The 142,500-nt window shown below is 41.2% G+C and overlaps 9 protein-coding genes across 14 annotated transcripts in view; 2 read left to right on the top strand and 7 right to left on the bottom strand.

Moving 5' to 3' along the window:
• Positions 1–2,490, bottom strand: part of LOC141017013 (sodium- and chloride-dependent GABA transporter 2-like) — a 12,758-nt gene extending 10,268 nt beyond the window's left edge. Inside the window, exons 1-4 of the mRNA XM_073491634.1 lie at positions 2,486–2,490; positions 2,088–2,150; positions 1,837–1,918; positions 1,441–1,556 (exon numbers count right to left, since the gene is read on the bottom strand). Of these exons, the coding sequence (XP_073347735.1) occupies positions 1,441–1,556; positions 1,837–1,918; positions 2,088–2,150; positions 2,486–2,490 (266 nt within the window). The remainder of the gene's footprint in view (positions 1–1,440; positions 1,557–1,836; positions 1,919–2,087; positions 2,151–2,485) is intronic.
• A 7,790-nt stretch (positions 2,491–10,280) lies between these two features.
• gadd45aa (growth arrest and DNA-damage-inducible, alpha, a) lies at positions 10,281–12,740 on the top strand. Its single transcript, XM_073492179.1, has 4 exons — positions 10,281–10,446; positions 11,079–11,180; positions 11,357–11,582; positions 11,873–12,740. Exons 1-4 carry the CDS (start codon positions 10,397–10,399, stop codon positions 11,984–11,986), a joined length of 492 nt encoding a protein of 163 aa, XP_073348280.1. The 5' UTR covers positions 10,281–10,396; the 3' UTR covers positions 11,987–12,740.
• Positions 12,741–18,862: 6,122 nt separating this feature from the next.
• gng12a (guanine nucleotide binding protein (G protein), gamma 12a) lies at positions 18,863–48,736 on the bottom strand. Of its 2 annotated transcripts, none has more exons than XM_073491019.1 (3): positions 48,417–48,736; positions 19,917–20,025; positions 18,863–19,789 (listed from the first exon to the last, which is right to left on the bottom strand). In XM_073491019.1, exons 2-3 carry the CDS (start codon positions 20,007–20,009, stop codon positions 19,664–19,666), a joined length of 219 nt encoding a protein of 72 aa, XP_073347120.1. In that variant the 5' UTR covers positions 20,010–20,025; positions 48,417–48,736; the 3' UTR covers positions 18,863–19,663. The 2 variants fall into 2 exon arrangements, with proteins under 2 accessions (XP_073347120.1, XP_073347119.1); XM_073491018.1 differs by having other exon boundaries at positions 48,399–48,733.
• A 2,252-nt stretch (positions 48,737–50,988) lies between these two features.
• wls (Wnt ligand secretion mediator) lies at positions 50,989–70,340 on the bottom strand. Of its 2 annotated transcripts, none has more exons than XM_073491817.1 (12): positions 70,076–70,340; positions 66,751–67,023; positions 62,484–62,608; positions 61,624–61,785; positions 61,327–61,463; positions 58,728–58,896; positions 56,125–56,222; positions 55,833–55,896; positions 54,761–54,904; positions 54,545–54,628; positions 54,276–54,444; positions 50,989–51,971 (listed from the first exon to the last, which is right to left on the bottom strand). In XM_073491817.1, exons 1-12 carry the CDS (start codon positions 70,179–70,181, stop codon positions 51,862–51,864), a joined length of 1,641 nt encoding a protein of 546 aa, XP_073347918.1. In that variant the 5' UTR covers positions 70,182–70,340; the 3' UTR covers positions 50,989–51,861. The 2 variants fall into 2 exon arrangements, with proteins under 2 accessions (XP_073347918.1, XP_073347917.1); XM_073491816.1 differs by having other exon boundaries at positions 54,291–54,444; positions 70,076–70,281.
• Positions 70,341–73,567: 3,227 nt separating this feature from the next.
• scinlb (scinderin like b) lies at positions 73,568–88,189 on the bottom strand. The gene is made up of 17 exons (XM_073490908.1): positions 88,084–88,189; positions 85,525–85,712; positions 83,846–84,000; positions 81,328–81,489; positions 80,808–80,957; positions 80,238–80,327; positions 79,761–79,893; positions 78,877–78,965; positions 78,535–78,750; positions 78,313–78,446; positions 78,063–78,153; positions 76,779–76,949; positions 76,518–76,692; positions 75,609–75,724; positions 75,395–75,472; positions 75,221–75,281; positions 73,568–74,371 (listed from the first exon to the last, which is right to left on the bottom strand). The coding sequence occupies exons 2-17, from the start codon at positions 85,703–85,705 to the stop codon at positions 74,211–74,213; spliced, it is 2,163 nt and encodes a 720-aa protein (XP_073347009.1). The 5' UTR covers positions 85,706–85,712; positions 88,084–88,189; the 3' UTR covers positions 73,568–74,210.
• A 9,588-nt stretch (positions 88,190–97,777) lies between these two features.
• On the bottom strand, positions 97,778–115,514 carry ccdc18 (coiled-coil domain containing 18). Of its 2 annotated transcripts, none has more exons than XM_073490477.1 (26): positions 115,010–115,514; positions 114,712–114,895; positions 114,111–114,266; positions 113,810–113,916; positions 113,413–113,541; positions 113,073–113,169; positions 112,825–112,946; positions 112,424–112,703; positions 112,140–112,227; positions 110,761–110,978; positions 110,273–110,383; positions 109,971–110,102; positions 109,545–109,679; positions 109,357–109,434; positions 108,716–108,832; positions 108,444–108,611; positions 105,454–105,596; positions 104,380–104,543; positions 104,065–104,278; positions 102,914–103,013; positions 102,625–102,780; positions 101,193–101,333; positions 100,891–101,028; positions 99,902–100,324; positions 99,043–99,813; positions 97,778–98,090 (listed from the first exon to the last, which is right to left on the bottom strand). In XM_073490477.1, the coding sequence occupies exons 1-26, from the start codon at positions 115,108–115,110 to the stop codon at positions 98,070–98,072; spliced, it is 4,494 nt and encodes a 1,497-aa protein (XP_073346578.1). In that variant the 5' UTR covers positions 115,111–115,514; the 3' UTR covers positions 97,778–98,069. The 2 variants fall into 2 exon arrangements, with proteins under 2 accessions (XP_073346578.1, XP_073346579.1); XM_073490478.1 differs by having other exon boundaries at positions 102,643–102,780.
• Positions 115,515–115,779: 265 nt separating this feature from the next.
• On the bottom strand, positions 115,780–124,901 carry mtf2 (metal response element binding transcription factor 2). Of its 3 annotated transcripts, none has more exons than XM_073491869.1 (15): positions 124,694–124,901; positions 123,729–123,930; positions 123,288–123,369; positions 122,259–122,369; positions 122,040–122,140; positions 121,667–121,839; positions 121,430–121,525; positions 120,862–120,930; positions 120,472–120,595; positions 120,057–120,124; positions 119,761–119,931; positions 119,499–119,622; positions 119,206–119,264; positions 118,876–118,968; positions 115,780–118,250 (listed from the first exon to the last, which is right to left on the bottom strand). In XM_073491869.1, the coding sequence occupies exons 1-15, from the start codon at positions 124,696–124,698 to the stop codon at positions 117,875–117,877; spliced, it is 1,854 nt and encodes a 617-aa protein (XP_073347970.1). In that variant the 5' UTR covers positions 124,699–124,901; the 3' UTR covers positions 115,780–117,874. The 3 variants fall into 3 exon arrangements, with proteins under 3 accessions (XP_073347970.1, XP_073347968.1, XP_073347971.1); XM_073491867.1 differs by lacking the exon at positions 124,694–124,901 and adding an exon at positions 124,030–124,676; XM_073491870.1 differs by lacking the exon at positions 124,694–124,901 and adding an exon at positions 124,030–124,676 and having other exon boundaries at positions 119,499–119,619.
• A 438-nt stretch (positions 124,902–125,339) lies between these two features.
• On the top strand, positions 125,340–134,422 carry dipk1aa (divergent protein kinase domain 1Aa). The gene is made up of 6 exons (XM_073490912.1): positions 125,340–125,883; positions 130,879–131,013; positions 131,182–131,289; positions 131,393–131,569; positions 131,683–131,814; positions 132,227–134,422. The coding sequence occupies exons 1-6, from the start codon at positions 125,830–125,832 to the stop codon at positions 132,905–132,907; spliced, it is 1,287 nt and encodes a 428-aa protein (XP_073347013.1). The 5' UTR covers positions 125,340–125,829; the 3' UTR covers positions 132,908–134,422.
• An 890-nt stretch (positions 134,423–135,312) lies between these two features.
• rpl5a (ribosomal protein L5a) lies at positions 135,313–139,217 on the bottom strand. Its single transcript, XM_073490914.1, has 8 exons — positions 139,118–139,217; positions 138,684–138,753; positions 138,436–138,551; positions 138,216–138,350; positions 137,817–138,019; positions 137,028–137,205; positions 135,798–135,886; positions 135,313–135,486 (listed from the first exon to the last, which is right to left on the bottom strand). The coding sequence occupies exons 1-8, from the start codon at positions 139,118–139,120 to the stop codon at positions 135,384–135,386; spliced, it is 897 nt and encodes a 298-aa protein (XP_073347015.1). The 5' UTR covers positions 139,121–139,217; the 3' UTR covers positions 135,313–135,383.
• Positions 139,218–142,500: the final 3,283 nt, after the last annotated feature.

The following is a 142,500-nucleotide window of genomic DNA, read 5'->3' as shown; positions in this document are numbered from 1 at the left end:
ACAAACTGCACAAATTATGATTTCTGTAAGATTACAGTTCAGTATGCAGGGACAATTATAGCTACAGTATTAATATTAATATGGCCTTACTAAAAGTTATTACCCAGACTACAGTTAATCACTCGACCAGCGATATGATCTCATAGTCGGCATGGTAAAACTTGTAGAACCTCTTTTCCCAGTAGCACACACACGTCTTGCAGATGTTGGCACGAGTTGCATTTGACAGACGTAGTATGGGGTGCATTTGCGAGCGTTTGGCGAGACAAATGCCGACATCTCGCCAACATCTTCCCAATTAGCAAACACTTCCTATACTACATCGCTCCAACATAATAATAAAGGTCTGCAAGACGTGTGTGCCATCTAGAGTGGGTCTATGATGCAATCAGAAGTGTAATGCATTCAGGAACTCGCTGTAAAATCGTCTTTATAGACAAAGATTTATGAACCAATCTACTGATGAAACATGAGACAACACAATAAAACACTAAAGAACAAAAGGCGTGGGGTTTTTGGACCTGTGTAGCTGAGTGAAGATGTAAATGTGTGTAGCTGTGTTCAACAACAAAAGAGACCTCTGAGTGGAGGGAACTTAAAACGTTAAACTGAGCTGGCATCGTTCAACAGCTGAGAGTGGTGAGAATAAGAAGGGGACAGAGTCTGAGTTTATTAAATCACTATAACTAAAAGAACATTCTAGTTTGAGTCTTGCCGAAGCATAATAATCTATAAACATCAACCCTGGAAAAGCATGTTATACCTGAGGAGGTTGTAGACTCTCTCTCGCTCTCCCTCTCTCCAGATTCAGGCAACCCTTTCCTGGGCGTGTAGGGAGGTCACTTTCTTCAGTCCTATGAGGACCCAAAAGTTCTGTCACAAAGCATGCTCGGAGTTGCTTGACTTTAAGCCCAGTGAAGGTGGTGGCCAGAGGTGAAGAGCCAGAGTGGGTGAGAAAAGTGTGCAAAAGTTGAAGAAAGTCCCCTTTTAAGTCCAGCAAAATGGGAGGTGTCTGTATGAGGTCGTAACTCTGGGGTGTCACACCTCCTCCTCTTTACCTCTCATTTATCATACCTTCCTAACTCTAAATCATTAACAAAGTCTGTAATAACGTTGAGGATCACATCTTTTCAAAAGTCAATGATAGACAGGTTTTAATTTAACTTTTCTTATGACAAATATTAAAATTTGGTGGAGAGTGAGGGTGCAGTGTGCAACTTATGCTCAGGTAATCCTGCAGAAACTGAGCCTCTATGAATCAGGTCCAGGGACAGGTTTATGTAATCCTCAACCCCCATGCACAATAAAAGGAACAATTCAACTTAAAAGCGTGACTACATCCATCCGATTGAACAACTTGGAACAATATCATGCACCTAGTCAACATCAGGAATTTCTACACTGTTGGTAATAAAACGGTCTGCAGCTTTCAGTTCATACCCCACGCAGGTCCTGGTACTCAGCATCTGAAAGGCCATGTGAGCATTATCAGGGCAGGTGTAGGTGTGCCATGTGGAATGCTGCTTGTTGCAGATCCTGAGGAACTCGTACACGTCCTGCAGGAAATGCACATACCAGAGAGCTTCAGAGTTCAACTCAGCATTTTTTTAAATAGACAGGACGCATCGTTTCAAGGAATGTCAGTTCCACATTCTCAAACTATCTGGAGACAATAAAAGAGGAAAGAAAGGATGATATGAGAGATCTGTTTATTGTTAGTTTTTGCTGCTTCATGTTGGCCTGCAAAGTTAGCAGAGAAACCAAAGAGCCATCTGACTGAGTGCGTGTGGAGGTGCTTCACCCGAGGAGCATAGACTGGGGATGAAAGCTCCACACTGTGTGCTGATCGTGAACCTCCTTAGGGGGGAGGCCTTGCAGGGTCGAGTTTATGTAGCTAGTCTGTGCCAGGTTGGGGAGCCTTAAATGCAACAAGACAGAGGAGTGAGCACTGACAGAAGTCCACAGCCGAACAAGAGAGGGCAGCAGGACAAAAAAATTCTGTTCGGCAGTTCAGTCGCGAGGGTGGAATCACATGTAAGAAGAATGTTGGCCAGTTCTTATGTATTGCAGCTTTAGTGCGCACTCACACTAGGCCATCTGTACCGTTGCCAAGCACGTTTGACCCCCAACTTGAGGGGTGAGAGGGCCGTCTATGAGCAAAACGACACAAAATAAGCCACAAAACACTCAGTTAAGTTAGTCATGTTCTGTGTTTGTCCTCCATTGGTCCGCGACCGCGCTACGACGTAATGACGCATGTAAAAGAGGTAAACATGCTCATGTCCAGTTGCAGTCGGAGCAATGTGAGTGCTGGCCAGCGCTGAACTAGGGAGGAGGGACGATCGTGCTGCAGCCTTTGAAAAGAAATTGAGATGCTGTGTGAAACCAATAAAACAGAATGTGATCATATTCTTATCCTTTAACATATACTCATTTAACATATGCCATGTTGAAGAAAACATTTTTTGTGCTTTACCTGTTTTACCTCATATTGATTGATTTTTGAAAATATATACCGATTCTGGGCTGGGGAACACATGTAAAACTGTCAAACACAGTTTGAAAATTACTGCATTCCGTTTTCATTTATGTTTACAGTGTCCCAACATTTTGGAATCAAGGTTGTATACTCATTACATATTATTCATAATACTATGCAACAGTACATCCTTATACTCTGTTGTCAAGTCTATATCTAGGCCTAAATGTTTTGAATATTTAGCGCTAAATATCTGTCTGACAATGGCCTATTGTCCACCTTCTGCAAAGTCGGGTGCTATTGAAAAATTACTTAAATTAATATCTGCCCATGAAAAGTCAGAAATTCTGTTATTAGGCGATCTGAATTTAAACTTTAACAGAAGTGTCAAATGCTTTGAAAAATCTATGTAACAATTTGAATTTAACACAGTTAATCACTGCCCCAACAAGGCCTAACATAATCCTGAGCGTGGTTCTCTTTTAGACCTTATTTTAACTAATAGGCCTCATAAGTTTAAAGCTAATGGTGTTCTTCCTCTTGATTTCAGTGACCACTGTCCCATTGCCTGCATTAGGGACACTAGACTACAGAAATCTCAAGCTCGAATGGTTGTTAAAGAAATTTTAAACATTTTGTAGATCAAGCCTTCTTGCATGACTTGTATCTGTGACATCTCATACTCTGCTTCTATCCCTGACCCTCATATTGCTCTAGATCACTTCATTAGAGCCTTTAATTCTGTCGCAGACAAGCATGCCCCTTTTAAGAAACTTAGAGTAAAAAAATAGAAGCAATCCTTGGTTCACCTCATATCTCAAAGATGCTAAGGGTCAGAGATACTGCCTGGAGCAAAGCACGTGCCTCTGGCTTGAGATCTGATTGGCAGTATTTTCACCAACTGTGCAATAAGTATCCTGCCATGATTTGTAAGGCCAAAGCATCTTATCTCTTCTCTATCCGATTGTAGTGGAAATTTTGGAAGACTGTTAAGACCTTATCTAATTGTCACACTTCAATATTACCAAACCAAGTAACTAGTGACTCTTCCAAAATTTCTGACAAACAGTGATTCCTTAAACAAGCACTGTATTGTATTGCAGCCAGAGAGTGAGGACTTTGACAATGAAGTGGATGATCCGTCTTTCGTTTTGGAAGGGGAGAGAGGGGAAGAGGAGTCTCTGACGTGCGCACAGAGTGCTCGTCGGAGGTCTGCACAGAGGAAGGGATGGCGTGGCGCGCCCACCAGGTCCAGATCTCCGCTGGCTCAGGCAGCAGAGCCACGCCTCAGCTCTGAGCCCTGGAAGACGGGAGGATGCTGACACTGCCCCAGCAGTAAGCAGGTTCCAGCCACAGAACACCAGGAGTCCAGTTAGAGACACTTTCCTCCCATAGTCCAAAAGACTTTGTTTTTTGCCACCGACAGACAGGACAATCTGCAGCAACACCAATAAAATGCTGCAAAAAACAAGGATTTAGGGAGGAAATATAAATGGACTGACGGAAGATCATTGCAAGTTTTTTGGTCTCCTGGTCTACATGTCATTGGTGTCGCTGCCAAGTGTCCAAGACTACTGGAGACAGAATCACATTTTGTCTGTGCCCCTACCAGCCAAAGTGATGACAAGAGACCGGTCCAGATCCATATTTTGGAACATCCATGAAATAAAGGATTAGCTGACTGGCTATCGTGACTTGACTATTGCTGGTGTGGGGAAACGAACCCACCATAGATGATCAATCAGAATCATTAGGCCAGTAGTTCAGGTTTAATTCAACTCTTTATTGATGCTTGTGCATGACTGAAAAGACGTAATAAAAAGGTGTGGTTTCCTATAAAAAGGAAATAAACAGAAATAATGATTACCAAATTCATGCTGGTGGCTGCAACAGAAACTTCATAATTGTAAAATATACTTCTTACCTTAAACAAAGTGCTCTTTAGAACCACCATAAGTGCCACCAACATCCCAACATATGTGATCAACAAACCCAACACCAGCTCCCATAATGTGTACAACCTACAGTGAACATCACATCAAGAACACCAAGTCATGACATTACTCACATAAGTATGTACGCACACCGTGCTGAGGGACAAAGGACTGGTTGGGTGGGGGAGGATCAACTTTATAGGGGATAACAGGTGGACTAATTAGGTGCACTGCAGATGACAATGGCCCATCCCCCGGAATGTACCATTGCTGTGGGGGAGTTTGATTACATTTTGTACAATCCACCTCAGTGAACCTGAGGATGATGTACAAAATGACAGAAAGAAGTGAACACCAGGCCACGACAAACTGTTTAGAGTCAGACCTCTTTATGAGGACATCCTCAGTGCCTGCCAGGCTTATTACCACCCGAGGAGGGAGCTGGTAGTGGATGAAAGGATGGTGGCGATAAAGGCAAAAACTGGCATGACACAGTACATGAAGGACAAGCCAACTAAATGGGGGATGAAAGTTTTTGTGTTGGCTGAGACAAGCAGTGGCTACACCATCAAGTTTAGCATATATATTGGCAAGAATGAAACTGCAAGTGTGCATGGGCTGTCCTATGATGTGGTCAGGAACCTCATTCAGCCATTCTGTCTCGGCACTGGGTACCATATCTACATGGACAATTTTTATACCAGTCCCAAACTGTTCATGGACCTGGCCAGCATGAAGTTTGGAGCATGTGGCACCTACAGGGAGAACAGAAAGGGATGCCCCAGATGCAAATGGTCTCACCAAAAAATGTGGGAGAGGATCTGTGAGATGGATCAGAGAGGGCCCACTTGTTTTTGTGAAGTGGATGGACACACGGGAGGTGTCTGTGTGCTCCGCCATCCATCCAGTATTTTCAGGTGAGACAGCGCAGAGAAGGGTGAAGGATGGAGATGGACGCTGGCCTGTGAGAGACATTCCCTGTCCCACACCAATCACGGCCTACAACAAAAACTTGGGTGGGGTTGACCCGTCAGACCAGCTCATCCAATACTACTCCACCCACAAAAAAGTCTGTGTTGCTGCACTTCCTAGACATTGCTACGACAAATGCCTTCATCTCACACCGTGAGATGAGCAGTGTCAAACAGGTGCAGCCCATGGCACACAAAGACTTTATGGTGGAGCGGGTGTGTCAGCTTTGTGGCATGGACAAGGCAGGTGTTCCCCAGAGCAGAAGAGCTGATCATGTTCCTGTGCCCACTATCACAGCCACAGATGCGGGCCAAAAAGCCACCAAAGGCAGACTGAAGTGCAAACGCTGCCTCCAGGTGGACAACAGGAGGAGGGACACACCCTGGAAGTGTCAGGCCTGTGATGAGCCTCTCTGTCTTGTGGGGGACAGGAACTGTTTTTTGGAGTGGCACAAATAGTGTGACATCTTATTGTGACACCTGGTTGTTTTGTAAATAGTTGTAACAACGCCTGAGGCATTGCCTGCATTTTAATGTAAATAGTTGTATATAACTTTGTTGTTTGCTAAATTTGTACAGAAGTTTTTGAAGTTTACAATTTATATTTACATTCGAAGTGATAAAAACGGTTCGTTAAACATGTTTGTGGTTTTCACACTATCTAACTCACAATCTAACTTTTTCTCACTCGGATTTTATGATTTATGACATATGAAAATGAAAAACTAACTGTTAAGTCACACATGTGAGGTTGTGCTGAAAACAATGACACCAAACAAGGCAAGGTAAACAGGTTTTAAGGTGAAATATAAAAGTAAAATCAAAAGTAGTCAAAAACGGCCAATTATACCCTGGACCCCAGAGGGTTAAAAACCTACAGTCTGACTTTCATATTATAGAGCAAGCTCTGACTGACCTTAAATTATTACTTAATCCCAAAAAGACAAAATACATTGATTGATTGTCACCTTCCTTGCTTATAGACAGTAGTGTATCTACATTGAATGGGACTCCTATTGAAATTGGTTTCCAACTACAAATATCTGGGCATCTGGATAGATGATAAGCTGTCTTTTAAAATTCATATATCCGAACTAACTGAAAAACTAAAGCGTAAATTATCATTCTTTTATCGTAACAGAGCTTGTTTTACTTTAAATTGTAGAAAACAACTTGTTCAGGCCACTTTTTTTACCTGCTCTAGATTATGGGGATGTGATTTACATGCATGCTGCTCTCTCAACATTGAAGCCCCTTGATGCAGTGTATCATTCTGCACGTTTTATTACAGGTGATGGGTTTAGAGCTCATCACTGTGTTCTTTATGACAAAGTTGGATGGCCATCTTTATCTGTAAGGGGGGAACAGCACTGCAGGATTTTTATCTACAAGGCCTTGCTGCATGTTTTACCTGTCTATCTTACCAGTTTAATCTCATTCAGAACTTGTAAATTGCACACTCGTTCACAAGAGACCTTGATTTTAAACATTCCCAATGTAAGGACCGAATTGGGGAAGACTGCTTTTCAGGTCTATGTCCCTCAGAAGTGGAATGACTTACAGCATGTCCTTGAACTAGATCGTCTTATTTCTTTAGATAGTTTCAAATGCCTATTGTTCAATGTTTTGCAGTCTGATTGTAATTGTGAATTATGATCATATTGTGTATGTTTATTCATGTGTTTTGTAATCAGGGCTTCATTGGAAAAGAGAGCTCGCTCTCAATTGACCTTCCCTGAATAAATAAAGGATTCAAGCAATCAATTTGCACTGTGCATTTATCTTTGGCAAATCTTGCTTGTTTCTTCTGCAAACCATTTCTGTGCAATTATATTTATATATATTTCAATATGTTTTAGTATGGCAATTATGAGTGCAGAAACACTTTGTAATTATTGAGTAAATATTAACTTATTTTAGTTTTATTCTATTTTTTCTGACACTTATCTATCAATCTCTTTTTCCCGTCTGCTTCTGTCTCTGCTGCTGCTGTAACAAGTGTTGGATCAATAAGGTTTTATCTTGTTTTACCTGTTAGTAAGTTCCTGACTAAATAGCTAAACAACATGATGAACAAAATGTTTTATGCTGATTGTTGTTCAGAGACTGGACTTGAGTTTAGATGTGGTAAAGCAGCATGTGAGGAGTTAATGATCAGCAAAAGATGTTGAGGTTGCCATGAGACGGGAAACATGGGAGGAGAGAGGTCATGTGGTTCATGTGTGTGAGGGGTACTCGTGCTGCCTCCTACTGGACGGTCCTGGAACAGCTGGGTAAGTTTTTTTTTTCAGTTCCATCATCTGGCACTGTGAGGTAAGCCAAAATATTGATCATCCAAAAAGTTGTGACGCTGTGAAAAACGCAAACAAAAACAGAAAACAATCATTTGTTAATCTTCTTCGGCCGATATTCAATTGAACACAGTACAGAGACGAGATATTTAACGTTACATGCACAGATTTCTCTGGATACTCTGAATCTTTTCAGAACAAGGATTGTAGATGATGAAATGAACTTCGCCCCATCCTTGCTTGTGAATGACTGAGCCTTTCGAGGACGCTCCTTTCATACCCAATCATGATACTATCACCTGTTGCCAATAAACCCTGTTTACCTGTAGAATGATCCAAACAGGTGTTTTTTCATGCATTCAACAACTTCCCCAGTTTTTTGTTGCTCCTGCTCAAACTTGTTTGAATCACGTTACTGGCTTCAAATTTAAAATACACATATATTTACAAAAATCATTGATCAGTTGATGAGTTAAAACATTAAATATATTGTCTTTGTACAGTTTTAGATTAGCTAGTTAAAGCATTCTGTTACATTTACATTTTAACACACTTTTTTAGAGTTCACTGCAAAACCACAGAGCAGTTTTTATTGTTAATATGTACTTAAAATCTGTTAAGCCTCTGTAACAGTGAGTTTTTTTAAACTGAAGGATTACGTGGAGTCATCCAGCCTAATACCATCAGTCAGGTTGTAAAAGGGCCTAAACAGCAAACACATGGAGAAGAAGCACAAGGAGTGAATTTCTTCTGTCATGTTTAATGCTCTAATGCATTACTGATATACTGTGAGCACACAGCGATGCCTTTTCTTTTAGTTTTGACTGCAGCCACCAAGGGGCAGCATAACTTCCCATAACATCCACACTTCCCTGTGGCATTTCTTTGTATGACAGTGATATGAGCTGGCTTCTATGAATCCATTTATCCCAGAGTTGGAACAATGAATCAATTAATGGTTTAATCTGCAACTATTTTGATAGTCCATTGATCATTTCAGCCACTTTTCAAGTAAAAATACCAAATATTCATTTGCCAAGATCGCTCTGCCTCTTGAGCCACAGCCACCCTTCCATAGTGTTAATAAGTGTATGGAAATGCACTGGTGGTACACAGCATATGACAATAGATTCCTCAAATCCTTTCATCAATACACTGTCTGGTGTTGTTGTTATTATGTCCGGTCCCTGTACAGTGCTGTTCATTTCTCTTGCCCTTGTGTGACCTCATTTATTTATATTTGCATGACTGCATATTCATGTATTTATGTGTGCAAGCAAATAGTTTCAGTCAAGAATATCATGAAAGCTGACACTCAGTAATCAGGAAATAGCAAGAAGAAAACTCCCTGAAGAGAATTTTGATTCATTCATCAGTTACTGAAGAAACAATGTTTACACGACCTTGTACTTTAGGTCTAGATCTGGAAAATCACATAACACTGATTCATGTTGTTAAATAATTGCACGATGTGACCGTGGATGTAATCTAAAATGGTTTTAACAAAGCATTTTTCCTTTCAGCTTGACTTTCATACCTGTAGATGTTTCATGCTTGTATAGGCCACATGATAATGTACTATTATTTAGTATTCGATGCATTTTTGGCGATGAATCTGTTCTTGTCTTACTGGTGCTGCTGCTGCTGCTGCTGGAAACTCTTACATTTCCCTGTGTGGGATCATTAATATTATTCCTATTGTAGGTTATGTTAAGTTATCTTATTCATATTCATTATTGAGGCTGGACCAGCTCTGGACAAATTCAGAACAGGAAGTGTTATATTAACTTTACTTCAGCATTAAACTGTAAAATTAAAACAGCATTAATAAAGGATAGAAAAATGTTATTTCGTGTGAAAAGTTAAAGTCAGGAGTGACACTGACCCAGTTTTAAAAGCAGCAATGATTCAGGTTTGTTTGTTTGTTTGTTTGTTTGGCACTATGTCCTCTCTTTCTCGCGCCAGTCCTTTGGATGTCGCGCGCGGTTTCGATGGGTTTTCGCACGCTCCCCCAGCGGGCCAATCAGAGGGCAGTATCCCCTCCCAGGAGCGTCCCGTTGCCATGCAGCGATCCGGACTCTGTCGCGTCCTGTCCGGCAGCGAGGGTGAGTGACTGCAACAGGTTATCCATTCATCGCTTTATTTAACGCTCTGTTTAAACACAGTAGTTCACTTCGAGTGATGACATGCAAATATGGCTCCCTGCTTATTTCCAGGTTGTTCTTCTAGTTGTCAGAAGTTACATTAATTGTGTTTTTGTGCCAGGTGTGGACATATTAGATGGAGAGAAGCGGGATGGATGTCACAGCTGTGCACTAGTTGTACTAACTCGGTCAGAGGGATGCTACAGCCAGGCTAATGAGCAGATTTGTATTTCAGTCCAGACGTTAGAGGCCAGCAGGCAGCTGTAGTTATGCTAGTACAGCATTGAGCTTGCTCTTTCTCTGCTAGTAACCCTGTTGAGGGCAGACACGCCTCTTGCTGTGTGTCCATCCAATCCCTCTCCAGAGCACACCCGAAACATTAGCATACGACCAATGATGCGCGGCCGTCTGACTTCATTGTCCCAGGCTGTTTTAATGTGAAGTTGCCAGATTTATCTCTCAGTTGCAGCGCAGTGAACCCGAGAGATAACGTGCGTCCAGTCGAGAAGATACCAGGATAACTACTAACTACTCACTACACCGCTATTCTCATTGCTCTGAGGTGGATTTGGATTATATGTACAAGATGACATTTGAGGAACTAAATGGGGATTATTCTCAAGAAAGGTAATTCATATGGATTGTGGCTAATTTCATTATTTATGCACGGTTGTCAACATGCTAACTGCGCTGATTATCGCCGGCATACAGTTGTTTTGTGTGCAGCGTCATTAGTGACGGGCATTAAAGAGATTAATGCACGATTAAGGTCATTTTAAAGCTATTTCTACTCTGACTACTAACTTTCAGCATATTAATAGATTATAAAGATATTAAAATACTAGCTTACATGATTTTTTACGGCAGATAAAGATATTAAAATACAGTATTTAGGATAAATAGTCGGCTAACTGTTCTTCGGTGGAGTCGCGATAGTCTTCTACTAACTAGCTAACACGACGCTGCACACTCGTTAAAGGTGAATATAAAGTGGACAAAAACTTGTCACGACAGTCTTAAATATGCAGTTTCTTTTACCACAGCTGTCAGAAACTTTTTCATAGGCAAAAAATTGCGAGCAGTCTGCTTTGTAGACGGCGACAGCAACTTGTGCACATCTGTCAGTGGTGCCTGAGACGACGCCGGCCGGTTAGCTAGCAGTCCGGCTAACGTTAGCCAGAAAAAGGGGACGGTGGAAAGTTTTTGTGGTCCTGCTGTAACGATGTTTTAACCTGACATGATTTGTCTCATTGCTGCAGAATGGATTCAGTGGCGAAAGCTTTGGAAGAAGTCCTCACCTCTGCGTTACCACAGGGCTGCATTACAGTGGGAGTCTACGAGGCTGCCAAGTCACTCAATGTGTAAGTACAAGGTTATATCAGCAAAGTTACTGAGCTGCTCACAGCTGATCTCTCCCACACACATCCTCTGACACACATGAACATGTTGGCTTGATTCATCTCTAGCAGCACGTACACTGTTCTGTGATTAAACCTAAAGTGACTAAGCATCTATTTTCTTTTCCTCCCCTCCTCAGAGACCCTGATAATGTCGTCTTGTGCATCCTCGCCACCGACGACGAAGACGTAAAGGACGTGGCCCTGCAGATCCACTTCACCCTCATTCAGGCTTTCTGCTGCGAGAATGACATCAACATCCTGAGAGTCAACAACACCCGGCGCCTGGCAGAGATACTGGGTGGAGGAGGAGGTGGAAAACAGAGCGGGGGTGAACCTATGGACCTCCACTGTGTCCTTGTCACAGTAAGTGTCTTCCCTTTACCAATCTGCATGTTTTATAGCTAAATAATCATATTGTTGTGATTGTAAATAGGATGTTGAGATGCGTGCATGAGAGCGAAACTCTTGCGCAAGGAAGAACTTGCCAGTACTTGTTCTTGAATTTAGTAAACATGTGCATGACTCCTCCCTCATATGACTTCTCAGGAATTTCAGAAGAGGGAATTACCTAGTATTTGCAGGCACACAGGGATTATTTGTAACTCAGTGCAAAGTGTTGAGATGACCTATACTCTTTTTGTTGATATTTTCAGTGTCCACATTCAACATCATGGAAGGACCCTGCTCTGACCAAAGTGAACCGATTCTGCAGAGAGAGCCGCTGTATGGACCAGTGGGTACCCATCATCAACCTGCCTGAACGATGAACTGTTAGCCACGAAAACCTGTGAAAGGACTGTTATCTGCACAGGAAGCGTGGTGTGTACCCTGATGGACACATTACCATCCAGAGATCAAATTCCAAAGCACTGCTGACGGGGAAAGAAAAAATTTGGAGGAAAAAAAAAACGACCCCGCTGTCTACGTGGGATGTATTTAAAAGAGAAGATGGATTTCCACTTCGGACGGGACTGTTTGGAGCCGTCGGCCTTGTCAACCAAGATGAGATGGCGAGGAACTTGTATCGTCATGAGCTGGAAACTCCAAAAAAGAAAAAAAAAAGCATGTGTGTGTGCTTTTTCATGTGAAGCCGGACACTGTACAGAAGGATTGTATCATGTATGTGTGGTAAAGCCTCTGTGACAAGAAGTGGGGAGAAACCAGAAAACAGAGCTGTTGAGTGGACCAAGGCCTCGGCCTCTCTCTGCAGAAACAAAGCACTTGTTGAAACACTGGACCTTTTGCAATTTCACTTATTTGATTTAAATTGTTAATGTTGACGTTACTATTGTCATAATTTAAAAAGGGAAGGGCTACACATCCAGTGAAGACATTCTGTGTATTTAGTGTTTCCTATGCCAGCTGGTTTTTTGCCACAAGTAAAATAATTCATTTGTTACAATTTAAGTTATTTCTAATGATATTTAAGTGTATTTATGTTTCATTTTTTACCTTAACTATTTGCAAAATCTGAATACATATGTATTGCTGTCAATAAAAAGTATTTTTTTGGAGCCAGAACTGCATGCGTTTTTCTTGTTTCATTTCTGGAAATTTTAGCAAAGCCGAGCTGATTTCTGACCTTTAGCAGTTGCAGTTGTAAAGAGGAGTCACGTGCAGATCACAGGGGTCATGTTGGCCTCTGTGGCCTCAGTGCCATCTCTGAGCTGAAGAGAACAATAATCCTCAGCGCTCTCTCTGCACAGGCTTCTGCCTCGGTCAGCAGGACCATGTTCATTCATCCAAGCGGGTTCTCTTTTCACCGATTCTCAGTGATTTGTTGGACAGTTTGGTTTGCCTTTTCGCCAGCTGACTTCCTAGAGTCATGTGACAACCCAGAGCATGTGACAGCTGCACACATGTTGCACAGCTAAATAGGGAACGTGGACACACAACAGCTGTATTTCACTTAAAAATATTCATAATAGAAGTGAGGATTCATCCGGTGTTTTCTTACTATCCGCAGCTGCTTCTGCCCACGGGATCAGAGTGTGTGGTGCAACGTACTGAAGAGCGCATGACTGGAACTTCTTAGAAAATTTTGTAAATGAGGCACTGGCATGCAATCTGTTGTGCAAGCCGTTATGAACTGCTCCCTCCACTCCCCCGCTCCTTTCCTTTTCCACACTCCCACAGGCAGGTGATCTCGCTGGAGCTGAATGTCGGTGTCGTCACTGGGTTGATGCAAGGAGGGCAATCCCCGCTGAAAGTGCAGAGTCATGATCACGAGAAGAGAGGAGGCAGAGGCCGTCCTTGAGTTGCACAACCCAGTTTTCATGTGAGGGGTCATGTGACATTATTTAATACAGCTTAATTAAATGCTCTATAAAATATGGTAGATGACAGCAGTTGTAAAAGTGCTTGTACAGTGTAGCATCATTTCTTTTTAGTGCCCTCCTGTCCTTGTAGTTTCTTTGATTGTCATCAGTTGTATTGTGTAAATCTAGTCACAGAACATTGTGTGTTTTTCCATTGTTTGGTTTTCCTCATGCTCATGCATGCAGGTCAACCAGAAACTCAAAACCCTGAACAGGATAAGCAAGAATAAAACATGGATGAGTGAATGGAAAGTTTGGTTTCCCTTACTCACTACATTACCCAGAAGCCACTGCAGACAGTAAAGGAACGGTTGACCCACAAATCAAAGTTCAGTCATGATCTACTCACCCAGCTGCCAAGGCAAAGTGGGTGAAGTTTTGAACTTTCAACACATACTAAATGCATTTAAACTATTTCCCTGCCATAATGGCTGTAGTGTATTAAATAGGACCTGGTTTATTAGGTGTAATGTAAAACGATGCACCAGAGTTCAAAGAAGCACCAATACATTACGAGATGAAGAGAAACAGGTATAGACTGGCACCTGAAGTGTTGGACAAAGCTTGCCGGCCCCAGTGGTTTCAGGTGGCACTGTGTGAAAGGTTATCTGGCGTGTGACTGCGGGGAGTGACGCCGACTGATGTAATGTGGCATTGTTGAGATCGAAGGGAAAAGGTTATTTTAAGATTGGAGCAGTGGAGGGCTGATGTAAGTGTCATAATGCCACTTTGGCCTTTCAGTGAAACCAGTCTAAAAAAGGTTGAGGTTTGCATACTGTCACTCGTGCCTGCTGGCTGAACGACACTGTGGGTCAAAGTTCAGGTGCAGCATTATCTAGGTGTTTCTAATATAGAGTAGAAAGATGACCTGATAAGTCACGGCACACTTTGAATTGTTGCATGTAGTGAAACCTGGGGGACACATTGTATAACTAGTGGTATAATGTATATAGAATTGTATAACACTCACCCATTGTGTTAAAGCTAAACTGAACTTGGTGGGAGGGGAAAGGTAAACTTCAGGTTAAGATAACAGTATTGTGAAATAAAGGGAAAATCCACCATAAAATAGAAGAAACACTGTGTAATATTCTCTTACGCAGCTGCAGATCAAGGCATCGAACTTTGACCGGATTTCATGTTTTGCAGTTGGTCCATTAATTATAGGTTATAAATGTATTGACTGGGGTATTCCACCTAAATCAGGTTGGTTTGAATGCAGCAATCAGAACATGTACCAACAGCCAAGGAAAATTTAAATATTCAGAAAACTCGACAATCTTAACTCAGCTGGACATTATGGTAGAAATAAAATCAGCATTCCATTTTAGGGTGGAATTTCCCTTGAAGGCTGATTCATAGCTGCAAAAAGCTCATTTATGGGCATTTGAGGAGCAAATATCCAGATCCTCTTCCTAAGTCAGTGGTTCTCAACCTTGTCAAGTCGCTAATCCTCAGAACCCACACCCTGACTCTAGCACTTTAAATCACAACATCCTGAAAGTGGCAAAATGAAAAAGGAGGTTTTTGTGTGTGCGTCCAATCAGAACTCATTTGCACCTAACCCTAACCCTTTAGCTCAAATTATATCATTAATACAGGCAGAGTAATGCAACTATTCACCATTTTTTTTTTTTTATTTCTCCATTACCACCTGGCGTCCCCTAGAAATCAGGTCACGACCCCTCTGGGGATCCCAACCCTCAGGCTGAAAACCAAAGTCAAAGCTCCAGAAATGAATGACTATGAAACTTCACCTGACTTTCCATAAACATGGGAGTTAGAAGATAATGACTGAATTTTCTTTTTTGGGTGAACTTATCCTTTAAGTAATTGTATCAGTACTACAAGTGTGCAACTAAAAGTACATAATCATTAGCTAAATGTACATAAAGTATAAAAATTGAAGAGCTCATTATGCAAAACTTTCAGATTGTTAAATCATGGAGCACTGAAGGTCCTAGAAGTTAATATTTTATATTTCATTCTAACATACCATAAAATGTTTTCATGCAATATGTGAGTTTTATTGCAGGACAAAATACAAATGTATAATTCTTTATATCACATGGTGACCTAGCTTTGCACAACTCTAACCAGAATTTCTTATCAGCATAATCAGCAGCACTTCAGCAGGAACAGAGCCTTTAATTTGTAGTAACGCATCATGTTTTATGGGTTGTTAAATGTAAAATCAAACTAGTAGATATGGCCGTATAATATATGAAGTGAAGTGAAACATACAATATTAACCCTTTGTGATGTGGAGGAGGAGTATAAAGTAGCATAAATAGGAAATACTCAAGTAAAGTACCTCAAAAACAACTACTAACGAGTACTTTGCACCTTTATAGCACTATCTATGGGTGGATAATATAAATTAGATATGACACTGGTAGCCTCACGCTCAAATGTCTGAGGCTACCAGAGGATCAGAGGTGCCACTGCAGTCCGTTTAATCAGCCCTCACCCTCCACTCCTCCCTCCCTCCCTCCCTTTCCTCTCCCCCACATCAGCACATTCCATCACACTGACACTGTAACAGCCAGGACAGATTTTCACAGCGAGGCACATGGTCAGTGAGCCAGCCTGCCAGCCGCTGGCTGTATGCCTCCCTATGATTCTCACATTGCTGCACAATGACAAACTGGGATTACTGCAGAGGCTGAGCTCTGATGAGGGGGCATGCTTCAGGCCTCCAGGGGCATTCATGCTTACAGAGAATACCCTGGCGGTCTGTGTCATACTGGTGCATAACAAGAATAGCTCAAAAAAGTTAGCTAAAAAGCATGCATTGTGATTTAGTTCACTGTGTTCGCCGTCTTTGGTATTCAATGAAGGTGTCTTTAGTGGGCACAATGCTAATGCACCCGGTGTTTCCTGCAGACATGTGATCTTTCAGGGAAAGCACCACAATCTGTGAGAAAAAGACAAGGGGAAAGCAGCATCTATTAACAATAAATAATAGGTGAGAATGTTACCCAAGTATGAGAACTGTCACATCCAATTCAGTATTTTTGCGCTTGTTACAATAGGTGACAATGAGTATTATTCCTGTCTGCTCTTCCCATTGTGTGTGGGAGAAAATTCAACAAGCTGTTTATCCACCAGCTGGCCAGAAACAAGGTCAGAGAGACCCGAGTGGCCACCAACGGAGAATAAAAACAGACTCTCAGGCTAAGCAGACATCTTCCCAAAATAGTTCCTCTGCTATCCAAGAGCGGAAATCAGGGTTTGGGGATTTCTATATTTAGCCCTCTTGTGTTTCCGGGATTCTGACAGCCATGGTGAGAGGCCCGAGGTGCCTCCTATCCCGAGTGAGATATAAATAAATGACTAATGAGAGGAAATGGCGCAAGATACACCATGGGCAGATCTCTCTGGCTGGGCTTTATGTAAACAATAAAAGGGCAACATCAGCCTGTGAATGTGATGATGGGGTGTCAAGACAGGAGAGGTTCAAATCCTCCGACTGTGCAGCACAACACATCTTTATTGAGATATTAGTACAGTATTGTACTGCAGGAATGCTTCACTTTATTAATCTTAGTAAGTCTTCATACAAAGGTTGGTATATTAATAAAGACATTTATCAAAATGCAGATTCTGACAGTTAAATTAATCTATCAATGGTACAATAAGGCCGTTACGGAGTTGCTGAATGGACAGAAATCATGACGTGGCAGTGGTAATTTGAACTTTTCCTTAAGAGGCAAACAGGAATGATTTATTGCAAGTAAGAAGAACTGACTGTTAGAGACAATCATAAAAAAAATACAATTGGATAATAACACCAGATCTTGCTGATTTGAAGACCTGAACGTACCCTTTGGAGAAGACAACAATACCAAAAACTGCTGAAAAGCGGAGAGCACCAGGTCAGTGAAACACCATTTTTTAACATGTTCTGCAAGTGACATGAAGACAGAAAACAGATGGCACAATATTGTTACAAATCACGTTCATCCCACAGGTAAAAACATTTGATAGAAACACTTTTTTTCTTCATGATAGGCAAACATAAGTAAGGCTTTAGAGTGAAAGAAAGTTTGAATTTATGCTATCTATTCTGTTTTTTTGTTAAATTTCACCCTAGCAGATATGTTCCCCCCAGAGAATCACAACATGAAGGACATGTCAGACTGAAGATTGAAGACCCCCACCAACACAAACGTTTAGTTTCAATTGAAAATCATGAAAGATTTGAGAGCAGTCTTGAGAGAGTGGTTTTTATGCACCCGTACCTACAACACTTGTGCCTCGTACACTTTAAGACAAGGAACGGTGTGCACATTCCTTTAACTAAGACACTTGTTGTGATGAGCAAAAAGGCGTGGCTCACAGTGTTGCGTAACACTTGCTGGCGTGCCGTCAGAGTCCTATAAATAGCGTACCACAGTTATATTTTCAGAAGGAATGGCTAAAAGTAGTCACATTCAGACGCATACTTAAGATGTTTTACAATCCAGTTATCATTGGTTTGGCTTGGTCCCACGGTCTTCGTTACACAGTGTTTCCCTACATTGACGTGATAAAGCATTTTCATTTCCGCTTCATTAACGCTGTTGTTCACGTGTACAGCTGAAAAATTTCCACAAGCATCACAGCACTGGGGTCATATCCCAATGGCTTGAATCAGAGCAAAAGCCATCTCGGATTATTTATATTGAACTTAAAGGAGACATATTATGCTCATTTTCAGGTTCATAATTTTATTTTGGGTTACTACTAAAACAGGTTTACATAGTTTAGTTTAGTTTGCTCATACTGTCCAGTGCTGCAGCACTGTCTGAAACGCTCTGTTGTAGCATCTGTCTCTTTAAGCCGCGCCTCCTGAGTAACCAGTCTCATATGATTGGTCAGCTCACACATGCCTAAGCCAGCACCGCTGACAACAGAGCAGCTGTGCTAAATCAATTCTCATGTGCCAAACTAGCCGCTCAACATAAATTGTGTAAATGTGTGACATGGTGACGTAGTGTGATGTCACAAAGTCACAGAATTAAAGGCGAGACTACTGACGAGGCGTTTCAGGAGAACTGTTTTCTGTGGGAGAGAGGAGATTCTGTTGGTGCATATATGAATATATATACATATGAATATATATATGAAAATATATATATATATATATATATGAAAATATATATATATATATATATATGAAAATATATATATATATATATATATGAAAATATATATATATATATATATATATATATATATATATATATATATATATATATATATATATATATATATATATAGATATGAATATATATACATATATATATATATATATATGAAACACTAAAGGAAAGGAAAAAACCTAAAGAGCATAGTAGGTCTCCTTTAACTCAACATTATGGTTCATTAACTCAGCTAAAGACAACACTGTATCATGGTAATCGCACCTACAAATACCAGACTGGAAAGTAATGGATTAAATGGCATGTGGATTGTCGTGGAGCTGCTGCGGCTGTGATAGGTTGCAGAATAATTTCTTCCCCGATCAAAGATACATCATGGTAACATTTGAGTGGAAGCTCAAAGTAAACACTGAATTCAGTGATCTAAACTGCACGTAATCTGTAAAATACTGATGGGAATGAATCTGAGGCCACATGACAAGAGCCAATATTATCCATCTTAAACCGAAGATGCCTGTAAAGGACTGAAGGGAAACTTCAGCTGTGTGAATCCACTTAAGGCGAACCAGAAAGACAATAACAGTCACAGCTCAGTGGAGATGAGACTGTTTACACAGGAAGGACCAAATCCATCACTTTGCCAATGCTGCTATAATATTTGAACAATAATATATGTTATTGATTACGATTTAAGCAACACCACGTACCTGATGCCATCCCAACCCATGCAGCCAAAGTCTTGTTAGTGGTCAGAGCTCATACTGAACAGAGAATCGTACAGGCTAGTGGGGCTTCCTTTGCTTCATAAGAATTGCTGATTTTGAGAAAACGGCGGTCGAATTGCTGACTTGATAACAGAACAGGTGAACACATGGTAATGATACGATCACAGTCCACCCCTCATTCCTCCCAACAAAAAGAATACAGCAACATTAATAAGCAAAAGAAAAAAAAACACATAAAGGCTAAGTGGCATCCACTACAATATAGTGCAGGGTTTTTTGTCCTTGAAGGGATTGTCTGAAGCGGGGATGCCCATAAGGAGAGGGTCGTTTCTGGCGTGTTCACTGCAGTAGTTCATAAGGTCCGCAGAGGCCTTGGATACCTACAAAAACAGTGGAAGACAAAGACACGAGATTTAGTGGCAAGATACGCACATGACACAAAACAAACAATATCTGGTCTTTAGTGCCACAGAAGATGAAGATGCATGGTTTATTGCTGCACTTTACCTTTATCCTCTCAATGCTGGCCTCTATTCTCAGCTGCTGCACCGTTCGTCGGGCATGGGCGATGTTATTGGAACTGTGACCCTTCGAAGACATCCTGGGCAAATGAATACTGTAATGACGAACAACAGAGAAAACCTTGAACAACTTTAAAAAGAATAAAAAGTTTTCCTTAGAACAGTTACCAGATTGATGTAAAGCTGTTCAGATAAAGTCTGTTTTCTTGTTTCCTTTCAGGTCAAGTCGGAGGCAGACAATAAAGGAGTGTAAGCTTGTCTCTACAGCAGGAAAAGCCCACACTTGTTTCAGATTACATAAAAGAACTTGGTTGTGATGATGACAGCAGCTTGGCAGATCACAGAGCAGCTACGTACAAAAACCACCTTGTTTATCAGATAAAGTCAACAGAATGAATAAGCAGAAAACACAGGCAACCCAAAAGCAAGATTAAATGTTGGCATTTTATAGATCTGCGAAACGAGTGCACTCAAATACCATAAGCACTGCTCTGTCACAACATAAATCTGAAAATTGAACATAAAGACAACATAAACAAACATAAAGTTTTAACACATCTGTGGTTTGCTATCCTATTCTGAGGATTTTGTTGATAAAGGAACATGGGCCAGTAATACCATCTAAGCAGGGAAAACATTCATTTTAATATTTAGCCCGGAAATTGTTTAAAGGAAAAGTCCACCCAAAAATGAAAATCTATCATCTATTCACCCCATGCCGATAGAAAGTGGGGTGAAGTTTAGTAGTCCACAAAACATTTCTGGAGCTTCACAGCAAAACACAGTGCAGCGTTCTCCTAAACAAGTGAAGTAGATGGGGACTTGTTTTAAAACATAAACAAAAAAACCCATACAATTCTCCATATAGCTCATCTGGTGTAATGCAAGTCTTTGAAAGCCCTGATTGAAGCCGAAATCTTCACTGTAGCCGCTAAGCTACAAGCGTTGGTGCACATGCTAGACTGCGTGTCAAGGGTGTAAAGGACGTCTTTTCAAATCAATTTGAGATCTTGGGGCTTCCATAGACTTGGATTGGAGTTTTTTTCAGTTATTTTTTTACATTTTAAGTCCCCAGCTTCTTCAGATGTTTAGGAGACTGCTTGGACTACATTTTGCTGTGAAGCTCCAGAAAAGTTTTGTGGACCATAAAACTTTGCTTCATGTTCCATCAGTATGGGGGTGAGTAGGTAATGACAGCATTTTCATTTTTGAATGAACTTATCCTTTAACTACAGATACTGCAGGTGAGTGTGCAGTAAATCATACAGCTGTTGGTTTAATGAGGACCAACGACTCTTCTTCCATACTTCCTCTTCCTCTGAAGGGTTGTTCCCTAAAGTGAGATCACCAACAAGTAGAAACAAATCTGAGGTCCTGCTATGCATATGCAAATTCTTTTTGAAAGTTTTTGTGCAAACATGTTGCAAAGATTTAGTTTTTTCTGCATTTTTTCTTTAGTTTCACGAGTCCATTATGCAGGCCTTCAGGCAGTGCACTGCCCCTGCTGCCAGATGTGGCACAATAATGCCACATTGTTTGAGTGCGTACACTACGAGCTCAACTGATAGGTGCTGTACAACAATGACTGAAACTCTGACACTGTAGGATATTTAAACAAAAAGCTACAGAAATGTAAAGATTTCAGTGTTGAATGTGTATGTGACTGAGGGCTGATGTGTGAGAGCGGTCAGAATTGTGAGTCCACTTCCTGCTAATCATTGACAGACTGGATGGGAACAAGCCAGGACATATCCCACAGTCCATGTGGGAGCTCCGGCTCCGCTGTCTCTCCCCTACGCTCTCCCCTACGCTCTCACTTCCTTTTATTGCCATTTGTCTGTTTTTCTCATGCATACAAACACACACACGCATTTCCTTTAATATTTTTGCAACACACACGCCATCTTGTGACACGCCTCGCTTTCGCCAACACGTTTCTCAGCAGGGAAGAGGAAGCTGCAGTTTCACAGAAGTTTATTGTGAAATTCACAAGAAAAGGTTCATTTCTTTTAAAACGTGAAAATAAAGAAAAGCTGAAGTTGTCGGTTAGATGCCTTAACAATTAAATACACATTTTGTTCCATCTGCATGTTGTTATAATGTTTCCTGGACTTCCAAATACAATTTCTGAGATTATAAATGCTCCCAACACGTCATTCAAGTTATCAGTGTACAGTGTTGTGTAAATAGGCCTCAGTCACAGTAACTGTAAATTATAAAAAGGATATTATGGGAAGGTGCAGCAAAATGCAACAGTTGAGAGAAGTCAACGTTTATAGAAAGCACAAAGTATCAACCTCACGTTTGTTTTGTTTAACCCTGTCTGGACCCCATTCGCCCTGCAGGGTGTAGCCCCTCCAGACTGCCTCTGATGCTGCAGCTGGATCGTCTGCTCTTCATTTGTTTCAGGAACAAAGAGAGAGGGAGGAAAAAAGGCGCAAAAAAAACGGAAATGGGAAGGGAAGGAAAATCTCAATTTTCTGACTTCAGCTTGGCAGCGCCTGATTAGAGAGTTTCATTCCCATCCAATCACTCCAAAGGAAACACAAGCAGAGATGACTCAAAGAGCTGAAAAGTTACTGATAACATGAAAGTGAGAGATGAAAGGGTCGTGCATTACAATGCAAAGCAAACTATTTTCCTAAGGAAACACTCTAAGCTTAGTCATAAAGGCGAGGCACCACAGGTTAAAAAAAAAACCCTTTTATCCACACATGATGAGTGAGTGTGGTTATTCCTAGAGTGTGGAGCTCCTTAGATGGAACTAATATCTTTGCTTCTCTGACAAACATGATCAGCTTTCAGTGACCTCCTGCAGGACTAGAAAATGACTGAAGTTTCACTACACTGCAAGAGTAGTTTAAGATGTTGCTTTAGACATTTTCATACTTTTTTTTCAACCTGGAAATGTAAATTTAGGAAGAATACTATGAACACAGCCTCCTTTCTCTGTGAAGAAGCAAATGAACTTTTACGACCACCCTATCACTTAAAGTAATCATTTCAGTATCAAGGTCAGTAATTTGTGACGATAATGAACCCGGTGACTTTCTTGGCAGACTGGCAATCGGCATAACAAACTCAACTGGAGCAACAGGGTTAGTCACCAATTTCTTTGTGCTCCACTTCAGACGCCTTTCTGAGCAGATGATTTACTGCTGCCAGGTAAAAAAGTGAACCTCCTGGTGCTACCAAGCAAACCAGACTGTGTGGTTTATAAATTGTGCAATATGTAAACACAGAACAGTAGCTGCTGATCAAGTACAACAATGAATAAAGAGATAACACGAGAAGTGCAAACAGCCTTCACACGGCAGGGCTGCAGTGACTATTGTATTTAGAGAACTCCTTTCTCTTAAAACAACTAATAGTTAATGTTCCATGACTTTAATTTAACGCTGCTATCTCAGCATAGAACAGAGCTTAAAATAAAATAATTACACCTTCATCAACTGAGAATAACTGTGAGCAACTTCTGTGTTGTGCTGGTAGCCGGTTCTTAGTTCATGTTAGTGGATGCTGTTTCTAGACTAACGTTAACTACTGTTGCTCTCTGTTAGCAAAGCTGAGAGAGGCACTGACATGAGGCAGTCAAGAACATGCAAAAAGTCACAATCTTCAGACTGTTGCAGAACATCCGACCAGAGTCCTTCACAAAGGAATCCACAGTCCAGCAGCATGAACAATTTAAACAAACTGTCCACAGGCTTGTGTAGGCAACCAAGAGAGATGAGAAAGGTCTCATTTTTCACATCACGTTACAATCTGCTCACATATGGCCAATAAATAAGTGATTAATGCAAGGAAATTGCTATAAATTGTTACTTTGAGCACCTTTACAGGCTTACACCCACTGAAATAGTTCCACCGTAGGCATAAGTTACAACTTAAATCTCACACACAGCCCTTAGGAACGTGGCTTTGCATCTCAATTTGACATTAGACACTTATGTGATAGTGTCAGCAAGCAAATATCTAGGGTTAGATAACTTTCTAATTAACAACTCCTCATTTATAACGGTTTGCCAGTGTACGGTATCGTTATGTGTTTGTTATAACATGACAACTTCATCTGCCCTTTATTAAGTATCACTGTATTAACCTATGTTGCAGTTGAAGGTTTCCCCACTGTTGATATTTGGCACTACAGTAGCTGTAGGTTAAGGTTGTAGGCCATAGTTTTCACCTCATCACAATGCTTTGTCCAAGTTCCTACACCTTTTATTGTTGTTTGCTGATTAAAGCTAGCTATTAGCAAATTGGTCAAAAACTATTGGGCACGAGGACAACACAGTAATAATCACTGTATTAAGAATAGTGGGTTTCATTTACAGGAAATGAAAACTTAACACCAGAGTACTTAAGATAAAGCTAACACCTCTGTGGTGCGACCAAACATTGACAAAATGTTTCAACGCCCTTGAGCACTACAGCTGCACCAATTTCTGCTGAAGCCAGCTGGGAGACTCTCGAGGAACTGCTACAATCTGCAAAGTCGAGGGTCAAGCTAGCGAGCTAATCTGTTTGCATGTTAACTGCTGGGTGTTGACTCTTGGTTGTGCAATCTCTTCTGAGTGTGGCAACGTTGTTTTATGAGTTTAAAATAAAAAAAAGTCACAATAGACACATTTCAGTAGGAAGGGAATATTAAACATAATGCTTGTTGTCTTTTCATTTCAAAGACTTTAGAGCTTTTTTCTTCATTAGTGTTTTGCGGGGTGATAGACTCACACACTGAGGGATATGAGGGATATTTCTGATGTATAATGTCATATTCCAGACGGAAGCTTTTTTTCCTGTTCGTTTTTTTTCTCTCATCATTTTTTTTTTATTGTCTACCCTCTAATCAAAGTGATAAAGTGCCGCCCTACTAAATAGAGACAAGTTGATGCATGTTGTAACATGTTTGTCACTGTTTGCTGTAGAGAATTTTAACAATTTATTGTTACGTTTGCATGCAAGTCTTTACTAATTTCCTTCTTACTGCAGTGCAGATCAACTAGCAAGGCTGAAAAGAAGCCTTTCCATCTCTCCAACGGTCACGTGATAGGGCGTGACAGGCTGGGGCAAAAAAGAAACATCCACAGCTGTAATTTAAGATGAAGTAAAGAGAATTAATAGTCTACAACTCTGGCGCCAAAATATGAGTTCAACCAGCATGTGGAGTAGAAGAGGCAGGTAAATCAGGAATGAGGAGGCACTTAATCCCACTGGCACTCATAAGTGGTTTCTGCGTGCAAACCATCTCAACTGAGTCTCCTCAGTCAAACTGTGCAGCCCCTGTGAAGTGATGCCAACTACTACCAGCAGCACCGGTCTGACTGAAACTCGACAGGAGGGCATCGATGTGTGTGTGCGTGAGTGCCTGGCATTAAGCACCACCATGTACATATAGGAGCCTTGCAAAAAAGTTACCTCCAGGGAAAGAAAGAGACCACCCCCTTCACAGCCCACCCTATCACAACACACACACACACAGTGCAGCCAGGACCACCTACTGCACAGAGCAGCCCAGCCGCCATGCCCTGCTCTACCTTACACACACAAATCCACCCGCACACATGTGATTCATTAGCACCGTGTTCAAAGTGCAGAGAACAGGGAACCATTATGACTCAACGCCATTAACACCAACACTCAGAGATGAAAAACGGTGTGTGTGTCTCACACTGCTACTACACTGCAGCTCTGACCCCAAAAAACTCTTAAATTCACTGCTGACGAATACAAACACTATCCATTAAAGGCTGAAAGAAGAGTCAGTCCTGTCAACTGTACAGTATGTGTGGTCCCTTCACTGGGTATCTGAGGCCTTTCACACTCAAGTAGCTTTTTTAATAAAGTAACACCACTGGAAATAAACTGCTTTAGGGCTTAAGTATTGCCGGCTGCACCTCAGACTTGACAAGAAGTAATGACGGATCTTTTTCTACATCCAAAGCCTTCCATTTAGTCACCCCAAAACGGCAAGTGAGTCATTTTCCACCCTGTCTTTTGTGGTTTGTAGGACTAAAAACACAGTAAGGTAGCACCTATACTTCACTATTTAGGGAAAATAATAATAGACATTTAAGAGTTCTTTGCTTACAGCTGATTTCATTAGCTCCAATAACTTAGAGAGGTCTTAGGAGAGCTTACAGTATCTTGACTGAGGCTGAAATTCTGTTTCTACGAAGATACATTTAAATGTTTCTGCATTAGGTCCACACTGCAAAATCTCAACAAAGGGACATGGGAATCTGCGTGTCGAGCAAGCTGATCGGTTATCTAACTCGGTTATCTAACTGTCAGGACAGTTTGGAAATGGATAAAAAGAGGCTCACGACTCATCCATAATAATGACTGTTTTGGTGTTGATATCAATATTACATGGATTTGGACGCATCTGCAATATCAACGAAAGAGTGAAAAGCAAAATACAGGCAAGGGTTAGGGTTAGTCAGAGCCATTGTAAACATGACAACTTTCTTAGTGAATTTTCAAGACAATGATCGGCTTTGTTCACACATGGGCTCAGTTGGACATGATGCAGAATTTGTACTCAGCAGTGGGCAGGGTAAATTTCCGTTCAAAGGTTTAATTTGTAAAAACAAAACAAAACAAAAAAAGGACTTTCTGTTGCTCATTTTACTGGACAACTATTTTCTGTAGCCATCTTTGGCTGTACACTAGCGGCCGTTAGCAAGTAGCTTGTGCATGGATGTATGTTGCAGCATCAAAGTTACTGTTATGCCCATGTCAAATAAAAAAAATAAAACTATGCATCATGCAAATACTGCAAATATAAATGATCATGCACAAGAACTTTCCTTTCTTATCTGCTAAAATTTCAAATAAAGTTGAAACTTTATTGGCAGTGTCACTTCATGTTAAACACTCCTCCTGCCTGGCGTCTGTCTGACTTTATATTACCAGCTGACAAGTGAAGAACACTGAATTGTGGAAAGGCGATATTTGGAGTCTAGACAGATGTCTGCTGCTTTGAACAAAAGAGAGTTCAAAGACTTGGGCCCCAGCCACAAGCCAGTATATTGGTTGTTATCCCTTGTGTACTCACGCACGCACACACACACACACACACACACACACACACACGCACGCACACACACAACTCTCAGTTCTCTCATGTACACCCCTCCCCCCCGCGCACACTCCCCCTCTTTTCAAGCAGGAGTTTCCCAGTCTGCAGGCGAAGCTAAAAGTAGCCTTCTCACACACTCCTGCTGCCAGTCAGCACTTTTCCAGCTGAATGAAAAACCGTCTCTTGCTACACCTAAAACATGACCCTGCACTGGAGCTGGCTGCTGATCCGATCAGATCCGTGCCACTGTGCAGTCCCCCTCCTGCTTTACCACAAACACTGTCCTGTTCTCACTCGGCTACCGTGCTTATCAAACTCAGTAATACTCAGTCATCAGTCCTGCTGCTGATTAAGTGGGAATGTGTTTATGAGCCAGAGGGAGAGAGTCTGGGTGCTGAGTGTGTTGGACTGTGAAAGAGAAAGGGTGAGGCAGGGAGGAGATGGTGAGGGCTCACACTTGTTCATTCTGTGAGAACCACCAGAGTGACATCACCACTTTCCCACCAGAAAAGAGAACGGAGCTGAAAGGCCCTGCTTTGTTTGGCAGCCACTGACATTGAGTTGACACTGAAAATATTATAATGATTTTGTTTACAAGGATAAACACAAACCATAGAGACAAGAGGCAAGGATTTTCACAAGGATTTAGAGTAGTAACCAGCCAGTGGGAAAAAGAAGCCAGCTAAGGGCGTCTGAGGGCACGACCCCTCAAAGAAAAAATTCAGGCCGAAAAGTCAAGATTTTAACGCTGCTATTCTATCATATACCCTACTCATCATACATGCTTTAATGAGTTTGCCTACCTGATTGTAAAGGAGACTTAGCCTTCCTGTGCAATTTAGACCACACAGCCTGTGATTAGCTGCTATGATTTGGAGCAATAGTTTGCATAATTGGTTAATGGCATACAAACAAAAAAGAGTTATACTATATACTATAAAATTACGATGTGAGGCTGAGGCACAACCATTTTCCCAGTGTATCCTCATCAGATGAACAACTATATAAGTCGACTGTGACAGCAGCTTATTACAACGCATAGTTACGTTTGTTGTTAGGCGGCGACTTCTAGTGGCTGTAGTAATTATTAAAGCTGCAAAGGTGGAAGTGAGGTGAAGTAGTATAATGAGCGACAAGTCCCCATAGGAGGAGGACGAGGATGGATGGTCGGGTAAGACAAACGGAGGACTTTCGTTTTAGCAAACCATTGTTGGTGTCGACTGTGAAACCAAAGTCAAAACTGAGTTATTTTAACTCACTAGCATAATGAACTTACTTATGTATCGTAGGTATGTCTTTAACTGAGATTAGAGAAGTAACATACTTAGTTTTCTTGGCTAACCCTTACCAAACTATTGCGTACAATGGAGGTCCGGTACTTTGGTCGCTGTTGTTTTGGTTCGAGGATGTGTCGCATTTTCCTCATAGCACAAGGGCCTGTTACTTTGACCACAAGGCCTGTTCTGGTGTGCGTTTGCAAAACATCTTAAAGACGGCTTTCCAGTAAAAAGTACAATGTAAATTATGATAACTTAATCATTCATTCACGGAAAAGGCAGTGCTTTCGATGTGCTTTTCAAAGCTCACTGCAAAATTGTCAAGTTGGTTTCACCGGTGTTCTCCAAAGTAGCCCATCTAATGAGGCTGTCCTGTCTGTGCAATCAATGCAATTATAAATGTGCTTTGTCATCAATTATTTTGATGATATTAACACTGAAGACGATCCTCCACTGACAGATAGGCAGGTTTCTTTATCATCATGCTTGCATTGTTTTTAAGTGGAGGCTAGTGGTTGTAAAATGTACATGCTCACGGAATTCCAACTTGTTCATCAACTCTATTGAATAATATTAACAAAATTATAATATATAATTAAGTAGCCAGTTGGATTCAAATGAGCAGTCAGCTGTTTGGATGGCAGCCAGCACTTACGGAAAGCTCTGCCAGAGGACCCTGAATAAAAACATTCAGTCATCTGCACCACAAACTCAAAAAAACTCAATTCTTTAAAGAAATTCAATGTTTGTCCAACCTGAGGCCCCAAAACGCCTTTTCAACACACTTTATTCTCTGCAGTTTGCACAAAAAGTACAGTTTCAAGTGCAGAAAGAAAGAGCTGAAATCAACAGAAAATTAACAACTTTTTTGATAATTGAAAAAGAAATATCCACACCAATAATGAAAGCAAATGCAAGAGCAGTAAATGCAATGTATAAAAAAGTATCTGTTTTATCAGCTGCATACAAGGACAGCCCACAGAGAGGAACATACAGAAAACTAGATTGTTTGATTTACGGGGAACTATGACGAGCCACAGAGCTGCAGCACCACCCCAGAGCTGCAGGTATGGCTGCTGAGATAAGTAAAGCTGACAGGACCCCGCCCAGGCCACTGGCTCACACTCAGTACAGGGGAATACTGGGAAATTCAGAGCTCTCTGTGCTGGTCTGCAAGCGTGCTCGCTTGTGACTGGCTAAAGGGTATTCATTATTCCTGTGAGCACACATTTCCAAGAAAAGCTGCAGGACTGAGCAAAGGTTAACGGAAAGTTGTCTAGATTAAACATGTGGTGCTACAAATAACACATGTCTGTATCACCATGAAAACATGTCAGCTACACTCCCATACAGTGGCTTCTCAGACTTTGGCAAACTGCAGACAATCCTGTAAATTCTGTGGTTCGACAGGATGAAAAAAACAATCCAGCATACTGTAACACAGTCACACAGTGTCTAGACAGAAGACTAGACTGGACTCATTTCTGCAGGATTTCTAAATCCTAAATTCACACGCAATTACTCGAGGCTCATTCCTGTCCAAATAAACTCTGAATGATTCCTTGTTTCAAGCACAGACTAGATGGCTGACTAGTTATGCTGCGGGAATTACAAGTCGACCCAGTTTATTATGAATTCAAAAACATTTCAGTGCAAAACAAAGAGTGCTGTGCATGTCAAGTTAGATAAGTAAGCACATCCATGAGATAGGAAAGCCAAGTCAGCTAATCAGTGTCCTTAAACATGATGATATTTAGAAGAGGACTGTGTGAACATGACAGGACTGACTGCACATACAGTGGTTGTTACTGAAGAGGAGCAGCATGTGTGTCAGGGACTCTGACATAATGACAGATAACAGTGATAACAGAGGGGACAAGTAACACTCTAGTATGTAAGGATTAAGAGGGGCGAGGATTCACATGGCCAAATAAGACAAGCCCTAACCAGGCAACCTTTAATTATTCCCCACAGAGCACAATTCACACACTCATCTACTCAACCAATGTTGCCTGATTTAGACTTGCAGAGTAGTTGTGAATCTCTATTCACTGCGCTTCATAAAAATAAAATAAAACTTGGTTGTCCTTTCATCCTTTGCCAGAGATAACAGTGTAATTTATGGATGAACGCACATGGACGGTCACTGGCTTTTGCAGAGGAATTACGGCTGCATGTTCACACCATTAAAACAACAACCAGATCTCTGTCCTTGACTTATTTCACCTCTCGCTACACACCGGTGAGTCGGGTGGTGAAATATGGCTCCTGAACTGCTGAGTGGGACATTTTAAGCTAGCAGGGTCAGCCATCCTGTTAGCCTATTGTTTGAGATAGCAAATTATCAGTTGTGTAATCCTAAATGTGGGTGCAGTGTGGTTTAAATGTTATGGGGGATGTGGTGTAAGTGTAGTGTAGGCAAGTGAAGGTCTAATGGATACCTGCAGCAGGGTTATACATGCAACACCTTGAGCTTTATTTTTTTTTAAATATATCCAAGGTAAAGCGTTTACCCTCTTCCCTCTCTTCTAAAACTATTGCTGGATAGTCAGTGCAGGGATTCATGCAGGTTTAATAGCACAATGCATTATACATCTTATATGGGTGGGCGATCTGACGATTTTAGATACTTATCAATCTTAAAAGGCATTCACAATCTACATTTCAGGCCAAACGTAGAGATTGCAGTATGTAATGTCCTCTTACTTCTGTTTCCTAACTTCACATAACCTCAGAGACAAGAAGATATGGGCTACATGAATAAGCCAAGAGAGTGATGTGGCCTACTAGATGGCTATGCCAATTGGACGAATTATTACTGTGGCTCTTCCTCGGGTGACATACATAATGCAATATGAGTTTGAGCTAGCAACAATAAATAAATGGTAAATTTATTAAATTAAACTTAATTAGTTAATAGTTGTTTCAGTGTTAATGCAGCAATGTTGTTTTGTTTCTGTGAAGCTCCAGAAATGTTTTGTGGACTATGAAACTTCACCAGACCTTCCATCGGCATGGAGGTGAGTAGATAATGACTGAATTGTGACTGATGACTGCATAACCACAACATCTCCTGTTTGAAATCAGATGACCTTGTGCATGAAATGTCCATGTTTCTTTCCCCTTATATCCTGTCTCATCTCTAATAAACATTTCCCAATACATTACATTAAAACACAAATTATTGACGGAGACAGCGTGGGCTCGGACATCAGCATGTGTTGATGTCAACAGTCAAATTAACATTGTAGTTCATATTGTGAAAACAGATGCATCCAGCTAAAAATGCACCAGGGGCAAATTCTACTTCTAACACAAAGAGACATCAAGAGAGAGAAGAAGAAACTGCAAGAGGCACAAAGAAAGACAGAAAATGACACAAAGGGTGACTGACAATAATGACGGTTACATATGCTCCTCCTTTCCATTGATGTAACTGTCAACTGAGCTCCTTGCATTCCTTCCACAAGAACGTCCGGAGGTGATGAGTCAAGTATTTTGTTGATGCTAAACAAGTATTCAGACATAGCTTCTGGCTTTACACAAAAGATGTCAAACGTCTGCGAGTGACACAGAAACAGACACAGAGGTCAGCAGCCGGTGTCTCCGTGATATCATTAGCAGCCAGAGTATGCACTAAAAATAGCCACCAGGTCTGTGTTGTTGCTGGCTGCAGTGGAGCTGGTTTCTGCTAAAAACTGCTCAAACTGTGGCAAAGAATTACAGAGCTGAATGCCAGCTGGGTTTCCACTGAGGTGCCTATGAGCCTCTGGTTCCCCAGTAATGGGCCATTATCAAGCCCGGAGCAGCCCAAAACAAACAGTGGCCTATGGCAGATAATGCCCTTCAGACGTCACTGCAGACGCACAGAGGGTGACATGCAGGAGACACGGGCAGCATAGGCAGAGAGGCTGCCGGGCAGCGTCTCTCTGCTCTGCCCCTTGGAAAACAAACAGCATTGTTGTCAAAAAAAAAACTGCACAAAAGAAAGCTTAGTGCAAGCCGAGTGGAGTTTGCTGGAAATGGATGCAGGAAAGGAACGGATGAATGTAGGGGCGGAGGGCTGGAGAGAGAGATGTATGCTTGTGAGGCCCAAAGAGAGATAAGAGTTTGTGTGTGTGAGGGAGAGAGAGAGTTCAGCTGGAGGGAGCAAGCTGTGCAGCTGTGTGTATGTTGCATTTGGTCGCATGCCAAAAATCTGCTGCTGGCGACAGCAACGCCGTAAAACTTAAAGCTATTGTAAGTGCTTTGCCTTTCGTCTCAGTGCCTCATGCCTCTGAAAGCTACTATTCATGACGAAGGCAGGGAGATACTACACAATGGATCTCCATCTCTTGCCCAACACTGCCCTGCCTATATGGAACAATAAACAAAGGTATTCAGTCTTTCCAGCCTCCACCCCGGAGCTGGTCCGACCACATGTACGTTACTGCTGCAGGGAAGGTGGAATAGAGCAGGCCAAAGGTCTGCAGTGTTGCTGGCTGCCCATCATAAAGTCCCTCCCTCCTCCACCCTGCTGGAGCTGAAGTAGGAAGGGTTAAATGACAGTGTGCATGGATGGAATAAGTGATAAGGGCTCGGACGTCACACCACTCATTAGAAAACAACGTAAAGGTCGTAAAGGAGAGTTTGTTTTTTTAGAGTAAAGAGGAAATGGGATTAGTCAGAGGGTGATATAAATGGGGATGGGGCGTGTGTGTGTATGAGTGAAGCAAGGATTGCGTATGTGCGAGTGTCAGAAGGTGCAAAGTCCATTTTTGTCAGTGGACATTTGCATGTACCTTTTATGATATTTAGGTATAGACACACAATCTTTGTCTACCGAATACACTCTACAGTATATGTTACATTTATTCTAGGGGTCGACTGATATGGCTTTTTCAGGGCTGATACCGATTATTGGAAATCAAGGAGACTGAAAATCAATATTTTGGACCAATAATTATTTGCAATACAAATGAAAATCTTTTGAATTTTCCATTTTCTGCTACTCTATACTCCCTCTCCACCATATTAATTTGATAGATTTAGTTAGTAGTTACTTTTCAGATTCAGATTTTTAAGTGTTTATAGGCTATTAATTGTGACATGTTACCAATCAAATATTGTTGTAGGCGGGACATTGTGTGAAAGGATGTTGCATCAGAGCCAAACTAGCACATTTTCAAATTAGTTTATTTTATCGGAAATCTTACAGAAAAATCACTTGCATCACGCTGCATATCGGCCCAGATAATCAGTCTACCCGATTCATTCCATGGAATCAATAGATTAAATCTAGTAATATTCAGACTGGCACAGCAATGGCTATATTAAGAAAAATACTAAATAGCTAATACCAACTCTATCTAACAGGACAAAGAGATGAGGTGGGGGGAAACACAGGTTGCATGATTTCCTCTGTCAGGAGAGAGAGAGAAAGAGAGAGAGAGAGAGAGAGAGAGAGAGAGAGAGAGAGAGAGAGATGTTGTTATTTGTTGTGTTCTGTCGAAATGTTTGGACATATGCTTTGGCAAAATTGTTGTTGAACTTTCATGCCAATAAAGCCCCTTTTGAATTTGAATTGAATTGAGACAAGGAAGGGAGGGAGAGAGAGAGCCAAAAGAACTTTCTATACCATCAAAACAGTTTTTAAAAAATCACTTTTCATTTCATTTGGTGGTGAAACTGCACTAAAATTCCTGTTTGAGTCATCCACAGGAATGTCCCGAACCGAGCACATGGAGCTGAATGAGGAAGATGCCTGTTCTGTTGCCAAGTCTCAGACTCACACCATCATAAAGCATTTCTATCAAAACAGCATGATATTAAGCACAACCTGACAAAACTTAGTGAAAAATGCCCTCAACATAGATTTATAGTTCTGTGTCAAGGGATTACAACACAGATTAGAGCCTACGTGGAGCCACTGTAGCTGACGTGCGCCTCTTCAGAAATCTAAATACATGTCGGGCCCGCAGCAGCTACAGAGACACCATGTGGAAACCACAAGAATTGTGATTGGTCAGTTTGGCTTGCCTGTGTTTTCTTCTACAAGTTTTGGATGCCAGCGGAGACTGTGTTGAGAGTGAGGACAACACTAAGTACATTGAAGAAAGGCTCAGGAATCTTTTCCTTTTCAGCAACACAAGTCTAGGAAAACCAGTATCAGAGATGAGAAAAGGCAAACCTTCCCATTGTTGCTCTATATCATAAAGTGAAGGAAAGAATGTCAACAGAGTGACCGTGAGGAATACAATTAAAACACAATATAGAATCATACCTCCATCTAATATTGTGGTGCAATTAACTACCTAGGACTAGTACCTACACCATTAACCCATCAGGCCATGTATAATTCCAGCATTTAACTGCAGCATATGAGGAAACTATCATATCTGACATATCTTTAAATCATGTTTCAAGCTGCTGCTGCTCTTTGTCACATACAGTATGATGGCAAATTCAACATCTTTAGGTTTATAAGGTGTTGACTGGAAACAACAAGCAATCTGAAGCTTTCACTTTGGGCTCTGGGAAACTGTGGTGGGCCTTATTTTCTGAAATTTCATAGACCTGACTACTGTTTCAATGAATTGAGAAAAGAAATTGCCAAATTAATCGATAATGACAATAATCGTTTGTCGTAAATAAACTGACACTACCTGCTCACCTGCTATCAGCTCAGGTAGAATGCAGCTCTCTCAGTACAGCCTTATAAAACCTTGTATGTGAAGTAATGAACGTAGCTGAATGTTTGTAAATGTGTCGGTGCATGTGAGCATGGTTTGTGCATTGCACATGCAAGTAACACAGTGTTGTCAAGTGCATCTCTGTCTGCAGCATTAATTTTTAAATATCAATAATGCAACAAATATTAAGTCATTATTTATTTTGGATTGCATATTTTGCAGTTGGCTGTCTATCTATGTTTCTATCTGTTAAAATGTGGTTGCCACTGATGTGAACCAAACCCCAAGAATTGGTTGCCAGTGGCGACCTGGCAACCATTACTGTCGAGCTTAAACATGGTTTTTATATGTTTTAGAGCTCGACACTATGTCAGATGTTTGTGCAACAACAGCAACCACTTATAACTACAAAGAGAGCATGACTGAAACTGCATCCACATTTCAGAGCGCTCATGTTGCAGGAGACGGTCAATGTTTTGGCACTGCCTCGTTAAATGTGGGGATATTTGAGAAGCCATGCTTACTCTACTGTGTCGCTCTGAGGGTGAAATTTACTTGTCTGCAAACTGCTGACTTTAGTCCTCGCAGGTCAGAGTTCAAAAGGCCGGCTGGGAGAGTGTAGGTTTCATTTTTCACTCCTGTGTCTGAGCGGTTTCTCTTACTCGTGTGTCATCTCTGAACCAAACCTAGATAAGAGACTAGGATCGCAATGCAGAGTTTGAGAGAGGTGAAATCTACAACACCTTAAATTTAGTTTAAAACAGGTGCAATATTATACGCCAAGACTCCTCTGTAGCTGGTTGGTAGTAATCTAGAGCCTCTTAATTGTCATAATTTGTTATTTTCTACTGTCTTGAACATGCCACATGAAGCTGAGAAGAAACTCTTAAACACCTGAGCCTTCCTTGAGCCTGAGACTGATAATTTTAGGAGTGATTGATGATAAGTCACATGATGTCAGTGTCTTTATCAACACAACTGACTGGGTATAGTTCAGGACCCAATGATCTACATTACCTCCAAGCATAAGGGACACTTCAGAACAAACAAGGACAGGAATGACAGGCATGAGATTACCACACGTGACCACTGAGGCAAGTTGCATGAGGAGGGCCACATGAGTACACACACGCTCAAAAAACAGGAACAAGATGTTGGAAAATGTCTATCGTGGAAAGTGAGAAGTGCTGATGCCTGATTCCTCGAGTTATAGTTAGAAAAATTCTACAGTCATGATGATCAACGCAAATTCATGACATGGGTGCAAACAGTTGAGTATCATTAGAGTTAATATCCACAATTTTCCAAACTGATTATCAAGGCATGACAACATTATCACAATAAACTCAGCAAGCGTTTACTGTGCTACAGTTTCCGAGGCCAGGTGACTGGTTTTATGAAGGGTTTATGACAAAGCTTTATGACTGAGTTGAAGGCCTCGATCAGTGCTGAGCAGGAAGAGGGATGAGGTCAGGACAAAAGGCCAACACCAGAAAGAATGAGACTCAGAACAGGAGAACAAGAAGCCTAATTAAATGACTTTCCTGTTATTGTTAAAACTTTCAAGCATTCATTGTATTGTCCTATGTGGAAAATCCCACCTCACAATTGTGAGATTCGAAAGGATGGATTTGCAGGTACTAATACATTCATTGAGTCATTTATATTTGTTTTTATGCATAGTGGTCCATAAAATATCAACTTCAAGGAGTACCCTAGCAACTTGGTGTTAGACCTTTATAAAGTCAGTAGAAAGAATTTTAAAAAATGGTTGAACTTGAAGCACCAGAGGCAGAAACATCCTGACTTTTAGTTTCTAGTTAGGGTCGTAAGGGGCAGAAAAAGATAACCACGACACTGTTGACTTGCTCATTTTCGGGTTTGCCATGTTCACCTTCTTACTTTAGCATTTCAGCATGCTAACATTTGCTAATTAGCACAGAACACAAAGCACAGCTGCGGATAAAGGGAACGTCATTAGATTTGCATTGGTTGTAAGTATTTAAGTTCTGAAAATTCTATTTTGACCTGATGGTCGTACTTGATATGGATGTCTGGACTACATTTCATGGCAGTTCATCCATTAGTTGTCGATATGTTTTACTCAAAACTACAAATGTGACCCTCATGGTAGGACTAGAGGGCAAGTCAGAAGATCACCAGAGTCATTAGGGTTCATCGTCTGATAACCATGAATGTCTGTACAAATTTGGACCAATCAGGATAAAACATGTTTTGAGATATTTCTCAGGATAAGTGAAAACTTTGATGAGCTGATGGCGCTCTGGCAAAAGTCAGAGAACCATCAAAATCATTCAGCTTCATCCTCTGTGGACCAGTGTTGAGCCAAAGCAAAGACAACCTGATGACACTTTACAACTGTTTCACATGCTGTGTAGCACTCACTGTGACAAGTAAACTGAACTTCATGTGTAATGTCTGTGCGAGAATGAACAAATGCATGACAGAATGTCATCACTGCATAAAATCCCATGAAAAAAGGAGAGGAAACAACCCTGATGTCACTCAGCATATTGCATGATGTGACATTCAGTGTGACAACAGGCCACAGAATTGCCAGTCAGGTTACTGACAGTCAAAAGTACTTTTGGTTTTGTTTTTATAAACATCTGCAGATTAAAAGAAACGGGATGCAGAGAAGGAAAGTGGACATAAACTGAAATTTCCAGAATCATCTTGAATCATTTAAAAATGTTAAGGTCATCTGGTGTATTTCTGAGAGAGCACCGATCAAAACCAATCAAACTAAAGCAAAGTCAGGTAAATTAAGTAGATTCATTATGGTTACAAGAGACATTTAAGACAGCAAGGCATGAAAGTTGAAATTATTAGTTCAAATACATCAAGACTGGAGGCAGACAGACTCTCGCATTGACTTTCACAAAGCCAGATTGACTTACAGACCCCCAACCCCGACACACACACGCACTCACACACACACACACACACAAAGGGGTCTGCGTTACAATTAATCAGGAGCCACATGAATGACTACTCCTCCCTCCAACCGCTGCGACTCCGTTCATCTAACAGTTTCAAAGACCTGTCGGGAGGAGGAAGAGGCTCACACTGTGGGTCACATTGAGGCCACTTCCTCTACAGCCCACCACGAACCCCTTCAAAAATGATGTTAGCCTCCTCCTCATCCTCCCCTTGTCTCCCTTTACTTCCTCTCTTCGTGCTCTGTTCATATCTCAGCACAAGTAGGTCAACACCGAGGTCACAGGGTCCACCTGTCTCATGAATACAAGGGACTGTGGACACTTAAAACTGCTTTATGTCTGTAGCCTCCGCACAAGAAGTCATTAGAGGATAATATACAGAAAGCAGAAAATCTCAAACAAAACTCCACTGTAGTAAAGCCTCGACATATAGGCGTGTATGCACAGAGATGTAATCATTTTTTCCAAACGGCGCCAGTATGAAATGTCTGAATTGCAGATTCTGAAGCTGATTGCTCCTCCTGCTGAGGAAAAAAAATTCACATAATCAGATAACTGTTTGTTACAGTTCAGAGAGGTAACTGCACAAGGAGCCACTGTACAAGAACCATTCGTGGACAACATGTGAGTCCTTGTTCCAGTGTGCTCCTGAACAGAGAAAACGACTCTATAAATCAAAGTCATACAAAGCCTTGGAGCTCTTTAAACATGAGTCCATTTGACCAAGTGTGAATGAGGCACCTGATTTCAGACACTGAGACTGTGGACAAGGAGACAGGCCGTGAATTGTGCATCTCTCCGACACCTGTTTCTGCTAATTTCAGATAAAGAAACTGAGTGTGGCGTCGGACAAAAACTTTGGGGTCCGGGGACTTAAAGGCGACAAAAAAAGGGGTGTGAGCGCAGACACTTGTTGATGTGGACCCCCATCCCACAGGTGTCGAGCGCCTCTCCAGAGCCCCGACCAGGCCTCATGAGGACGCACACACTGGCCTTTGTTTGGGCTGCCAGCAAACTTCCCCACAGACTCATAAAGGGCGCTAAAGAAATGAAAGAATCCATCAAAGTGACACTGTTTCTGCAGCCTGCTCACACACAAACACACACTCGCTGATTCCACTATAAGCGTTATGAATGATTCATTTGTCAGTGAGGCCTTTAAGATGAGATGCATGCTTCTGCTGCATCTTAAACTTTCCTCCAGTTGCAAAGCTGGCACAAACACAGCACACTGCCAACGTGGATGTTTTCAGTTGTTCACTTGTTAACACATTTACAGGAAGTCATATCCATTCCTATTCTTCCATACCTGTCTGACAGGAAGCGAGTTTATGCCGGCTGGATTTCTTCCCCTCTGACAGGATATGACCATATTTGGGCTATGTAGCCTTATGAAATGTGTGAGGAAATACCTTAAGCGAGCAGAGTTTGTGTCTTCACTAGAAGGTGTGTCTTCCTGTGAGTGGGAGTGCTTCAAAGCACGTTGTTCAGTCCAACCAGACATTACATTCTTACAAATCTGACTGTACAGGAAAGGGGACAAAAACCTTGGAAATACTGGGAAATCACATGTGTAACTTTTTCAATATTTGTTAAATAGAGCAAAGCCTTTCATAGAAATGAGGTTTCATTTTATCTGAAATGTATGCATGGAGAAACTTATACAAACAAGATGCATTATATCACATTTAGAAGAAAACTAAAAATCATTTTGAGAAACTTCATTATTTCCAAGAAATTAAAAGTTTCTGTCTGTCAACCAAGACATCATGTGCTATCTGTATAATACGATTAAATAGGGCAAAGATATTTTTAGCCAGAATCATACCACTGCCATGTCTCCATCCATTTACAATAGCTTTAATAGTTGTTTAATCAGAAATGAAGTGTTTTTGGCTTTATTTACGTACTGGGGTTTTGTCGGATTGTATTTTAATTCCTTGTCTCTAAAAAGCACTTTAAAAATCTGAAATGTTAAAATAGCTTATTATTACAACAAGCCCTCATGTTTGGTATGTTCATGGCAAACATGGTTATCCTGTGAGTGGAGATTAGTTTCCCCTCCTTGCTTTAAAAATGGTTAAATCACATAGTAATGTCAAACCGATTGATGTGCATACGTGCACTATTTCTGTGAGCTGTTTTGTTTTTTTTATTTTATTCTACGCTGTTCTGTCTATTTGCTTGTTTTTTGTGTGTTGTAAAAAAGATAATAATTTAAAATTAAAATAAAAGCATACTAATATCAGCAGCATCACTGTAAGTACTGTAACTACAGGTGAACCTAGACCTGACTGCCCTGTGTGTTAATGACACTTCTTGTTGTTGGTTACTATAGAGTCCTTCCAGTAAATAATCTAGACAGTAACTTGATCTACAACGGTGTCTGACAGGACAGATAACTGAAAATTGACTCACGTCACAGGTGCAACACACATACACATGCACGCGCGCAGGAAAAGACCTTCCACACACACTCTCTCACACACACACACACACACACGTTATATCTCATGAGAATAAACAGAAATGACTAAGTGCGAAGGATACGTTTAATAAAGGCTTCCAATATGATTGAACCACCTGGCTGTGCCAAGGTGACAGATGGTGAATGAGTGTGAGTGTGTGCGTGGGAAAGGGAGAGGGAGAGTGTGTGTTTACAAGCGAGAGACAGATAAAGGGGTCAATTGTCATTAGGGGGAGAATGGGTGACACAGCTCAGCATCATGTGGGCACTGAAACTAATGTAAACATTTAATTTAGATTTAAACGCATAGCTGAAAGCACACTGAAGCACCTTCTTTTGCCTTTGTTAAGAGTGGGACCACTGAACCCTTTTAAAGCAGCCAGCAACTAGAGGGAAGTAGGATGCAGTCAGAGTGCACCACCATGTGGCAGTAAGCAGGTACTGTAGAATTGTGGATTATAATTACCTTGTTAATTACCTTCAAGACTCAAAGTATCCTGAACCTGAAGTGTTTTTTCTCTGGCTGTCCCAAATATAAAAGGGAACTACAGAGAGCAACGGAGGTTCCTCACCACTACTCGAGGGGCTGATTTCAATTCAAATAAAACACACACACACAACTCTCAAAGCAGAACCAACAAAATGCACCTTAACACCTGTCTGTGAGAGAAACAATTAATTTGTTTCTACTTTCTACAGATGGCTGACAGACATCACTCCAAACATCATCGACTCCAGTGGTATTTCCACCACAAACTACAAAGAAAGAGATGTGTCCTGCTGATCACTCTTTGGACATTCAAGTTGCCAAAAAAAATACCTGTTTTGAATTCTTAGGACTGAAAGGCAACAGGCAGAGAAACATCTTTCCTGTAAAAGTCCTGGTTAGCAGCAGGTGCCTCCCTCCTCTCTCCCCAGTGACAAGCTAAAGCTGAACAGCAGGTGGATGACAAAGGGACAATCCTGCATGTGACAGTTTGAGGATGACATTTGACCTCAAAATAGACTTTCCGTTGTCACCACTCATCTATATATAACATTTTCTCCCCATCATTCTTACTCATTAACACATCACTCTCCACTCTGTCCATAGCCCATATGAACACTAACACACACAAACGTCACACTGTGATACTAAAAATTGTTGATTGATGATTAACGGTAGTTGGAAAATTGGCAATTTTTCGCTTTTGATTTTTTAGCCTTCAAAATATGGGACTGTTTAACTGTTTACAAACATTACTAGTGTTGCATGATATTTAGATTTTTGCTTGTTTACTTTTGTTTACGTTTGGATCACAGATAGTTCCTTTAAAAGCAGTCGGTTTCAAGGTTATGTTTTTTTCAAAAATATGGAGTAATCCTTTTTTGCGTAAAAGTTGCTGACGACAGTCACACACCTGAAAATATTACAAAGGATAACGTTTTAAAGTAAATAGTAAATAGTCTACAGTATTTTACATGCTGAAATTTCATATTTCATATTTATATCTCACACATATTATAAGTTAAGGAAAAATTATATTAGCACAGATTTTTTATATTGATTTAAACAAAATTGGTTTGTCTAAGACACATAAGACAGGTCTATAATTGATTGCTATATGATAGCCTTATTATGAAATTGTTAATTACAAATTACTTTTATCCTCATGTCTGCTCAGTTTCAATCTTTTATTTTGCCTGGTTGCAGACCTCTGTTCAGCGATTCATACAGTGAAATAAAATGTAAATTATACCAACACATCTGCTGAAAAACACTCTCTCCTCCAGCCTGTAAACGTTACACTATGAAGTACTTCATAAATGCTGACGAGCAGTCAGCTTCTTGCCTCATTTGCTAACCTTGACAGCTTGAGGGACAGTTGCAAATCTAGCCTCAGATCAGTGTCTACGAGGAACTTCAACCTTGGACAGAGTTTACACTCTAAACACACCTATCTTATCTGCTTCCTGCTCTCTGTCCAATCAGAGTTGAAGATGAACAGCTGTGTACAGCACTGGCAGCACACTGAGTCTCCTGAACAGAAAAGTCTTGAAATGTCAGTGTGTTTTATGGAGTAGGTTTTAAGGGATTATTCTTCAATGCAAAGAGTTCTTTTAGTTTCTTTTTTTGTTAATTTTGGATATTTTATGCAGCATTACAAACAGGTAATTCAGATCTTCAATATGTCATCTATTTATGGTATAATAAAAATGTATGACAGTTGAGATGTAAAATACTGTATAATGCTTGTGCACAGTTCAATATTGCTCCACAGCAAAGAAATGAACTACTTCAACCTAAAACAAAAAGGAAATTAACCTGAAAAAACTACAAAAAGGACTCAAGATGGCGTTATTGAGTTGATTTGTTACGTCATTCCAACCATAACCTGTTGCGTTACACCTTTAGTGAGACATATTGGACTTCTGTGTTAGCTCCTAACAAGCTGTCACAGGCCTCAGCACTTGGTGGGCAACGGCAAGTCACAACATACCATAGGCTGCCATGAGTTATTGCTTAAATGTTGTCTTTTTTCCCACAAGCCAGTGAACACATCACCTTAAATTGGTCTTCATTGTAAGCCTATACAATTTGCAGAATTTCAACAGTAAAGCTGCCAATCAACAATTGAAGGAGATGGTGTCAGTTAACGAGAGTTGACCCGAAATAACTGGTAGATTAAATTCATAACCATTTCAGTCATTAATAAACAAAAATGCTCAACAATCATTGGTTCCAGCTCCTCAAATGTAAGGATTTGCTGCTTTTCTCTTTTATATAGTATAGGAGGAAGGAGGAAGTCGTGGTATCAAAGCATTACACTGTTTCTCCTCCAACGTGGATTTTAGGTGCTTTAAAGGTGGAGAGGCCAGTTTCTCCTTTTCTGTCAGTCAACTGTCTCCTCTGAGCCGGCAGCCTCAGCACAAAGGCAGAAAGAGAAAGGGAGAGCCATTACGATAAATTAGAGAAAAAAAATCTTGACACATTTGCGGGAATGAGGGGAAAGTAGGTCTGTTACACTACCATTCTTACCTATCTGCGAAGGTTGCTATGACAACACTTCCTGCTTGGCTTGGCGAGTGCGTACATCTGAGTTTGATGTCGAGCTGATTAGTACATCAGCACTAACGGCGCCTTACTTCCTGAAGCCAGCAGTGACAAAAATCACCATCTATCATTACTTTGGTGCTGTAACATATCATTCCCTGTCGGCTCTCATTAATAAAACAATATCTTATGGAATGTTTCTGCTTTACAGTAGATTTGTTCCAGAGTGGGTCTATTTTGAGCCAATAAAACAAGGATAGAGTAACTTGGTATTTCATGAAAGCATGTAATTCTGCTGCCAAACCGATACATGGGTGTGACTGTATACCCACAATGTCACCGCCACTCCTCTCAGTACATCTGCTCCTGGGTAGGGTGGAATTCAAGCAAACCACTGCAGGCTAGGCCTTGTGACTACCAACACACACACAATGCAGCACACACACACACACACACACACACACACACACACACACACAAGCCTTTAAGGGCTACAGTACATCTTTCTCTGAACTACAGAGGTGTGTAGTTCTGTTATATGTATTAGTAGTAACCATACAGGGAAGACTGTTTTTGGCTGAGCAGTGCCTGATAAACCAAGGTGAAGCTAAATAATATTGGTGCAGAAATCATGACGAAATCATTGACTGCCTTCAACTGTCCAAATACAAGCGGAGATATGAAAGGGATGGCTGTCCTGGTATTAACTTTTTGGCATAAACACAGATTGATATCTTCTACAGATAAGCAAAGAAAGTTTGCTTCAAATATCTCCTCCTTTTTCATCAAGTTTACTTATTCTTTGATCATATACTGATTGAAATAAAAATGTTGCCAGTTTTGGACTGTTCAAAGATATAATATGTAAGAATTCTGCATTAAAATGTCTAAAGTGACTAGATCTTTGTTGTATATCTCGTTGTGTTCTTACATTATCCCAAATGTTTCCAACAATGTTCAAACCCAAAAGAAATCCACAAGTTTACTTTGTCGTCTGTCACTACTCCCAGGATAGGGAAGTTGGTGAACAAGACTAAACTTAACATGACTAAAAACTTGTCTGTGAATATATGTGGTGGAGTCATGTCCCATACATTTGAGCTCTAACTCAACTCAAAACTCGCCAGAGATTCTGATTCTCTCTATTCTTTTCCCCTCTCCTCTCCAATCAATGGTCAACATTACAGGACATAAACAACTAGCGATAGAGGTCATCTCTGTGGATTGCTGCTGCAGTCAGGTTGATAAACAGGACTGAAGATAAATCCACTTTTACTTCCAAAAGTTTAAAAGTAATTTCTGAGCTCTCCTTCTGTCAGTAAACGGCTCTGGATCAGTGCAGAAACCAATGTGACTCTGGGTGTTTATTCCTCAAGAAGGTCTGGCTCTACACCTGACCCTCTCCTCCAGAGCTGGCCGGCTTTAAGCAGCTGAGTAGCTGCTTAGAGGGGTAACTGATGCTAGGAGGGTAACTACAACATCATCACACTGACCAGGCTGCTATATTTGACGCATTCGTACTGAGAACGGGCTGAACTGTTACTACAGTGATTATTCAAAATCGTCAAATGTAATTAATCGACTAATTGCTTCAGCTCTGGATGAATTCAAACAACACCCATCAATATACGTGACAGAAATATCAGTTTATATTAGCATGTAGTTAAAATTCTGTTCTGTGAGTGTGTATGTGTGTGGGTTTTTCACATGTTGATGAAACATGTGAATCACTCGGCCCATTGAGGAAGAAGTAACATCATTCAAAAGACAGTGGAGCAAACACGCACAGGCACGCACACACCACAAACTCCTACCTCAAAAAAGTAAATGTGTGCAATGAAAGTGTTGCGGGGAATCCAGACAGCACTATGAGGAAACAGGTCCTGGCTGACGAGTGGCCACCGCTGTGTCTTCCTCCTGCGCCAAACTGGCTGCTTGTCAAAGAGTCGCCGACAGAGCTGCCGATCGAGTCAGGCAGCATTCTGCGTCAGAGGAGATGCACGCCGCTACCAGAGCAGCCTGTTAGCCGATAAGGTATTACAGCATTGGTTACAGCTGCGTGTGCCTCTGCCCGCATGATCCCAACAGTTCATCCATTGTTCCACAAGTTAAACTCATACCGAGACAGAGGAAGGACATTAAAATCGATCCTCTCCTCGATCTCTGTGGCTGTACATGGAGTTCCCTGACCTTATCCTTTTTTACTTTATTTAATCCTTGCATTAGGGAAGACATTGTTCCCCGTCTCGACCACCAAGCCCCCTCCTCCTCTTAGTAATCAATTTACATGCATCACACGTCACGTTAAATCCTGCCAGAAATCCGGGCTAACCTACTCACACTTAACTCCAAATGCAGCCCAAGCCACCAAAGCTGTTATAGTTTAAAAGTAATTATGTCAAAGGTCATGTTTTTACCTCTACATTCAACACACATCTCAGTACACATTGTTTGAGGAACTGGACTGCTCTACTCATTCAAATAGGGGAAGGAAAAGACGAATTCTTGTGAATGTAAAGATGAGTCAATACAGAGGGGCTTGCGTTTGTTCAAAGGAATTACATCAGACACACTCATAATCAGACCTGACAGATGTTCATGGACGTCACATGTTCATTTTAAGAAAACAACACATACGACTATATATTCATGCTAATACCAGTTATAGCAGTGTATGTAGGTCATGAGGGGGGATGCATTGATTGTCAAATTCTGGGCTGATACTCGTGTTTAGAATGACATTTGGCCGATAGCCAAGGCCTAGGTTTTGTTGTTGTTGGTTTTGGTAATTATTTATTTCCCATTTTGGGCCAAAGAAACAAAGAAATCTTCATTATAAAAAATAACTAAACTATTTAAAGCAAAAAAAGTTAACTTCCTGCAGAAAGATTATTGATTGAGTCTCAGATTGTCAAATACTGATGCTTTGGGTGGGTAGCTCTCAAAAATCAACTATCTTTCGCCAGGAACATACATCACATTACATTTTGTTACTTTAAAGTCATCCAGCTTTTTATTTACTTTTGTCACGTTGTCATATGATCTTGCAAATCTGTCTTGCTCGTCTTCAAGCTATGCCCTTGTGGACGAAAACATTACACACATTGAACCAGTCAGCATCCTTTGAGGAACTACTGGCAGCTAAAGACAGCAGCTACAGGTGTGGTTAAGATGTGACAACCAGCGAATGAAACTGTTCCTTTAAAAATAACAACGACGGCTGCTCAACAGGTAAGCGTAGATGCTGTTGTATCAGAACCGGAGAGTGTTCACCTTAATCCTAGCTCCTATGATTCCTTTGCACGAATTATGAGTACAACTTCCGGCGTGTCCTGTCACTTAACTGGAACTAGCAATTTTCATGTTAACAGGAAGCTAATCCTCTTTCTTACAGTGATTGGTACAGCGTATCATTCATTCATGAAGATTTCGTTCCATGACTTTATTGAGTCAATGCTACCAACACTATTATTACTGCTAAGCCAACTTAGCATAATGCTCCTAAAGCCTTGAAAGGGCCGCCGGTGCGTCAGTTATTACGGACTTTAGTTAGTTATAACACTGTCATTTCCCCAGTGACCTTTTCAGGAAAAGAAAAGAAAAGAAAAGAATGTCACTGAAGGCTTTTCTCGTCAAAAGAAATGATTTCGCTCTTCATGAATTTGATTTGCCAACTGGTGGTAGCACTCTCCTATTGTTGACCTGACTGCTAAAGTGAGCGTGTGATGTATTGTAAGTATTTTTGTGTCTGCGCTTTCCAGTTTTTTGTGAAACAAACCACTTTGAGCAAGTCAGATTAGCCCTTCATTACGCAAAGAGCACAAATTCAATCATACAAATTTATGAATCAACATTCAATATAACCTTTATACAATAAAACTTGTGATAAATGACGTTGACGAAGATAATGGCACGGGGGTCACGAGCCAGTAGGTCATGAATGTGTCAGAGCAAAATTGATGTGACACAAGAGATGCCCCACCACTGCTATCTGTGGATGTCATTTTATATGTCTGACAGGCCGACAGCAGTCAACAAGGCGAATATCGGCTGATACCGATGTTCAGCTGATATATCGATGCATCCCACAATGAGCCGACGTTCATGTAGTGGGTGCTTTCCTCTCACTTCATACACACGATTTCTGTCATAAAGCTGTCCGCTCCTTTGAAATAAAACCTCAATGCACGTTACACCACACCAAACCCCTGTCATGGAGGTGAAAGCAGCTTCCACTTTGTGTGGTGCGACCCACTCATGTTGATGGGCGTTGAGAGAGGAGGCTTTGATGGCGGTGAATGGGGTACTAATGAGTGGGCCTTATCAATGGCCGGTCTGTGTTCTGTCCTCCTAATGGCCAGGGGACATCAACAGAGCTGTTGATGCTCCATGTAAACATCTCAGCCACTTCCCCCTGTGTGGAGGTCTCCACTTCTTCAGCCATCTCACCGGCTCCATAATCTAATTGGTTCATGTTGGACTGCACTGCAAATGTTGCAAGCGACTACCTATTGCATAATGTGAAGGAAGTGGCTGGTTTATATACTGTATGTCTATAAAAGTGCTCTTCGGCTCTGGACTAATCGATTTGCTTTCCAAAATAAGTCATTATGTGGCAAACACAGTAGGTGGGGCCTGTGGGGAATAATCAGGGCAGGAGGCCCACACAGCACAGTGCTGAGTAAACCTCAAGCTATCTATCACCTGTTGAACACTTCTTCATGAAGCACTGAATCTTATGTTAATGTGTGCGGTTCACTGGAGTCACACATGAGGACAATAAAACGTTGTTAGGTGTAATTTCGCTGTGGTGCCACTTAGTGTTGCATAAACGGATGAAGACTGTGAAAGCTGGCAGCAGTGACAGTAAATATGTCTCCTACAGTGGAACAGACTGAGACCAACTGTTTGCTCAGGTAAAAGCGCGTTATGTCCGCTGTTAATGTGACAGTTTATCGACACATGGCAGTCTTACCTGGCCGGGGTTACGTACAGTCAGGTCTAGCTGTGTCTCCTTTCACTGAAGCCAAACTGTATCCGTCAACAGACTGGGAGGAGACCTTTCCCTCTGCTCTGTCGCTCACGGCGCAATGTCACAACTACACTAATGTGTTTACACCATGGACTGAGGAAAAGCAGCTCTACGTGGACCTCACAGGAGACTTCAGAGCTGCCGAGTCGTCCCGCTTTCACTTTCCGCTGACGGTCGGTGTTAATATTCAATTGTCGTTTACTTTTTTTCTCTCCTCCCAGTACGACCAGTCTCCCCTCTCTCCCTTCCTTTTCCTCCGCCACTTGGTCGTTTCGCGACGAGAAGAGCCGAGTTTTGTCGGGAGGAGGCAGGCGGACGTCCGCCAGCGTCAAGCTAGCTGCTGTTAGCATGCTACTTCCGGAAGATATTTTCAAAATAACACCGCAATGGAGGCTTATAAAACTTCAGCAGAGGGAAAAAAAATAATGTTATTGTTCATCGACTTTGAGTGGTATCAAATTGTATCTATTGTGTTATCTTACTATCTCCATTTGTTTACATGTATTTTGTGGTTAAAATTAGATAATTCTATGTAAATTACGTGTAAAAGTATTGTATGTTATATATGTCATTTCTACTGGGTGCCATTGTCTTGTCATTACTGTCTTGTGAATATTGTTTGTATTTCACACCGTGTAATTATCAATTCAAAATCTGCTGTTGTCAAAAGTAATGACTTAGAGGAAGATATAATTAAAAACTAATGAATCAAAGGTTCTTGAAAGTTTACAGGCGATTTGTCCAATCCAATCCAATTTTAAGTTATTGAAGTGATTTTAAAGTTTGAAATTCTGAAGAATTCTCCCAGCTGATGTTTTGCATTCACATGAAACTGTAACAATTGAAATAAAGATTAATGAAAGGATTATATGATCCTCTTCAAGTTGAGAGAACTCCAGTTAAAAATGTGTTTTTCTTCCTGTTCCTCCAGTTTGAGCTTCACTGTGTAGAGTGATGAATGTGCAGAGTTTGAAACTAGGAGGCTGTTTTCACATTCATTGCTCTAATAGTTCTCTCTGCTCATTGAAAAACTGATTTTGAGAGGCAGGCCTATGAGCATGATTTGTGACATCAAATAGTTTAGAAGCCAACTCTGGTCCAATATTCAGCATACACAAGTGTGATTAAGTTTCCCTTAAAGACTCCAGTGCATAGACACTGAGCATGGGCTTAATAGTGAAGTAGGGGACATCTTGTGTCCAGCAGGAAATATTTGCATTTTCATATATTCTGACATTTTTAATGACAGAGGAGTAGGTGCCAAGATTTTAATGTGACAATTAAACTTTTTTTTCCAACAAAAACTATGTCAGACACACACCAGAAAATGTGTATGTATGACTTAATTTAGGATATTTTATATTCATTGTTTTGTCAAAATGAATCAAGGCAGAAAGAAAAAGCCTAAACAAGGCTAGAACTCCAAAAAAGCTTTTGTTTAACCTCACAGCAGAAAAATTACATGAACAACACTGCATGAGCTGATCTCATGTTAAACGTAGTTTAACATGGTAACTGCAGTTGTCCAATAAATGCAGTTGATTTTCCTCTGAAATGCAGTGAAGTTAAAGCAAAGCCTGCCAAAGAGAAACATTAGTAAGTAACAGTACACGCTGTGCATTAGAGCCTGAATGGTACTTGAATCTTGAGGCCGATACTAGGGAATAAAAATTTCCCATTTTGGTATATCAGCTGAAATACCCACATTTTTTGCAATGATCCCTCAAATGTTGTTATCACACATACAAAAAAAAAAGTAATGGAGGCAGGAGGTAGGATATTTTACAGTATAACAATAACCTTTATTGTCTAAATTGACATCAGTGCACACATCAACTTAAACAAGAATTAAATCATTTTAAATTACCCTAAGCATCTTTTTTTTTGGCATTTTAATCTCTAAAAAAAACTTCATATCCATGCATATCAGGCAACATATGGGCAGATACCAATATATCTGTGACAGGCCAGTAACGACCAACCGACCGGCTCTACTGTATAAATATTAACCATCTTGTGATGAAGCAATATAAAGTGATATACAACTCAAGTTTCTCTCTCCTTTCAGACTGTGCTTAAAAGAAACAAACAACTACTTCCTGTCTCACACTAGCGCTCTCTGGCTAGCTTGACTCGTGAGAAAAGTGAAAGCAGGCTGTTATTCTGCTTTGAGCCTTGCAGAGGCGCACTTTGCCTACATGAAAAACATTTTCATATTCAGGCACACAGCCTAGCATACACCCGAAACAGTGCATGTTTTATTTAGTGTTTAAGACTGTATATTGTAACAAAAACCATCTCACAGAAAGTCCCACTTTTACCATTTATTTAGTATGAAGAAGTTCAAGTTAGGATCATAAACTTAGACCAAGTACAAGCGCAGTGAACTTCTTGGAGAGATTTTAAAGTGGTATTCCCTGTAAGTGGTTTAATTTATCTTTAAATTACTGGCAAATAAGACAAAGAATAAGGACTTGTGTGTAATACATATGACTCAATCATTCAGAACAAACACAATGACAATACACAAGGATAAGTAAAAGTTTTTATTTATTTAAATTAGCATAAAAAGCAAAAACAAACTAAGAACCATGTATAACAGGCTACAGTCAACTTAAAAAAACACTGATAGAGTATGATGCATATATTTTGTGAAGTTGAAAATAAGCACTTTATAAAAAATAGATTATCTACATTGTAACAAAATGAACAAAGTGGCTATGTGGTCTGTACATTTCCCCCAATGATATAAAAAAAGATTTCCATCACTTGAAAGACTAAGATTGACAGCAGTACTCAACATGATCTACTTTCTATGGAAGAATATGTGTGACAGCCTCTAACACCTTGAATGAAAGTATAACAAGTAATTAAGCAGAAAATTAAAGTCAGTGGCTAAAATGTATCCACAAAATCTTGCTCAAAAGCTCCGTTCTTTACTAACTACTCCGTTTCAACACACTGTACTTAGAAACAGGAGTACAACGGCTACCAAATGCAACTTCTGACCACCGAGAAATGGTTTTCTTTACACTCAAATCTCATTTTTTGGTGTCAAAAGCGTTGTGCAACACTTACAAACAACTTAGTTTACACAAAGTATGAAATGTAAGAAAGAAATTCCACCATGAAATGAAAAGGACTGATAGGAGTGTTGATAATATTAAGCCTTCAGAGATACAGTTGGGATGAGGAGGATACGTAACAGGTCACACAGCTGAGGGTTTGGTGCTGGAAGAGTACAGTAACTGGGGGACTGGTCGATACATGCAAGGTGGGGTGTTGATGCTGTTTTAGGGCCAGGGGGACGTAAAGAGAAAAGCCTGTTTGATTACATACATGAGGGAGGGGATGATTGGAGCAGTAGATAGTAGAGGGGGAGTCTTAAAGTCTCACAGTGTGAAATCTACTCCTGGGCCTCTTTTCCAGTCATCTTGTAGATCTCAGAGGGGCCATCAACATGGGTGATTGTAGTAGTCAGCTGGATGTCCTCGCCACTGTTTCCTCCAGCATCTCCTGCACACATAAACATGACAAGTCATCAACACAGAAATGACCAATAATAGAACGTAAATACAAGACATTTTAATAGCATGCATCTTGTTTGGGTTCTCATTGTGCACTTGGGGTGCAACAGTCCATTGATCTGGATTGATATAACGATTCAATGATCAGCGATACAATACAACATATGCAAAGTGAAAATAATCGATTCCATAATTAAAATGCGGCTTTATGTTGAAATTCCCATGGCAAGTATGTCACTTTTTTTGTCCAAGCACGCTTCTTTCCTGACATTCAAACAGTGCTAAGGGGCAGATAATGGCATGAAGCCAAGAAAAAGATGACAAGGATATTTACTCTCTTCTTGGGGGAGAAAAAAAAAAAAAAAGAAAATCAGCCATGTGGAAATATTTTGGATTCAAGAGAAAAGACGGGTCAACAGACAAACATGGGATCTCACTCAGCAGTCTGCCAACTTGTTGCCCTTGCTGCAGCAGTATTAGCAGCTCTGTTTCAACAATGGCTGAAAAAAACGTGCATGCAGGCTGAAATTCAACTGTGGTGTTCTGTTGACTGATGCAGTGATTTAAACCAACGGTGAGTATAAAAAGTATAAATAATACATGTTGTTTGTACAGTCTGAGGAGAAGAGATGTCTACTAGTCACCAAAATGCCATAGGCTTAAGATAATAATAGTGACCAGCCAAAGTATTGTTTTGTCTCCTCCAAAGTTATTATTGAGCCTAATTGTATAATGTTGAGCCATGTTTTGTGTGTGTTAGTGGAGTCTGTTTAAAGTAAACTTTTCTGCACTTAACTGGTTAAAATTATTTTGTCACGTTTTTCTTTTTTGACCAAAAACAGAAAAGAAAGGGATGGCAGCTTTTTCTGTTACTGACTTTGTGAAACTGGTGAATAATAATGTCTTATATCAATCACAAGCTCCTGAATGGAAATCATGTCATGGCAGACTTTGTGATATCTGTAAATAGACATGGGACGCTACGAAAATTTCATGTCACGATTATCTTAGCCCAAATAATTGCAATTCACGATATTATCTCGCACAATAATCATAAAATTATTATGAAAACTCAAAATGGCAATAAAACATACTTAATCTTACATTTTGTTAAGAACAAATATTTTTAGTATTTTTTTTTAATAAATCATAGGACTGTACTTTATCAAGCTAGACAGCTTTATTTAGTAATTCATGTGAGGATATTTGTGATTATCCCTATAATGGAGATTCACCACCATCAACTAGCTTACTGCAATTTGCAACAAAATCCTAAATCATCCAGTCCCCATCTGCAAACAGTGTATCGTTGTCCAAAGAATATAGTATCGTGTTGTGATGAAACTTGTGATTAACACCCTTATTAAGCACATTCCTTTGCATTCCTGTAGGCAATGATCCGTTGCACATCAAGTCGGTTTAGCTGAATTTCATGAACATAAATACCTTCAGCTTGTTCGAAACAGAAGTGAAACTCTGAAAGAGTAAATCAACACAGAGACTGAAACTTGGAGCGAGGCGCCCCTCCCATGAGATCGGCTGACGCATTTCAGGGAAAGCTTCCAGAACTTCAAACCCTCTTTTTCTCTCCCCGTGTCACTGACGTCAGGAGACGGATGGATGGTTTTCATTACTTCCCTGCTCTCCAATCTGCCCCTCTCCCTTGCCCTCCCCCCATCCTCTCTTCACTGTTCCCTTCCTTTCTGTCTGGAAGGAAGCCTGGTGTCCATTAGAATCACCCTCTCGGGCCAAAGAGACCCTTCTTTCCCCTGGGAATCTGGGTCCCTCTGAATCACCCCTCCTCCTCTGAAAACAAACTTTGCATGAATAGGCAGCCTTACAGACACTTTACTCACCACCAGAACGAAGTAAGAGCTACTGGGACACTAATGAAATTCAACCAATAACTTTAATACAATGAAAGTTTTATTTAGTGCTATATTTGTATAAATAATTTAATACCAACTACAGTTATTTTGCATAAGTGTCCAAAACTTGAACAGGGTTAATCTAGATCGAATTTAACCATTTTAGCTAGCCAACTAACATTAAGACAATTTTTATGTAAATGTGAATCACATTTACATAAAAAAATAAAATTAAACTATAGCTTCTTTGTTATATTATCTACTATATAAAATTATTTGTCTTGCTTAAATGTGAGACCTAACTGCTGCAATGGCTGAACATTTTAGGTTTCATCCTAACCTGCTATAAACCAACAGACAGCATTTACAGCCGATACTCCCATCCATCTCATTTCTTTAGAAAGCTAGTAGAAAAATATAGTTACCAGTGATGCACTGACCACTTGTCTGCTCGTCTCCGTAGCGTTTGTGAGAGGGTGCGTAGAGGAACATGATGGCAAAGACGTACAGGTTCCACATTCCATAGATGCCGGTGAAGAAGGCGCTGTTCACCTGCACCGTGTGCTCTCCCCAGTGCCAGTGTCCCTCGTTCACCTGGACACAGAGAAACACAAATACATATGTTTATAGCCGCTGTATGATACGAATTACCACCTAAATAGTCCTAGGTGTGGAGGGCATTACTGTTACTCACCTGACTGATGATGAAGAAGATGACAGTCATGGCAGCGCAGGTCAGAGTGACCAGCATGAGAAACTTGAACCTGAAAATAAGGCCCTAAAGAGGGACAAAGAGGATGACAGAAATAAAACAGTTAATTTAAAAAAAGAAAAGAAAACATGTAGCAGAGAAATCCTTCTTTGGTTTTTATGTGTGATAATGAACAATTAGAAGAATGAGAACACACACCTCATAGTGCAGGCGTCTGGCCTTGGACATGGCAGGTAGGGACGTCCTCTTACCACTGATGTTGCGGAAGACTTGAAATACCATGAAGCAGAGGAAGAGGAAGTAGAGACAGGCGCAGATCCCTGCCACAATTATGAATGCCATCTGAGGCAACCGTAGTCAAGAAAATAAGTAAACAACACCTTAAAAAGTCACAGTTAGTGCATGCTGTAGATATATGGAAGATAAAATGTTATTGTTTTTTCAAAAATATAGATTAGGGAGGTAGGTTCAGCCTTATGTGCACCAGAATGTGATATTGCATATAAATATTGTAAACTGGAAAATGTGCTATTAAGTTGCACGACAGTTTCACAAATACTGATTGTACAAATGTCATAAAAACTGCTTCTCAGTGTTTTGTAAGGTTATGCGTCTCATTAATAAAACCTGATCTGACTTTACTGCAGTAGAACATGTCAGAAGTGGGCCTTATAAAGATTTGATGACCCTGGTTATAGACACTGTACCAACTGTCCTCTAACTGCTCAGCGTCAGGAACATTGAGTAACCTTTTCCTCTTGAGGGGACTCGGAGAAAAAAGGAGGAGAAAAGACTGAAATAAGGCGCTGTGTTCTGCAGTTGTTTTTGAAGAGGTGTCCTGATGAATCTTGCATCACTCAGCTTGGCAGCCGAGGCTAACAAACCAGTACACACACAAAAACACATCGTCCCGAGACCCTGGGCAATGCTTTCACATATGGCATTACTAAATTATTTCTCATCTTATTAGTCTGGAGATCCACTTTCAGTTCATGTTAAAGCCAACTGCAAGAATGTCTCAAACATAGCAGGAGTCCTGATAACGAGAGATGAGATGAGACAGAAACAGTAGTTTTGCAGTTGGTAGAGTTTTAGTAGAGTCATAAATTTGTTCCAACAAAGCAGAGGAACGACCTTAAACATGTTTATTGGCTGCTAACCTGAAAAACATTTGACTATTTAAACTGTCAGAGGGTTTTTATTAGCAGACAAGCTGTTTGCTTTTGTTTCCTGCTGCTGTTGTCAAATATATATATTTAAAAAAGGATACAGCAAGCTCAGTTCCTACATCAGACGCCCAGATGCTGTAGAAGGGGTTTGTCAGCTGGACCCCTCTGGGGAAAACAGAAACAATACATTTATTAAGTTTCCTCTTTTGAGTGTGTCACAGCGTTTCATTACAAAAACGCAGAAAGTACACACAGCATGTGGAGATTAATCATAAAAAAAGAAGTGGAAATAGAAAGTACAGAATTTCACAAAATTCATTACTATAAAGGATTGCAAACTGATATCTACCAAGTCTCTCGTTCTAAATAGTGAAGTAAAAGAGCTTGTCTCACCTCTCACACATGTCAAAGATAAAGAGGCAGAAGGAGCCAAACACAATGGGTCCGACCTGCTTCCAGTATACTGAGAAACGGTTCCTCTCCATCTGGTCCTGAGAGAAAAGGACAAAACAGACTTCAAGTTGGGATATAATCTATTAAATTTTATAGATCACACATGGAGTCGATTATCACCAAAATCCTTCTTCAGCCATGTCATCCTGTACATAACATTAGTGTCCTGTTGCCAAAATGAGCATTTTTCATGGGTGTTATATGTTTCAAGGTATCCTAACCACAAATGTACCCTTTAAAACTGAACACATTTTGAAAAAGCTTAGAGCAACTTAATATACCGTACAAGATCTCTATATTGTTAAATATCAAGAACTGGTCCACATTTTTGTCCACATATTCCTGAGAGCAGATATTTTCAGGTCACCTCAGAAAATGGATTTGAAATGTAATGTGGTTAGTGTACACACCAGGCAGTTAATACAACCTGGTATCATCATATGAGCCAAAAAAATAAAAAATAAAAAAATCTTTAGAACAATGAATAAGATGGGTATAAATACTGCTTCTATAACCCATTCTTCATTCTACCCCTGACAAAACCAACAAAATATGGTGCCTTTAAAGCCCCTTGGACTTTCATGTTGTTAGATGTAAAGCATACATAAATCTGGTAAACTGCTGGATAGACATTTTCATGACAAACATTACATTAAGACAAAAGTTCCATACAAACCTGCACTGAAGGAACTGAAAACAACAAACATCCCTTGAATCAAAGTAAGGGTGTAATGATTATTCAATGATTAGATTAGTCGAACAACAAACTTTTCTGACATTTTATAGACTAAACGATTAATCATTTAATGCATGAGAAGGTAAAGAGACAAATTAATTTTGAGATATTCTGATTGGTTGTGATCAAGCACTGATTATTAGATTACATGCACAATTGACCCAAACGTTACACTATACAGTGAGCCGCACACATCCAAAGACTGGGTGATAAAAGGCCAGGTGTTGCAAACAAGAGTGAACAATGAAGCATACACAGGAGTGTACTCTGATGACTCTGAGCCAGGGTTGGACCTTGAGAAGAAGCAAACAGCTTTTAGGAACACAAAGCTAAGAACATGTTATTATTCAAGGCTTCAATCGACATCAAGAAGCGAATTAAATCATTTTTGCGTATGCAAGTAGAGCTCAGCGTCTAAGCCCTCAAGAGACAAAAAGCTGGCTGTTCAGAGAACTGAGGAGTGGTAAAAAAAAGACTTGTCATCCTGTCTGAGGCAGACATGGAGCTCAAAGAGGTCATCGAGTTGATGGTCCAGCCGTTAAGTATGAAAAATATCCATCCGACCATCTCCATGACTGCCCCAGTCCAGCCAACTACCAGACGTCACATGAGAATGACCTGCAAGTTTTTTGTGGGATGAAGGTCAGGTTGAGGGAAGTTTTTGATGGCTGAGCTCTCACACATCTCCACTTGTCCTCTGCCCAGAGCCAATGTTGCAAACAATGTTGTGTCCTGGACAAAAATAACAGTGAGATAAGATGGGCAAAAAGGTTTTTCCATACCAATTTTAATGATTTTAAAAAAGGGTTTACCATTAACTCATACTGGCAACATTTAAATGTCTTTATCATTATTTTAACAGGAACATTGGCAGTTCTGTTTGACAGACAAACACAGTGTGGAAAGAGTAGCAAAAAGCGCAGACAAGTGGAGGTATACGGTAACAAACATGGATTTATGTTACTGAAGACAGTGCTTCACAAATTTAGAGCTGAAAAAAAAAATGGCTTTCAGGAATAATTGAATTGGACACAAATACCATTTTACATCAAAACTAGCTCGTATATGCGTTTTGTTTTTTTGTTTTTTTAAATGCTGATGAACCCGCTACAGTCACGCAGTTGCCCTTCAGTTTTTTTTTGTTTTTCCTGTGTGTCCAGTGTGAAATGGGTTACACAGACATCATTTTCTGCCACGTGCATGTTCTCCAGTTTTCTGTTACTGGCTCTGTCTCCTTTTTTAACATCCACTCACTCAAAAATCGATTCTGTAATGCAACAAATTATTTAAAAGTCCACGGGGGGTACATCAGTTTTAAAAAGGCACTGGTTTTCTGTTTCGCAGATTGATGAGTATTGCAGTACCACATACACCGATCAGCCACAACATTAAACCTACAAACTGAATATTGTGCAGGTTCCCCTTGTGCAGCAATACAGCTCTGACCTGTCAAGGCGCGGTCTTGAGACCTCTGGGGGTGTCTCCAGCTGGCACATATACAGTATACCAATCCATCCAACTCAGGGATATGTTTTGCCAACCAAGTAGGTTTGTCTGCTTGATTAAGATAACAGTGCTCTATATATTTTATATGTATTAAGCTGGATCAAGGTTGAGGAAAAGACACAAGCGCAGAAGCATTCCTCTAAGCAAGCAAATCATTTTTATTTACCCAACTCCATAAGGTTGTCATGGAATGGCTGGAAGAGGACTTCACCTTTAGCACTGAATTGCCATTAGCCAGCAAGCCTGCAGGCAAGTCAGAAAAACATCAAACATTACATTAAAAAGGGACTGTGTACAGTACCATGAGGTGCTCCCCGCAGAAGATGATCCAGAAGGAAAGCAGCATGGAGTAGAAGATGCCCTGCCTGATGTCTCCAAAAAGCAGCATCCAGGTCCAGTTGAAGCCAATGGAGAACCACTCCACTGGGATGTTGATGAACGTCATGGAGATACCCAGAGCGAGGATGACCCTGAGGACACAAACACAGCAGTTAGTACTAAGGGTGAAAACCACTAAAAGTAATGGGATTATTCATTTTTTGCTGCATTTGTGGCATTATAAATGTCGAAATGTCGTAAATGCTTGTTGGTAATGAATTTGATATATTTTAGGAGGAATATATCTATAAAAGTATAATTCATGCAGCCTTAGCAGCCATGCTAATATGTTCAAGACAGATGAATGGATGAGACTAACACTACAATCCCTGAGGAGACTGAGAACAGAGTTGGCAGATTAAATCTAAGATCACTTTAACTGGCAGGCTTTACACCTCAATCTGGTGTACATCTTTTACACAGACACAATCGATGTTTTAGAGCAAGGCTACATTGTTGCCTGCTGAAGCACACTTATTAGATCTTGGGACATTATTGATTAGATTAGATTATCTATTCAGCTAGCACAGTACAGTGTGTCCCCACTGACCTATCCAAGTCTACATAATTCACTACCTTTCTAAATAAGCCACATCATTACAGCCAACCTCCCTCAACCTTGAAACCCAGACATTTAGAGAGAGAAAGAGAGAGAGAGAAAAAAAAGGGTGAATGAATAACAACCAGCCTTCAGAAAGACAGAATAGAGCTCGTCTTCCCAGCGTCTGCAGCAGGTCCCTGCATGCCGCCCGTAGATCAAAGGAGGATCATAAATAGACAGTTGAGAGGGCAAAACAGAGCTACAGTGCGTCTGTGTTAGTCAGAGAGACCAGGAGGGGGGAAAAGCACATGATAAAGGTGACCTGAAAACATGTGGGTGCAAACATTTTATGCAAGCGCTGTGGGTAACAGAGGTAATGTCACACAGCTTCTAAGCATTTTCACTGCAGACAGCTCATCAGCAAACAGAGTGAAACCACATTTGACTGGTATGCAGGGAATGTGTCCTGAGCACCAACAACACAGACAGGAGAGGTGTTTGCGTGTGTGTGTGCATAGACAAAGACAAAAGGATTAGGTATGAAACTCATAATGGTGTAGATGCCCTAAATTAACCTTTTAAATGGGACGTTTTACATGTGATAGCAGGAAAATACAGTTGTAACTAATAACATTAATTATGGCTGCGTTGCATCTGGGTGAGTCAGTTCCTGCTGTTGTGCACACTGACTGAACAGAGCCATGTTCCTGATCCCACCTGTGCTTTTCCTGCTATGACAAGTCCACAATATCTGCTGCACCAAACATTTAACACTTTTAAAATCACTTTCTAATGTCGCAAAATGAAGATGAAGGATGTTTTTGAAGTTAAATATCTCAGGGTTTTCCCCATTTTATGAATTATATCATCATATCATCCTTGGCCTTTTCCACAGTGAGTTCCCACTCACATCTGTCCTCCGTGTTTAAAGGAAGTCTGAGGTTTACCGTTCTGACACCTCTGAACCAGCATGACAGGAGACTCTGGTAAAGCTTTTACAGCATGAAAAAATCATCTGCTGTCCACAAATAGGGTACGTGTCGCGCTTCCTCAGACCATGCTTGTCATTTGGGAATAAGAGCCGTGAGCCGGAAAATACAGAGAGAAGGAGAGAGACACTGACTGTGCAAGTGTGTGTGCGTGTGTGCGGTGTCTCAGCGAGCTGCCATGCATGTCCTGAATGCGGGTGTATGCAGCATGTGTCTGCCGAGTGCTAGCTTGCAGATTTTGTAACGCGTTTCACGCTTCGCCAGGCACTTCCTGTGGCGCAGAACGCTGCCTCTTACTGATCGGTCTTCCCAGCACGGCAGGGGGTTAGACAAACACTGGGCTCTGAGCATAGCTCCAACTTTCCACAGCATGGCGTTCAGACTATCTGCTTCAGGCAGAACTACCTGCATTGGCTGCTCTAACCTTCATGGTGTTTGGGTAAGGAATGAACACAAATATATCAGGTTTTGAATATCTTTTTCCCCTGATATATTTGTATATTTTCAGAGGAAATCTGGCAAGAGGAAAGTTCTCACTTGATTTAAATGAGAAACTAACTACAAAACAGAGTTGTAAATGCATTTTAGCTAGGTGGTGTAATCAAACAAATCTGTGTGCAACCTACTGATGGCTGTTGATAACATTCCTTCTCAGTCACTTTGATGAACACCGCCTTCTGATCACCGACCTTCACTGCTCAGAGTTGGCATGCCCTACTTGTACATTGCATCCAAAAGCCTTTACCCAGTAGACACACTGAAGAGGAGCCTCAACAGCATTCAATGAAACCATCCCTTTAGGTCCTGGCTGTTTCTTCTAACAAGCACCATATACCATAAATGTACAACTTCGGCTCTTAATTGCAGGTGTTACCCATCTTGGGATGATTGTCTCAGTTGGAATTATGACGTCAAGAGGTATAAAAAAAAATCAGTCTGGTGCATACAATACAATGGTGAACAGAGAACACCTCACACAGATGAGGCCTTACTTCTCCAGCAGCACAGGAGGTCTGCTCATGAGGGTGATCCGTCTCCAGTACCAGATCATGATGATGAGGATGCTGGGTGTGAGGAATGTCTTCATGGCAAACCACACTTTGGTGAAGCCTCCGTTCTGATGGATGCCCTTGGAGAAGAAATAAATGCCATCAGCGTCAACTCTTTTATTGGCAAAACAAGGCAAGATGTGTCTCAGTTTAAAAAATAACCCTAGACACTTTGGGTCAGCATTAAGCAGAGTATCAAAAAGCTTCAAATACACAGGTCCTAATCAGAAGCCAACTTACAACAAAACGAATGTCTTTGATTTCTCCAATCCCCACGTTGATCTTCTTCCTCTCGTTGACAGGCAGACGGATGTTGAGAAGGTAGTACTTATGAGCCACGCTGCCAACCTCCATGAAGGGCAGCAGTTCACACTCGTAGTATCTTCCCTCATTCTCAAAGGTCTGGAAAACACATAGAAACACAATAAATCTGGTTCAAAATACATTCATCTGAAGATAACAGATACTTTAGAAGACGTATGCCTCGTCGACGTCTGCTTTTTAAGCAGTTTCAGAAAAAAATTCTTTGTCCATACCAACACACCTGAAAATGAATATCACATAGACATTCACGTACAATGGGCATGTGTGTGCCGGGGTAAACAGGAAGCAGACTGTATACTCTGTGGTTAGCTGCTTATTTAAAAGAAAATGGTATGAACGTGTCAGGGAAACATGACTGCTCTTAACAGAATCCTCCTGGATAACGCATTTTTTATTAGAACATTGTCAGCGACCATTTTTGTCTCTCTTTTTTATTGTATTATGTCCATCTGTGTCATTCTACAATAAAACATCTATTCAGACACTGTACAAACTCAAACACTCCGATATAACACATTCTGCTTTGAGTTAATGTTTTTCCAATGATGCTGTATACACTGATAAGCCCCAATTTGAAACTATAACAATTAATTGATTAATCATCAAATACAAACAGCAAAACCATCTTTGGAAGCTGAGTCACTATAAAATACAGGACATTTATGACAATGTGACAAATACCAAGTTATATTATCGTTGCAAAACACTAAATAAAAAAGTACTTGTCTTTGGTATTCTAAAAGACTCATAATAGTGAGTGAGTGTCATTTCCGCACCTTGGTAGTCGTGAAGTTGCAGTTGAGCTTCCTCTGTTCAAAGGAGTGAGCCATCTCTGTCCACTCACTGACTGTGTCGTCTCTGTAGGCCAGGCCCACGTCAATGGTGGCCATTGCTCCTTCCTCTGGAGAGAATTACAACAGCAGCAGTTCACTCTCAGATCAGTGCAAACATTTAGCAACCAGAAACTTTTAAGAGTTGATGATGATGATTTAGACTTGAATTGGCTACAAAATCGTTAATCCAGAGAAATTATGTCTTCCAAAATGGAAACCTGCACTAAAGAAGACACTTGTGTGCGCCTGAATTACAGCGCCTGTTATACCTCTTCACTTCACTACACTGCTGGCTGTTATTATCCCAGTGATGGAATAAAATTAAGTCCTGATGACAGACAGCCTTGGCCTTTTAATTAGAAGACCAGCAAAGTGACAACGCTGCTAGCACTGACATGGAGACATTCCGCACACTCTCTCCTCTCTGTATTTTCAAGCTCACGGCTCTCTGAAAACGTGCAGGTCATTTACAGTTCAGTTAGCATGCTAGTGTTTAACATGCTAATGTAGCCCAGAGTGGTACAATGCAAAGAAAATGAGGATGGAGGACATTTTATTTATGTGAATCACTGAGAATCTGAGCTTCATGGCTACAGTTCTAATTGATTCTGTCCATTTAAGAAGGTTGCATATTTAACTAGACTAGGGTTTAGATATATTAAAAAACAAACATGTTTCCACATGGCCAAATCATTTGAGTGTTTACGGGTGGTCCTGTCACCTGGAATGAATCTGAAACAGCAAGATTAACAGGATTATTTCTCAGCATGTAAATGTATTCAGTGATTCAATCTGCTCTCCATGGTGAGCCAAATCTAGGTTACTTCCTACTTGACATAAACTCCAACAAGACCTTGAGCTGGCCTCCAACAGCCCAGCCCAGCCAATCCAACAAAAACATCCAAAGCCAAGCTATTAAAACTGCATCTTTAGATCACATTACAAAGCCAAGTGTTCTCTCCTCCAGCCCTCCAGAGTGCCTCTTGTGCCGTTATGAAACAAGCTGGAATGAAGAGAAAGAAACCCAGTGGCCTGTGCTGTGAGAAAGAAAAAAAGCAGAGGAGGTGGAGAGGGAACCAGATGAGAACTGGCAGCCGACTGTCTCTGTAATGCCCTCCACTCTGCCATTGGTCGAGCCAGACGCCCTCGAATGTCAGCTTGCTTCATGCAAACATTCCACTTCAGTCCAGCGGCCATTGCTACGGAAACTAAGCCTCCTCAACAGCTGTGTTATTGCTGGACCCTGGCCAAGGGGTGCCTGGTGCCGGGGTGGAGTGGGGCAGGTGGGTGGAGTGGTTAATAAGGGCGAAGCTCTTCTCTGCCACACACATTGTTAAACAGATAAGGTAGTCAAGGAAGAGGTGGCCCTCTGTTAATTTGTCATACAGCTGCAGAACAGAATCCACCTCCCTTTGGCACAGAGTGTGTTCTGATGAGGATTTAGACGGACGAGCAGATGCGGTTTTGTTAATTATGGCTCCAATGTTTATTGGGGTTTGAGTTTATAAGCTTTTTATCTGAATCTAGTATGTATTCAGTTTCAGGAATGCAAATCCTTATCCCAATCCGTTTAAGGTTTGGCTATCAACCAATTAGCATTGATAGCTGGAATTTGTAACTTAAATACCATACCAAAAGTATTGATATATTTAGCACGGGGAAAAATTTGAGGGCATACTTTTTTTGTTTTATAAGAAGATGAGACAAATATAAAAAAAAGGGGCATCTGATGGGCATTGTCTTAGCTTCAAGAGTTACAAATGGGCTGGGCCAACAACAGCACAACACACTTGAAAATGAGGGCTGTCATCGACCTCTTGAAATTCTTTATAGAGGTCAGAATGTTGGTTGTTGTGTTAGCCACTTTCGTTGGCACTGCTCTGTAGCATCGCTTGCATAACCAAAACCGATCGCAGAGGCTCTGCACCTGCCATCTTAGATGAGCAGTTTCAAATAATCAGGATCGATATGTAATAAAAAACTGACATTTTTGACAACACAACAACAAATTGAATGCCTTAAAGTTATTATATATTTTAATTGATATAAAAGACTACAAGTTTATCATAACAGAAGAAAGTTTTACTGTATTGTAAAATGACTACCTAAAAGTTTTTTGTTAGACTCAAACAAATCTTGCATCAAGCAATCTGCATTTTACTTATATTCTTACTAAACAACGGCCTTAAGTCTTGGGTAAGCTTGAAACAAGCTACACTTCAGCCATTCCCCCTTTTAAGCAGACTTTTGTCTTAGAATAATACAGGAAAATCAAAGATGAATGAGTTTTCAATTCAGTCAGTCAGGTTTCCACTTCTGTAGCGCTGGCTGGTTTCTACTACATGTGTAGCATCTACAGTAGTCGGCCCCCCCCCACATCCACTTCTTCTCACAGCTCCTCATGTAGCTCAGAAAGATCAACATGAGTCTCTAGCATGTGGCAGAAAGGCCTGTCTGTAATCCAGGCTGATTTACTGATTGGTCTGTCTGGCAGCCAGGCGGTAAACAACCCACCGCCCCTGAACACATTTATGTTTTGGCCAAGAATGTGAGCAAGCAAATGATGCTGATGACTAGGCTGCCATTGTAGCATGACTGTTTAGAAAAACGTCACTAGAAAAGGTCTGACTCGTATAAAATCACACCACAAACTGTCAAACTTTTTGGTCTCTGTGTTATTAAAATGACCTTTACCACTTTTCTGCTGATTACAAATTGGCCTAAGGTGGATGTTTATCAAGGTTTACAGGCATTTGTCAGTGTAGACATGAATTTATAACTAAACTTGCTATAAAACTCAAGTTGACAACACAACATTAACCCACATTGCTAGACATTTCTAAGCCATGAAGAGACAGATTTAATACTGAAGAGTCTAAACTTCTTTCCCAGGCCCTCCTGGTGATCCTGTCACTTATTAGAATTTCTCATCATCCTCTCTAATCCCTTCTTTAAGGATCCCGAGCCCCCTACCAGGACACCAATACCCTGTCTTCTTCCAGATACCAGTTATCTCCTGCCCCTTTTCCTTTCCTCTCATTCCAGCACTGAGATGCTCTAGGTCTGTCTATCCACTGATACATTTCACAACAGTGTATTTTGACAAAGGGTGGAGGTGCAAAATGAGTCAACTTTCTGGTAGAATTTCCCTCAAGAGAAGAGAAACTAGACACCGTTTTAATGTTACTTAACTTTAAGACTAAAAAAAAAAACAGAAGATGGTAACAGCAACTCTGAATTGAATATATGGTGTGCAATATTCTCATTAATCCCTCTTGTTGTGATAATGCTGTAATGCTATATTTTGTTATTGTATATGATGTTGTTGCCAACTCATCATCTACAACTACAGAATGTTTACTCCAGGGGGTAAATATTATGAAATGAGATAGTAGCACTCACTGCAGAAATGATGAAACATGATATTCATCCAAAGCATCAAGAGTGAAAAACACATAATGTTGAAATCTGGTCAAATCCACTAAACTTGGGATAACGTCAAAAAGTATGTAAATCATTTGGTTGTTGTTCTCAGGATTGGATAATAAGATAGAAACAGGTCCAGATTAGCTCTCTCCTCGCTCTCTTTATACCCTTCTCAAGGGTGTCTAACAAGCCCTTCTACAAACCCCCGAGGGTCTATAGAGAACAAACAGCAAGACATCCATCATCGTTTGCTGCCTTTCAGTGTAACAGAAATCCAATCTACTGAAAAGATACATTTCTGTGGGTTCCCTCTGAGACATTGCGTCTTAGGGGGAAGGTCCTATTAAATTCAGAGAATCAAAAGTGAGGGTGGAATGACTCTGCACTTGGATTCGAGTGATTAGAAGTGACAATGGAGGTGAATATTTCAGAGGTTGGCCTGCTACAATGAGCCTCAGCAAATATTTGCCTTTAGATTGTGAGGAAATAAGAGAGACAAAATATTGACACAAGTGGAAACAAATCCTCAGATACTGGCAAAAATGTAGCACAAGAACTTACAAGGCACTGCTGATCACCCAAACTTAAAACACAACTAAGTTATTATTTCTTCACTGAACAGGAAGCCCCATGTAAGACAGTATGGCCTCTTATGAGCATGTGTACATTAGGTTAGACTTTCCTCCCTCTCCTGAAACTTAAAAGCCATGTCCTGGAGGAGGAACATGAGCCGTTCTGTCTTCAACATGTGTTTGAAACCAATAAGAAAAACCCTGGTTCTCACCTATCTGGTTGTACATCTTAAATGCGATGTCAAACTGCAGGATGACCAGCATAAACTGGAACCAGGGGCTCATCTCCTTGTTAGGCAACGGAATGTGGACAGCAAATACGATGTTGTTGGCCTCGATCTTCTTGGCCATGGCTTCGTCAAAGGTCCTGAGTTTGGCACATTGGTTAGGACCCCAGGGCATGAACCATTTTGTTTCCTGTCGGTGCTTGCCTGTGTCCACACACTTGGTGGCCAAGTAGTGGACTGCGGTGGTGGGGCTGGGAGCTGGTGAGACAAATACAAAGCAGGAGAGATGTTAGACTAGGTGTCAGATTGAAATACGGCAGCAGAGTGTTTCAAGTTCCTGCCAAGCCAAATTTCCCCTCAAACTAATCAATCACACAAAGTTTGAGCAGTCCTCTGGATTAAACTGTGCATGGACAATATTAATATCTTAGCAACCATTAGGAACAGTCATCAGGTTGGGTTTGAGCCAAATCCAGTCCAAACACTTTGGCAATTACTTTTAACACTGTTTAGAAAATGCCTGGTAGCAAGGCTCGCTCTCTCGAGCCCTCTCTCTCTAAAGTGATTGGGAGGGAAAATTCCAGAAAGCTCACAGGCACCAATTACACTGTTTACGCATTGAGATTCATGAGCTCGACAAGGCTGGTGTTTGTAGTCCCTGCTATCATGCAGACACAAAAGCTCTCGTTTCCTGTTGCGATGACGTGAACAACATCAGAGAGTCTAGGTGTAGCCTCAAGGCAAAGAGCTCAACTCACAGGGTTTAAACATCAGGTAGACGATCAGATTATTAGTTTGACTGTGGGCTGGGATTTCCCTTATGCTATTATAAGGAGCAACAAACACTATGGGGTCAAGTCTTTAAGATTAATTGGTGGTGATTCGGTGTCGATTGCAAGGTTAGCTAGCACGATGGCTGAGGAAGGAGAGAAGAGCAATGTTGGCACTTTAATAATCGTTTAATCACAAGTCATATAGTCATCGCAATACTAGACCCTTTTATTGCCGATTTTCCTCATATCGTGCAGACCTGGTCACAGCTGATATTCTCATTTACATTTCTTGACAAATAATTTTGACGGTGGTGCTGCCTAACTCACCAAATTGGGTCAGAAATATACAGTTTAATTTGAATGTCCTGTACGAAATTAAACTGACTGGACATTAGACTTAAATCAATGTTTAATGTGCAAGTTTCCACAGACTTCATGTCAAAGCAGCAACTTCATCCTCAACTGTGCATTAGAAACAGTCAAGGTGAGAGGACAAAGTAGAGGCGAAACAACCAAATTGTCAACTACTTTGAAAATTGTTTCATTCATTTTTGAGCAAAAATGCCAAATGTTTGAGGGTTCAAGCTCCTTAAAATAGAATAAAGTTACAAAGTAAATAAAATCTCTGAGTTTTAGGCTGTTGGTTGTACAAAAAAACAGCTTTAAAACCCATTAAATCTCAGTCAGATGACTTGTAGATAAATGTGCAGATGCTTCCAATTTGTTGAGAATATCTCCAAGAAAGACCAGGAGAAAAACTCCAGTCGCGAATGTGTCATGCCATTTGTGACGTATCGAAGAAGACTCCATAAGCTGCAATTACTGTCGAGGGTGCTTTTGGGAAGTACTGACTCATGGGGGTGAAGATGAAAGCCTGGCATTTCCAGATTCAGCTCATGCAAAAGATTAGTGACATATCCCAGAAGACTCAAAAGGCCACCAACATGTGAGGGGTTATACCGTTACGTAGTTCGGATATTTCAGTATTTATCTAGTTTCAATAACGAGGAAGGTGTGAATCTGAATAGTTTGTGCCTGTAACCCTGTTTCTTATCTGAACATCTAATCATATCTGTTCAGTTGTAACAGAGAGCTGAAGGGCGGACACTTTACACACCCTTTAGGTAACAAACTCTCCACACAGTCATAAAACTCAACCAAGGCCATTTTCAAGGAACCTTCAACTGTGTAAGTGTGCTAGCAGCTGCATAAAAATAAAATGAAAACACACACTGCGACAAAGAAGACACACCAAACTGAATTAAACCCAGTTATCTTGGACCCCTCTGGAGTTCAATTATCTAGTGACCCTGCCAGTCCAGCCGCACACCGGCTCCTCCAGTCTCCATCGCAGTGTGTCCAGAAGAATGGCCGTCCCTTCAGCCCGCTGACCCCATGCCGTGTCCCTGGGTCTGTGGGGAAACAAGGGGAGAAAACCCCTTTCTACTCAATTACCCCTGCCGCCCTCGGCCACCGAGCAAACACAAAGGAATCTGGCTTCATTAAAACCATCTCCGCCAGGAACGAACCGAACAAGCTAATTTACCACCAGCCATGTAGTGAGTGAGAGGGACGCTGACACACAGACTGGTGTTTAGATGGTTTTCTGATTCAGACTGTAAGAAAGAAAAGGCATCTTTCACATGGACTACATTTCTATCAAAGTGTGTGTGTGTGTGTGTTGCAGTTGTGCATGTGTGAGTGGGTGGATTTGAAGAAACTTGACAGCAACTCCGATCCAGTCCTCAAGGCGAAATGCAACTTTGACAGCTGTGTGCACTTGTGTGTGTGTGTGTGAGAGAGTTTTGTGCACCACTGTCTGCCTCAATGCAAATTAAACTAGGGGAAGAGGGGAGAAAGGAGGAAACATGAATGCTGTGCCTGCGAGGCTAAGGGGATTTGGGGAGTAGGGGAGGCTTCACACAGGGGGGAGAAAGGAGGAGTGAAAGGAAGGTAGAGATGCTGCCTGGGGCCCCACACAGCAGACAGACATTATATATGAGAGGTGGGGGTGAGGAGGAGGAGGAGGAAGAAAAAGGGGGAGAGAACATTCGCGTTGGATCAAAGAAGTGAAAAAAAAAACCACAAAAGGTTGGATGTATTTCAGAGCATTCCTGTGTTGAAATCAGAAATTGACCCACACTAAAAAGGTATCTTTTGTTATTTTTAGCCGAAGAAGTGAAGCCAGTGGTTGTGGCGTGCAGGAAAGCAGGCAGCGTACACCTTGATACAAAGCAGTGATTTAGCGGAGGAGCACTTCGGGAGCTCCGGTGTCAAAGTGACGACTCGGTGGATAAAATACAGCTAAAAGTTAGCATTTAGCGTCTTTTCTCTCGTGTAAAAGCGTTGTTTTTAGGCTGCTATGGAGGCATGTAGGAGTCCAACTTCAAACTTTGTGCTTTTATCGTTAAGAGACGTTAACGTTTGAATTCCAACAGGCACGCGCGCACAAAGGCAAATGTTAGCTAAACACACGAGAAAAGTAAAAAAACAACAAAAGAAAAGAGGATTTTAGAAAAAAAAGAGAGGAAACTTACCAATTAAACCGCCGACCATGAAGGCAAACGCCTGAAACAAAAGCAGCGTAACTCCCACTATCACCAACTTTTTGGTGCTCATGTTCTCAATAATCGCCCCCGCCATGTCGGAGGAGGAGAAGCCGGACCGAGCGAGAAACAAACAGCCGTGTGGGGGAGACGGGACGACGACGCTGCTGCATCCACCGCCGGGGAGTAGGAAGACAAGCTGGGCCCCCTCCGCCGCTCTGCTCCTGCCTTTCAACTTCGAAGGAGGAGAGAAAAAAAAAATCAGGAATCACATGACCAAGCAGCACTCAGCTTTAGCAGCCAGGCAGCCAACACCAGACCGGGGGGAGAGATCTGTGGTGCGCCACCGCATTGCAATAGAGGGCTGGTAATGCAGGTTACCGTGTCATTGAATGCTTGTGATAGCGCCCCTGTTGTGCGGTCACAGCCTACATGGCTATTTAAAGGCAGGTTTTTAGAGGTGCCATCTCATGTTTAATGCTCGGTACCGTCAACACATTGTTCTTCAAAGTCTATTCTTGATTCACAGCAAGACGAGATACTGCATCTGATGTTGTTGCCTAATAAGACCATGAGGCGTTCACTTACATTCAGCAGTTTTGGTGTTAATATGTGTTAAAGCGTTGTTTTACACTAACTATATGATTTAAAGGGATTACAGCCCCAATTGGAAACAGCTGAAATGGTAATATGTCTTAAAGGGGCACTATGTAGTTTTGGAGAAGAAATTCAAACTCAGAAATGTTACTGTTTCCATAACTGAATAAACAAGCTGTTCTCAGAGGATTATTTGGCTCTTTAGCTGCTTAATCCTCCACTATGTTCACCAGCTAGTTGCTAACTGTGTCGGCCTGCTGTTTGATGCTGAGCAGGTGATGTACAGTGGCTTTATCAGAGCTTTACCACTGAAATCAGCTGCTTGGTGTGACCTAAAACAACACTCTGAAGCACTGACAGTAAAAACAAAACAATAAAGTTGTGGGCCAGAGCTGAAGCTAACTGTGAAACTCTTTCACCTTATTGTTTGACACATTGTTATTATGGATTACAGCTTCTTTAAAGAAGTAGTTTAACATTTTTATAAAATATGACACATAACTTCCTGTTTTATAACCCAGACCAGTGGAGACACAGATAAGTCACAAGAAATAGTGCCGTATATAACCCCCCCCCACACACACACACACACACACACACACACACACTTAAAGGGGCACTATGTAGTTCTGGAGAAGAAAGTCAAACTCAGAATTTTGATCTTTACAATATTAATGAGGTAATAATACAAACTCCATAATTGAATAAACAAGCTGTTCTCAGAGGAAAATAAGGTCCCCAGAACACTGTTTGAAGCTAGAAAGGTGGCAGGGTCTGCCAAATATAAACAAAGTGAAACAGTATGAAATTGTGTTGTCCTTTAAGGTCAGTTTGTTTATTCAGTCATGAAAATTAAGAGAGTTTGTTTATTTCGTCAGTCAATGAAGATCTTTCTCTTCTGATTAAAATCATTGCCCAAAACATTTAAGTGCATCTTTAAAGGGTAAGTTCACCCAAAATGAAAATTCAGTCATTATATAGGCTACTCACCTACTTGCCGTGTGGAGACAAGTTTTCGCTGTCCACAAAACATTTCTGGAGCTTCACAGCAAAACACTGTTGCAGCATTCTGCTGAACAAATGAAGTAGATGTTGACTTCTTTTAAAACATAATAAAACAACTGAAAACATATAAAGGCTCCATACAGCTGCTTAATCCAAGTCTCCAGATGCCCATACTGATTTGAGAATATGTTATTTAACCCTTTTTTAAAGACGTTAGCGTGCATCCTGTCTGTCGTCAGCGCACAAGCTTGGCTGTGCGTCGACGGTGTAAACGTCTTTTCTAATCAATTTGGGATCTGCATGCTGAATGCTGCAACTCTGTTTTGCTGTGACGCTCCAGAAATGCTTTGTGGACTACGAAACTTTACATTGGCATTAGGGTGAGTAGGTAAGGTCCTTTTCTTTCTGTTTTGAGCGTACTTATCCTTTAAATCTTATTTTTTTTCTTTGCACATTTGATAAGCTCTACCAGATGATGGAGTTGTGAAAATAATCAACACATCAAGGTCAATTTAACGGGTCTGGAGCCTCATGTCACATTGCATGATCTTCATAAGCACTGGGAGTTGCTCCGGTGAAATGGATTATTAGATGTTCACATTTTCATTATTCTGAGCATTTCAAAGACTTCTCTGCCACACTGGTGCAAAAGCCGAGGTTCAACATTCAATCTTGACCTTGAGAACAGCAGTTGACAAAATGGCTTCACTGAAAGGTCCATTTAGGGTTCTAGTTGCTTTGGAGCTTGATTTATGGATAGAATGGTTATCGGCCTGACCGATTATAAAGTAAAGTAACTTAAAATTGTACTTAAGTACAGTAGTTGAGTACATTTTGACACAAAGATTTTCATTTTTATTTACATACTTAATTTTACCTTGCTTACTAATAATCTGTATCAGCCCTGAAAACATCATATCGGTCGACCTTTACCATCAATCATATGGCATGATCTACATCAGCACATTGAGTTTGTCCAGTTGCAGTGGCAGACTCAGGATTTTTGAGGGACAGAGGCCAGAAAAATAAATTGGTGGCTGGTGCCCTTTTGTATGCGATGGGGCACCAGCACGCAGAAAGTCATGACATGTTTATAGTGGAGAGAGGGCACTTCACCACATTTTGTCAACTGGAAGGGAAACCTAGAGGGCACTTTATCAGTTTTATCTACCACTTGCAGCATTTTTTTTTTTTTTGGCAAACATGAGTACTACACCACATCTTCTGTGTCCCCATGTCATGAAGATGCCTAGTTTCTAGTGTCTATGACTTATCAATTGTTTCCCACAATTCATAAAAACATTGAACATGTAACATGTTGAGATGGATGTTTCCTTTCTGTAGACTCTGGTCTGTAAGTGGTGGATCTGTCTCCTTGGGGTCCTTTCAAGTGGTTTTCATTACACAGGGCCTTTGACGTTCGAACTGTATCCTTTGAAATTAATTAGAGTAAATGATTAAAATGCTATCCATCCATTAGAGTTGTTGTTGGTATTGTTTTAACATTCACTAACAGGATATACTGGGCTAATGGGCTGTCCACTGAGCTTGTATTTACTCATAAACTGTATTTAGATTGCAAAATGCTCAATGACTCAGTTTATATTACAGAATTGCATGATCTTAAAAATTCCTTCCCTAAGAAACTGATGTGTTCAGGCAGCTGTGATCTGAGCTTTCATGTCTTCTTCCTACTTAGACAGATGCCACGAGCTGCAGCGACATCCCATTCTCTCTCCCCGAGAGAGAAACTCAGTGAGAGCTGGCTGATAAACCTTCTGACAGTTTCTGTAGGTTTAGATGCTCGTGGTGCAGAATAGGTATTAGTGCACATTAAGGATTAGTCTTTTGCCCAGAAAATGTTCAAATACAAGACACAGGTTTGAAATACTGGGAGTTTTATTTAAAAGCCATCCATGTGAGCATTTCAGGGTCAAGTAATGTGGCACACGTACATACCACCGTACGCATTTTTAAAATTCACAAGCACAGAATATGATAAAAAATATGCAGCATGCATCTTCTGAAGCGTACAGCATTGCGGTACCAATGATCAAACACATGTAGACACAGTAATAATGGGGTAAACTGTTTGTCTGACATACTATTTTATTATGAGATAAAAGACTGAAGACAGACAGAAAGGAAAGCATGATGGTGTCTTCTGAACAGTGGAAGAGAGCAGAAAGAAACAGGGTATCTCCAGCTGCCTAAAATGGCTCCCTTCCCTAACTTCTTGTAGATAAAGACATGAAGGCAACAAGCTGTTGGATGCAACAGATCAATAAACCACTTCTATCAGTTAAACATAATGTTGCGACAGGAACACTGATGTGATGCATTCCTGTTTACAAAGTCCGACGCACTGCACCGTGACCAAGGCATAGAGGCAGCCGTTCAACCTGATAACCTGATTATATTGGTTTTGGCACTTAGGGATTACAGTTCAGACAAAATAAACAGCATCAGGAAGTGCTGGACAGGTGAGAAGTCAGATTGGAAAAGAAAGCCTGGAGTTTTGTGTTCAGAACTGGATACGGATTCTGTCCAGTGGGTCCGTCTCCCACATCTTGGGATCCCAAGCCTGGAACCAGCCAGTGAAAGTTGGAGGCTCTGCTCCCTGTTTAATGGTGGTGATGGGCAGTCCTCTGCGACCAGACGGGTCTGAGTCCACATATTCTTTTGCTGCACGACAAGAAGTAGATAGAGGAAGGGGTAGATAGAGAGACAGAAAATCAGAGCATGTAAAAATCTAACAGAATAACTTGGATGAATACTTGTTTTGACACTTGATTATAAACAAAACATTGACCACCTTGTAAGCTCATGTTCGGAGACATTAGAACAGTCAGCCATTTACGGAGCAACATTAGCCTATCATTCATTCTGACTTGTGTTCCTCCTGGCCACTATTTACGCTGCTTTTAGCTCTAACTCCTGAGGGAAACATCTGGCTCTTTAGCTGCTCCACTATGTTCACCAGCTAGAGGCTTGTTTTGTCTGTCTGCTGATGGATGCCAGTGAGGAAGCGTTACTAGGACAGACAGTGGTGGATGTTTGAGGGGCAGGGGCGAAAAAAATACAAAGGGCACCAGCTGTATGTGGTGGGGCACCAGCACGCAGAAAGTCACAATATATTTATAGTGATGAGAGGAAACTTTATCAAGTTTTCTCCACTGGAAGGGAACACTAGTGCTGTTTTTTTCACTAGCACTTTTGGCCGTGCCGAGTCAAACCGAGCCGCGCTGATTTGCCTTTCCATCACCAGTTTTTACTGCGCCGAGTTGAGCCGCGCCGTGACGGTGATGGACCTGCTCCAAGCATTTATGGATGGCTGCTTTGAAACTTATAATACAAAACAGTTTATTGTCATCCTGCTGAGGATGCAGGAGGCCTTTAAAATCTTTGACTTTAATTAAACCCACAGTTACGACTCTACTGCACTATGCTTTCTAGCAGCAAGTATCTAAAGCAAGACAAATTGATTCTGAGTGGTACATTTGTTCTTTCCTGAAGGGTTTTAATGTTACAAACCTATTTTGGGAGCTCCTTTCCTTTCCTCCTCATTCGCCTCATTGCCGACCCAAAGGAAGATCTACAGGGAAGAGAAACAGTCATTCCAATAGTCTCCAGTGATGCACAGTTTTTTCAACACACTAAAAATGTTTCCTGTGTGCTCTAGTGATAATGACAGAGAGCCCGTCTTACCTGGTCCCAGCTATCTAGGAGCATGACATCGTCAGTGGCCAGGTCTGTCTGAGTGAAGTCTCCTGGTACTTCTTCAACCTGACAGACAGTGCAGAAGGAAATTCAGACTCAACTGTGTGTAGGTTATTTTATATTACAATATAAACATAACTGTGTTGATAGGGCAAACAAATAAAATGTTCATCTGAACATCTGAAGCATTTATGTGACTTACACTGAGTCTGCCAGTTTTGTTGGAGCAGCCAAACAGACGTGGGGGATGGACTATGTTCCTCAGACTCTTGGAGGTCTGGTATTCCTTCTTGCCACCAAGAGCAGACCAGAACTCAGCTGTTGGGGTGAAGAAAAAACAATAACCATCAGCTCCAAGTAGCTTGTCCCTCCAACAAGAATGAAACAGCCGCTCTGGGCAAGTCAGGATCAAGAAATGTGATCTTGTCAAGTTTAATCGAAACCCAACAAGAATTGAAGCAGTTATGTCTTATCAACTGTCGTAGACACGAGTACTGTACTCTTATGACTTTTACTCCACTACATTTCAAAGATAGATGTTGTGCTTTTGACTCTGCTACATTTCTTATAAGTTTCCTGTTATTCATTATTTTGACGCCTAGCTTTGAAGTCAGTGGATGAATTTTCTTTTCTCTACTAAAATTTGATAGACCATATGCTGCGTTCATCACAGGAGAAAAAACAATCACAGTAAAGTACCCCCACACCTGTCAGTCAAGTTCAAGTGCTTGCTAGTACCTTTTTAACAGTTCAGTTTGATTTGCGGTGTTAGTGATGGCTACGGCAGATAAAGATTATGATTCCTCCCCAACAGAGTACCCATAGCCTTATCTGAAGTACATCGATTCACTTCAGTTCCTACATGAAACTGCTCGCAACAAGGTCTAGGGATTATCTTGAGTCCCTTTAGGTATTTTTAAAAGCTAGTAATCCATTACTTTTTGTCAAGTAAAAATTTAACTGAACAAAATTACAGCACAGCCATCAGACTCATGAATATGATGTTTACACAGAGTGATGATGCACCCTCCTTCTGTAATTGTATACTCAGACCAGTGCCCTTTCTCTTATTGGATCACATACAGTGTATTGGTCCTCAGAGGACACCCACCTGGTTCCTTGCCCTCCGACACCTGGCTGGGACTGCCACCCAGGAAGCCCACCACATGTTTGGCAGCATCCATCTCCTCATCACTGGCGCCCACGCCCCTCCACACAAACAGGGCACCTGGTGTTTTCAGCACAAACACGTCGTTGGTGTTCAGATTGGAAGCGGAGGCCTCGACCTGAGGAAACACAATCAGATAGGTGAGAGGAGGAAGTCAGTATCCTGTAAGGATGTGACAGGCACGTAAACGGGCAGACAGCTCACCTCCACAGCCCGGGTAGCGCTGGAGGAGCTCTGGCGGATGTGGAAGAGGCGAGTGCTGCTGGCCTGTGACTGTCCACCTTTGGATGACGTTCCTCCGCTGTGGATGATCATGGGTTTGCCCTGGAACAGGCTCATCAGGTGTGGAGGCTCCTGGCCCTGAGTCACTCTCACCTGTGGATGAAGTCATTACAAAAATCAACATGAAGCTTGGTGGCCCTAGGTTAGCTTATATGAGACTGTATGAATTTTTACTAAATCCTGATTTTTGTGCTTATCATATTTAATGTCAGCAGTATAATATCAAAAGTCTGTTTGTCTAACTAACAGTAAAGTTATATGAAGACTCAAAGGACCAATTAGTCAACAACTATTAACTTTTAATTTAGTCTGAAACACACAGACCTACCTGTATGGTATTTTAGGGATAAAAGTATAAAATAAGACATTTCTGAAACTGTTCAATATCAGTGAGGGTTTGTTTTGATGCCTACATGCAGTAGATTGAGTTGAGTGGTATTAAATTGAACATTACAGTGACACTGCCCTCTGCTGGTCGTCTGAGGTTAGTTGTTTTTCAACTTAGTTGACGGAGGAGTGAAGTTATTACTGAGATTTTTGGTCTTGGCAAGTTGTATTTAATCCTCTGAAATAATTAGGTTTAATAGATTTTTTATAAGCTGAACACTCACTAGCGCTGAAGGGCTGCTTCACTTTGTTTTTCTACACTGCTGCTATCAGGAGGTATCCAGATGTTTGCCCTTCTGTCTCTAGAGGAGCTACTAAACTCAACATCTGTAGCATTGGTTCTCAACCGTGAAAGGAGGAGGTTGTGAGTTAAAAAAATATATATATTTTATTCTGGGGAACGTTTTTTACATTACATTGCCTGTACCAGTGATACAATAAGCCTTGAAATAGACTTGATTGGTGTGTTTATGAGATTCGATGTGTGTGCTGATGAGTTCTGATTGGACTTTTTCTTAATAAATAATAAAAGTCCCGTGCAACATCGAGATATTTAACACACGTCTGTGTTATTGTGAAAGTTTCAAGTTAGTTCTTATTTTTGACACCTTGGCTGCAACTTTTTTACTCAACTTCCGCAATCCTCTTCTCATATTCAGAGAACGTGAACAACTGCACCTTTATATTCACTTCAATACTCTTGTGTCACAGCCAAGTCTGGTGTTTGTTTAGTCAGACATTGGGGCATTACTATGAGACTGAGCTTGTGTTTTTTTACAGAATGTAGAGGTGAGCAGTTCATCGGCATCAAGCTCTTACCTGAACCGGGGATCCTCCCATTGAGTCATCGAGCAACACTGTGAGGAACGCCGAGGCTGCCAGCTCATCCTTCGTGCACTTCAGCCCCTGCCTGAGAGAGTAACACACACAGTCTGAATGTGATTTATTGCTGTGCATGTGGTCTCAGACTGGGTGTGGTGGGAAAATGTGTGTAAGCGGTCTTACGAACACCACACAAACTACACCGTATATACAGTGCGTGTTTGTATGGGTCTTTCTCTCCACCCACCAGGTGTATATGATGTGTTGTTCCCGGCCTCCAAGTCTGTAGCTGTAGAGGATGAGGTAACAGTCTCCACCATAGAAGTGACCGTAGGTGGAGGGATCCACAGGCGCCTTTGCTCCGTTCTCGACACGCCAAATCTAAAAGCGAGATCACAACCTGTTTTGCCAAGCCTTCACTCACTGTTTTATCCATCAGGCCCTTTAAAATCTTTAGGCGCACTCTTACCTGAACTTTGCCCTTGCCATCATCAACCATGCCGTGCTGGGCTGCCATGGCCTTGTTGGAGTGAAGGGTGGAGGCGTCGAAGGGCACCTGTTTCACTTTGGCTATGCTGCCGATGGTGTAGGCCTTACTGGGTCCTGTAGTCTCGTCTTTGTCTCTCCAGTCAATGAAGAACTGCTTGAACAGAGTCGTCTCAGCTCCCGCAGGAAGAACTTGGATCTGCGAGAGAAACGGGTCAGAGAGGGATTTAAGCCCATGTTTAAATAGCCGCATCTTTTTGTCATTACGTGGAAACAAGATGCTGCTTTTCTGCAAGATTCATGTTTATGCACACGTCACTTTTACCTGTGTCTTATTGGAGTAACCCTTGTCTTTGATGAACTGCTGACCTGCTGACATGGCTGCTTTACGCTCTGACATGTTGGCTTTGGGACCTGGTCGGAGTCAGATAAGATATGACATTATAAGAAGGCCATAATTCTCAAAAAAATAAAAATAAAAATAAACTGCCTGGTAAATATTAAAGGTCTAGAGTGTATGATTTAGTGGTATCTAGCGGTGAGGTTGCAGATTGCAAACAACCAAAAACAACTTTCTATAAATCCGACAAACATGTCAAAGCTCTCTCTAGAGCCAGTGTTTGGTTTGTCTCTCCTGGGCTACTGTAGAAATATGGCGGTGCAACATGGCGGACTCCGGCAGAGGAACTTCTGCCTCTGTAGAGACAAAAGGCTTGTTCTTATGACAACACGAGGATTCTGAAAATTTAATTTGTATACTCAGGTGGAGCACCAGTGCGCAGAAAGTCGTGATATATTTATCGGGAAGAGAGGGCACTTCACCACATTTTGTCCACTGGAAGTGCACTATAGATGGCACTTTATCATGTTTTATCTACCATAGGGGCATCCAAGAGAGCACTTTTGCAGCGTTTTTTTTGTTTTCATGGGAAACATGAACATGGGGGCACCTGCACCTCTCCTCTGCAAGGCTTGAAAACACCTCACACTGATCTCTGACCAGAATTACTATGAGTTAGGTCAATTTAGCTCAGCAGTAAATCAGGGCAGAAACCGATTTTTTTTCAATGTTTAGCTTGAGAGCACAACTACGTGTGTTTCAACCAACATGTTTATGATTTTATGCAGAAGAAACAGTGGTGAGGATCACTACCAACATCAGTTTTTTGAATTGTGCTATTGGGTCTGAAATGCACTCGGGTTTGGCACCTTTCCAAACAAAGATGTTCTTGTCCACGCCATTGTCCAGGATGTAGCACTCCTCAGGCGACAGCATGGCCTGTTTGAAGGGACTGGATGGAGCCACGGAAGAAACCTTCATTGAACCAGATGCATCGGAGATCTGCGGAGCAAAGCGACAGCATCATGTACCAGCTCTGTTCTCAAAGTGTTAAGTGAGGACGTGTCTTCAACAGCATTGAAGCATCTTTATTTGTTCTGATATCCAAGCAACATTTAGTAGTGGAGACTTTTTCGTATGAGCTACATTTGAGAAGGTTATGTAGCTCAGTTTTCTTTTTTCATGTGGTCCTCAAATTTGAGATTTATCTTTGCAGTTCAAGTTCCAAAATGTAAACTCCTGCTTAGTGAAATATCTTTGTAGCATGAGTTATGAGATCTTATTGTCCACCCAGGAAAATAACAAATACATGTGAATTAAGTTTAATTGTCAGTTTTATTTCTCACCATGTAGAGGGCACCCTTCTTCTTGTTGGAGATGTCCACCTTCTCATCATCCGGAGTACTGGGGGCAATGGCTGTTTTGGGCCCCAGAGCCTACACAACCAGAGGAATGAGTCATTGTAATCCTCTTTTTGTCATAATTATCACTTACACTCAAAGTTACGGTTGTGTTTTTTTGTACACATATAAAGACACATCAGCATTGATTTGTTTTGCAGACAACGTTCTACAGCCTCTCTCAGGTTATAAAAGATCCCGATGATTGTAAATGTATTCATTAAACCTCCCTCCCTCCTCTCGCCCTCATTTAGCCTCTCTGGAGTTTACCCTCCTCTTTTACCGTAAAGGAAGTGTTTACAATTCTGCCTTGGCACAGAGTTGGCACATAAGCAGCACATTACAAAGGACAGCATTGTGTCCACTCGTTCCCACGCTGACTAACTCACCGGCCGTGAAATGCGTTAATAACAGTTATAGCTTCTGCTCACAACTGATCACCTTTGGGGTGAAGACTTCAGTGTGTGGCTCAGATTCGTGTGTGTGTGTGTCTGTGTGTGTGTATTTGTGTCTCACCCCTACGAATGCTTGTGGCTCTTCCCCCTCCTCCACCATGTGCAATTTGGCTCGGCCATTCCTCTCATTATCTCTGATGCCAATGGAGACCTCAGAGGCCTTCAGCCGCTCATAGCGGTTACACTCACTGCCACACCACTGATAGATGTCCTGCAGGAGAGGGAGAGACAGGAAATGGACATTACAGTTATTGTACTTATTAGTGTATCTGTTTACAGTGCAACCAAACAAATGTTGTTTGTTTTAATAATTTATTTATTTTATTTATTCTATGAGTAAACTAGCATCAGTAGGAAACGTTGTGACTCCGCCACTAACAATGAAAAGGAGAGAAATGGCTACTGACCAAAGACTCTATAAGAGTGATTACTGTTGGAATATAGAGATATTTAACACTTATTTTAATAAGAAATATATCACTTACAGCAGCTTTAACTCTTTCACAGTGAACCAATGACAATGAATTGTCACCCAACTACATAGATAGATACACACACACACCAAAACTGATGAAACCCACCTTGCCCAGGTCAAGAATGAAGCTGTCTCCCTTGTTGAAGCTGGCCCAGGACATCTCCACCTCTGTTGCTCTGATGGCCCTCCGACCCTTGAGATGCAGCAGGCGCTTCACGTTCGCGTCGTTGGTCACCACATGCTGAAAACCTGAGGCCACGCCCCCTTTCTGTGACCAAAAGAATAATAATAATTGAGGTGATATTCAGGTTTATTTGAAATTTGTATGCGAGCACAGTTAAGGGAAGAGAAAGGCACTATTTTTACACCACGTGTTCACAACCACTATAGTATGTTAGGGTCTGAGGCAGGATGTGAGAAGTCACATGATTTGATGAGAGCTCAACATTTGCGGCACAGTGAGGGTGAAATGAGTTTCACACAACAACATAAAACTTCAGAGGACTAAAGGCTGTAAATTGTGCTGCCAATTGATGAGATTAGCATGTACCATAAATCACAACTAACAAAGCTAGTAAACCTTATCAAATGGTAAGAACGAAACTAACATGATGCCTGCTTCAGGAAGAGGATCATGTCTGTTCTGTGCAACAGTGAAGTACCTGGGAGGCAGGATTTTCTCGTAATGTGCCGTCCTTGGTGAAGCCATTAAACAAAACAGGTATTTACAAGACATGCAAATGAAACACCGCAAATGAGAAACAGACACACTCTCTGTTGGAGAGCTGGAGAAAAAAAAACAACATGACTGCTTCGAAAGATGACATTTGATGAACTTTTCCACAAAAACTACAGCTTAGATCCACCCAGTCATGAGAGCAGAGTCAAAGAGGGACTTCCTTGTTCTTAAAATGTCCGGTGAGGGTGTAGCATATACCCACAAAGGCACAGAGTCTTGTTAGCATCTGGAGGAGTGGCTTTTGAGGCCTCAAAATGGAAGCCACATTAATGCTGTTCATCTTTGTGCCTTTCTCAAGCGAGGAGCAGTAAAGTTTTCCATGGCAACAATGCAGGCTCTGTTTATTCTAATGCAGGGATTGTGTCCTAACAGTGGAATTACCAAAACTATGAAGAGATAATGAGGTTTGGTTCTGTCTCTGTGTTTCTGCTCATGTGCAGAGCAGAGTTTCCATCCTCCAACTCTGCAAAAGCAGTAAACAAGGCTAATTATATCCATCTAAAGCCAGGAGGCTGTTTGGATGGTTTTCATGGCAATAAGAAACAGATGGCTGGTAAAAAAAAAAAAAAAAGAAAGAAAAGGGGGCCTAACTTGTGTCTCACAAAATGTCCTCCTTTGAATACGATGGTTGCCTTGCAGTCAGTCAGTCAGTCAGTCAGTCAGACACACCCTGGCATGTGTTGCGGGGAATGTTGTGATTCCTCTGAACTTCAGACTCATTAGCTTAACTGCGTGGCAAAGTTCATGGGACGCTAACAATCATTAAACCTCGTAGGTGCATTACATTCAAAAGAGTTCTGAGACAGATTGTTGCTTCATTTGTATGTTTTGTTTCATCATAACTTTCATTGTTGTTGCTGTAAGACACGTTTATTGGTAACTTCACATTTTATAGTGTAGACTATTTTTAACTGCAGACTGAAAGCACAATAGAAACATTGCTTTAAAGTTAATTTATTCATGCAGTCTTACTCTAGAGCAATAGTTCATTCAAAAAATTACTTTTCTTTCTCAAACTATTTCATTTGAATCATTTCTATTGGACTTAAGAGGTTAAACTGTACAGCGTTTCAAAAGAAACAAGACTCGAGTCATGCCAGCAGCTCTGTGAGGCTGTACATACGTAGGCACAGCAGTGCTTTGAGCTAAGTGCTAACATCAATGCTAACATGCTCATGTTTAGCACCTATGTTTGCCATGTTTGTTTAATGTCATAGCATGCTAATATTTGCTAATTAACTTATAACAAAGTACAGAAGGGAACATGAACGTGTTATCGTGGCCAAAAGAAGATTTTGTGCTACACACTGTGGTAGCAGACCCCCAGGAGGAGCGCCAGGCTTTGAAGCCAGTTTTCGTAGTGGCCAAACCTCATTCAAGTTAGCCGGGCGCTAAACCGGAAGTTAGCCGGCTCGGTCGGCAGAAGCCTCTAGTGCACACACTCTGTGGGCTGCACAACACTGAAGCTATGTGGAAGACTGTCGAGTCATTTCAGCTTCATGTGCCACTGAGCAGCTTTCATAGGAATGAATGGGGCTACCTCCTCCAAAACTATATCCAAATTCAATACAACGTCACTTGGTGACAACCAGCGTTAAATTGCAGCGAGAAAAGCGAGAATGGAAAGAGACGGAAATGATTTAAGAAGTGCTGAATTATTTACACAATATATATTATATGTGATATTAACACAATATCCATATTTTGTTTTTAAATATCATCATTATCGTCAACATTGTGCAGCATAAATTTGTCTGTATTTTGTACCCCAGAGATCATCTTGCAACAACCCAACCCCCAGATTGTATCCACTGATCTAAAGATTAATTATTCAGATAGTGACACCACCTGTCTGAGGTTTTCTCTGTTGTACCATGAAGCTCACCTGGTATTTGATTCCTGACTTGAAGTACCCCAGTAAGGTGTTGGACTCGCAGTTCTGCACATCCCTGTACTGCACCGGTGCCCCGCCCAGGAAGTCATCCAGCTGCGTGGCGAAGATGGCCACCGCTCCACTCTCATCCTGGGAACACTCGTCCCCTGCAGGAAAGAAACACTTGTAGTCAAACTGTCTTATCCTCAAAAAACCTCAAAGTTGTTTTACATTAGCACAGCCAACTGCAGCACTTTAGTTTCCGCAGTGACCTGACAAGACCTCTGAGTCACGACTTGACGCTATGAATCACATAAACCACATCTGCAGCAGAGGCAGGATTTGTATCCTGTTATTACCTTCATATGGCACACAACATGGATAAAACTATTCCATAATTTTACACGACTAACAGTGACCCCAAACTGAAGGATTAATTATTTTCTCATGTTATTTCTACTGCAACAACTCACAGATGGTTGCGCAATGGCAGCGGAGAACTAAAAGGAGTCTTAATCCTGGCACTGGAGGAACATTGGCTGGGAAACGACAAACATGTAGAGACTGGTGCCTCTCTTGTGGCCTACAGGGGTATTCCAGATGTGAGTCATGGAGCAGTTTCATTTAGGGCTCTGTTTTTGTTATGTAACTGAAAATTTACAGCGCATTAAAGGACTTTGCCTGCAGTTTTAGGGATTTAGAGCAGTAACCGTGCGTCAACGTCAGCTCTGTACAGGCCTGAACTGAGCCTGTGATGAGAGTCGACAGCACAGAGAGGGAACTGTGAGGCAGAGAGGAATTTTACAAAGGGGTTCGACTTTTTCAGCTACTCATACTTCAGAGGATGTTTCAGCACTGAGATCTGATCATCTGATCTTTGGTAACTTCAAAACCACAACTATTGTGTTCCAAATGAGGAAGTTTCAATCTCTACGTTCTTCTTATGATACATGAAGCTTTTTAGTGTGTTTGTTTGGGGGTTTGTATCAGTGCATGCATGTCCAACCTTGTGGACCTATATGCATCAGCTGTATCGGAAATAATTTTTAATTTTTAAGTAATATTTTACTATGGTTGAAAGAGCCTTTATAAGGAACTGATTACAATACTACAATACTTTATGGTCATTTAAACAATGGGCCTTGGTGAGATTACAGAACAAAAAGCAGAAACCTCAGGATCATATAACCATTGTTAAACTATAAAACCTCGCTTCAAATAACAAAAAAATGGGAACAAAAACAAGCGATAACATTTAGGGAACACACTGCAGTAAGATGTCTTCTGCTACCAAGTGTGTTGCTGATGACAACATACTTTTTATAAAGCAAGAGAAACAGTAAGATTTCAATCAGCAGCATGTTTTTCATAAAGAAACTAACATTTTTAAGGTGCATTATTTAAGATATTGGCCACCTTTCAAATTCATACTCAAAACAAACATGGCAGCATATCACCAGAGTAACCACTAACTGTAGCTGCCCTTAGCTAGTTAGCTCAGTTAGCAGTTCGGACTGGGAGCTCTGGGATCAGGGGGGTTTTAGTGTTTACATTGCTGGCACAGGAGCTTTGGAACAAGCTAGCTGGTTAGCATGCTAAATAGTAGATATTTTAGTTGAATTTTTTAATGTTTTAAACTAAAATTCCTACATATTGCAACTTTAAATTCTAAGGAGCGAATGAGGATTTACCCAGCCACATGTGTATGTTGTATGAAGGGGCTGCGGTGGTGAAGAGCAGCAGGTAGGCGTCCCCGGTGTAGAAGCTGCCATGCAGGGCCTTAGGAACCGGCTTCAGGTCCAGGCTCTCGATACGCCACACCTGCAGCCCCGGCTGCTTTCCTGCAGCTGCGAACTCCTTATGGGAAACCATGATGGCTCTGAGAGAGAGATAGAGATGAGATGAAGGCAGAAGTAGGAAAAGACGGGGAGTGATTTTAATATTTTTGCCTTGCAAAAGTGCTGCAAATGGAATCTGGTCAATCACAGAGTGATGCAGCGAACAATGAGCCAACATGAGCTTTAGTCTCACTTCGTGTATTTCACTGTGCTTTTGCAGAGTTGTGGGTTACAGCGGACTGACACTAACCCACAGTGGATATAAATACATGTGTTATCTCCCCCAGGGGCCTCTAACCATATTTGGGCTTTCAGCGTAAGGACTTTGACAGACTAACTGGTTCCTCAACCTGCAATTAGACATTCATCGCTGCTGCTGTCACATCTGTAAATTGTTCAGACGCACTCAGCCGTTGAGGTGATTTTTTAAACATTAATTGTATCTGACATTTAGTGCATGTCAATCAAGTTTTCACATAATTCGGAGGATTAAATGCTCTTTGATGGGTTGGGAAAAATTCTCCTACTTCCCCTAACCCATTGGGTATTCTCAAACATGCATCGTCACAAAGCCTAAAACAAGGCTGATTTAAATGAAAAAATGTAGAAATAAAAAAATTCAAATTTAATCCAGTATAAGCTGTCACAGAGGTGTATCCTCATTTTTGTAAAATAAACCTTATTAAACCTATAACATTGTCTTAACTACAGTGTGTTTGTAACTGAAACCAGTCCTGTTTGCAGGAACTTTGAATCAGAAGAGTTTTAATCTATTAATAATCTGCCAACATAAGAGAGATAACCACTGTACACAGCATGGCGAGCGCGACCTAGTTTATTAACTTTCATATGTTTATTGAAGATATGGAGTGAAAATAAAACCTAATGTTATTGTTTTATTACTGCTGCTAGCTATCTGTGGTTGTATCGACTGGCTGCCATTAGCTACTTAAATAAATTGAATCTTTGTTCTTTTTTTAACATTTTCATCTAAATTTCTGACATATTCCCCCTTTTATAATAGCATCATCAATGCATTCAATTTTAGACTGTAACACAGTGAAAGCACAAGAAACATCTTAACAGTTTATAGATAATTAAGTGTCAGTTAGATGTTGTTTAGACGACATCACCTGTGTAATGTTCTGTTGATAATGTTATTTAAAGGATTTTTTAAAAAATAAATAAACTTTATATCATGATGAAAGTGAACCTTTGCACCACTGAGAGTTGAGAGATTATGCAGATTTACTTTTGCCCCGATTACACAAGATAAAGATTACAAGTTGGTTTGGCTGCAGGATTATTGCTGCAGTAACTCTGACGTTGACTGTGACAGCGCAAGATCTGGCTGATCTCCACTTCCTCAATATCTCACAGCCTTACAGCCCCCACTTTACCCTGTGGTCCACGTACTGCACTTATCCTACACCTGCTCATTATGTACACCCAGATAAGCCAATTAAAAGATTGCATCATGCTGTTTGATTAAAAAACCTGCCAGCCACATCGACCACACATAATGCAAACAATCATACATCATCACCACCACCTGAAATATGATTGTGTAGTTTGTTCAGCTGCGTTCAGCTCATGTTTCAGAGCAGAGAGAGAAAACACCCAGTGGACTTCCTGTAACAGGCTGATCAATACATGCTGCAGCATGGACACATCTCCAGACCACTTAGGATTAATGGACAGTCTGGAGCCAGACTCATTGTTAATAACACTGCTGTGACATAATACTGAATTTAATGTAGATAAGTCTGCTAGGAAGAGGATCTTCATCTGATCTGCTGCCTCCACCAGCTCTCCTGCTGATTGGTCAGACTGGAAGCTGATTGGATGTTTCTCTCGTTTATTTAATTAGATAAAAGCAGCTCTAAATTCATCCATGTTGCTTTCCTATAAGCAATATTTACACTTTGCACGGCTCCTCTTTTTTTTTTTTTTTTTTTTTTAGTATTACATAACATCCAAACTACTACTTCCTGCACTCCTCTCGCAGGTTTTTACACTCCAGTTCATTCACAAGCTCTTAGCAGACAATAACAGAATATTTTTCCCATAATAAGCAATGCATTAGCCTGTGTTTCCATAACACATCGAGACGTGTCAGTCCCTCTGCTCTCCAGCCATTTCACTGCCTGCTGTGACTCATGAGAGAGAAACGAACGAGAGACTTTCCACATCTGGAAATCCGATCGCTCTCCGATCTTTACAATCGCGGACTGAACTGGCAACAAAAACACAAAATCTGGCAACGAGGAAAACAGCGATCGAGAAATCTGACCTAAGCAATCCTGCACTTTTTCATTTAAAACATTTAAACATTAAAAAAGACGGACAGAAAGAAAGAAAAAGAGACACAACAGATGAATCAAAGTCCAAAAAAGTCATGCATGAACTCACAGTTTGCAAGATGAATCACACAGGAGAGAGGAGCAGAGGCGCTGATGGAGGTTGTAGATGTGGGAGTGAGCCGAGCGTGAAGTGTTTTATTGTTTTAGTGCGTTGTAGAGGAGGAGGAGGAGGTGGAGGAGGAGGTGGAGGGAGTGTTCAGGCTGCTCATGGGTCTGGCTGAAGAGAAGAGAGAGCACTGATTGGTCGACAGCAGAGATGAAGATGCTTCTGCCATCCTGTGTGAGAGAGGATTTCCTCAAAGATGCGTTTAATCCCTGGATGTCCTTCTGCCTGTGGTGCGTGAGCTTGACTCTGTGCTGTGCGTGTTGTTCACTGTGTTCTCAGACAGACAGGGGCAAAGTTCGTGGAGTCAGAATGTCTTCATGAAGCAGAAGTTGAATCAACACACACGCTGTGTGTTTGCCTTTTGGCACAGAGGAACCATGTGACTGAAAAGCCAACAGCGAGGAAAAAGGTGCCTCCTCTTGATTTCCTGGAGGGCACAGCCAACAGGATTTGGAAAATATGGTGGCACCACAGCTACACAGGAAACAGACTGGTGTAGTCAGGAGGTTTTGTTATGAAAGGGATTTTTACAGACAAATTATGCTTTTTCTGTTTTGTTTCTTCCTTTCCTTCAGCGTTTTATAAATGTTCTTGTGCATGTAAAAGGTCTTCAAAGTTAAAAAGCCCACACCAACAGAAGCTACTCTCTCCCACAGGAAACACTCCTCCTGAAACGCCTCGTTAGTAGGTCCCGCCTTTAATTCTGTGACTTTGTGACATCACACTACGTCACCATGTCACACATTTCAATTATTGATGCCTATAATCACAGTTGAAGTGAAGCTAACTGGAAGCTGAAACATGACAGAGCCGACTGGAGACACAGTTAGCGGTGCTGGCTCAGGCATGTGTGAGCTGACCAATCAGCACAGACTGGGTATTCAGGAGCATTTCAGACAGAGGGGGAACACGGTGCTGAAACTGATGTGTTTTTTGAGCAGTAAAGCATGTAAACATATTCTAGTAGTAACCCAAAATAAAATTATGAACCTAAAAATGGGCATAATAAAAAAATGTCTCCCTCAAATCCTCTCCTGCTTCCAAAACCATCTCTGCAGACGGTGAACCCCGCAACTAGCACTAAGAGAGGATGCATAACATTGACTTTGATGAGTACTGTCTCATTACACACACACCAAACACATTATTTTCTACAGCTCTGCCCTTTGTTGCCTCTGCACAGAACCTGCTGCGCTGCAAATCTGAGTTCAAACCTGAAGACATTCACACACAGGCCACACCCAGCCTCTACCTACTGTCTCTCTCTCTTGTACAGACGGTGTGTGTACTTATACGTGGAGATTCCTCACCTCAGGTGTGATGAGAGACATGGTTGTTTACACATATATGTTACACACAGGGATGACAATGTGTACACATCCTGCAGGAACACATGCACATACAGGCTGGGGACATTAAGGTCTTTTTATCAGGTGTTAGTCAACAGGTAATAGGATCCTTAAAAGCCCATATAAGAAGCTTATTAGCATTATAATGTGTTAGGAAGACATTAAAGGTGCAATATGTGATAACTGGCCACCTTTCATATTCATACTCAAAACAAACAGGTGGCACTATATCACCAGTATCAGCTAGCTGTAGGTGCTGTTAGCTACTTAGCTCAGTTAGCCATGCAGCTAGAGCTTTGGACTGGGAGCTCGGAGACCAGGGGAGTGTTGGAGTTTACACCCAAAGTAGGACATTTGGAGCGGGGAAGGAAGAGGCTGGCTTGTTAGCATGCTAGCTTCAGTATATATCTCTGAAACACAATCATCATCATAATCATCACAATGTCAAAACTGCTATTTCTTCACTTTGTGTTGATAATTTTAGTCATTATTTGAGTTTAATTCTTACATGTTGCCCCTTTATTAGCATAATAAATGCATTTATTTTTGGATTATAAGACATTTATACATTTGTAGATAGTTAACTGTTATGAGAACACAATAATGTATGTGTTAATCTTAATAAAGCAACAACAAAGCTTTGTAAAGGTTTAACAATGGCATAAAAGGTAAGTCAGTCCAACTCGATAAATGTTCTTGTAATGCTACTATAACTAATTATAAGAAACTAATGAGGCTTTCATTAACATTAACAAGTCCTTATGAATGTCTTATAACAATAGATATAGTTATGAGGCTTTTATTAACATTAAGGAGAAGTTCACCCCAAAATGAAAATTCAGTCATTATCTCTCACCCCCATGCTGATGGAAAGTCAGGTGAAGTTTCGTAGTTCATAAGACATTTATAGAGCTTCGTAAGCAAAACGGTGCTGCAGCAGATGAGGCTCCATACAGCTCGTCCAGTGCAATCCAAGTCTCCAGAAGCCCTGAGATCCCAAACACGATGAAAACATTTAATTAGACATTATTAACACCGGTTACACCCCACCTTTGCGAAACCCCACTGTTCCGAAAATAGACTTCCATTCTTCGTAATGGCGGGGTTTCCCATTTTTTCTAAAGACCCCGCTATTCCGAAAGGCTATTGGGGTACCCCTGACCCTAACCCTAACCCTAACCCTATTGGGAAGTAATTTGAACTGAAAGTGGGAACAGCGGTGTTTCGGAATGGAAGGCCGTCCCCCTTAACACCCTCGATGTGCAGCTTGTGCACCCTGCACCCTAGAGCACGCTAAAGCTTTTAGCGTAGCAGCTACAGTGAAGATATCAGTTTTACAAAAGGTAAATAAGATCGTTCCAAATTAATTTGGGATCTCTAAGCTTCCAGAGACTTGGATTACGCTGGAAGAGCTGTGAAGCCCGGAGAATGCTGCAACACTGTTTGGCTGTGAAGCTCCAGAAATGTGTTGTGGATCATGAAACTTCAGCTGACTTTCCATCAGCATGGGGGTGAGAGATAATGACTGAATTTTAATTTTTGGGTGAACGTTTCCTTTCACACATCATAATGCAACTTATAATGACTTACGATGACCTTAATATTAAGCATTTCCCAGGTGGAAACTTGAACATAAAGCCGCTGCTTATTGCTACAGCTCATAATTAAATGAACTCCACAGAAATCCTGTTTTTGCTGTAATTAGATTTTCCAAATAAACAAGGGCCAGTTTTGTCCACAGATGATTTACAACCTCAGATTAGATTCAGTTGAAGTCAGGATGCCTTCATGAGAATTTGGCCCTGTTGGGAATAGCTCTTCCTCTCTGTTTGATTGCAGAATTACAGCTGTCCACTTCTGCTTTAATACATGCAATGAACTACGTGCCGGTACAGTTCAGGAGAAAGAAGAACAGCTTCTCAACATATTGATGCAGACGCTGAATAAAGCTTTCGTAGAGTTTGAAAGGAAGTGGGTTGGGGTGACAAAACGTCGCGAAATGTCGTTGCATCATGGTAGTTTTGCAACACAGCTGATGAGAAACACATAATCGGCCTGTATGAAGAGTCAATCTGTCCACAATGCAGACAGAACACACTGGAGCAGCTTATAGACCACAGTGTTAACAGCATGTGATCGCACACCACAACTAAAAACATGTGACATATGTCTAGTGTGTGCGTTCATGTGTGTCATAGTAACCCAAGTATTTAAATATGATTTGACTGATCTATAAAAAGAGGGTCTGTTCCACTGTTGCTGGTTTGTAAAGAGTCTACAAGCTCAGTGTTGACTTGTCAAACACAAAATCAGCTTTAGGACCAGTTCCCTTCTCCATCTATTGTTGCATGTCAATGAGCTTATTTTCATAAAAACAGGTCTAATTGTGTTGCTTTACTCTCACATGTGTCAGGGCCACACTATCACTCTGAACTTGTTTATCTGTGAGCAGCGGTACAACACTGGTGCCAGACTGAGGGTCGGTGGGTCTTATCATCAACCAGGATGTGACTTGTTGGCCGAACGGCTGGCTGCCGGAGCCCCATTGTGCCACACACGGTCAACTGACTGACGCACATCCTCAGAGACAATACCACCAACCCAAAATGGATTAGACTCTTATAGTCAGAGGCTTACAGTGAGAATAGACGCTAGTTCACCGAGGCAAATGAAGCAGAAATGTTCCCCCACTTTTACAGCGAAGTATCAGGGTTTAAAGTAAGACTTAAATGACGAAACAATATGTTGTGTTTGGGTTTTTCTGCCACACTCCAGTGTGTTTGTATGCTTATAACAAACTTAAAAGAGTAGTTAAAAATGATGGGAAAAGATACATCTTTTCATTTTTATCCCAGTAGTTAGATGAGAAGATCGATACCAGTCTCATGTGTATCTGTTCCATGTGTAGGTGGAGTCAGCTGCCAGTTAGCTTATAGCTTAGCCTAAAGACTGGACAAAGGGGGGAACAGCTAGCCTGACTCTGTCCAAACTTGCGATGAAAAGACTTCAGAAAGTTACGGCTCTCTGCTATGAAATCTCAGTAAAACAGAACCAATTAAAGAAGCAAGATGTATTCCATGTTATCTTGTTTCTTTAATTGTGTTTGTGTGATTGCTTGATGGTGTTTCTTGGAACCACAATCTCCCAGGACCTGAAGTGGTCCTCCCATGTAGACATCTGGAAAAAGGCCCAGCAGAGATTGTACTTCCTGCGACAGCTTGGAGCCGATCTGCCCTCCATACAGGACTTGTACCGGTCCAGGGTCAGGAAACGGGTAGGTAGTCTTACCTTACAGTCTTTATGCTAAGCTAAGCTAAAGCTAAGCTTTCAAGGTGATTTATGTGTGGCATAACAACAACAGAGAGTTTGTGAACTCCTTCATGCTACACAAACAAACAATATATACAGTTATTTAAATACATATAGGGCACCACGGCGGTGCAGTGGTAAGCACCCACAGGAACGAGGTCCTGGGTTCAAGACCTGGCTGGGGCAGGTAGAGTAGAGTGCATGTTCTCCCCTTGTCTGCGTGGGTTCTGTCCGGTACTCCGGCTTCCTCCCACAATCCAAAGACATGCAAAAAAGTTAGGTGAATAGGTTACTCTAAATTGTCCATATGTGAATGTGACCCCCCCGTGACCATGAAAAGGATAACAGGTTTCAGATGATGGATAGATGGATAAATAAATATATACATAAACATGTAGCTCATCTTTTGAAATGGGTGTCAGGGTGTATGTCAACAGCAGCAGCAAGATGTTGATAATATGGTTGGCATCCTCGTATTAAAAGCATCTGGGTAATGCTGTCCAACAACACTGACTGGGTGTGAGCACAAAGTACCAATGACTGATGATTGCCACTGAATGATTCCCATTAGCCAGGACCAGCCTTATGGTTCGAGCTGGATTATCATTGCTCTCATAATCTCCCCCCTGTTGCAGGTTGGGTGGTTGAAATGTGCCGTGACTGCTGCTCTTAATCCAAAACCCACACATAAAAATTTTCCAATTGTTAGGTGTTTTAATTACAAAGGTTTTTTGAATGACTGCTGGTTTTTAGACTAAATTTAACATTGAGGGTTTTTTTTTCCTATTGTGTTCATGAAAAAATATTTTTCTATGAACTATTCCTCAAAGTTTGGCATCAGTACTGAAACTCATCAGGTATTGTTTAAGTAAAAACAATTCAAACAATTTTAAAAACTGCATTGTTATTGGACAGATATGTGGCTCCAGCAGGTTTGTCCACCCTCTCTGTTATCTTGCTACTTGTTATAGACACTAAGATGTTTGGAAACGGAGGATCAGCACAGTCAGACATGACACTGAGCAGAAACTGTGGGGGTCAACTTACTGATGACCCCAACAAGTGTCAGTCAAATGAACAAACCTTCCCCAGACACAGACAGAATTGTTTCTAACCCTGGGTTGTCATAAAAATGGTAACCAGGATACCCACTCCCACTCTTTGTGTGGAAAGGCTCAGTTTAACGAGGGAAAGGTCAAAACCAGTGAGCTGCAGCTGGGTGATTGCTGTGTTGTGCTGTGGGACGAGATAGCGATGACCTTTCATCAATGTCAACCATAAATGATTGTTTTGTTCTGAACACTGGGCCGACTCCTCGACTCCACTGAAAGACAGTGTGACCAGTTTGTGCTTCGGACGCTTCTGCAGATCTCTGCTTCTTCTGTTGAGGATGAGCTGGCGTCTGGACTGTGGAGAATCATGAATTTTTTATCTGATCTTACACGACTGCCAGTAAAATGGGGGGAAGAAAACACTGTCTATGCACAGCTGGGTCAACACTGCTGGTACCGTGAAAAGCCAAGAACAGACTTATACATTTTTTCCAGGGAGCCCACGTCAAAATTATCAGGAAAACTGCTGGGTGTGTGGGCAGTCAGATAAAGATTGCACAGCTCCTTGGTGACTGCTATAGAAAGGCATTTGTCACTTTAAATGTTATGAAGGAAGCTGCCAGGAGCATTAGCACAGATAACCTATATTGTCCAGCAGTCTGACCCCCAGGATAAAGACATCTAACAAAGATAGATTTTAATTTCAAACCAAAATAGGTCACATTGTGAAGGAAGCCGAAGATGGAGCCTGGTGAGCACCAGGGCAATCAAACTCTATCACACCTGAACCTGATATGATTCGGCTCTGTTGAATTAACTCAGCAGAGCAGCACTGAGCTAACATCCTGATGCAACAATGAGCAAACAAGGATCTTGTTGCTTTAATGTTAGGATCGTCACTTTATTGTACAGTGGTACAGTGTATACTTGTTAAACACTGCTAGCTAATGCACCAGCTGTGGTTAACTCTGCCAGACGGCCCGTTAACCACCGCAGCTCTATTGTCTGTGCACCCGTGTGGTTATCACCCACCTGAAATAACCCCGGCACGCGCCAAGCTCGAGTTGCTAGCTTTGCAGCTGATCTGACTGGTTTGAGCAAACCATGCAAATAACTTTGACATTCAAACTCCTCCACATGATGCAGGTAGTTCTTCTAAATCAACTGGCAGAGTCGGGCGTCTTTAGTGTTGAAAGAAGTATTCAGATCCTTTACTCAAGACGCAGTAGTAACACACACGTGTCAAAACATTCAATTTCAAGTTGAAGTCCTGCAAGTCAAATTTTACTGACAGCAATGGTCTAACATTTTGGGAAATATGTTTATTAATTTTCTAATGAGTCGTCAGATGAGAAGATTGATACAGCTTTCAAATCTGTTTGTAAAATATGAAGCTACAGCCTGTTATCATAGTGCAGCACACAGACTGGAAACAGCTGGGGAAAAAAACTTTCCAGCCAGGACTAATTAATAATTAAAATGTTATACATTGTTTATCTAACCTATAAAGAGAAATTAAAGGGGCACTATGTAGCTTCAAACAGTGTTCTGGGGACCTTATTTTCCTCTGAGAACAGCTTGGAGTTTGAATTTCTTCTCCAGAACTACATAGTGCCCCTTTAAGTGTGGGGGGGTTAATGTACGGCACTATTTCTTGTGACTTATCTGTGTCTCCACTGATCTGGGTTATAAAACAGGAAGTTATGTGCTGGTCATATTTTATAAAAATGTTAAACTACTTCTTTAAAGAAGCTGTAATCCATAATAACAGTGTGTCAAACAATAAGGTGAAAGAGTTTCACAGTTAGCTTCAGCTCTGGCCCACAGTTTTACTGTTTTGTTTTTACTGTCAGTGCTTTCAGAGTGTTGTTTTAGGTCACACCAGGCAGCTGATTTCAGTGGAAAAGCTCTGATAAAGCCACTGTACATCACCTGCTCAGCATCAAACAGCAGGCCGACACAGTTAGCAACTAGCTGGTGAACATAGTGGAGGATTAAGCAGCTAAAGAGCCAAATTACATTAATTGAAATTAATTGAATATATTGCAGGGTACACTGCTACAGATCAGAGTTACAGATCAGGACACAGGAAGCCATTTTGTCCCTTTTGCTCAATTGTTGCTGTGATGTCTAAATCATATTTCGAGATACTGTGCACCAATGCGAGTGTATTGTGTATGTGTGTTTTGCCTCTAGCCAGTGATAATGGATTTATTGTTGTCTGATGTTTTAGAGTCTTCCTGGAAACCTCCTCCTAATATGGGTTCGATTAGATGCATCATTTTATCGATTAGTAGGAGTTTAAACTTTAACAGTACAGTGATCTTTGGTGTCCTGCAAAGTGTGTATGTGAGTGCACCTGGATCGAAGCCTCAGGCTCGAGGTGTGTGTATCGAAGCCCATCTCCGCCAGCTAAAGAAAAACATTTTATGAAAACTTAGCCTCGATAAAATTTTGAGATAAGAATCTGAAATTACGGGATACAAAGTCAAAATTACGAGATAAAGAATTTAAATTACGAGACACATTTTGACTCTTTATCTCATAATTAAGACATACCAGTTCTAACAAGCTGAGTTTGCATCGTTTTTTTCTTTAACTGACAGAAATGGGCTTCCATATGTGAGACCGTCTCCAGGAAGGCTGACTCAGGGGAGAAGTTGCTTACAACACGGAAATGGTGTGAATTCTAACAAGTCGCTCTCTCACACAAAAGTGAGAACTATTATTTTATTGCACAAAATTGCATATATGCTGATATAATGCAGACTGTTGTGGTGACATGGTGAACTAAAGATCCATGGAGGAACTAGGGCAGAGCTACATCGCACGCAATTTACCACTGAGTTAACCACATCCTCTAAATTTAAACTGTTTAACAGACAGGGAGAGCAGACAGACAGAGATGCTCCTAAAACTTAAACATTAAGAAACTAAAATGATCAGTCGCAGCAGCTGGGAATGATCCGTCCACTCATGAGATCATTCATTTTAGACATCCCACCCCCACTGAGTGTAGGACAAACAGGTTGGTTTGCCGACTCAAATGATTGCCGTCACCAGTGGCAACACACACAGACACCCATAAACTCTAACTATTGAGGCCAGTGGTGAGGAAATGTAAATATTAAAAGCCCCTCCTCGGATGTAGGCAGGAAATCACTCGCTGTGATATTTACAGCATTAAACCATGAGCCTGTTGATGGTCTGCCTGACAAACCAAAGACTTTATATGACCTGCAACAAATGATTAAACCTCAGGATAGGACTGGTCATTGGAATTAGCAACTATTATGTCTGTTATTTTTACTGTAGGGTTGAAAGGGGAAACGTTTGTTGGAGAATATAAACACAAATACTCACTCACTTTCTGAGGGTTGAAAGCTGTTGCCAGGAGGCAGTTAGCTTAACTTAGCACAAAGACTGGAAACGGGGAAAGAGCTAGTCGTGCTCTGTCCAAAAAGACCCCTGAGTAATCCATCAGTGTGAATGACAAGACATGGCTGTGTTGGGAAAGTGTTACACACAGAACTCAAACAAAACAGGTTTGCTTCCTTCAATCTATAAACCTCTGTTAGCTCATACAAATGTTCATGCTAGCACTTAATCTGGTGAGTAAAACTCTGCAGAGGCCAAACATTTCTGATGTTCCTGTTATGTAAACCACATGTGAGTGCCAAACCCCACTTAACCAGCTTGAGTCTCTATTAGATTCAGCATGAACGGTCCGGAGCCAAGAATTCTTCTCAAGGACCGAAAGCTGCCAGTTGTTCTGGTAACACGACCCCACAGTAGCATGGGAACATCCAAACTAATGTTAGTGAGAGCAGGACTTCACATTTCTCTGGAGAGTAACTAAGAATCAGTGGTGGACAAGCAAAACAGAAAGTATGCAAGGAAAGGAAAATCTTATAAAAACATCTTTTATTCACTGGGCTTATATAAAATAGTGTAAAAATATATAAATAACAGGAAAACACAACATGAAATGCTACAAACAGCTTCACAGTTGATCATTAACAGACTTGAAAGTAGTGCCATCTAAACTAATCATTCATTTTTTCACTGACAGACAATTTTACAGCCTGACACATACCAAATGGACAGACTTAATGAGGGATGTTAATGAATGCAGGACTGTGCATGTACACTGACAGACAAGGATGAAATCAGTGTAAACAGCTCTACTCGTCTCTGACGTCTCCTCAGCATCACAGCTTCATGTCTCCTTGATGTCCCTCTGAAAAAGAAAAAGGAGACATGCATCAGTGGCACACCAATGCCACAACCTATGTCCATATTAATTAAAACATTAAATCTCTATTTTCTCAGTCAGTTTCTCACTATGAGTAATGGGATCCAACATGAATGTACACAATGTTATGTATTTTTGTGCACCAATTAGTGTTAGTATAATAGTGCAAACATTTGAAACATAATGTGATGGCCGTTGTGAAGTTGTTTTCTTATGTGTTCAGTGTTAAAGGTGCAATATGTAAGAATTGGCCACCTGTCTAATTCATACTCAAAATAAATAGGGGGCAGCATATCACCAGAGTAACTGCTAACTGCTGCTAACTGTAGCTGCCCTTAGCTTGTTAGCTCAAATTGTTAGCTGATATACACAATATTCAGTTTTTTAAAATGGTGTCACCTCAGTTTCCTTAATATCATATCAATAATTTAAAGAAAGATGAAGTACATGCTTACATTTGTTCAATTTGTACTTGTACACTTTACAGTGGCCACAGAACAAGGTGTAACACTGGTGTCCACACTCTGCCAAAGATTGTTTATGGGTTAAGAGAAGCATCACTCTCTGATGTCACTGCACAACCACCAGTGAGTATGTTCAGAGGTCTAGTTCTTTGTAGCTCACTGTGTCACTACAATTTCAGGACTTGCATTCTCCAGTTAAACCTTCCTTCATATCATATCAGTAATTTAAGGCGATCATCTGGAGCCAGGACCTTCTGTATTTGGATCAACAAGTTCATGAAAATCTATTTAAAGAACTGGGATCTGAAGTCCATTTAAAGCTAAAAGTTGACTGAATGTTACCAATAAGCAGTCTTTTTTTAAGGCACCAGATTTTTGATTATTAAAATAGCTGCAGATCAAGTTCCCATTGAAAGGTTAATTGATTAACTGACTGATAACTGCATAATATCACAGAGGGGTGTGGCTTTTACCTGCAGTGTGGGACTGCGTCTGGTCTCTGATATCCCTGTGCAGCTCCACAAAGAAGGGTCCTCCTGCATAGCTAACGTCTGATTAACAAACCTCAGCATCCCTGTGAGTGAATTCATATCCATCTCCTCCTCCTGACCCACCAGAGTGCTCACGGACTCCCTCCTCGACTCACTTTCTTGCTCATCCTCTCCCTCCCGCATCGAGGTAGCTTCCATGTTGAGCTTTCTGCCATCTTGCTCGTCCACCATGTACGTAAGGGGGTTGAAGGAGAGGTCGGATGTTATTGTGGCCTCCACGCCGCTGAGGCCCTGCCAGCTATGGTCCACCGTGTCTGGAAAAGAGGGCATGGAGGAGGAGGAGGACTCCCAAGGCTGCTTGCTCAAGGCCTCCCTCAGTGTGGCCTTCAGGCTCGGAGGGAGATCAAGGGAGGAGTCGATACTGCTGCTCTGCAGCCAATCACACGTTCGGTTGCTCTCAGTTTGGTTTAATAGATGAAGGGGCTGGAGGTACGTGTGAGCAGGGGGTGATGAACAAGTTTGTGTGCGTGTCGGGGAGAGAAGCTGAGTCAAGTGTGTCTGTTTAGAAGAGGAGACAGCTACCTGAGGGCTTTTGGGGGAAGAAGGAAGGGAGTGAGCAGAGGAGGAGCGCTCTGGGGAGTGTGTGAAGTGGTGCAGAGCAGGGAGAGAGAGTTTGTGATTGTAAAGATGCTGGTGGTCAGCAGCTCGCTCCAGACTGGAGATCCTTGCCTGGAGACGGGTCACCTCAGACTCCTGCAGGGACACAAGAACACAAACGAAATCCACTGATACACTTCTTTAATCTAACTTTCATTACAGTCACACTTGTAAAGAAGTCTACCTTGATGAGCAGGGACTCGTTTGAGGTCTCCATGGACTTCTCCGAGGTCTGGAGCTGAGTCTGGAGCTGGGCGGCCTGGACTCTGGCTTGTTTTAGCTGAGCACTGAGCTGCTCCAGCTGGATGTGGAGGAGACTGTTCTGAGCTCTGGTCTGCTCATACAGACTCCTGCTTTGCTCAAGTTGACTTTTACTCTGAAGGAGCTGGGTCTGAGCCTGGTCTCTCTGTGTTTGGAGGTGAACGAGTTGGTTCCGGGTGCGATCCAGGTCAGTCTTAGTTTGATCCAGCTGGGTCTCGGCCTGCTCGAGCTGGCTCTGGCTCTGCTGAAGTTTAGCGGCGAGCTGCTCCTGGGAGGAGCGCATGGTGGAGGAGATCTGCTCCGAGACTTTGAGGAGCTGGCCTCGGGTCTGCTGCAGGGACTCCAGCTGGGGAGGGAAAACAGACAGATGAGAGTAGTTTTGATTTAAGATAATGACAATATGATCCACCTCTGTTTGATGTAATCAGGTAAGCCCAAAGGTTAAAGCAGGACAAGGAAATAAAAAAGAAGCACCATCAAAAATATCAGCAGTTATCAGCTGTGTGTGGGAGTGAAGAGGTAATAAAAAGGACTGGAGTTGTAAAAATGGGGAACTCATGCGGTATTCTTGACATTTTTGTAAAGAAAAAAAGAGGAAAAGAAATCAGACACAGACGCAAATAGGGAACGACAGTGATGACCAGGAAGGCTGGTCCAAAACCCACAAAACCTTGATTACGTGCGCAGAGATCATAAACTGATCTTTGTGAAAACTTAGCGAACAACTGAAACCTGCACTACAGCATCAAGGTTTATCTCTCACCTGACTTTGATGATATTTTCTAGTCAAAAACAATCTACTTTAAGGACTTCCAAACCGACTTCACTTGTTGTCTCTATTTGAATAGATGTATTGAATGCATTAGATGGAGGAAGGTGACACCAGTCATGAAGCCTCAGTAGCTACTGTACCTCCTTACTGTGCTGCTCCCTCTCCAGCTCCAGCTCTTGCTCTAAAGAGGCGACTATACTCTGCAGCCCGGCTTCCAGCTGCAGCCAGCGTGCCTCCTTCAGCGCCAGCTCCTCCTCCACGCCACACAGACGGACCTCCTGCGCACAAACAACCCCCCCCCCCAGAACAGATTAATGGCAGAAAAATGTCCATGTCAACAAGTCAAGACCCAAGTCAAGTGATAGTATTTCATAACAGATGACACCTTTTTAGGAGTTTGAAGTTTAATATTAAATAATAATGAATTGTGCTTTGACTTTACCTTCTCTTTGGCGTGCAGCTTGGTGGCGTCCAGCTCTTTGGTCAGAGCCTCACAGTGATGTTGAATTTCTTCGAGCTCTCGCAGCGAAGTCTGAAGTTTCTGCTGACACACACGCAGCTGCTGGCCGAGCTCCTGCGATTCCTAACATCGCAAACACAAACACACACAAGCATGCACATATATCAGCATACAGTTTGATGATCTACATTATAACACATCTTACTTCAGGGTCTGAATTCATTTTTTGATTCTATAAATTAAAAAAGTACATTTAGGCAGCCTCACAATTTTTTGTGTTTTTCTTTACAGACCATTTCCAAAAACGTCTATATGAAACCAGTTAATGACTTCTATTAGACTCAAGTAGTAAGAATATTAAATGATGTTATTTTAAATGATGAAGTTACAACAGAATATAAAAGCAAAAATAAGGAGTGCAGCATTCATTTTACTTTTTTGATTAATCAGGGCTGAACTTAATCTTGTTAGATTAAAATGTTTATATGTTATGTTCCTCAGATCTCCAACAGCACCCAGGTGGCAAACGCCGCCTTTCTGTTCAAGCTCACTGTCTATGGAGGGGAAGCCCTCTTTGTGGACACTCAGCCTGTCCACTCAGCCTAGCTCAAAGACACATTTGTGAGCTGAAGGGGTCGGTGTATCTGGCTGTATCACCACTGCCAGCAACGCAGCTACGCCAGCACACGTGTATAAATTCTCAGAATGGCGTAGACCACTTACATAGGCTACGAATAAGCCTTAACCACTAACTTCTGCTGCCAGTAGCTAGTTATCTCAGTTAGCCGTGCAGCTAGCATTCTGGAGTGGGATCTTGGAGCAGCAGGGCACTTTTGGTGTTTACACCACTAGCACAGGAGCTTTGGACCTTGACAGGCCAGGGCTACCTGCTCAGCATGCTAACTAATCTCTGCAACAATACAAAGACGACAAAACTAAAATACATTTTGAATTAATTTAAATTCAAATAATTGAATTAACTTAATAGAATGAAATAGACAATGGGGGATGGAGTAAAAGATGGAGGGTAATGGGAGAAATGTCTTCTCTTGTTCTGTGTGGTGAAGAAAGGCGGAGGTAATATCTGAATATATTGTATGTTTGAAGATATTCTGCCTAAATAAATTAAAAATACATCTTTACTTGTGGACGGCTTTGTCATTAAAGGTGTTGACATTTATTTTTCATAACTTAAAGTTTTTTTAATTATTGTATTTTATAATGATTCTACAGAAATCATTATAAGCCATACTGCAACACAACAGACAGTGCAATGATAGCTCAAAGGATGTAAACATTTATGACAGAACTTAATCGGGCTGATTATGTTGCATTCCTCTTGAAATGTCTATTGAGGCCTAGTCGACTCACAGTGACATTTGCAACATTTCTCTCACATGTTTTGCCCTCTTACTCTGTGACTGCTCCTGACCTTCATGTTTCTGTCTGTGAGCTCGCTCTGTGCGTCTCTCAGCTCTCTCTCTCTGTCTACCAGGCTCTGCTGCAGCGACTCCACCTTCCTCTCCATCTCCTGCTTGTGCTCTCTGATGGCCACTTCCAGCTGGCCAAGCTGAGGACGAAAAGGGGAAAGAAAAAAAAGAAAATTGAAAACACCAAAAATGCGGCTAGATACAGCAGCAAAATCTATTCTGTTCCTTTGAATAAAATATACTGATACGAGTGTGTTTGTCTGTGTGTTGTACCAGATTTGCTCTCTGTTGGAGCTCCCCCTGTCTCTCCTTCAGTGCACTGTCCATGTCTAAGACCTCGTGAGTTCTCTCCTCCAACTCCCTCTGGGTCTCACTGTGAAGCCACAGACACACACACACACACACACACATAGACACAGACAGACAGACAGACAGACAGACACACACACACACACTTTTATTGAATACTTTATCAGATACCCATCTAATTAATAGTTGTAAAAAAAAAGAAGAAAACACTGACTAACTTGAAACAAGACCTGGATTGTCCTCTGAACTGCAGATATAACTGAGGGCTAAATAGAGGGAACATGTTTGACGACTTTCTACAGGAGTTTATTGTTAAATATTTTTAGGTTGACCTTTGGTTTGAGTACTTAGAATGTGCCCAAGGATGTAAAACTAATTTCAGTGCCTTTTTGTGTAAAACAGGGCTCGTGACAACTGTTACTTAAAAAGCTATGTTCTTCCTTAAAAAGGCGTTTTCAGGGTCAAGCATTTGCATGTCCCTGCAAATGTCTCATGCTGCCTAAGATAATAACACCAAAGAAAATCTAACAGGGACTGAAGGAGTGATTAATGAATCAACTGAGACATGTAGCATCCTGTTTTGTTTTACACAAGAAAGTGACTCATGAGTGTGTGTCCAGTCGAGTGCTTGATGCTTGATGTACAATAGCTGCAGTGTTTTCAAAACATATTCAAACGTACAAAGTTTTTATCTGTGCAAAGTTTTAAATGTAAAAATATTACATCACAAACCAGAGAATGGATAAATCATCACAGCAAATTACATAATAGAAGTTTCACCTTGAAAAATAAGGAAAATTCTTTAAATATCATAATCAGAAATTCATATTCTTACAACAGCAAAGGATTTCCATAGTAAAAATGTACACAATGTCATCATTTCATCTGAGAACTAAGATTAGCCACGAGATTACTAAGAAGACACACAAAATTTGAGACATCAACAGGCTCCAGCCTGTCTGTGTGTGTCCGTGTGTTTGTGAAACATATGTACAGTGCACATCCAAGTGAGTCCGATCCAGCAGAGGATCTTATCTGAGCCACAGCTCTTGGTAGTCGCTCCATCTGGTGTCCCTGTGTGCAGAAGGAGATTTCACATGAGGGTGTATCCTCACCTAAGTTGGACAGTCAGTTTTTCCACCGAGGCTTGCTGCTCGTCTGAGGTGGTTTGGGTTCTTTGCAGAACATCTCTGAGTTCCTGCAGTTGCTCCAGTGTGTCAGACAACTCTCCCTGCACCACCTGAAGCTGTCCCTCCAGCATCTGGGCCCGCCGGACACAGTTGAGCTTGTCAGCCTCACAGCGGTGGAGCGTCTCTTCCAGGTCCACCACTGGGAGACAGAAAAGAGAAAGAGAGCAAGTGAAGGAGCATGTAGAGATTCAGATTTAATTGTTTCTTTTCTGCAAAAAGAACAGAAACTGTGTAACTTACCTAAGTCAGTCTTGCTGTCGAGCTGGCTCTTCAGGTGTCGCAGGCTCTCCTCCATGCGGCTGAGCTGAGCAGTCTTGGCAGCGAGGTCCCTCTTCAGACGCTGCAGCTCCGACTCTTTTGACAGCAGCTCCCCTCGATACTTTGTCATCTCTGAAGACAGATTGCTGCCAAAGGAGAAATAAACAACAAGACAATAATAAGTAAATTTGTACAGCAATTAAAAGTCTTAAATGAACAAATGAAATATCAATCAAGGGAAGACATGTTGCAGAAAAAAAGATTTAAGCAGTGTAAATTGCATTATTTACCATTTGACTGGGTGCAGCTGTGGACACACAACATGTCCGTTTCCTCACCTTAATGTGAGCACAGCTCCCATCACGGACTTCGAGAGAAGGAGATCCCTCCAGAGCTGTTAGAGCAGCTAAACTGAGCAAAGCTAATGTGTCTTTTGATGGCACATTTAAACAACAAATGAGCTTTTTGCTTTGGAGATTTTAAAATGTCACAACTGCAGCTATGCAGAATGAAATGACTCCAAACATCTCCCACTCTGAAACAAGCCCCATTTATAAACACACATATTCATGGGTCGTAGGGGGTGTGGCGGGAGGAAGGGCTGCTTCATGCCTACAGACAAATGGGATGTGGTGTAATCATAAGACTGTGTCACAGACTAATGAGGCGTTTGAATGCCTTCGATGCAGGCCAATAAGGACAACATGGTTCTAGCCTTGTTCTGTCAGAAATAGTCGCTAACAAAAGCCCCATACATGCTGCATTAAATGGTTATTAAAGTGAATGATGGTAAACTATCATTATTAGTACAAGTTTGAGGAAAATATTTCATTATCATCAACAAGACATCTACGGAGAAGCTGTGAACCAATGTAATTTTCAAATATTTGGGTCTGAATGTTACATTTTAAATGATTCTGGTAGCACTGATGTCTTAAAACAGTAATAATTCAATATTGATGGTCTAAACTCCTGAAATTAAAAAAGATTCTGTATCTCCAATGTCCTTTGTTCCTTAGAGTGTAACAGGGTTTCTGTGTGTACAGGTGCTCTTACCTGACAGACTCAGAGAGTTGTTTGTTCTGCTGGTTCAGCTCCTGCAGGTCCTTGTCCTTCTCCTGGACATCCTGCTCTCTGTTCCTGACCTCATCCTGCAGAGAGGCCCGGGCTCGTTCCAGCTGCTGCTCCAGACTGGACAGCTATGGATAGACAAGACATCTTTATTTTCCTCATAAATGAAACCAAACATTTCTCTGTTTTATAGCACAAAACGGGAGACCTGACCTACTATTCTATAAAAAACAAAACAAAAAAAAACTATAAAAAACAACAACAGATTCTTGACTGTCTATTCCTACGGGCAATCTGATCAGACCTGCGTGTACAGACATGCTCCATGCTACTGTGCATGTGTTGCCCTGCTCATTCAATGGAGACCTTTGTGCTCTGTTTGTTGTGAAGGACAGAATGTACAAGCAGCAACTACAATGTGCTGAAATATTAATGAAATCACAAGTTAAAAGTGCTGCTTTCCTTGAGCTGTGATGGAGATTTACCACAGGTTTGAGGTATGTGCAGGGTGTTATCTGCAAGTACACATATCTGCAAGTTAAGAGCACAGCCACAATTAATCTTCTACTCATTTTGCTAAAGGGGAGGCATTCAATAATATTCATCAGTTTTGGTTTTAATATGTGTTAAAGTGTTGTAAACTAAAGCCCCCATTGGAAACAGCTGAACTGGTAATATGTCTTAAAAGGGGCACTATGTAGTTTTGGAAAAGACATTCAAACAAGCTGTTCTCAGAGGAAAATAAGGTCCCAGAACACTGTTTGAAGCTAGAAAGGTGGCAGGGTCCGCCACATATAAACAAAGTAAAATAGTATGAAATTGTGTTGTCCTTTAAGGTCAGTTTGTTTATTCAGTCATGATCTTTATCTTTGATTAAAATTCTTTCACAAAACTACATAGTGCAGCTTTAAAGCTTCAGTAAATATGTTCAATCTTTGCTAATAAGAAGCTATTCAAGCCCCCCACTTCTCACTTTTTACTTTGAAAGATTAACAATGACTCAGGCTGCATGATATCAAAAAATCATATTGCGATTATGTTGACAGATATTGCGACTGCGATGTGTCTCATGATAAATGGGAATAGTCAATTGTAGCGTCACAATTTTTATTTTCATTCAAAAACTATAAACATCATGATGACATTTGTTGGGGTCTGTACCACACAAACATGTTTTCTTGCATCTGGGGGACAAGATGTGCACTTTATCATAATGCTTTTTTGTCCCACATTTTACCTTTCTCAAAATAATTGTTGCTTTTTTAAAAATTTCGATTAATTGTTCAGCCATAATTGTGATTGAGACAAAGACACCTAAATCATCGTTATATGGTTCTCCTGTCACCCTCTAAAGATGGCTGACTGGAAGAATTTGGACACATCACAAACATTTGTCAGATTAGGGCCTCTGACTGGAAATCCCCCAAAAACATGATAACGTTTCTTTCTAGACCACAGGAGAATATGTTTAAATTAGCAGACAGGGTATCTAAACAGACCAAACAATAATCATCCCAAATCAGGGAAAAATTGCAAATATATGTGTCTGGCTGTGACTGAGCTGAAAGAGATCGATAGAGGGGCACTCTGTGTGTGATTTAGAGGTGCTACATGAACCTTTATTTTGCGTTGATTCTGGAGACCCCTGTGGACAACACTGAAATGAGAACCACCACCTCCAGATCTTTGTTTGGCTAGCAGAAAGACTAGGCTAAAGAAAAACATTTTTTAATGCTATTTTTCTTTTTTAAACACAGCTTGCTGTTTGCAAGATGCATAGTGACGTATCCATTTGTGGCTATTGAAGATTAATAACTGTAATATGATGAAATAAAGTTTTTGCTTTTATGTTTTAGTGCCGTTCATACACCTACATCTAACAGATTTGGCTCTCGGTTATAGTCATTTTGTTACTAAAGTTAAAGTAACCAAAAGTACCATTAAGTGTAAAGTTTGTGGGGAATCGGATCCAGTGGCAGGCACTAAGAATAACTATAAACAGTATTAATAGCTTATCTTCTCACAAAAGGGGTCAATTTTAAACTGAGAAGGTTTCATAACCAGTCAATAACTCCTTGTAATGTGTTCCATTAAATTGGATTTTTTGGAGTTAATCATCTTCATCATCAGGAAATCCTAAAAATATTTCGTTAAAATGTTTGTATTGCCACATAAAAACCCTGTAAACCTGACTGACCTGATCATCCGGCATTGGAAGGAGTTAAGAATCAACCCTGCTTAACCTCTTTCTAAACAAAAAACATTACAAACATTATATGATATGGTAGACCTAGTATAACTACGATCATCAAAGGGAGAGTGTTTTACTGCTGCTGATGTAAAACTGTGTGATCAACAGAAACAGAGAGAACTACTGATGCTTCTGTATGAACAGAGAAGACTCACACACTCTCCAAATCAAACAGAAACGTCCCCAGGCCCTCAAGCTCACCATGAAGCAATTTGGTCTGTGGTAACTGATTAACTGAAAATATCTTAGTTCTTTAACTCTGCATGCACCACTGAAGCACAATATAAATAGAAATTATTGAGGCCTCAAGTTAAAATTAAGTTTTAAGGCCTTTATTATCCCAGTTTATACTACGTTTGTACAAACTAATATACAACTCACAGAAAGTTGGACAGTCATCAATAGGGACCAGTTTTATTTTTTAAATATGTCTCAGTAATCACTTGAATACAGGTCATGTGACCTTTAATGATAAAAACGTTTTGATTATATCTATAGTTGTCTATTATTTTGTTTCAGGAACAAAAACTGCTGCATTTACCAATCAGTCTAATAACGCTTTTCATGACATTATATTAATACTTTGTGTTATAAAACACAAACAAACAATGGATTCCTGTTGGATTACTCAGAAATACTCCTTGGTATTAAATATATACAGATTTAAAGTACATTGTCTTGTCAGCCTGATGTTTGAGAGGGTTTTTAACTGTCTCTAACTCACCTGTGTCTGCAGCTGGCTCTGATTTTCCTCCAGTTCAGAGATGTGAGAGGTGCTCTCAGTCAGCATGGTCTGCTGCTGCTGGAGAGAGAGCTGCAGCTGCAGGTTCTGCTCACTGGAGCTCTGACACACCAGGGTGGTGCTGTGGAGCTTCTCCTGCAAAGAGGACACCTAAGGGCAGACAAGATAAGCCTGAGAGATGGGCTTTGCATAGGTGTGTAAAAACTCTCTTGCAAATAGAGATTGCAAATGTCTCATTGCCTGTAACACTGTACCTTGTCATTGCTCTTCTGCAGCTCACTCTCATAGTTCTTCTTCGCCTCCTCCATCTGCTGCAGGGACAAGTTCAGCTCCTCTCTGCACGCTGACAGAGACGACTGGAGTTCACACACCTGAAGTACAAACAGAAGTCATGTTATGGTGTAATTCATGAATTCTGCCAGATGTTTGTGCCCAGTTAAATGTAGGTTAATTAGGGTGTAAAGTCAACACAAGAGGCTTAGTAACTGTTAGTGAGTTTGTAATTAAATCAGCTACTAAAACTGGTTGCTCCACATTTACTTCCAGCATTACCTAACTTGTTTGGATGGGCAGCCATAAATAAGGCAAGTGGCCAATCCATGATTGAGATTGAGTTCCATCGTCATGGTTGCCGTGTGCATTAGCTTTGTGGCTGGCAATGTAGCACAATGTAGTAAACTGGATTGATATTGAAATCCAGTTAATTAAAAAATGATGCTGCGTATTGGAAAAACTCCTGTTTTACCACTAGTGAGTACAATTCTGTGACATTTTATGATTTACACCCTACGGGCATGTGTAATTATTTAATTCTTCCTGACTTGGTTATAATTTACATTATAACGAGGCTAAATTGACACAGATGGTGCAACAGGATGCTGGTCTTTGTACAAACCTTGGTGGCAGACTGAGCTGCCTGCTCTTTGAAACTCTGCAGCAATTCCTCGCTGTGTCTGACTTCAACCTGCCTCTGCTGAAATTAAATCAATATTAAAATCATCAGCATATACCTGGTCTGAATTATAGTTGTTGTAACTTAGGTCTGAAATGGTTCCTGTTCCACACTGTAAGACGTTTACTGACCTGTGTGAGTTGGTCCACAGAGCTCTGCAGCAGAAGTGCTGCTTTCTGAGCCTCATCTCGCTCCCTCTGGAGCGAGCTCAGCTCCTGCTCCATCTCCAACACCCGGGACTGAGCCTCCTCCACAGACAACTGCAACTGCAGAGTCGAGGAAATACGGTTACTTAAGACAGGTGATACTACTTTTGCGGTTTTAAATATAAGATCACAGCAGGGGTTTCTAGTATTACTCTCCAGTTGCTTCTATGACAACTTCTTAGAGCATCTTAACTTTAATCATACAGGAGAATGAATTACTTCTTAGCTGATGAGCAAAAGACTGACTGAATAAAATTGAAATTAATTAAAGCAGAAAGGTGTGGCAGAAGTATACTGTGGAGGTTCAGTGGATAGGAAAGTGAACGAGACAAAGATGAAGTTGTAGATCACCAATTCGATTCTGTGCTGTTGCTCCGTGAATTGTTGAGATTGAGAATTTTTACACTTCTCCAAAGCCTGCTGGTACTCTCTTTGCTTTTTGGTCATGAGTGACTGGTAATGCTGAATGGTGCTGGTTTTCTCCTGTAATTTGAAAAAAGCAAAACAAAAAATAAAAAGGATTCTATAAGGGGGTCAGAGAAGGGTTGTGACCTAAAGTCATAGCTCTTCTTGTCAGTGGCTTGTTGATGTCATCAGAGAAAAAATTAAAAACATGACAAATATGTGGAACTGATAGTGTCACTGTCTTGTACCAGTAGCTGATTCTCGAGCTCAGTGTTGGTCAGTGCAGCCCGGCTGTAGGCCGAGGTTTTCTCCTGTAACTGTTTCTCTAGCGAAGCCACACGTGCACTTTTTCTTTTCAACTGAGGGGAAACAGAGATTTAAAAACATCTTGTAGGTGCAATAATCTGTAAGAAGCAATAATTATCTTCCAAGATTGGTTAAATTTAATTCGTACTGCAATAATATTTTTAAAAAGTAAAGTATATGTCGTCACTTTTGATGGCTGAGAAACATAAGCATGTCCAAGAAACTGTCAATGCTCTGTAAAAAATCTGATTTTCATTTAATCATCTTTCTCCAAACAGTAAGACAATCAAAGAGGGAAAGAACAAATGTTAATCTACTAAAAGAAGAAAATCAGGTTATGCGCAAAAGATGAAAAAAAAAAAAAAAAAAAAGACAAAGAAAGAAAGAAAATGAGAGAAGGGATGACAGAACAGAAGATCAGGTAAGTGACCTCTTTCTCTGTGTCAGTAGCTTTGCTGAGTTTGTCCAGCAGCTCCGTGTGGAGGCTCTGGTAGTGGGAGGCTCTCTGGGCCATGGAGCTCTGCAGGGAGGAGATCTCCTCCTGGGCTCTACTCAGACGCTCCTGAAGCCGCTCGGCCAGGCTGTTCTGTTTGGTCCGCTCAGCCTGCAACGACTGCAGCACGCGCAGCAGCTGCTGGTAGCCTTCACCTGTGAGGATTCAGTGATGGGTGAATAAAGGATTATACATACTTATACATAAATTAGGAATTACATGGTTGGTACCTGACATCTAGCTATTTTCTATTTTATTTTCAACCTAACTCGACAACTTTTCCCTCCCTATTGTTTTGGTATTATTGAAAAGACAACCAGATCATTTCAGTTTTCCTCAGAGCAGTGGAGTGGTTAATTTCTCTTTCTATATTATAGACTCATTATTAATTACAGGTTACATTGTATTACACGTGTATTCTTATGATATAAAACTACACACATATTCTTATCAAATGTCCTAGATAGGCTTGTATATTGTGCAAAACAGGATATTAAGTACGGCCTGGTGCCAGTCAGGCTGTTTTCTAGTAACAGGTCAGAGTGACCAGATGCTTCTTGTGTACATTACAAAGATAGTGTTGACAGATCACTTTTTGCCAAACCAAGGATGAGTAGTCAGCCAAAATTTACCTAGAACCCCAGTAGGGAGGAAGTTAAAGGTAAAGCCTCTTTTGGTTTTGGAGATAGGGAAACTCATGTTATTGGTCAGTTGTGACTCGTATGAAGAAAATTGACAGGTGTCTAAAAGCGGGAGGAAAGGCCCCATTGGTGTAAAACAATTAAGAAGGAGGGATAGAATGGGAAAACCTAAGTGTATAAATAGAGGTTTGTATTTGTCATATTCTCTGGTTCCATATTCTGCAGACTGGGACTAGGACAAGAAGACTTCTCTCTGTATTTTCATTTTGTTATTGGTCACAGTTATTCCACGACAATAGCAACTATCAACAACACAAATCAAAATATGAGTTTATTCAATTATTTATTATTATTTTCCTGGGAGATTTCATGGCCGGTGTCAGGCAGAATTTTATGGTGAAAGTGAAGTTTATAGGTAACCAACCAAACAAAACATGTCATTATTCTATAGCCATTACATTGTGCAATCAACATTCAAGGTTCTTTTAAAATTTAAGTTTTAATAAAAAGAAAAGAAAAGAAAGATGGGTACAAAGCTAGTGTATAGAAAATAATTCAAATCAGATTCCAACAACTTCAGACGTAAACAAATAAGGGCAAACCTGAATTTAAAAAAAATTACATCTCTGTTAATAGGCATAGATAACACAGGATGTAATGAAGAACACAGCATACCTGGCTTTAGCTTCAGTAGGTGTGCAGTTCCTGGAAAGTCCACAGGGGGCAACATGCAGGGCTTGACGCACAGCGGCCCCACGGCACCCTGAAAATAAATAATAATATGACAACAAGATCGGTGATAAATAAGGCTGTTTGTTTTGGTGAATCACTCTGGTACCAAAATATGGCTTGGCCAAACAAATTAAATGATGATGCAACAACCCCTTAGGCCAAACATTGTTTGAGACTTGTGACACGGGAACAAAAACGACAGTGTAAGTGTGTCTTTTCCCCTCCACCTCTCGTAGATGCAGCAGTGCCAGAATGGCCTCCAGGCTGTCCAGCTCCGCCCGGCTCTGCTGAGCCTCTCTGTGGCTCTGGGTCACCCTCTGCTCCTGACCCTGGGTCATTGCTCGCAGCTCTCCCAGCTCCTTACGCAGAGAGGCCAGCTCCCTGCCCTCTGCTCCCCGCGCAGTGATCTGCTGTTCCAGATGTAAGGCCTTTTGTTTGGTCTCCTCCAGCTGAGCCTGGAGACCGGCAGCCGCAGACTTGGACTGCCTCACCTCCTCCTTCAGCAGGCTGGGAGGCAGACGAGGAGGAAGATCAGGGATAAAAATCTGAATTAATTTCTGTCTCTACATAGAAATATTTAAAAAAACATGTAGAGAAACAATATAATGAGACAATCTCAAATGCCTACCTCACTGTTTGGCTCTGTTCAACCTTTTCTCTCTCCAACATAGTGCACTTCATTTCTAACTCTTCTTTTTCTCTGTCACGGTCAATGAGACTCTCTTTTAGTTTGCTCTCACTCTCCATCACCTTAAAACCACAAATGAGGACACGTGAACATGCATTTTAAAAGGATTTATCAAAAATATATGCTTGTCTGTTTTAAGTAAAGGATGCTGATGAAATAATCAAATTATTTAAATGAAGTGAATTTACCCTCTTAAGTTTAATGGATATGGTCGCCTTATAATCTTTGAAGGCTTCCTTGAGTTTCTCTGCATTTTGAAGTGCTTGGTTCCTTTGCTGCTCCGCCCTGTAAGGGATGAGTGGGAAGATGAGTTTTAAAACAATAATGCGATCATGTTGCAAAAGTAAATTCGACATGGGGTGTCTGCTTATGTTCTGACTTGACGTCTAAATAATTTCCTTTATTTATTTCAATTAAAAATATTCAAATATGACAGGTAACAAATGCAATTATAAGTAACAACATAGTAGATTAATTGTTGGTGGTGTTCATGCTGTTACCCAAAATGTGAGAAGAACTGTAAGGTACCGTTTGCAGAGTGCTGCCTTGGTGTCCAGCTCTTCTCTGAGCGCACTCAGATCCTCAGTGAGAGTCGCCAGCACAATGTCACTGTGAGCTGCTGCATCCTGGCTACACTCTGCCCTCAGCTCTGCTGCCCTGGGAAAGACAGACAGGAGCTAGGTTCAACTAGAGGTTAGTATGACAGTTTCAGGAAAAATGGTAAAAGGCAAATCAATACAAGCCACAATCAATCCTTGCCCAGTAGGAATACAGACAAGAGAAATAGCAGCAAATGGTCTGTCATTGTATGAATACGATTGCATAAGCCTTTCATTAACTATATATAAATGTTCATGCAGTTGCTACATCACAATTACATAACTAGCGACATCTGCAGAAGTATAAGTTGAGGTCATGAGGTTACTTTAGTTCTTCTGCTTGAGCCTCCAGCTCTGCTTGAAGCTGACGAATCTGCTGACTCATGACTGCCACATTGTTTTTAATACCAACCCTGGAGCCTCTGAGGCCAACCTGAAAATGAAACAAAACATATGCATCCAACAAAACTTTCTGTTTTTAATATTTATTAGTGTTTTATTGTTGTGGCTTGACATTTACAATGACTTCACCAACTATATTTGCAGCACAAACAGCTGAAGCACCAGATACTACTACTATAGCACGTTCATTCACAGAAATCATCTTCTTAGGAGTGACTCTCTTACCTGCGACGTGAAGGTGGCCAGGTCATACTGCACAGCATCACTGATGAGCTGCCCATCCTGCATGGACACGCAGGCATTCTCCTGACGCACACAGCTGGCCTTCTTCCTCAAAGAAACAGACTCCATCTCTATCGACCTGGCTGTGACTGAGGAAGACTGAGCAAGAAGGTCGAACAAAGGTGTGGATGACAGGGGTGTGAATTCTATTGTATACATTTTAGTTATGATGTTACCCTAGCTGTTAAGTACCAAGCATCTTGCATAAAGGTTATCGACATTACAATTACAGTTTACTGTAAAACAGATCATAGATAGACATGTTAAATCTGATTTCCTTTTCCTTCATTTACATCTTTTAATACTTTCCGTGATGACGATAAAAATATCACCTCCTTTCCTGCTTCTGATGTAAATAACATATGTAAAAACATTCAATGGTTGATCTGGTGACATACAAAGGTGGTTTGAGAGAGAAAAAAAAGCGAATTCACTACACATGCACAGATAACGACAGGCAGCATGAGACAAAATGATGCACAGAATATCTGACTGGTTGTCTGTCAAATTTTTCACCTAAGACACACACAATCTTGCTTCTCACCCTAGAGCTGGAGGACGATGAGCTTAAACTACCAGCAACAGCACGTCTATCAGCCGTCCCACTGAGAGGTCTCTCCTGATAAACATAGGCTGCCTGGGACGGAGGACCATCAGGTATCTGCAGGTCTTGCAAGGTCAGGCGATCAGGACTATTCTGCTCAGACTCATCATGTCCTTCTGACTGACTGTAGAGGGTTACAGAGAAAAAATCAGTGAAGAAGGAATGTAGTTGAGCATTTATTTAAGTCTGCAGTGGAGTTGTAGCTATCAGCAGCATGTGTTCATGTCATACAGCTCACCTCAGTTTCTGTCTCACACTTTGCAAGCTGACGTCCGTCAATCGAAGCAGATTCCTCAGACTGACCACATCTTCAGTTAAAATCACCTCGTTCTCAAACATTAGACTAATGATGAGTGCATGTTAACTTCAGCTCGACAACAACTTGTCTTGACTTGCTGAGGTTAACTTTAAGTAGCTCCAGCAACATTTCGACCTGGTGTTAATGCTTGGAAAGGTACAGAAAACTGATAACTAACTTATCAACATGAAGCTACGTTATTAAAATATGTAGTTATGGTAAAGCAACGCAAACTAGCTAGCAGAGCTACGCTCGCTAAATGTAAACAAAGATGCTCGTTGTATCAACAGGTGGCTAGCTAGTTAGCTTTAACATTATCGTTGTTTTTGCAGCCAAGACTATCAAACGACCGTACCGACAACGTCTACGTTTTGTATGAAATTAATTTTGTCTTACTGTCGCTATGAAAAAGCATAAAAATATGTATTAGTAACTTCTAGTTGAACAAAACTTTCGGTGTTAGCCAGTGTGGAAGAAGTGAAAAGGCAAGTTAGCCACAAGAATTTGTAATTTTTAATCTCCGCCCACATCCTAACAACGCGTTTTCTGATTGGATAGGACAAGGCTGTGTGTGAAGTGATTGGTGGGGAGGGTTGTCATGACAGTTGCCGCGAACACTGGCGCGTGCACTGGAACTGTCAAATTCACAACGGTAGTTTTGGCTCGAGGTGGCACTGGTGCTTTAATTAATTGATACCGCGACACATCAGTTCAAAATATCAGCTTTTATTTTTCCTTTAACTAAACAGGTTCAGAAGTAACACGTCAGCCTATATAATGATGTATAAAAATGTAATAAGAAGAATCTCAAGGGACAAAGCAGACGATACATGTGTGTTCTTTGGCTACGGAAGCCTGCTGGAAGTCAGTGGGAGCCACCTGCGGGCTTAGACACTGGCTGAACAGAGGAGAGAAGCTTTAAATGCATGGACTACATCTGCACAATGAAGAGGTATCAATGTCCAAAAGGTCTGTCCATTTGAACAAAAACAGAAACATCTCGTAAAAAAGAGACAGGCATACTAACAGAATATTTACCCATTGCAATGACATACAGCATATTAGTTTTCCAGTGATTGTTTTCTGACTCAGTTATAACAAGTGAGAGTAAGAGAAAAAAATAGACTACAATTTATTTTGCTCGTAGAAAAAAAAAGTATACATGCATACATATGGTCAATGGAGCACCTGATATAAAAATACTGACCAACAACACTGAGAGAATAACTTACATCAAGACCTCCTGTCAAGCTGCAAATGCTGGCCTATACAATACAGTGACGTTTGTGGGCATATCCTGAGTGTGTAAACTACAAGGTGATTTTGACTGTAAAAGCAAAAATCCAAGTACTTTTTTTTTTTATAGCACCCGTCACATGAAAAATTTAACAACCGAGTCAAATCATCACAATAATAATGCTGATGCTCCCCTTTGTCAAGCCATGTGGTCCAATTATATGGCCAAACAACACCTTTATCCAGGACTGACTTGCATAGGCAGCACAAAAATAGCAGAACAATTCTGAACTCTAGGTATGACAACTGGGTATACAACATTCATCTTATGCAGCACTTTATTTATCTTGAATAACTATAAGACAAAGGAAAAACTAAATAGGTCCACAAAGTGTTATTTAATCAAATTTCAAATCAAAAGGTTCAAAGGAATCCTCTTGTTTTCAGTCATTATAAACTGAAATTACACTTGATTTGGGGATGTGGTTTTTCAGAACTTCATTTTAATTTTAACAGTTATAATCAACTTAAGAAAGTATTTAAAGAACTTAACCATGGATGAAAATGCTGCCACGTATGAGCTGAAAAGCTCAAATTATCTGTTCAAAATGAGATGACGTTAGCAGACATAATTTGATATGTGCAATCCATAATAAAAAAAAAAAAAGAGAAGAAAATCAGAGAAATCTGCCCTGTGGAACAGAAAAGGGCATATGAGAAAGTGGAAAAGGAAATAATAAATGTAGTACAATTATATATAAAATAAACATTTGCAGCAGCACACTTCTGTTTTGAGTTCCTCCTGAACTGCTCGCAAATGGAGCACTTTCCAAAAGACAACTGAAGGATATGTCTGCCCAAGGCAACAAGAGGTACTAATAGCTGGGACTGGAGAAGGAGGGGACATGGTTGTAAAGGGACACGTATTTATTTACCAAATCTGGTAAGAAAATATATGCTAAGCAACATACGTAATGGTTCACTGCATAATTACAGTCATGAAATAATGAAAATTCTTCTCAACAAAACTTCCCCTCTTTCTCTTTTCCTCCAAGATTCACCATTTAATGCTTGACCAAATACATTCTGTCAAAAAAAAAAAAAAAAACTTACAGTTTCATACTTAACTGGTCTGGAAATGAGAAGCATATCACTGGATTAAAAAAAAAAAAATCAAGCACAATAATGATTCACTGAAAGCCTACAGGTGCAGTGCACTGATCTTTTTTTTTACCCCTGAACAAAAAAAGGGGGGATCCTGTAAACATTCAGAGCAGATAATAAAAATGTTAACAGCAGAATAACAGAAATACGGTGTGGTGTAATGACAAAGCCTTGTCTTGATCGTTGAATTGTAATCTTTAAATCAAATGAGGAAAAGACATGTACTACTGCACTGAACCAGTAGGCTTTACAGTAAGCTTAGCGGGCAAAACTTGCTCCCGTCTAAACTAAACAAAGGCATACATCAATTAATGCTCTGAATACAGGCTGTGTGCACAATGTCCTTTACACAGCCACCTTGTATGCGCTGGTTAGAGATGAAAAGTGTTGATGACAATGACATGTCTAGGAGGCAGTGACTCCTTCCCACTCCACCAGGTACTGCACCTTTCCGTCGAGGGTGACCCGTCGCGCCAGAACTTTGTACTTTTCCCCGCAAGCCAGCCGCCCTGCTGCTCCGAAATAGCTGCTGATGGAACTCTTGAGGTGGGAGAGCTGGCTGTTGGGGTCCATGCCGTGAACTATGTCTGTGGAGTGAAGCCCTGGGAGTGGGCTCAGCACCTCTGTAGCTGGGGGATTTGGGTCTGCATGGCTGGGAGGGGGGATCTCTGGGTTGGGGGTCTGCAGGGCCCGTCGTGGCCGCCCACGTTTCCTTTTTAAGGGTGGAGAGGAAACAGGCATGATGCTGGCTGTCGTGCGCATCTTGCTGGAGCTACAGAGGCTGGAGGTTGATAGATAGGAAAAGAGGAAGTTAGATAACCGATTCTAATTCCGACAGAAATACCAAAAACAAAGTATACATGGGGAATTATAAAAAACAAGACATGCTAACATGCTGATAACAAGCAGGTATAACGCTCATGTTCAAAATCTTAGTGTAGCATGTTAGTAGTTCTGGGCAATGAGGCCACTATGTCTCATATATCTTGATATTTTGAAATCTCCTTAAAGCACTTCATGAATGTGAGGATGGGGCGACAGAATCAAATATCATATTATTTATTAAATGCCTCAATATTGATATCTTTACAAAATTTTAGGGATGACTATTGGTACTTAGATTGACAAATATAAGGTCAATCTGTCCAATAGTTTAATCAATTTAATTAAAAACCATAAATGTCAACCTTTCAGCGATGCAAGCTAAAAAGGTCAGGAGATCATGCATCATCTACAGACAATAAATGTCTGTTGCCAAGTCATCCTATAGCTTTTGAGATAATTGAACCTGGACCAAAGTGGCAGACCAACCAACAGACAGACAGACAGAGCAATACTGCCATCCAGAGAGTCAAGGCTCTCAAAGTCAGAAAGAGGTGATTGTTGCAGTTGCACAGCAGGAATACCTGGACTGTCTTGAAATGCTAGTTGAGGTAGTTTCTGTGGTGCTCAGGGCTCCTATGGATTCCACATCTGAGGACAGCAAAGACCTGTCACTCCTGGTGATGGGGGGATGGTTAAATGACAAAGAGACAGGAGGATAGAGACATTAAACAGTCGAAAAGAAAACTCTACTGGCAATAGCTCACTGTTGACATGTTTTCTAATCTAAAGATTCATTGAAATAAGAACAGCTGGTAGTAACAGCTCTAGCAGTAATGCAGCTTCTACACTGCTGAGTGGAATAGTTGTAATTGTTTAGAAATAGAAATTCTGTATCACAACTGCTCACTTACTTGATAGAGGTTAAGTGATCCAATGTTTGGGGCTCTAGTGGTAGAGGCCTTCTTATGTCCTGTCAGAGACAAGAAAAGATGTTAGCATTTCTCAGTTGGTTTCTCAATATCCCCAACAAAAGTTACAGTTTGAGAGTGTGTGTGTGTGTGTGTGTGTGTGTGTGTGTGTGTGTGTGTGTGTGTGTGAGTGAGAGAGAGAGGAAGAGAGCTCAGGCCTATACATAATGTAAAAACACCCCCCCCCCACACTAAGATTCACTTACAAATGTGTGCGCACACACGCACACACACACCTGGGATAAGAGTTCACTGGAGCGTTGTCGTTTAGCCAGAGTCTCCAGAGAACGTGCTCCTTGCTTCCTCTTTTTCTTCTTCTTCTTCTTTTTCTTCTTCTCTGTGCCGTTGGTTAAAGTACTGCTTGAGAAACAACAACAACAACATTTCACAACAGTTATGATATCTGAGCATTTATCACACATTGTGACACGACTTACAAGAAGCAGGACGATATCAAAACACTGATTATTTGCATATTGTACAAGTTTCACATCCAACCTCATGCCAGATAGGGCTTTGGTGGACTTGCATCCCTTGATGGTGATCTCATGTGAAGCTCTCTCCATCACTCTGCTGGTCGGCTCATTGGAGTTGGGGGGAGCAGGAGGAAAACGGATCCTCAGCCCAAACAAGTGCTTCTTTTTCTTCACCTCCTTCCCTGACATGAACCTGGAAGAGATAAGAGAAGGAGAGGGAGTGATTACAAGGAAAAGTAGTCCTGGAACAGATAGGAGTTGAGAAAAAGGCAGGGTTAGGTTGAACACACATGATAAACCAGTAAAAGAATAACTTACAAGTTACTGTTGTTGTTTAACGCCTCCAGAACACATTCGTATCGGTCTGAACTCGGAGTGTTGGAGAGCTGCAGACACAGGGAAGGGGAAACACCAAACAGGAAAGACAGGATGCAAGACAAAATAAGATACATATTTCAGAAAATCAATCCCATACGGTTACAAAAAAACAATTCCACAGCCAGGGATCATTTCTAAATAATTAAGCCTTTAGGACAGGCTAACAGTGTGGTTGTCTTGAGATGTATTAGTGCAATGGGCAGCTACACACTAAGGAAACCACTAATGTATAACAGGTTTCAAATTCCAATATCCTGTGCCAAAAAGCATGCATATATTAAGCTGCACAAATAAAGTGTGTGTCTTGATGTTCAGTAGCAATGTCAAGTCAAATGTAAGTTGGTGGTTTCCTTACCTCCCCGAGCTGCAGCAGCTCCCAGTTATCATTGATGTAACTCATCAGGTGCATCTCAGAGTCAAAGTACTTCTTCTTGTGGATCACACTCAAGTTGTACAGGCTAAGGTGTGTCACATCCCCCCTGAAACATTTCAGTTAAAGACTTTGCTTAGTCTGGTTCCAACAGAATATCATAAAAAGAAAAGAGAAAATGTTTAGAAGATGCCGAAATTATGAGAGTTGGTAAGACACACAGACAAGAACTGGAACTTTATTACAGGCTCTAATGTTTGGTTTAAGATAGGACACCAATTTAGAAAGAAGAGTAATTACATGCTTGTGTATTTTATATAGAATATAAAAGGTTGTCTGTGTCAAAGTTGAAATTGCTCCTTGAGAATCACTTACCATCTGAGAGGCAGTCGGCTGAGGTACTCTGGTCCACCATTGCAAACGGAACAAATGAACAGGTAAAATCTAAAGTCAAACAGACACAAAACCACGTCAGTTTACTACAGTGCAAAGTGATTTCTTGACCAAAGGCCTGGTACATGGAGATGCCGAGGACATGAAAGGAAATGTTTTAATACAAGAGAATGAGTCTTGATATGAAAACACAAAGTGGAGGTGAAGAACACCACAAAACAAAGGGTAGTATCATTTTCTCCACTGAAAATAGTCACATACCTCTGAACAGAAATATTGCCCAAACCATAATTTTCTTCTTTTTTAATTTTTTTCCACCAGTAAAAAAAAGTACTGGTTTCATAACATGAAGCATGAGTACTGCAGCTACTGTTAGCATTGGTTTAATATACTTTGTACACTAATCTAAAATGGTGGTTTAACTGTTGACTGATTTTAAAAAAAGGTGTCCAAACTATTTCACCAGACCCCTACCAGCCATTTGCAGAAGTCTCTCCAAAAGCCATGGTGAAAATATAAATATGAAACATATACATAGTGGTATTTGCACCTATCTCCGTAGAGCATGGGCATCTGTAAGCAATGGAGACACGCCTCATGGAACCACTGCTGACACCTGTTACACTGCAGCATCTTCAGGTACCAGCTACAAGGAAGGAGAAACAGAGAGAGTGGTTAGCTCTACCAGGATATGTGATATTAAAAATGTGCTTAAACATGGGCACGTAGGAAATTGTTTACCCAGACTATTAAATGTGTCCTGTTGCGTATGTAATGTGTTACTCACTCTCCTGGACCTCCACAGTAGCAGTAGCACTGCTGGATGTTGGTCTTGTGGCCCTGGTCCCACACCAGTTCATCCAGAGCGTACGGGAAGGACAGGTGCAGCTCCATGTGCTGCTGCTGCTCGTGCTGCAGAAAGCCTTTAGCAGATGCTCCCCTCCTGTGCGCACCCCCCCTCTGAAAAATGCATGTTTATACATGTTTATTATGTACTCCAAAGATCACCTTGTAGCTACCCTGTAGTATATCTTATCTCAATTTTGCTTTAATGTCTAACAAAATAGCTATTTGTCATGTAAATCCAGGCTCATCTAATCAGACAACTGATAAATTCAACCAAAGGTTTTATGCATTTATATTCAAAACAAAAACTGTACCTTAGGTATAGAAGTGAGCTCACACTCTGAGCAGAGCCACTTGTCATCTGAGTCAATGACAGAGGCGTCAATGATGGGGGAGTGGCAGAGCTGATGGTAGCCTAAAAGACAGTGAGCACATTTACAGCAGCTGCCATCTCCAACATCATTCTATGAAAAAAGTACTCACACCCTTAATGACCAGAGATTAGAGCCAAATAGGTAGTTAAAGAACGGTACCTTGTCCACACTTGTCACAGATGACAATCTCATTGGGCTCCTCTGAAGTTTCATCCTGGCATATGGAGCACACAATGTCATCATCTTCATCGTCCTCATCATCTTCATCCCCTGAAATGGACAAAAGGCATTCAGGGCAAATAACCAACTCTTTCACCAGCTGCTGTAATGCAGAATAAAGATACATAAAGTACCTCAAATAAAGTTTTAATTCTGCAACAAAAGGGAAACGATTGATTTGATTGGAAGCTCCAAAAGAAAGCTTTCACCATGAGATCAGTCGATTACACCGATTAGTCAAGACACCGTTTCTGAAAAGACACATTAATTTTCCATTTTTAAATTAAATTAAAACAAAGTCTAATTTCCCTCTGTGGTACTGAGGTAGTTGCAAAAATAAACAGTGAGCTCAGGGTGTAGTTAAACACTGCAAGTACATTTCTGCATCACTGCAGCAAAGTGATAACTTCAACCACTGGAGGTCAGCAGAAAACAAGGTTTTAACTGCTAACAACATTTTATTTCAGCCCAGCAAATCTGTGTGCATACAGCTTTGCAGCAACATGTGGTTGCTCAAACTGGAAGTAGTCAAGACTAAAAATAAGTACAATATTTTCTCAAAATGTGCTTTCCAACAAAGCATGTCTAGGTCATATTTGCAGTTTAAATGACTGATCTGGAAGTGGATAGACCCCAGCCTCTCTGTGTATCTCCCTTATTCTCATAACATGCAGGCAGTGCACTGCTGCTGTACTGATGCCAGACACTGTGGACAGTTAACTGTCAGCAACATGAGTAGGGAGATAAGTGTGGCAAAAAAAAGGCAGCCAAAGGGGGTGAAGATTACAATACTAATGCTCCAATTCAAACAGTCACAATAAAACTGTACAGAATCTAAAGCTAAGATGCTGCCAGACAAGAAAATAGCATATCTTTTAGATTACCTGCAAATGATCCAAGCATTTTTATTCAATAATAAGATCCAAATATTTAACAAACAAGAAAATCTTGGAAGTTGATTGAACTTACCTGTCTGGATGTCCTTCCAGAGAACCCAAGATTTTGACCGATCCTCAAAAACCACAAAGCATCGCTGCTTGTCTCGATCTATCTGAAAGAGGAAGTAAAAACAGATTTAGGTCTTCTTTAACACCATACTGAGAAACATACAGAAACAAGAGATTTCTGTTGGTAACAATAAGCAGAAGAGGACACCAGTCCAGTAAGTTATGAGTTTGAAGGTTTTTTGTCGCATCTAGTGACACATCTAGTTTAAAATATTTTGTCAAGTAGATATTTGTGTCAGATGACCAAAATTCCTGAGCATAATTTCTGCAACATCAAGATTAGATGAAATAAAATGGCCCAAAAATATTAAAAATTATGCACCTACTCGACTGGTGTCCTGGAGTGTGTGGTGGCAATGTGATATAAAACTAGTACCAAGAGGAGTCTTTCCCTCACTATTACCTTTGTGATTGTCCCCAAGTAGAACAATCCGTCTGACCACCGGGCCAAGACGTCCTGTCCCTCTGTAAACCTGTCAGACATGCCGCCTTCTCCATAGTCTCCCCTGGCAGAGAGGCTTGTGGGGGACAAGGGCACAGCCTGCTGCTGCCGCTGGGGGTGAGCTCTGTGATGGACAGACAGGTGATCCACAACCCCTGAGTCTCTGAAAAACAGCGGGAAACAGGGAAAAGAAGCATTAACAGGGAATTTAGCCATTTAAACAGTAATGTACACAAGTATATTTTATTTAAATAACATATACCTTTGCATCTTTGCTGAAATACTGTCTTATGTATAATTTTAATAGAAAATACAAGCATATGTTGTGTGCTTTTAGAAGGTCTTACAAATCAATGGCTGGAAATGAAAGACATGCCATTTCCCCTCCAGTGGCTACAGACAACATGTGATTGTACACATCATTAGTGCTAATTGGTAATTAACCACAGCCACGCAGCCAGAGAGCTGGCTGCAGGGCAATGCTGAGTATTTCTACAACCAATCCACAGTTAAACAAACAAAAAAAAAAGAAACTCTTACACATAAACTAAATGAATGACAGTTGTCAGATGTAATAATAAAAGTTGAGCACTTGATATTTTTTATCTTCTGCTGCAAAACTATTCATCGAGCTGTGTTACAGAAGCTAGATTTCAATTTTTCTATTTCCTTTTTGTCAGTGTCCATCAGTCCGAGATTCCCTTTGTTCGGAGACTGAGAGAACATGGTCAGTATTAGCCACCAGAGAGGAAGAAGGGGCCACATTGAGATAACGCTGCACACTGGAGAGCCTTTCACATAAAATAGCTAGCAGCCAGACCTGATTGTTAGCATGAATAACCCACATGCAAAGCCGTAACCCCGCACAGGTCGCTGACCGTCGGACCCACACCCCCCACAGGAGGAAAACATGATGACAACAATACCTCATTCGGTCACCTCCGCTTCTACAAACGACTCGTACAACAAAAAAATCTGAATATGAGTGACTCTTGCTATTCCGCTCCTTTTGAGGTCGGATTTATTTCAAAAGTGTGTCGCGGAAACGTGCGGGGCTTGTGCATTCCTCAGAAAATAACAAACGGTTCATTTTCCCCCAACACGTTCGCCATTTTGGTTTCCCGCTGATGATCGGGGAGTGCATTATGGGAAGCGCTTAAACGACTGCTGCTGGTTGTTGTCGCTGCGACGTTCACATGTTTTTTCAAACATTTGAAATTGTAGGCAGGGCGTTTAGCAGACAGAGCATATCCGCCCCTTAAAGAAGAATAAGGTGTACTTTTGTTGTCGACAACAGCATCTTCTCCAGAGTTTTCTTCTTGTTGGTGTGAATAGAAAGCAAACTATCGTTGTCGGCATCATTTATTAGCATTCTCGCAGATAAAACACACATTTAATCAAACAGTGAAAAAGCGAAACGGGGTAGGGTTGAATAAATTCGTGCTAATTGTGGCCACTTGCTGGAGCTACAATACCATGTGGGGCAAGTAAATATATATGTGGGTGTGGGGGTACTTTGGATGCTATGACCGGAAGTTGACTTTCACATTAAGGCATTTATTGTGAAAGCGGAAGTTAATTTGACTCATGTTTGCCAGCTTGACTCGGCGATAGCGTCATAGTTTACAAACCACACATTACTAAGAACCGCTCTAAGACATTAGCGCAGATTGTGAGGCACAGCTGAGTACACTTCGGCACACGTTTCGTCAGTTCGGTTGATCACCAAAAAACCCGAAACGTGAGTTGTAGCAGAATACATTGCGCCTGCGCCGTGAACCTCCGTTTTTTCCCAGCTTGAGGTATGTTGGTTGAAAATCAGCAGCTGCTGCAAAGAGCAGAGGCGCAGGCAAAGTGCAATATCACAGCGATTAACACGGACAAGACAAGACGACAGGCTGGAGCCGTGGATCACAGTGGAGCTGAAATCGGGTAATATGCAGTCATTTCTGCCCGCTTTGTGAACCGGACGAGTCGTCTCATGCTGAAGACGTTTTTCCCCCGTGTGCTCTGGATGGTCTCCCGCAGCCAGGTCCACGTATTGAGATGATCTATTTCTGTGATGGCGAAGGGTCTGTTTCCACGGGCCTGGGTGAAAAAGTCTTTCTACTTCCAGGTAATGCCACTGTTCGTTAATGGCTCTGTGGAGCAGATTAGCGTTATATACTGCGGGTTGGGTTTAAATTGAATGTGAGCCTGTGCATAATGGGGTCATCGTGATGTCACATCTGAATGACAGCTGTCAGGAAACCTATTTTGGCTGCTTTGATTGGTATCAAGGGCTGTTTTCAGCATACCTGAGGAATGTGAGAGATCAGGCTGACGGTGTCTGTGCTGATCCAGACTGGTTGGTACAGAGCTGAGTGCAGGCCTGCCACTGAGAGTGTTTTTAACACGTGAGGAGAAATTGGTAATCCATGCCAGGACTGATTTACCTAGGGCCAGGGTGGAATCTCTGGATCATTTCAAGTTATCTTCTTCGCAGATTTTGCACTGAAAAGAAGCCAAGACGTTCACTCACCCTTAGCCAGAGCAGCAGTTTTGATAGGAAAATAAGGTTGAGCCTTCTGATTTGAGTACCAGTGGTCTGCTGCCAGCTCCAGTTCAGTACAGAGTACTGGAGGATTTGCCTGAGGAAAGAGTAAACATTCCTACATCACAACATGCAATACAGTGACTGCATTGCAACTTTGAGCATGGACTACAATCTAACAGGCTCAGGTGGTAAAACCAGTTGGCAGAGCTGATCACATCTCTATTCAGCCAATTTTTGACTACTCTAGTGTTGGTGCTGGTTAATTCAACGAAATCAGACTGAATTTCGCCACATTTCATCCTGTACACACAAACAACACTGTGCACAAGTGGTTTCTTTCAATTTAGAGTTAGATAGATAGATTTTATTGTCCTTTCCAGGATAATTATTTTCACATGCCGTACAGCCACAAGAATTACACAAACAACTTGTGTAATTCTTGTGGCTGTACGAGTTGAAAGTGTGGTCGCGTATGTGTTTACATTCTGTCTCATGTCCTTTGTCAGGGTTTCCTCTGTTCCTGTTTGGGTGCAGAGTTTGTATGTGCAAGGACAGGAGTGATTTTGGCTGGACTTTTAGTTCTAGTAGGATATTTTAGCAGATTAGTGCACTTTGTAGCCTACGGAGCGCACTTCCAACTTAATTTGTACCTTTTTATATTTAGGTAAATGTCCACACACCTACATAATGCAAAATCTGCATGCAAATCTAAAAAGAAGTCTTGCAGGGTGTTGACGCACCAACACGTGTTGGCCGAGGCAGGCTATTCATGTCTGTTACAGGACGTGACAAACAGCCACATAACATCTGAACACCTATTTGACTAATGTAGGACAAATGTCTTTTGAATTTCAAAGTAGCAGAGTTCAATAGGCCACATGAAAGCCAGATTGGGGTTCGGTGAATTTCTCTCTTTCCTGTTGAGTCTCTTTGATACCAACACTGCCGTTCTGAAGTACCTTTGCCCTGTTGTGGGGTGTAATAGGAAGAAGTTAATTAGGCTGTAAAGATGCCTTTTGCACTCAGGGATGGTATCAACCATCTCTGTGCTGTGGTGTGTGTGGGCAGTCACATTGTGCCTGCAGACAGGAAGACACAAACTGAATGGGCTCTGTCCTGAGGAGTTCTGTGGACTCCGTAGAAAACACCCTGAAGAGAGCTCCTGTGATACTGCAGGTCTTCTGTTCCTGTCTCCGACACGACTGTAAGAAGTCAATACTTCATGAGGGTTGATGCTCAGTAACTGAATCTAACTGTTGACAGCTGGTAATCGTACAGCGCCACAGGGTTTATGTACTGTGTGCCTTTGCAGTTTGAAGCGTTTTCCTGTCTGCACTACTCATTACCAGCTTCCTTTACCCACCTTACCTGTGGTATACTACTATACTCTTTAAGGACATGCCCTTTCATTTGGTGGATTAGGTTAAAGGATAACCATTAACCATAAAATGGAAATTCAGTCCTTATCTATTCACCATCATGCCGATGGAAAGGCAGGTGTTTCAAGTTTCATATTCCATAAAACATTTCTGGGGCTTCACAGTAAAACAGCATTCTCCTAAACAACTGAATTAGATGGGGGGGGACAAAAACACAACTGGAGATAAAATACAAATTCTCCAGCTTGTTTTTGGAAAAAAACAACATTTTTTAAACAAGTCTCCATTTATTTTAGTTGTTAAGGAGAATGCTTTAAATCTGTTTTACAGTGAAGCTCCAGAAATGTTTCGTGGACTACAAAACTTTGACTTTCCATCGGCTCAGGACTGAATTCATAATGACTTAAAACTGTTGCTTTTATTACACTCGTCTTCAAGTGTAATATTTGAAATTCTTTTGTTTTTTACTTAACTTTTCTCACTGAGTTCAACCTCTGAGTCACTTTACATTTGCAGAACAGTACACTACTCAAAATTAGTTAGAGTTATTGGATATGGTTGCATATATTCACTTGCTTGGATATGCAGTAAAAGTCGAGTGAAATGTGCCACATTATTTTTGGGACCAAAAGATATTAACAAAACACAAAATAAAAATTCAGATACATCACAGAATAAACAATCAAGTGAAACACTAAAATATCCTAATATCCCTAACTAAGTTTGACTAGTGTATATACTTTTTTCCTCCCTGTCTGTGATCAGTTAAGTTTATCTAATGTTTTCTTAGCTAAGACAAACACGACATTCAGTTCAATGGAAGAGGAGACAGTTGAGGACCACTGAGAAGGAGTGCAACTCTCTGCTGCTCAGGTTTCACTTCTTTAACTCAGAGGCCTCATCATGGGTTTGCAGACACGCTGAGGCACACCACCAGACAGAAAAACGTGCACACATGACTGTGTATATCGCCTCAGATCTGATAGTGGTGTGTTGTTGCTCTACACTCCTCTGATGCCTCCTGTTCCCTCCCTGGAGGCCCACTTCTGTTCGCACTGGAGATGTCTCATAATAGCCTGCTGATGCCAATGGACAATTTGTTGTAATGCACCAAAGGGAACGCGAGGCAGGAAGATTATGGTTTTCTTGCTTTTCTGTAAAGCCTCTAGCTCACTGTGGGGCTGTGTTGCATATTTGTGAACAAAAACACTCCAGACATCATCAGGGTTTTACTACACCCAAAACCCACAAAGAAGTTCTATGCCTTAATCTTAGAAGAATCTGATTTTCATTACAGTAATTAAACCATCCGTGTGGCTCTGATGCTTTAATTTCTGCTGCAGTTTATATGGACACAAAACAGAGAGATCTTCTGTCCAGATCAGAGCTTGTTTACTAAGAACTATAATCACAGCACATCAAAGATAAAAAGGGCTCGTGTTTGGTCCCTGCCTCAGTGGGTGCATATTTTGTTGGGATTTGGAAACCGTGCTGGAGCTGAAATGAGAGGAACAGCACGCTGCCAAAATACACACAACATAAGCTGTTCCTGCCATGTGATCAGAGTGAGAATCAAAATCACTTTATCCTCCCCAAGTGCAGTTACAGTCCGTGGAGAAAAACTTACCGCAGAAGTCACATACTGTGGCTTCCACAGCAAATTTGACCTAAATTCTTTTTACCGCTCCGCTGCGCTTTCCAACAACTTACTTTTCTCCGTGTTTTTTTACTTGCAGTAGTCATAATAAGTCTATAATGATCATTTGATTAACTGATCCATCAGTCAGTTCCAATAAACATGGACACATTTGTTGTGCAGTTTCATATTTTGAAGAGTTGCTTCCTTTTCTGTTTTATAACTCAAATGGAAGACTTTAATCTTCACAGTATTTTTTTTTTTTGCCAATGTGAAATCAATGCCTAAAGGATAGGTTCACTCAAAAAAGACAAAAAAAGATAATTCAGTCATTATCTATTCAATGTCAAGCTGATGGAAAGTGAAGTCTCGTAGTCCACAAACATTTCTAGAGCTTCACAGCAAAACAGTGTTGCACCATTCTGATAAACAACTGAAGTAGATATGGACTGAAAGAAAACAACCTTAAACAAACAAAAAATGGCTCCATACAGCCCATCCAGCATAATCCAAGATCCCAAATTGATTTGAAAATATGTTATTTACAGTCTCTTTAAAGCCAAAATCTTCAAAAGTGTCAGCTTCCGGAGACTTGGACTTTGCCGGACAAACTGTATGGAGCCATTTTATTTTTGGATTTTTTTTAAACAAGTCCTGATCTACTTTAGCTGTTTAGGAGAATGCTGCAGCATTGTTTTTCTGTGAAGCCCCAGAAATGTTTTCCATCAGTACGGGGTTGAGAGGATAATGACTGAATTTCTTTTTTGGGTGAACTTATCCTTTTAAGTTAATTAATAAGTATAATAAACAGGCTGAAATAAAACATCAGATGCTGCTCTTGTTCTGTTCTGTTCTTTTCAACCATGTTGTTTTGCCTTTAGATCACAGTTAGTTTTTCTTCTGAGTTTTGGTGCTCTGAATCTCCACTGTTCTTGAGAAGTGAAGACTCAAGGTTGATTTATTTTATCATTTTACATCAGGGTTGTACAACGAGATGTCCCTATATGCTACTCACGAAAACAGAAAACAGACTTCTGTTTATATCACACCATTTCTGTGTGTTATCACCGTGGAAAATAACTGACTTACTGCATTTACTTGCACAATGTGACAGAAACAACAGGCCCTCTGTCTAAAGGTGCATTGTGAGACATGTGCTGCATGAATCCTGTGACACAGGCAGTAATTAGATTTTTTTTAACGAGCTATAACCAGAATGGCATGCTGGAACAACTGGATCTGTACCCCCAGCTTACTGAGCTATTGTAGGCGACTAATCAGCTAGGCTGTACCTTGTTATGGGACACCCCCATGCTGTCACCATGGTAACCTATTATGTGATCAGGTTTGATTAGGGAGTGCAAATGTCTCGCTTGGATCGACACCCTTTCCAGGTACTGTGCCTGGATAACATGTTAATGCAGGCAGAACATCTCAGATTAATAACTTCAGAACACACACGTGAAGGGATTTTAAAAAAGGACTTCAACATTTTCACGATTGCACAGTACAGTGAACATACTCTGGACTTACATTTCTGTTTGTGCTCTCCCCTCGTAGGCTCGGATCTCCTTTGTGCGGGTGAAGTACCTGTTCCTCACATGGCTGACGGTGCTGGTGGGGAGCTGGGTGATCTATGTGCAATACTCTGCCTACACAGAGCTGTGCAGAGGACACGAGTGCAAGAATGCCATTGTGAGTACTGACCTTGTTTGTTCATCCTTATTTGTTTGGACCTCGTTTTGAATGATTTTTGTAATGGATTTTTATTTTGTAAAACTTCTACTTCTCTGTTTAAGACCTAGAGAATAAAACTATAAAGAGACTTGACACTATATCACACTTTCTTACATTTTCTCCAAGTGTGATAAATACAGGAAGGGGATCATTGATGGCTCGGCCTGCAGCAGTCTGTGTGACAAAGAAACGCTCTACATGAGCAGGTGTCTGTCAACACTGCCAAACAACCAGGTAGGACACAATGTTTACTTTCTGTTGAACTTGTAACTCCACTACTCTCAATTTTCAGCTTTTTTTTTGGGTGAAGTTATCCTTTAAAGATTCGTTTGGTCAGGTTTACACAGGAAGCTGGGGAGACCATGATGGGATCATCCGCTGTAAACTGGGCGAGGTCGTGCACTACGAGCTGGGCGAGGAGCCGGAGCCACGGAGAGAGGCCCCCGTGTTTGACAAGCCCACCAGAGGCACATCGGTGGAGAAGTTCAGAGAGATGGTTTTTAATCACCTCAAGGTAAAGGACCTGAGTCAGAGAGCGTCATACAGAAAATCCAAATGTTTTAGTCTGTGAAATGAACTGAAGCCTGAAGGACCCTCTCTGAGTGTCTGTTCTTTTCTCTCCACCAGTCCAAGCTTGGAGAGCAGGCTAACCTCGCCAGCCTCGTCAGCCAGATCCTCTCCATCGCCGATGGCAACAAAGATGGACGGGTGTCACTGCCAGAAGCCCGCTCCACATGGGCCCTCCTGCAGATGGACGAGGTATAATAACAACAGTCCTGACAAGTTATATGTTGTTGTTTTCAGATTATATCTCCCATATTTTATCAGACTGTTTAAACCCGACCAGGTGTTCGAGGATCCTCATCCTCACCAAACTAGAAAGACACTTTACTTAAAAGCTTTATCATTTGCCTTGACTGTTTCATTCATACAATTTAGGTTCATGCTGCACTGAAGAAAACTGGGTTGGGTTGTCAGTGTGAGAAATTCAGGATGTCATTGAGCATTCACAAGAAGAACCGTGTCACTTTAATGTGTGAAGTCCTCTGTCAGTAACAAGAATTAAGAGATGCTCCATGATATTGGTTTTTCTTATCTCTTGCTTGTTGTTTTTGACGTCTACAAACATGAAATGACTCCTCAGTGAGACATATTTGTGCTTGTTTTTAAGGTGCTGCTCGGCTTGCTGCTCCAGGACCGTGGACACACTCCTCGCCTCCTCGGCTACTGTGGGGACCTGTACATGACGGAGCGAGTTGCCTACAGGCCCCTGTACGGCTTGTCTCTACCCTGGCCACTGGTATCCTGGGTGCCCAGTGGCATGCAGCGCACTATGGACCAGTGGTTCACCCCCTCTTGGCCTCGCAAAGCTAAGATCTCCATGGGCCTGCTGGAGCTGGTGGAGGACATCTTCCATGGCACCTACGGCAGCTTTCTGATCTGCGACCTCGCCGCGGCGCACTTTGGTTACACCGACCGCCACGAGCTTCGTCTGACCCACACCCGAGCAGTGGTTCCTGAGGCAGAGTTCAGGCGCACCATGCGGGCGCTGAAGTGTGAGACGGATGCCGACTGTGTGTACGGGGTGGACTGCCGGACATCATGTGACGTGCCAGAGAAGCGGTGCAGGGAGGAGCCGGTTCAGCCAAACTTGGCAAAGGCGTGCAGTACACTGAAGGACTACCTCCTGCGTGGGGCGCCATCAGGAATGAGAGAGGAGCTGGAGAGGCAGTTGTACGCCTGTATGGCCCTCAAAGGTAATGCCGGACAGATGAACATGGAGCACTCGCTTATCCTCAACAACCTGAAAGCTCTGTTGTGGAGACAGATCTCACACACCAAGGACTCGTGACGAGGAGAGGAAGTCCCTCTGAAATCATGCCAGTCAGCTCCTCACGTGGAGCTGAGTATTACAGATGCTGTGATTTAGGAATAGCAAATTTAATGAAGTAATTTTTATCAAGTCTTAACACTTATGAATGATCAGACTGAAGGAGACTCTACCTCCTTTCTCCCAGTTTCACAACTTCGGGGCCTGGAACCCACATCCAAGTACTTTGGAATAAAATAAACTGAATGATTGCATGTTTCCATCAGTCACACTTAAAAACAGTTCATGCCGCCACATTATAATGTATTGTATTGTTCACCACAGAGGAATGTTACTGGGGCACTTCTGGACAAACAGATTTGTAAACAGATTTTAATGTTAGTCTCGAAAGCTGAGACACCAAATTGCTGTTTTTACCACAAAATCATGCTGAAATGTTTGAGCTGTTCAGGAAGACGTGACTTTTGTGAGAAACTCCAGTTTAAAGTGTAATGAAATTGCACTATTTTAAGCTCGAGCTCCTTAATTTTGTTGCTGCTGAGCACCAAAATATCATTTGGGAGTGTACCTTTGAAGGTACACCCCCTATCCCTAAGGCTGGTGATATTCTATGTTCTTATTTCTGTAATTAGTAAGCTCTCAATACTTTGGTGCTTACTGAAGTACTGAAAACAGCTCTCAAAACTATACTTTCATTTAAAAAAAAAAAAGTAATGTTTTCTTAAACCGCTGGGCACTGTATTTCTTAGCAAAGTTTACTCAAACAGGAGTAAATGATGCATTTCTTGGGGACTACTTTCAGCGGTGGATGAGTACACAGTTGGTGCATTAGTTTGTATTCACATTCAGTCAAAAAAAAACTACAGTGCCCATGTTCAGCATTATGACAAGAGGTGCAACATTTTACCTCCTTTCTTTTTATGGATTTTGGACACATTTGGATTCAATAGACCATATTCACTCTGCAGCCATTTTCCTCCGACTTCATGCTAAGGGGTGGGAAGCTTAAATGCTGGAATAATGTTAGCTGCTGTGCTCCAGCATGCAAGTTGTATAGGAAAGTTTTAGAGAATCTGAAAAATGTGTTATCATTTTATCACCTCCTCATTGACAGGCGACTGAAAAGATGACAGATGGTGATAATCTGGAGGGACATACAACATATTTCATAACCCATTAGCTAATGTTAGCATTCAGCCACTTTCTAGCTAACATTACTCTTTGATTACATTTAGTGGGTTTTATTTCTAGGCTTACATAAATGTGTCCACGATCTGCATTGATATTTTTAGAAATAATGTATACTTTAAATATCATTGTGTAACACTATCAGAGAGTGGTGTTTGCTAGGAAGTGTTTGAATGCTAACGTCATCTTTGACTATGACTCGCCACCTCTAACACAGCAGTACTACATTTGAGTTTTCTACCCTGAGCATGTCAGAGGAAAATGGCCACCATGTTAATAGAGATGGTGCTGTGACGGAGAAGAGTTCACCAGTTGAAGGTTTTGTTAACACAGGCTGATAATGGGGGGGGGGGGGGGGGGGAATAGGATATCACCAGACTTGACCTTTAAAAAGTGTAGAATAGTGAGAACATTGAAGGAAAAACCGGATTTAATTAGTGGAGTTATTTAACACTGAGCATTGAAACTGCTGGAGGCTTTTCCTTAAATTGTCTCATCTGCATGCCAACTTCAGGCAGTTCATTAGTTTCAAAGTGGACAATGTGGTGATAATTGTCAGTATTCCCTAGAGGTGATACACTGAATGTCAGTGTACTTCACTGGGCTGTACATCCTCCACCTGTAACGCTAGTGACATCAATGCTGCATCGACGACACGAAGAGAAACTATGTATTTAAGTTGTGAATGTTAGTTTTTCTCACCGAAAAGAGCATTTGTGGTACTGTGCTGTATTCACATTATATTTGGATTTATTCTCAGTGCCATAGAGATCATACTGAAGTCATTTATGAATGTTTACCACCAGTGGAGGTGAAGATCTTTATCAAATCTCGTGGTCACATCTGAATGCTGTATAAATTGTCCATGATCTCCTCCAGACATCGCTGTTGTAAAGTTACTGTGACCGAGTCAACGACCGGACTTGTTTAACCACTTTAACTGCATTTCAGAACAGACGTGACCTGTTAAAGCATGTCCACGCTGCTGTTTGAACTTTGATAAATGTAAAAGTGTTTACATGTTGAAGAGACCAGCATGATTTTGCACAATTAAACTACACACCACTTCACTGTAATCTCTGTTCAACTCTTTCTTTACACCACACCATCATCATACCTTGACTCATTTGTGGACTTAAGATAATCACTGTAAATATTATCATGGGTGTAATTTCAACACCCAAAAGTACAAACATCACATTAAATTGAAGAAGGAAAGTTCTGACAGAGACAAAAGCTTGAGTTTGAAATAAATTTATTTGTCTGTGATGTGTGTTGTGTCTTCGCAGCAGAGTGCTGTGCCGAGCCTCTAACCGTCCCCTTCTTCTTGTTCTTGTGCTCGTAAGAAACTGGCCTTTTTCTGGGCGACGCGGTCCTTCCTCTGTGCCAGAGATAACTTGGCGCGATTCCACCTGTCCGGAAAAGAGGCGACAACAACAGCTCCATTAACATTCAGCACAATGTTTGTCCGCTCAGCACTGGGATCTTCCCAGTACAGCCATTCAATACTTTGAAAGGAAGCTTGCGTTAAATGTGGGCAGTTATTTCCACTGGTATCAAAATTGTCACATGGGTATTTCTAAGAGTTACATCATCACATTTTGGCCCCCAGAAGCAGGAAAAGCACCTTGCAAATTTGTCTCATGTCTCACATCGCCAGTATAGGTGTTGTGAGACATGAGAAAAACGAAAGGCAATTCAGATACTGAAATCAAGAACCCACCTCTTCTTCTTGACGTCTTTTTTCGGTTTCTTTTCGTGTACTGGGTTTGCTCTGATGCCGGCGTGTGCTTTCTTATACATTTCTTCTACCTGTAAAGAAACAAAACATACATGTTAGTACACCAACTCTAGGTATTTCACGTTGTGCAGGATGGTTCATCTTGCTTCTCTCAGCCCCGTCTTGAAAGGACAGTGAACATCAGCCAGTGCAAATGAAGGACCAACTACATTTTGCTCAGCGTGCTTTGTATCATCATCAAGAAGCAGAGAACCAAACCATCTATTTTAGAACAATTTTCTTTGTAATCATGGTCAGGCCTGATGTAAATGCACTAATCATGCAGGGAAGACAGTTCTTTTGATATGAGAGTTAAAATAAATCTAAGAACTTAATGTCCAATATCCATTTTTAGATAAACTTGGGACAAGCATTTTTGGTACGACTCTCTTAAACTTTTTATGTGATCTAACAGTGTACTGGGAAGAAAAAGTTAGTTTTAGAATGAACTTGTCAGTGCTCTCTGGTGGACAAATTATGTAATGGAGACACCATTTCTAAAATTACCTCAAACATGGTCTCGATTTATGTCCTGCAATTGGTTACTTATTGAGCAAACTATATGGGGGCCACGGCTCTCCTCACCATAAATCAGCCATTATCACAGTCCATAGTCATTCCACTGTTTCAACTATCTTCAACTCAAGTTTGGTTGAAATGAACCTTTATTTCACAGAGTTAGATGTGAATATATTCTGGCTCTACGCACTGCTTTTCCCCAACTGTACATTAACAAATTCAGCTTGGTAAGCAGCCATTTCCTCAATCTTCCAAGTGACTGAAATCAATGAAGCTTACTAGCTATCTAAAACAACAATATGTTGCTGAAGTTTGATGGTTTCAATGTGTTTCTCTCCAGCTGTGCACTTTGAACTGCACTCTGCCATCTCACTTTTACAATGTGTTGGGCGTCACTCTCTTAGGGGGTTTTAGTAAGTAGTTGTTGTGTTGTACCCAAGTCAATGGGAAAAAAACTATTAAATAAATAAATGTATGTATGACTGCTTTGTTTTTCCTCCCATCACTGAACTCTCCAACGTAAAGGCGACTTTATCCAGTTTAAAAAGAAAACGTGTTTCAAAGGACTCCAGATGGATGGTTGAACTCTAGTCTATTGTAGACACAAAGTGTGATGTGTTGTCTATTTTCATGGGTAAAGAGCCTTCATCTTACTGTGTCTGGCGTGACTCCGTTCTTGATGAAGCGTGAGAACTGTTTCTTGTAGGCATCCTCGTCCTCCTCCATCAGGTAAGACATGTAGTCGGCCACGTTCATACCCATGATGTGTTTGCGATGCACCTCTGCGTTGAACTCCTTACTCTCTATGTCGTAACCGGGGAAGCGTTTTAGACTGGAAACAAGGAAAAGAAGCGGTCAGACAATACACCAAACTTAAACTCTAAGTTGACTAGTTAAGTTTTTGTACTTTTATAAATGTATTTATCCAAAAATTGTTGGTTTCTTGTACTTGTGTTCAGTCTACTACAGTGCTCTGCTAAACAATCACACTGTAATACAACGACAGAGGTTTGCTTTGGTTCATCTTGCTTCTCTCAGCCCCGTCTTGAAAGGACAGTAAACATCAGCTAATGCAAATGAAGGACCAACTACATTTTGCTCAGCGTGCTTTGTATCATCATCAAGAAGAAGGGAACCAAACAATCGTGCAAAAGTTACGAGTGACTTTGAGAGAAAGTGTCTCAAAAGAAAGACAACTAATGTCCTCTCTCCACTCTGAGATATGCGAGTTTTATCAGTGTTATACGTTGAGTAATTCAGGGGCAACTTATGCATTTTTCATTAAATCCTGTTTGTGCACCTTTAATCCTCGCTTGAAATCACAAATCTAATGTCGAGATGGTTTCAGAAAAAGAGAAAATAATCTCTAAAAAAAAAAAAAAAAAACACATTATATTTGTGAATCACCAGTGGGTGCTGTTGTCATACTCGTATCATACTGACCTGTGAGGAATGGACAGCCCACCGTCGACTGCCCCCTTTAGGGCTCCAAACACCTTGTTCCCTGTGGTGGTTCTAGCCAGACCTGCATCCAGGTAACACGTGAAGGCACCCGGCTGTCCGTCAATGCTCTCTACGTTGAATTCATCTCCCGTCACCTCCACCTGGCCCTCGTACACCTGGTCCATGCCGAACTTGTGCAGCAGCTAAGAGGAGGAAGTGGGAGGAAGGCACAAAAAGAGGATGTGAGCATTCTTAGGAAAGACGCAATGATGCCTTTTACTTTCTCTCCACCAATTGTGAAATATGGTGATATTATAAATTTGACCTTTGATATTGCTATGTCGGCACAATTCTCACTGTCCTATTCAAGTGTAGATGTTCGTGCACGTGTGCTCTTACCCGGCGAGCCAGCAGCAGCCCGGTGCAGTAGGCTGCAGCGTAGTTAGTGAGGCCTACAGTGATACCATATTTGGGCAACTCGTGAGAGTAAGCAGCACACACGATATGGTCTCCTTCAATCTTTGCATAGGCAATCTGGAAAAGAGAGAGAAAGTTAGGAGAGTTATGCCATTTTCAACATGTCGCAACACGAGTATCACTCAGTTTCCCAGTCACTGACCTGGCAGCAGAGGTCCCTGTTGGAGAACCTGACGATCATGCGGTACTTGGGTGTGTTGTACTTGTTCTTGTCCTGCACAACCAGGCGCTTACGGGCGAAGAAGTCAGTTTTCCCCTCTGTAGAGTTAGCAACACACAATCATTACCAAAGCACTGTTTAAACACACTGAAGAGGAGCTTGGCTTGATGGCGCATGCTCAGTGTCAAGCCTGTGAAGCCCTGTGTCTGGATGATTTCAGATTCTCTTACCTCTCCTCCTCCTGAACTTGACTTCATATCTCTTGAAGTAGGACTTGTTTTTCACCACTTTGACGAAACCCTGAGAGGAGAGGCAGGGTCAACATGTTAACACGCGAGCTTTAACAGGGAAGTAACACACAACAAGTACCACAAATCAGCTGTTTTGCTGTGCTTCACGGTGTTGACAGTGTCGTATAGAGGTGCTTTAATGAGTTATCAACGGCTTGGTGTGAGTGTCCCGTGCTGCAGGTCAGCTGAGGTTTCATCAGCCATTGAGGCGCCACGCTGCAGCTCAGCGGCTCACCGGCTGAGTCCGACCGAACAGCCGCAAACATCCACCAACATCTGACTCTCAAACCATCGTCAACACTTTTACACCATCAAACACATCCCTACACGTCCACTACATCTGCACTGGATGTGTATCGATATAATTTACTCACCATTTTCAGAGGATTTTGCTCCTCTTCCTCCTGGACTCAGCAGCTGTCTCTCGATAGCGGAAGGCTGACTTTGCAGCTTCTCTTTAGCAGGACGTGTGATGGCGGCAGCGCCCCCTGCCGGCCCGGAGGCGACACGACACATGGACCAACAGGGGGCAGCAACCACACAGACACAGCAGGGCTTCACTCAACTTCTGCAACAGTGATTTTTCCTCCTTACTGAAGGTTAGCACAATATAATACAATTTAATGCACATTGTTGTTAAGCTGAATGAAATGTTCACAACAATGGAAAGCAAAATGGTGAAATGTAAGAAATTGCCCCAAATAGAGAAAATGCTGAGAAAAAATGAGTTTCCAGATCATTATCTAGGCCTTTTATTTAGGTGTATACAAGAAATGCCGCTCAGTGTGTTTTACAAAATCAGTGGTCAGACAGCAGTTCTAATATTTAAGTATATATTTTTAAAATAATGTAGATTAAATAAACAATTAAAATAAATATAAATGAAATAATACAAATAACAGAAAATATCATTATTTGAACTACTTCCGAAGTCATCATTTTAAGAAATTTAGTAGTAATAACATATTTTAAATTAAGGTACGAAAAAAAATTATTTTAAACCCCACAGTTTATGTTGAGAACTATTTGGGACATATATTGGCATCGTATCAATCAGTTAGTTTGAGGCAACTTTAAAAATACATGAAGAATCCTTAATATAATAATTAAAATCTTTATCACTTATGACCCACTAGAAGTGTGTGGCGATGTGTGTATCTGCAGAGATTCTGCCCTCTGCCTGTATTTTCTTATTTTCTCAGTATTTTGCTCCGTTCAGGACGAGTCTGGGTGTCAGTTGCGTGAAGCCCCAAGCCAATTACAGCACAAGGTCGAAGCTCAGCATAACGACCAGGTTACATCCCTGTGACCATCTGTCTGCTCTGCTTTCGGTCTGTCATAAAGAACTGCAGATCTGTGTGTCTGTTTGACCGAGGGCAGGGCTGAACTACAAACACACAAAGCAGAGAGGCAAACAGTGGAGAGTATGAAGTGCACACTTCAGCTGCATCCACATATAATCTGCAGGGTTGTGCAGACGCGTGGGTGTTTTTATTTGTGCTTTAGAATGTAACAGCCGTGAAACAATCAGGAAATAACGTTCTCACTAACAGCGCTCCATCTCTTCATTCACTCCTGCCACTCTTTCTCTCTCTGTCTCGCTCGTTAACTGGGGAGGAGGGGTCAACTTTGAATGCTGTGTTTACAAACAACAAGCATCTATTAGCAATAGTCAGCAAAATACAAGAAATGATTTGATGATTCTCTAATTTCAAACATGACGAGCACAGTGATGATGAGGCCTGACTGCTTTCAGGAAACCTTGCTGTGATACTGTGTAAGGTTAGCTCTGTCGATGTATCATCCATTCTCAACAAAATGATGATGATTTGGGCTGGAAAAGTCCAAATGATGAAATGTCTGAAGCCTGGGCGGATTTGAATTTTTCAGAGAGGTCACAATTTTTTACGCCTGAATCAGAATATGACACAGATTTACTAGACTCGTATTTGTTCCTAGCTTAACATTGTTATTTAAAGTAAATTGTGAAAATATAACTTCTTCTTTTCTGTCCACCTGTTGAAACCTTGTATGCGTTTTAGAATTTAGAGTTATACAGTCCAACGTACAAATGGAATAAGTGGAAATGTATAACGTGGTACAACAATGACAAAAGCAGCTATAATTTCAATTTTTGGTCACACTTCTCTATTTTTAACACAACCATAGCACAAGCACAACCTGGAAAACTGCCATAATATACCAGAGGGAGTAATACACTCACAGCACTTCCCAAAAGAGTTGACATTCAGCAACACTTAGTAAGAATGACATGAGTAAGAAAGTCTCACAGTGTGGACCTATTTCCAAACACCAGACTGGTGCTGCTGCTGATCCTCCCATGAAGCCCTTCTGTGACTCATACGAGAACTAAATGTCAGAGTGGCGATTCATTCAGAGGGGTCAGTGTTACTCCATAGGTCCCAGTGTTCATGGACATGAACAGGAATGTATTCAGACACAGGACTAAACAGATAAGAGTCCTGATATCAGGAACAGACTGTCAGAAAATGTCCAACACCTGACACCAAGAGCAACACAAAACAGGCTGGAAATCAAAGCAACTTGATTTTCTGCCTTTTTCCTCTGAGCTGTGAAAAAAATAATCATATCTCTCATATTATTTTGTCCAGTGACCCACAACTGATATTTTCAACTTTAGTCGAGCTTTTGTTGTTTTTATTCTCTGTTCTGCTCTTATTATTCTGGTCTTTTGTTATGTTCTTAATAGCATATTTTAATGTTTTACTTTCACAGTTAAACACCTTGTAACTTTGATCAGAAACATGCTACATAAATCATTATTTTTATATAAGCACGATACTAATTATGGGCTATTTCATTAATAAAGCAGTAAATAGCTGATGTTATCTGACTTTAAGCAGTGGTGGAAGAAGTTTTAGATATGTGCAAGCTAAATATGAAGCTAACGCCCTAGCTTCTAGCTCAGTCATGGACACATTATGTCTTGTTTGCAGTATTTGCATAAAACTCAAGTGTAAAAACAAGAAGTTGTGGTCTAACAGGGTGTAATGTGTGGGGCAATTTTTTGGCTGAGTACAAAGCTGGCTGCTACCAGCAGCATCATGTTTACCGTACAAACATGACAGTGGTAGTCTATCAAGAAAGTAAATTAGCATATTTCCCAAAATGTCAAGCTGTTCCTTGAAAGAAGTACACGAGCAGACCCCAGTAACCACAACTTGTTTTACATCTCAGTTTTTGTATGAATTAAATGGACAAACTCTAACATCTTAATTAGTGAGCTTTAGATCCAAGATGGCGTCTGCTGTGGCAGACGTCTTTGCTGGCTCCACTCTTGAACCATGTGTTTTATGTACTGCCTTGCACATGGTACATATTCAGGATATGTTTTATCTTATCTTTATGTTATTGTACTTTTTTATATACTTTTCTAACTCTTGACTTGTGTTTTCATTGTAAAATGGCATTAAAAAAAACTGTTTCTTTACTGTGCATATGACAATAAACACTTTGACTTGAGTTTACAGGTGCTGGTAGGCAGATTTTGTTTAGAAAGGCCTTTAGAAAGGCCTGGGTGAGCTGTTTCCCCCTGTTTCCAGTCTTTATGCTAAGCTAAGCTAACTGGCTGCTAGCTTCATATTTGGCATACAGACAAGAGAGCGGTATCAAGCCTAAATGTACTTAGTTACATGCCACCACTGATTTTAAAGCTAGCGTTTTCTTTTGAGGACGACAGGGATGTAATCAGAAGTGTTGATTCTTGACTGTGTGT

This window comes from Pagrus major, chromosome 21 (genome assembly GCF_040436345.1).
Source record: "Pagrus major chromosome 21, Pma_NU_1.0".
Taxonomy (NCBI): Eukaryota; Metazoa; Chordata; class Actinopteri; order Spariformes; family Sparidae; genus Pagrus; species Pagrus major.
Note: the sequence above shows the minus strand (reverse complement) of the source record. Positions and strands in the feature narration are given on the sequence as shown.

Bases quoted from the DNA above. Each gene is read 5' to 3' on its own strand.
- gadd45aa (XM_073492179.1), top strand. From the start codon at position 10,397: ATGTACAAGATGACATTTGAGGAACTAAATGGGGATTATTCTCAAGAA. The intron at 10,447-11,078 runs GTAATTCATATG...TCATTGCTGCAG, and splicing joins GGGGATTATTCTCAAGAAAG to AATGGATTCAGTGGCGAAAG. The intron at 11,181-11,356 runs GTAAGTACAAGG...TCCCCTCCTCAG, and splicing joins GCTGCCAAGTCACTCAATGT to AGACCCTGATAATGTCGTCT.
- gng12a (XM_073491019.1), bottom strand. From the start codon at position 20,009: ATGTCTTCGAAGGGTCACAGTTCCAATAACATCGCCCATGCCCGACGA. The intron at 19,790-19,916 runs GTAAAGTGCAGC...CTGTTTTTGTAG, and splicing joins CCAGCATTGAGAGGATAAAG to GTATCCAAGGCCTCTGCGGA.
- wls (XM_073491817.1), bottom strand. From the start codon at position 70,181: ATGGCGGGGGCGATTATTGAGAACATGAGCACCAAAAAGTTGGTGATA. The intron at 54,629-54,760 runs GTGTGTGTTCTC...GTCCCTCTTTAG, and splicing joins CCAGACGCCTGCACTATGAG to GGCCTTATTTTCAGGTTCAA. The intron at 51,972-54,275 runs GTAACTATATTT...TTATGTGTGCAG, and splicing joins AAGTGGTCAGTGCATCACTG to GAGATGCTGGAGGAAACAGT.
- scinlb (XM_073490908.1), bottom strand. From the start codon at position 85,705: ATGGTTTCCCATAAGGAGTTCGCAGCTGCAGGAAAGCAGCCGGGGCTG. The intron at 78,966-79,760 runs GTGCCAAACCCG...GACTCCGACCAG, and splicing joins GAACATCTTTGTTTGGAAAG to GTCCCAAAGCCAACATGTCA. The intron at 75,473-75,608 runs GTAAGTCACATA...ACTGTCTGTCAG, and splicing joins ACAAAACTGGCAGACTCAGT to GTTGAAGAAGTACCAGGAGA.
- ccdc18 (XM_073490477.1), bottom strand. From the start codon at position 115,110: ATGTTTGAGAACGAGGTGATTTTAACTGAAGATGTGGTCAGTCTGAGG. The intron at 112,704-112,824 runs GTAGGCATTTGA...TCTGCCTCCCAG, and splicing joins GAACAGAGCCAAACAGTGAG to CCTGCTGAAGGAGGAGGTGA. The intron at 108,833-109,356 runs GTTTGTACAAAG...TTTGTACTTCAG, and splicing joins CAGCTCAGTCTGCCACCAAG to GTGTGTGAACTCCAGTCGTC.
- mtf2 (XM_073491867.1), bottom strand. The intron at 121,840-122,039 runs GTACAGTTTTTG...TGCATTTTTCAG, and splicing joins AGCTCACTTCTATACCTAAG to AGGGGGGGTGCGCACAGGAG. The intron at 119,932-120,056 runs GTAAGTTATTCT...TATCTCTTCCAG, and splicing joins TTAAACAACAACAGTAACTT to GTTCATGTCAGGGAAGGAGG.
- dipk1aa (XM_073490912.1), top strand. From the start codon at position 125,830: ATGGCGAAGGGTCTGTTTCCACGGGCCTGGGTGAAAAAGTCTTTCTAC. The intron at 131,290-131,392 runs GTAGGACACAAT...TCGTTTGGTCAG, and splicing joins CAACACTGCCAAACAACCAG to GTTTACACAGGAAGCTGGGG. The intron at 131,815-132,226 runs GTATAATAACAA...CTTGTTTTTAAG, and splicing joins CCCTCCTGCAGATGGACGAG to GTGCTGCTCGGCTTGCTGCT.
- rpl5a (XM_073490914.1), bottom strand. The intron at 135,887-137,027 runs GTAAGATGAAGG...GTTTCTTTACAG, and splicing joins ACGGAGTCACGCCAGACACA to GTAGAAGAAATGTATAAGAA. The intron at 135,487-135,797 runs GTGGGTTCTTGA...TTTTCCGGACAG, and splicing joins AAAGACGTCAAGAAGAAGAG to GTGGAATCGCGCCAAGTTAT.